Source organism: Semicossyphus pulcher, unplaced genomic scaffold, assembly GCF_022749685.1.
Source record: "Semicossyphus pulcher isolate SPU_LCO1_2020_fin unplaced genomic scaffold, fSemPul1.0.p SCAF_16, whole genome shotgun sequence".
In the NCBI taxonomy this organism is placed as follows: Eukaryota; Metazoa; Chordata; class Actinopteri; order Labriformes; family Labridae; genus Semicossyphus; species Semicossyphus pulcher.
In genome coordinates, this window is record NW_027211670.1 from 9500562 (window position 1) to 9630819 (window position 130258).

At 41.5% G+C, this 130258-nt stretch overlaps 7 protein-coding genes across 7 annotated transcripts; 4 read left to right on the forward strand and 3 right to left on the reverse strand.

Moving 5' to 3' along the window:
* Positions 1-3378: 3378 nt before the first annotated feature.
* Positions 3379-9735, forward strand: LOC138593666 (cardiac-enriched FHL2-interacting protein). Its single transcript, XM_069664750.1, has 3 exons — positions 3379-4755; positions 5818-6413; positions 8100-9735. The coding sequence occupies exons 1-3, from the start codon at positions 3379-3381 to the stop codon at positions 9733-9735; spliced, it is 3609 nt and encodes a 1202-aa protein (XP_069520851.1).
* A 16097-nt stretch (positions 9736-25832) lies between these two features.
* Positions 25833-78484, reverse strand: grid2ipb (glutamate receptor, ionotropic, delta 2 (Grid2) interacting protein, b). Its single transcript, XM_069664588.1, is given in 25 exon segments — positions 25833-29855; positions 30130-30294; positions 31757-31875; positions 32156-32285; positions 32367-32453; positions 32536-32691; positions 32778-32974; positions 34466-34555; positions 34986-35073; positions 35480-35632; positions 36696-37451; positions 39940-40324; positions 40983-41068; positions 41317-41402; positions 43547-43681; positions 43847-43998; positions 46183-46338; positions 46537-46689; positions 51684-51753; positions 54678-54763; positions 61063-61341; positions 76574-76728; positions 76915-77244; positions 77325-77578; positions 78400-78484. Coding segments are annotated over 25 exon segments (4425 nt in total). The 3' UTR covers positions 25833-29783.
* Positions 78485-84248: 5764 nt separating this feature from the next.
* Positions 84249-86705, forward strand: zdhhc4 (zinc finger DHHC-type palmitoyltransferase 4). Its single transcript, XM_069664855.1, has 7 exons — positions 84249-84378; positions 84663-84792; positions 84902-84975; positions 85140-85318; positions 85708-85833; positions 85963-86207; positions 86327-86705. The coding sequence occupies exons 2-7, from the start codon at positions 84670-84672 to the stop codon at positions 86624-86626; spliced, it is 1047 nt and encodes a 348-aa protein (XP_069520956.1). The 5' UTR covers positions 84249-84378; positions 84663-84669; the 3' UTR covers positions 86627-86705.
* Positions 86706-87472: 767 nt separating this feature from the next.
* Positions 87473-89566, forward strand: pgp (phosphoglycolate phosphatase). Its single transcript, XM_069664678.1, has 2 exons — positions 87473-88314; positions 88627-89566. Exons 1-2 carry the CDS (start codon positions 87720-87722, stop codon positions 88950-88952), a joined length of 921 nt encoding a protein of 306 aa, XP_069520779.1. The 5' UTR covers positions 87473-87719; the 3' UTR covers positions 88953-89566.
* A 1034-nt stretch (positions 89567-90600) lies between these two features.
* bricd5 (BRICHOS domain containing 5) lies at positions 90601-96048 on the forward strand. The gene is made up of 6 exons (XM_069664451.1): positions 90601-90729; positions 90928-91065; positions 91148-91297; positions 91416-91523; positions 94731-94884; positions 95600-96048. The coding sequence occupies exons 1-6, from the start codon at positions 90676-90678 to the stop codon at positions 95692-95694; spliced, it is 699 nt and encodes a 232-aa protein (XP_069520552.1). The 5' UTR covers positions 90601-90675; the 3' UTR covers positions 95695-96048.
* On the reverse strand, positions 95035-100017 carry mlst8 (MTOR associated protein, LST8 homolog (S. cerevisiae)). Its single transcript, XM_069664450.1, has 9 exons — positions 99980-100017; positions 99500-99676; positions 98998-99049; positions 98746-98908; positions 98586-98661; positions 98332-98484; positions 98117-98241; positions 97771-97934; positions 95035-96654 (listed from the first exon to the last, which is right to left on the reverse strand). Exons 2-9 carry the CDS (start codon positions 99626-99628, stop codon positions 96536-96538), a joined length of 981 nt encoding a protein of 326 aa, XP_069520551.1. The 5' UTR covers positions 99629-99676; positions 99980-100017; the 3' UTR covers positions 95035-96535.
* An 828-nt stretch (positions 100018-100845) lies between these two features.
* On the reverse strand, positions 100846-106840 carry meiob (meiosis specific with OB-fold). Its single transcript, XM_069665034.1, has 13 exons — positions 106784-106840; positions 106513-106570; positions 106192-106323; positions 105936-106008; positions 105581-105776; positions 103740-103840; positions 103465-103517; positions 103183-103278; positions 102914-103006; positions 101578-101722; positions 101233-101419; positions 101046-101132; positions 100846-100959 (listed from the first exon to the last, which is right to left on the reverse strand). The coding sequence occupies exons 1-13, from the start codon at positions 106838-106840 to the stop codon at positions 100846-100848; spliced, it is 1392 nt and encodes a 463-aa protein (XP_069521135.1).
* Positions 106841-130258: the final 23418 nt, after the last annotated feature.

A 130258-nucleotide genomic window follows, 5' to 3' on the forward strand; every position in this document is an offset into this window, starting at 1 on the left:
ACTTAGCACCCTGTTGTGACTGGAGTACCAGGTGGCTTTCATTGGCAGAGCGTAGTGGGTGGGACGGAGCGTAGACCTGGATGAGGGCGTTCAGGATGTTGCTGTTTTGTAAGCAGGCAACAGGGTTTTGAAGTTGATGTGAGTGACGACTGGGTGTACAGGGAGACTATGCGCAGTAAGACAGGTATGTTAACAGGCTTATGACAGGCCTACAACGTCACAGGTACTGGATTTTCTTTTTTCTTCATAGTGTATGATTTATGTATTTCTGTCTGGTTGTGAAGAATATTTCAGCAAATGAATTGCAAATGCTAGTTTTAAACTTCAAACATAACTCCATTATGGCATTGATTCCCATTTTGTCATATAGACACACAGAGAAGAACTGTGTAGCTGGCACAAGCACTGAGTCTAATCTGCTATAAGAAGGTTGGAGGCAAACAGAGAAAGGTGAGTCAAAGACTTGAGGAGGGGGTTTGGTGTGAGAGGAGACGAAGGGGGCCGGCCCATGTGAGACTTTATTCTGGGCGAGTCGTGAGTGCAGACAGTAAAAGGAAAAGGCTCACAGACAGTATCTCCGCTCACAACAAGATATTCCCACACTGCTCAGCTAGTAAGCCCCTTACCACCGAAATGTAGGGACTGTTCCCTTTTAAAGATGAACCAACCACATTATTTGCAAATGCAATAATTATACACAAGTTCACAGTATCTGTCCAGTCAAGATCAATATTTTCAACCATTTTTGCTTACAATAGCATTCGTTAATGTCTAGAACTAGTCAACTGTGCAACGTGCACGGTTAGCATTCGAGTTATCAGCTGCAGTGTGGAAGGTGCAGTCGACAGACAGGCAGGCTGTTACCTTATGAATTACAACATGACTAAAATAGACAGGCTTAAATATGGTACCTTCATGGAGCACAGCCCTGTGGATGCTGGTGCAGTGGAGTTATACAGCTGTTGTTTAGGTAAGGGATGGTTCTACAGAATTTGTAATTAACTGTATTTTGTCTGTAATCTTACATCAACTGTAACAACAGTATATAGACTATGCATGTTGTTCTCTCATGACATATAAACCAAGTTTAGCCGCCACACTGTATTTATTTTCTTATTTCTTATACACTCACTTTCTCCATTTAGGGAATGCTCAGGGTCATCCTTCACATGTGACCTCATCCAATGACTTCCTCTGACTCACAACAGACAACAAGAAAAAAACAACCCCTCCATTCCAGCTTCATCTCACAGCAACAACAGCTGCATCGGTCCTAAAACTGGACTGCCCAGTCACACAACTTCAATTCCACACAACACAGCCTTGTAAACAGAGCTTGAACAACAAGAATCAGCCCGGCCCCGCCACAGTCATGTCAGTCATCAGACACCAGCCATCACCAATCTCCACCTCAGGGACAACTCATTTAGAGTTGTATGATGCAACAGGCTATATCAGAAATCTTGTTTCCCTGGGTGACAGGGGTAAAATGAGTCATACGCTAAATGTTAACCATTGTTGTTGGCAGCCAGGTACGTACAACCTGCCCTGTGTTGTTTTCACAAAGCCTGACTGATGCCTGTTCTTCATTGACATGAAGGCCCTGCCATCTTCTCAAAGGTGCCTAACAGTAACAGGTCCAGGAGGAGGCCTATCAGCCCTCCCTGCTTAGATACAAAAATAACCAATGACAGTGTCCATTTCATCCTACTGGCCTGCCTTGCCCTGCCACTCGACACCCACTGGTTATTCCAATGTGAGCTAGCTAGCTGCGCCCTGTGTTGCTGCTCAGTTTGGCCACACAGACTTGTGCATCTATTTTAGTATCTTCTAAGCTCGCTATCAGGACCCCGGCCACAGCAGTGCATTTGAACATGGAGCTGAGGGCTTGACTCACTTTGGTGAGTTTTCTTTGTTTCTTCTCGTTCTTTCAGAGATATGGTTGGTTTACAATGGATGGCAAGCAGTAATTACAATTTATTCTCAGCAGGTGGTTCTGGACTAAATTCTTGGATTCTACATTGAGGATTTGTGTTTGATACCCTTGTCTACATTGGACAGTTGCACTCAGCATGAAAGACTCACCACCAAGGTAAGAGCGCCCTGTGATTCTCTGCATGTTTATCAAGACTTGAAAATACTGACAACCAGTGGACAGAATATAAGAGTTTAAGTTTAAGGGCCAAACATTATCATCAAAAATCCCCAAGAGCTAAAGGGCCTCGGCATGTCTCCATTTTATCGCTTTAAAATCACTACAAATACTGTCATATTATTACTACACTAATACAGTATTTATGAATGATTGAGGAAATAAAAAAAATCTGTTTCACATGGCTGTGCCTCTATACAGTAAAGTTAACCGGGCTGCCTCATTCCTTAGGTATAAATACACAAGCAGATGCTGGGAAAGCACCGTGGTTGCTAACTGATCTTTGGTTATGAGAGCTGGAAGACTGTTGGCGACCAAAGTCTCCTGGAAAGCCAAAACATTCTCTGAATCAGAATAAATATACAGTAAAGTCACTTAGTTCTTGAAAATGCACCTGGCCACGAACGAAAAACGATTTCTCTACTGTTGTTAATTCACCGAACATTCTTCAAATCATCCTCGATTTTGGGATCAAACAAACAGTGCAGTTACAAATCAGAGCCATCATTAACTCATTGTTTCATTGAACGCCTGTGTTTATATTTTCTTTGGACAGTCATGGATTTGCATGTAGTTGAAGATTGAGCTTTATGTTGGAGGCTAAACTCCCAGGACAGGACATATAAATGGGTTAAAGAGCTATTCTCAGACCTCACCCAGATAGCTAAAGTAAGCTACAGTAGAGCAGCTGCTGCTGAGGACCAATGTGATGATTTACTTGCATTTCCTGAGCTTTATTGTGACCTGCTGTCACGGATATTGCCCAAGAGGCTTGCAGAAGAACGTCTATATGTTGACCCAGATCGTGCATTTAGTGTGACACAATGGCTGGATAGGGATCTTTTCTCTTGGCCACCAACAGCATGCGTAGTGTTCACAGCTTAGAGAACCATACAGTGCTTAAAATAGCCAAGCGCATGGTATAAGTGTTTTTCTGCTGCCTGCATAGTGACAGCATGGCCAAAGCTGGTGCATGTCATGTACATAAAGGTCATCAGTGCTGCTAAAGAGTTCAGCACCTTTTATAGTATTCATAGAAATCAAAAGACCCATGTGTACCCAAGTAGTTTGACGCTAATTTCACTGTCACTGTTTCTTTAGGAGGTTCCTCAATTCCCTAACGTCAACCTGAGCTGGAAGATACCCAAAGAATCCACAAAGCTAAAGCAGCCGTAGGAGGAGGCAAGGCAGGTGATGCACAAGACAGAAAGGAAACTGCCGACATCATGAGCTGTGTGGAAAAGCGGCACATGAGCCACCGGGTGGGAAGCATGCTCCACCATCGCTTCCCCAATGGCTTCACCGACCTGTTCATGGATGACACCGATCGCGAGGTCAGCACTCTTACTGATCGCGCCTTCCGGAGTCTCTGCGTCGGAGATGACGCAGTTTACAATGACGAGTTCTTGTACGGATACTCACCTTTCAGCTGCCACAAGCCTTTGGTGGGGGAGCCTCTTAAAAAGACTCATCACAAGGAATCAAAAAAGCAGGGACAAAACAAAACGGACAAAAATTATACCCAGCCATGGAACCAGCAGCAACAGAAGAATCTCTCCCACATGTCATCTTTCCTCAAAGCATTTAGTGCCGCGGAGGAAAGCTGCGATGGGATGTTAATCAAAAATGGAGGTATGACAGATATTAAGGGGGAATCGTGGGATAAGTCCGCACTTCGCAGCATCCAAAGAGAGCTTTCAGAGTTCTCCTCGGATTATCCCGCCAATCTCACTGATGGACATTACGAGAACTGTCATCGGCATCACTCTGGTGACGGTCCGACAAACAAAGCAGGCAAAGATGTTGCCCTACCCTCAGGGAAATCATCAAAGACTAAAAATGGGAAATCCACTGTCAAACTACGAAAGCTTAATATCAAAAACTTTTTCCTCCACAGTGAGTTAAGCCCTTTTCAAACATGGAGAGATTTTAACAGGTTCCCCTTTGGCCAGCAGGACACAGTTCTCCCCACAGATAGTATCCCTAAATGGTACGACTTGCCTTTTTACAAGGAGCTGACAGAGGCACACAGACAAGACACTCAGCATGCAGAGGAGGTGCAGCCGTGCCAAAAAGCAGCAGTTGAGCACCTTCCTTCCACTGCTCCTAAACCCATTCCTCCCCCTCCTCCACCAAAGGTCCTGCCAAAGCCTTCAGCTGCTCCGGCTGAAAAGAGGTGCTCATCGGACCAAGGGGATGGGAGTGCTGCCCCCTGGAGGCGCAACAGGTCAAGGGCTACAAGTGTGATCCCAGTCAATCAGTCGGGGATACCGCCTCCGGACAATTGTTTAAAATTTATGGATGAAAGTCTGTTTTTGGTCAAAAAGGAAGCCAGATCTGTGGAGGTGAAAGCAGTTGAGGAAGTCAGCTCTTTGGCATCTACTCCTTTTAGCATCTGCCAGCTGATGACTCCGCTCATTCCCTCCAGACAACCAACAGAAACATCAGAAATCCTCCAAGCCGTCCTCTCGCCCTCGGCGCTTGACCTTCCGCTTCGACCACACTCCGAGGCCAAACTCACTCCAGAACCTCCGATCAAGCGCGACAGCTACAAATCACTCGCCTCCAGCATCCTCTTCAACCTGAAAGACAACAGGAAAAGGGTAAAAAGCCGTTACAGCCCACCTAAATTCAAGACGCTAGAATTGCCTGAGGGTGGCACGCAATCTCCACAATCAGATTATATGAAAAATTCACAAGCTGGCTCTGAGGGAAATGCGTCCGGCTTAAGCACTCCTGCTATTTTGAAAGAAGGACTGACAGTGTGCAGCCCTGTGCTGGAATCAAACAGCAGCCCAGCTGTTGGCCTTACTATGCAAGAGACTGATAGGCCTCTTTCAGATGATTATTTGTTATCAAATCTACTGCAAACCAAAAGGGAGGCCGCGGGTAACAGTAGTCTTGGTGAAGAGTATCCAATGTCTCCCTTAATACACTCAAAAAAGAACAGGAGTCCCATGGCTAAAAAGCAAAACTACCCGTCTCTGAATTTGTACAAGAAAGCCAGCCCTGCTGACAGCGATATGACTTACCTTCAAGTCCCTCCTATACACATAGACCAACCAAATAAGACTATTCAGCTTTCACCACTTGCGCTTAATAAAGAACTCTCCCCAAAACCAATGCCAACCAACGCGGGGCTGTCACCAAACTCTTTAAATGTCAACAAAGATCGTTCACCCTTAATTTCGCCCAATGCACGTCAGAAAGAGGGGTTGTCACCAAATGTATCAGTTCGTAAAATACCAACAAGCGTACCAGATAAAGCAAAGCGACCTGTGAAAGACATAACAGAAGTAGAATTTGGCTTGCAGCCTGTTATTTCCAAGGAAAAAGATGCTAGTGTCCAACCCATAAGCACAAGGGATGTGATCAAAGCAGCAAGGGAAGCGATTAATGCAGCCAAGAATAGGGCTCTGCTGGCAGCTCAATCAGATATCATTGATAAGACCATTTCAGATAAAGAAGAAGTGAAGGAGACAGAAATGGACAAGAGGGCCTATTCAAAAGACATTTTTAACAGTAAGAGTTTTGCACCAGAAAACAACAATACTTTATCTGGTGATACACCGGCTGGCAAAAAAGGCAATGTAAAGAAAGAGCCCCCTCCTGTTCCAAAGAGAAACTTTGCTAAACCTGATATTCAGCTTTCTCTTGACAAACAGCAAAGAAATTCTGTTGACCAGCTCACTAATGGTGATTCAGAGAATACAAAACTAGAAAACGAGTTGGTTCGGAAACAGGCCAAACTTAAACACGTCTTCTCTGCCAGGCAGAACAATTATATTAAATACCAGAGATATACCGACACAGATGATGAACAAGGAGAGGAGTTTGAGGAAGGTGATCTGAAAGTGAATACGAGAATGGAGGCTGATGAGGAGACAGTGTCGCCCCAAGAAAGGAGAGATAGCGAGCATATCATTAATGATTTGCAAGCTTTGAAAGAGCTGGAGAGAGCAAGACTTGGTGATCGTAGTCATGATAACACCAAGAACAAATTAGGTGTTATTAGCATCGAAGAGGAGGCGAGAGCGAAGAATGATTTGATCTCAAGGGAGCTGAGGAATATTAAAAAGGGTATGATGTCTATGAGAGGAAACACAACGGCTAAGAGAGATCTATTTGCAAAGAAAGAGAAGGAGCAGATCAAGCCGGAGGCTTTCACAAAGATAGACAACAATGTCATAGTAAATAAAGCACTTATCAATGACAACTATGACAAAGCCAAAATGGCACTTGAAGAGATCATCTCAGAGAGGCAAAAGAGAAATTATTTTACAGAGCAAGATTCAAATCCAATATTTGATGAGAACGCTGTTGATGAAAGTCATGAGACAAGGCTACAGCAACGTAAAAAAGCTGTGAAAGATTCTGTTAAAGAGGCCAGAGAAAAACAAATCAGTTGCACTCATTCACTAAAAGAAACCGATTTAAAAGAGAGGTTAGGTGATCTGAGAGACCACAATCACATGAAACACATCCTTTCACAAACTGAGCCCAGACATGGAGAGACTTACAAATCGGATAAGATAGCTCCACCTGGCATGAATAATATTGGCAATGAGCCAAACTCGCAGCTAAAAACTAAAGGTAGACATGCTCATAATAAACTAACCAGTGACCCCAGTTTTAAATCAGAAGAAGCAGAGTTGAGAAATGTAGAAAGACAGTTATCTAAAGACAGCGAGGAAAATTTGATCAACCAAAATGGCGACAAAGGGGAAGATACTCCTCCTGTTCCTCCGAGGAGTAAAAAGGGAGGGAACAGAAGAGATGGAAGCGTCACTCATGAGACAGATAGACAGGTAGATTTAGAGGATATCTTTAAAAATGAAGGACAATATGAAAATGGTGCGGTAAATGAGACCAGTACAGGCTCAGGTAAACAAAAAGCAGATAGTAGCCTGGTCATAAAAGAAGCTGTGCCTAGTCAAACTGAAGCATCTTCAGATAAAGGGAGGTGGGATGTTGTAAATAATGCTAATTCAAAAGTGATAACTGTAACTGATGCTGTTGTATGCGAGCCGGTTGTGCCTGTAAAGTACCCCCAGTCTGAGAATGTATTGCGTTTATCACCAGAGTTAAGAGGAAATGAAAATAAGGCAAACAACTTGCAAGCAGATATGAGCTCAACAAGGGAAGCCACATTTGAAAGCAGAAATAGCAGGACACAGGAAATACACAAGGTAAAGCGTAAAGCTCCTTTAAAACCAGACCATTTAAATACAGCAGCTGATAATACAACGAACCATTTAGTGGAAGCAGATCCTGACAAAATAAATAGAACTAGTGAGGAAATAAATTTGGATGCCGAGGTTGTCAGTGAAACCCCCCAGAAAATACTGTCACCCTTACTACTGGTTAATGGCATTAGCATCAATCAGAGCCCACCTGATCATGCCAGCTTGTCCTCAAAATCTTCCTACTTCTCTGTGGAGAGTGCACTACACAGAAATACTGAAACAGAGTCAAATGTCTACCACTCTCTAGAGAACTTGATTGGAGAGTTGGAGGAAGTTGATATTCCGATGAAGAGTGCTTCACAAAACACAAAACCGGATTCTGACAGGACTGAAGCGGAATACTACTCTTTAAGTGATCATGAAAGCGAGCCAGAGTTTGTAAAACAACCAATACAATCTCCTAAAAAGGAGACAGAAGTGCTGACCAAGTACAGCAAAGAGGGAGAAAATATCACTGCAGATCAATGCACTCAAGATGACGATAATCAGACGCTTATGTCACCCTCAAACCTTTTCTCACCAACTTTGGGGATCCCTGCCTTGTTTAAGGTCAAAGACAACACTTTTAGTAATAAGTTAAAGAAGACTGTACAACCCTGGCCACCAAGAGGAAGTCTGAGTGGTTCAATGAGGGGAGAGGAGGAGTTACATCAAGTAAAGGAAAATCCAAAACTCCCTCCACCTGATGAACCTGCCACCAGGGGAATCACACCAATTCCAGATGAAATCTTCAAACCCAAAGAGATTTCACCAAACACTTCCCCTGCCATGTTGCTGTCTCCTTCAATTCTGCAAACTGGAAACAAACAGAAACCACAATTTGGAGAGTTCCTTACTGTACCACAGGAGGAAGACAGGTTTTCGGGTGTGAGTCCATCTTCTGAAGGCGTGGAGAGCATAACGACCAGCGCAGCTGACACGGCCGATGAGATGGGAATGAATGACGGACTGCTGGTAGAGCGTGACGTGTCAAAGGTCCCCAGCGAACGATCTGGTTCCACCTGCAGTGGTAATGAAAGCCAAACAGGGTTGCCCAAACCACCAGCCGTCTTGCCTAAATCTGAAAAGGCAGTTCTCAAAGCCATTAAGCTTGCAACAAGAAGGATGAAGAAGGAGGAGGCCCAGAAGTCCTCCCACAAGTCCTCTCAAGGCAGTGGCAAACATAGAGCGGATAGACACAGGAGTGACAAATCTGAGCACAAAAGCAGCAGCAGCAGTAGAAGTAGCAAGAGCAGCGAGAGAAAACACAGGGAGAAGACAGAAGAAGGTCAAAATCACAGTGAAATTCACCAAGGCAAAAACAGCAATGACTCCAGTGAGCTATCACTCAATGAAAGAAGAGGCCACAGCAGTGAAATAAACCATCAACAACTCAACCGCCAACAGTCCCGGAGACAGAGCCATGATTCGGTTGAAAGCAATAACCAGAATAATGAACCACGACCCAGTGTTGCAACAGAAAGGCAAGGCCGCAGTAACAACAGACATGTCCGAGAAAAAACGCAGCAAAGACACTACAGTAGTGATCGGGTCATCAGTAACGTACCTGTGTACAAAGCTTATGTTGGTGACAGACCCACGCCGGACAGGCCATTCCAAAGATCACAAAGCAGTGATCGGTGCTTAGGAGATAAAGTGGAGCGGAGGCTAAGCACCGATATGTCAGTCAATGAGAGGCTTGATCCAAGGTCCCAACGCATTGAGAAATCCATCATGGACGAGCTTCAGCAGAGAGGCCGAGCCAGAGACAAGACCAGCAGAGACAACCCATTTAGGAGGAGTCACAGTATTGATGCATACAGCACTGAAGTTCCTCACCCTTCAACCCTGTCCCGACAGTCAAGCCACACCAGCCACACGAGTCACACTAGCCAGCTTTCTCGCCAGTCTAGCATTGAGCACGCCATTGTTACGCAGTCCTTCCCAATGACCCAACGGAAGCTCCTACAGGATCCAGATTCGGGGCAGTACTTCTTCGTAGACATGCCTGTGCAAGTCAAGACGAAAACTTTCTTTGATCCCGAAACAGGCAGTTATGTTCAACTGCCAGTCCAGCCACCTGAGGGTGCTGTTCCTCAGGCATCCCCTTTGGAGGTTCTGACCCCACCTCTGGTTGTTTACCATGGATTTGTCCCAGTGCCTTTGTCTCCCATGGCTCAGAAGGCGACCATCCAAGCCCCTCACATGGCACCAGAGGAGTTTGATCAGAGGCACTTAGAAAGGTCAAGGCAAATGCACTGTAAAGAGAGACATCCATATTTAGAGCCTGTCTATGGTCAACATGACCTCATGTTAGGGGAGTTTCTAGGCACTGAAGAACTGGACTGCCCAAGCTAATAGGACATGAGGTGTAAAATACAAGAAATCCCCTGTCTTGTACTGCTGATTTGTATCACCAGATTATGGTGTTCAATGGATGATTTTGTGATCCGGTGATTTCTGTTTTTTTATTTCCTCACTAACCGTCTAGTCAGAGACTTCCTACTTTTGCCATACGGCTTTTAAGTTGGTAACATTTCATTATTAAATGTCTCCCTGTTAGAGTCCTGAATGCTGGTATTGCAAGTACAGAAGAAGCCATTGATTTTCTTATCATAAATACCAATTGGCCTGTTATGTACAGAAAAGGTAAATACACCATGAGTCCAATAGACCAAGAAATGCAATGTATATCTACACTTATGATAATTTTGTTTTGAAAAAGAGTTGAAGTGTTTCAGGGGAGATTTTTTCTCCACGGTTCCTGTTGCTTTACTTGCCTAAATTTACTTGAGAGGAAAGCTGTGTGGATTCTGTGATGAGTTCTGGATGGGTTTTGTTAAGAGTTATGCGTCTGACTAAAGTTTTACTGACAAGAGATAATGAAATGATGAATGAATGATAGTTGTTGAATGATGTTATTTAATTGTGGTTTAAGAAACATGTAAGATAAAGTGCAATTCTTGAGAGTTCAGAGACATGGACGACCCATGTACATAATGTATTTAAGTGTAAACAGATAGGGTAAGCTTGAATGTAAATGTGGAATATTTATTGTAAATGCTGAGAGTTTGATATATACAACGACAGAGGTATTGGGGTCTCTGTTACTATTCAGGTAATGGGTTTTAGTTTTATTACCTGCAAACTTTGTTGCCTTGAGATTTCTTTTTTAAACCAGACAGTTTGCAGTCAATTATCAATGGAGACACCTGAAATAAATAGAATTCAGTCTTTGATTTTTATGTTATTGATTTCAGTCATGTCATGTTGCATGCTAAAGTTAAACTTGCAGTAACACCTGTGTGTGTTTGATACAACACAAATTTAATTTATACTGTGTAAGAGCTTTAAATGGCATTTTTTGCAATTCATGTTTTCTAAAATGCAGAAGACAGGCGGAATTTATGGTATAAGTTTGTTGCATTGGAATTTTTCTAAACTAGAATATTGCAGGGCTGTTTGTGTATGTGATCCATTCCAATAAAAAAACAACTGTTGGTACAGACTCTTATTGTACTAGTAATTATTGTTTCTTAATAGTCTTAAAAGGTAATTGTTCATTCAGCCAATCAGAGTACTTGTTCTTTGAGCCAATCAGAGTATTTGTTCATTCAGCCAATCAGAGCACTTGTTCATTCAGCCAATCAAGGTACTTGTTCTTTGAGCCAATCAGAGAACTTGTTCATTGAGCCAATCAGAGTACTTTTTCATTGAGCCAATCAGAGTACTTGTTCATTCAGCCAATCAGAGAACTTGTTCATTGAGCCAATCAGAGTACTTTTTCATTGAGCCAATCAGAGTACTTGTTCATTCAGCCAATCAGAGTACTTGTTTATTGAGCCAATCAGGGGACTTGTTCATTGAGCCAATCAGAGTACTTGTTCATTCAGCCAATCAGGGTAATTGTCCATCGAGCCAATCAGGGTACTTGTCCATTGAGCCAATCAGGGTACTTGTTCATTGAGCCAGTCAGAGTACTTGTCCATTGAGCCAATCAGAGTACTTGTTTGTTCAGCCAATCAGAGTACTTGTCCATTGAGCCAATCAGATTACTTCTCCATTGAGCCAATCAGAGTACATGTTCATTCAGCCAATCAGGGTACTTGTTCATTGAGCCAATCAGAGTACTTGTTCATTCAGCCAATCAGGGTAATTGTCCATTGAGCCAATCAGGGTACTTGTTTGGTCAGCCAATCAGATAACTTGTTTATTGAGCCAATCAGAATACTTGTTCATTCAGCCACTCAGAGTACTTGTTTATACAGCCAATCAGAGTAGTTGTCCACTGAGCCAATCAGAGCACTTGTTCATTCAGCCAATCAGGGTACTTGTTCATTGAGCCAATCAGGGTACTTGTTCATTGAGCCAATCAGAGTACTTGTTCATTCAGCCAATCAGAGTACTTGTTTATTGAGCCAATCAGAGGACTTGTTCTTTGAGCCAATCAGGGTACTTGTTTGTTCAGCCAATCAGATTACTTGTTTATTGAGCCAATCAGAGTACATGTTCATTCAGCCAATCAGATTACTTGTTTATTGAGCCAATCAGATTACTTGTTTATTGAGCCAATCAGAGTACATGTTCATTCAGCCAATCAGGGTACTTGTTCATTGAGCCAATCAGGGTACTTGTTCATTGAGCCAATCAGAGTACTTGTTTATTGAGCCAATCAGGTTACTTGTTTATTGAGCCAATCAGGGTACTTGTTTGTTCAGCCAATCAGATAACTTGTTTATTGAGCCAATCAGAGTACATGTTCAATCAGCCAATCAGATTACTTGTTTATTGAGCCAATCAGAGCACTTGTTAATTCAGCCAATCAGAGTACTTGTTTGTTCAGCCAATCAGATTACTTGTCCATTGAGCCAATCAGGGTACTTGTTTGTTCAGCCAATCAGATAACTTGTTTATTGAGCCAATCAGAGTACATGTTAATTCAGCCAATCAGGTTACTTGTTTATTGAGCCAATCAGAGTTGTTGTCCATTGAGCCAATCAGAGCACTTGTTCATTCAGCCAATCAGGGTACTTGTTCATTGAGCCAATCAGAGTACTTGTTCATTCAGCCAATCAGAGTACTTGTCCATTGAGCCAATCAGAGCACTTGTTCATTCAGCCAATCAGGGTACTTGTTCATTGAGCCAATCAGATTACTTCTCCATTGAGCCAATCAGAGTACATGTTCATTCAGCCAATCAGGGTACTTGTTCATTGAGCCAATTAGAGTACTTGTTTGTTCAGCCAATCAGGGTACTTGTTCATTGAGCCAATCAGAGTACATGTTCATTCAGCCAATCAGGGTACTTGTTCATTGAGCCAATCAGGGTACTTGTTTGTTCAGCCAATCAGAGTACTTGTCCATTTAGCCAATCAGAGTCCTTGTCCATTGAGCCAATCAGAGCACTTGTTCATTCAGCCAATCAGGGTACTTGTTCATTGAGCCAATCAGATTACTTCTCCATTGAGCCAATCAGAGTACATGTTCATTCAGCCAATCAGGGTACTTGTTCATTGAGCCAATCAGAGTACTTGTTTGTTCAGCCAATCAGGGTACTTGTTCATTGAGCCAATCAGAGTACTTGGTTGTTCAGCCAATCAGAGTACTTGTCCATTGAGCCAATCAGGGTACTTGTTTGTTCAGCCAATCAGATTACTTGTTTATTGAGCCAATCAGAGTACATGTTCATTGAGCCAATCAGGGTACTTGTTTGTTCAGCCAATCAGATAACTTGTTTATTGAGCCAATCAGAGTACATGTTAATTCAGCCAATCAGGGTACTTGTTCATTGAGCCAATCAGATTACTTCTCCATTGAGCCAATCAGAGTACATGTTCATTCAGCCAATCAGGGTACTTGTTCATTGAGCCAATCAGAGTACTTGTTTGTTCAGCCAATCAGGGTACTTGTTCATTTAGCCAATCAGAGTACTTGTTTGTTCAGCCAATCAGAGTACTTGTCCATTGAGCCAATCAGGGTACTTGTTTGTTCAGCCAATCAGATTACTTGTTTATTGAGCCAATCAGAGTACATGTTCATTCAGCCAATCAGGGTACTTGTTCATTGAGCCAATCAGAGTACTTGTTTGTTCAGCCAATCAGAGTCCTTGTCCATTTAGCCAATCAGGGTACTTGTTTGTTCAGCCAATCAGGGTACTTGTTCATTGAGCCAATCAGAGTACTTGTTTGTTCAGCCAATCAGAGTACTTGTCCATTGAGCCAATCAGGGTACTTGTTTGTTCAGCCAATCAGATTACTTGTTTATTGAGCCAATCAGAGTACATGTTCATTCAGCCAATCAGATTACTTGTTTATTGAGCCAATCAGAGTACATGTTCATTCAGCCAATCAGGGCACTTGTTCATTGAGCCAATCAGGGTACTTGTTCATTGAGCCAATCAGAGTACTTGTTTATTGAGCCAATCAGGTTACTTGTTTATTGAGCCAATCAGGGTACTTGTTTGTTCAGCCAATCAGAGTACTTGTCCATTTAGCCAATCAGAGTACTTGTCCATTGAGCCAATCAGGGTACTTGTTTGTTCAGCCAATCAGATAACTTGTTTATTGAGCCAATCAGAGTACATGTTAATTCAGCCAATCAGATTACTTGTTTATTGAGCCAATCAGAGTTGTTGTCCATTGAGCCAATCAGAGCACTTGTTCATTCAGCCAATCAGAGTCCTTGTCCATTGAGCCAATCAGAGCACTTGTTCATTCAGCCAATCAGGGTACTTGTTCATTGAGCCAATCAGATTACTTCTCCATTGAGCCAATCAGAGTACATGTTCATTCAGCCAATCAGGTTACTTGTTTATTGAGCCAATCAGAGTACTTGTTTGTTCAGCCAATCAGAGTACTTGTCCATTGAGCCAATCAGAGTACTTGTTCATTGAGCCAATCAGAGCACTTGTTCATTCAGCCAATCAGATTACTTGTCCATTGAGCCAATCAGGTTACTTGTTTATTGAGCCAATCAGGGTACTTCTTTAATGAGCCGATCAGATTACTTGTTTATTGAGCCAATCAGGGTACTTGTTTGTTCAGCCAATCAGATAACTTGTTTATTGAGCCAATCAGAGTACATGTTAATTCAGCCAATCAGATTACTTGTTTATTGAGCCAATCAGAGTACTTGTCCATTGAGCCAATCAGAGCACTTGTTCATTCAGCCAATCAGGGTACTTGTTCATTGAGCCAATCAGGGTATTTGATTGTTCAGCCAATCAGATAACTTGTTTATTGAGCCAATCAGAGTACATGTTAATTCAGCCAATCAGATTACTTGTTTATTGAGCCAATCAGAGTTGTTGTTCATTGAGCCAATCAGGTTACTTGTTCTTTGAGCCAATCAGGGTACTTCTTTAATGAGCCAATCAGATTACTTGTTTATTGAGCCAATCAGAGTTGTTGTCCATTGAGCCAATCAGGTTACTTGTTTATTGAGCCAATCAGGGTACTTCTTTAATGAGCCAATCAGAGTACTTGTCCATTGAGCCAATCAGGGTACTTGTTTGTTCGGCCAATCAGATTACTTGTTTATTGAGCCAATCAGAGTACATGTTCATTCAGCCAATCAGATTACTTGTTTATTGAGCCAATCAGAGTACATGTTCATTCAGCCAATCAGGGTACTTGTTCATTGAGCCAATCAGGGTACTTCTCCATTGAGCCAATCAGAGTACTTGTTTAATGAGCCAATCAGGTTACTTGTTTATTGAGCCAATCAGAGTACTTGTTTGTTCAGCCAATCAGAGTACTTGTCCATTGAGCCAATCAGAGTACTTGTTCATTGAGCCAATCAGAGCACTTGTTCATTCAGCCAATCAGAGTACTTGTTTGTTCAGCCAATCAGATTACTTGTCCATTGAGCCAATCAGGGTATTTGTTTGTTCAGCCAATCAGAGTACTTGTCCATTGAGCCAATCAGGGTACTTGTTTGTTCAGCCAATCAGGGTACTTGTTCATTGAGCCAATCAGAGTACTTGTTTGTTCAGCCAATCAGAGTACTTGTCCATTGAGCCAATCAGGGTACTTGTTTGTTCAGCCAATCAGAGTACTTGTCCATTGAGCCAATCAGAGTACTTGTTCATTGAGCCAATCAGAGTACATGTTCATTCAGCCAATCAGGGCACTTGTTCATTGAGCCAATCAGGGTACTTGTTCATTGAGCCAATCAGAGTACTTGTTTATTGAGCCAATCAGGTTACTTGTTTATTGAGCCAATCAGGGTACTTGTTTGTTCATCCAATCAGAGTACTTGTCCATTGAGCCAATCAGATTACTTCTCCATTGAGCCAATCAGAGTACTTGTCCATTGAGCCAATCAGGGTACTTGTTTGTTCAGCCAATCAGATTACTTGTTTATTGAGCCAATCAGAGTACATGTTCATTCAGCCAATCAGGGTACTTGTTCATTGAGCCAATCAGAGTACTTGTTTGTTCAGCCAATCAGAGTCCTTGTCCATTTAGCCAATCAGGGTACTTGTTTGTTCAGCCAATCAGGGTACTTGTTCATTGAGCCAATCAGAGTACTTGTTTGTTCAGCCAATCAGAGTACTTGTCCATTGAGCCAATCAGGGTACTTGTTTGTTCAGCCAATCAGATTACTTGTTTATTGAGCCAATCAGAGTACATGTTCATTCAGCCAATCAGATTACTTGTTTATTGAGCCAATCAGAGTACATGTTCATTCAGCCAATCAGGGCACTTGTTCATTGAGCCAATCAGGGTACTTGTTCATTGAGCCAATCAGAGTACTTGTTTATTGAGCCAATCAGGTTACTTGTTTATTGAGCCAATCAGGGTACTTGTTTGTTCAGCCAATCAGAGTACTTGTCCATTTAGCCAATCAGAGTACTTGTCCATTGAGCCAATCAGGGTACTTGTTTGTTCAGCCAATCAGATAACTTGTTTATTGAGCCAATCAGAGTACATGTTAATTCAGCCAATCAGATTACTTGTTTATTGAGCCAATCAGAGTTGTTGTCCATTGAGCCAATCAGAGCACTTGTTCATTCAGCCAATCAGAGTCCTTGTCCATTGAGCCAATCAGAGCACTTGTTCATTCAGCCAATCAGGGTACTTGTTCATTGAGCCAATCAGATTACTTCTCCATTGAGCCAATCAGAGTACATGTTCATTCAGCCAATCAGGTTACTTGTTTATTGAGCCAATCAGAGTACTTGTTTGTTCAGCCAATCAGAGTACTTGTCCATTGAGCCAATCAGAGTACTTGTTCATTGAGCCAATCAGAGCACTTGTTCATTCAGCCAATCAGATTACTTGTTTGTTCAGCCAATCAGATTACTTGTCCATTGAGCCAATCAGGTTACTTGTTTATTGAGCCAATCAGGGTACTTCTTTAATGAGCCGATCAGATTACTTGTCTATTGAGCCAATCAGGGTACTTGTTTGTTCAGCCAATCAGAGTACTTGTCCATTGAGCCAATCAGAGTACTTGTTCATTGAGCCAATCAGAGCACTTGTTCATTCAGCCAATCAGAGTACTTGTTTGTTCAGCCAATCAGATTACTTGTCCATTGAGCCAATCAGGGTATTTGTTTGTTCAGCCAATCAGAGTACTTGTCCATTGAGCCAATCAGGGTACTTGTTTGTTCAGCCAATCAGGGTACTTGTTCATTGAGCCAATCAGGGTACTTGTTCATTGAGCCAATCAGAGTACTTGTCCATTGAGCCAATCAGGGTACTTGTTTGTTCAGCCAATCAGATTACTTGTTTATTGAGCCAATCAGAGTACATGTTCATTCAGCCAATCAGGGCACTTGTTCATTGAGCCAATCAGGGTACTTGTTCATTGAGCCAATCAGAGTACTTGTTTATTGAGCCAATCAGGTTACTTGTTTATTGAGCCAATCAGGGTACTTGTTTGTTCATCCAATCAGAGTACTTGTCCATTGAGCCAATCAGATTACTTCTCCATTGAGCCAATCAGAGTACTTGTTTAATGAGCCAATCAGGTTACTTGTTTATTGAGCCAATCAGAGTACTTGTTTGTTCAGCCAATCAGAGTACTTGTCCATTGAGCCAATCAGAGTACTTGTTCATTGAGCCAATCAGAGCACTTGTTCATTGAGCCAATCAGAGTACTTGTTTGTTCAGCCAATCAGATTACTTGTCCATTGAGCCAATCAGGGTATTTGATTGTTCAGCCAATCAGATAACTTGTTTATTGAGCCAATCAGAGTACATGTTAATTCAGCCAATCAGATTACTTGTTTATTGAGCCAATCAGAGTTGTTGTCCATTGAGCCAATCAGGTTACTTGTTTATTGAGCCAATCAGGGTACTTCTTTATTGAGCCAATCAGATTACTTGTTTATTGAGCCAATCAGGGTACTTGTTTGTTCAGCCAATCAGATAACTTGTTTATTGAACCAATCAGAGTACATGTTAATTCAGCCAATCAGATTACTTGTTTATTGAGCCAATCAGAGTACTTGTCCATTGAGCCAATCAGAGCACTTGTTCATTCAGCCAATCAGGGTACTTGTTCATTCAGCCAATCAGAGTACTTGTTTAATGAGCCAATCAGGGTACTTGTTTATTGAGCCAATCAGAGTACTTGTTTGTTCAGCCAATCAGATTACTTGTCCATTGAGCCATTCAGGGTACTTGTTTGTTCAGCCAATCAGATAACTTGTTTATTGAGCCAATCAGAGTACATGTTAATTCAGCCAATCAGATTACTTGTTTATTGAGCCAATCAGAGTTGTTGTCCATTGAGCCAATCAGAGCACTTGTTCATTCAGCCAATCAGGGTACTTGTTCATTGAGCCAATCAGGGTACTTGTTCATTGAGCCAATCAGAGTACTTGTTCATTCAGCCAATCAGATTACTTCTCCATTGAGCCAATCAGAGTACTTGTTTAATGAGCCAATCAGGTTACTTGTTTATTGAGCCAATCAGGGTACTTCTTTAATGAGCCAATCAGATTACTTGTTTATTGAGCCAATCAGGGTACTTGTTTGTTCAGCCAATCAGATAACTTGTTTATTGAGCCAATCAGAGTACATGTTAATTCAGCCAATCAGATTACTTGTTTATTGAGCCAATCAGAGTACTTGTCCATTGAGCCAATCAGAGCACTTGTTCATTCAGCCAATCAGGGTACTTGTTCATTCAGCCAATCAGGTTACTTGTTCATTGAGCCAATCAGAGAACTTGTTTGTTCAGCCAATCAGAGTACTTGTCCATTGAGCCAATCAGAGCACTTGTTCATTCAGCCAATCAGGGTACTTGTTCATTGAGCCAATCAGAGTACTTGTTTATTGTGCCAATCAGGGTACTTGTTTATTGAGCCAATCAGGGTACTTGTTTGTTCAGCCAATCAGAGTACTTGTCCGTTGAGCCAATCAGATTACTTCTCCATTGAGCCAATCAGAGTACATGTTCATTCAGCCAATCAGGGTACTTGTTCATTGAGCCAATCAGAGTACTTGTTTGTTCAGCCAATCAGGGTACTTGTTCATTGAGCCAATCAGAGTACTTGTTTGTTCAGCCAATCAGAGTACTTGTTCATTGAGCCAATCAGAGTACTTGTTAATTCAGCCAATAAGGGTACTTGTTCATTGAGCCAATCAGGGGACTTGTTCTTTGAGCCAATCAGAGAACTTGTTTGTTCAGCCAATCACAGTACTTGTTCATTGAGCCAATCAGGGTACTTGTTCATCGAGCCAATCAGAGTATTTGTTTATTGAGCCAATCAGGGTACTTGTTCATTGAGCCAATCAGGGTACTTGTTTGTTCAGCCAATCAGAGTACTTGTCCATTGAACCAATCAGGGGACTTGTTTGTTCAGCCAATCAGATTACTTCTTACTTGTTGGGGGGGGGTGAAAAAACCATGAATTTTTCCATAAATATATGAATGGAAAATAGAAAAAGTAATAACGTCCAATAAAATGAGGTGTGTCTTATTTGTCAAGGTGAGTATTAATATCTGACCTTGATTTGAGAACAATAGGTCACATGACACGGAAGCTATTAATAAAAAATAAAATATAGATAGATATATATATATATTCGATAACAGTAATCGAATATTATATAATAGAATCTAATATTATATATTAGATCACTGTTGATATAATTACCTTTAAATTGTAATCAAATAACTTGTAATATAAGTACTCCTGCAAAAGTAATCAGATTACTTGTAACCACATTACCTCTATCCTTCAATTACACGCACTTAAGCCACTTAAAAAAAGTCAGACAAATTAAAAATTAAAAAGCATTCAACGTGTACACTGTAGTTTTGAACATTGTCACACTTTAGTTTGATGCCAGATAGTCCTTTCCTTTGGGACTATGTTTGTACCTGTGCAGTGGTTTCAGTTGCACATTAGCTTCTAGCAGCATCCTTGACTGTTTAACAGAAGTTTAACTCTAATTGTAACGTCCGCTATTTCATCATATATTTGGAAAAGCTAATATTTACATCTATCTTTTAAACAGAAGCTTAAAGTGCCTTTGTGGCGACAGATGCAGCTATGTTTGCTTGTCTTTGTTTAACTTTGTAGTCTTTGTTTAACTGTGTCTATATTTGTGTCTTTATGTGCATTTGTTCTTGGGATGGGTGGGCCAGCTGGAGTCATATTCCCTGTATGTGGAATATACTTGGCAGCAAAGTTGAATATGACTTAGAATTGGCTAATTGAGACAAAAACGTGTTTGATGCTGTTGGAAATAAATGACAATATTGTGGTTAACGTCAGCGTCCCACTGAAGTTCCTGTTGGTGGACTCTGGCTTGACATAATTGTGCTAAGTTTGCAACTCACATGTGATGCCATTACTCACCATTCCTATTAGCTGATTTACTGTCAACAAGACTATTTAGCACACAGGCAATGCTTGTGTACAAATCCTGAGCTGGGTGTATTTCTGTTGGAACAGTTTGTCACGTGTGCACAGGTAAAGATTTAAAAATGCAGACGTCCTTAATGTCTCCAGCATGTGAGGTGTTTCGGGTCAACATCTAATTGCTCTCCTCGCGTTGAATCATCGGTTATGTGGACTGACTCCCAGCTGCAGAAAAGGATCCCTGTGCTATTCCAAATCACATTTAGTGTTAACGTGACTTTTAGGGGACATTTGCTCTGGCAACAACACAATTTCCACTGAGTTGGGAAACAAAACATCTTCCTACAAATCACATGACAAAGTCCTGCTGATTTAAGTGATTTTCAATGTTGGAAAACTACAATTAATGTAATTGCAGGAAACTGGCAGAAGTGACGACAATTAAACTTTTTGTAATTAGTCGAGAAGAGCAACGGGCTGCCAGTACAGTTTAAATTCTCGTGATACAAAGAATAAACTGCAAAAATCACATTCAAATGGAGTAAACAATGGACAATTTAGATGTTAAATTATTTTGCTAGAAGCGAAATTGGGAGATAGTAATAAAGTAAAGACTGCACATGTCACACAAGCACACAAGGCAGCTATATTAGCAGAAAACAATTACTTGCAAACATTTTTAATTGGTTTATTAAAAATATGGTATAAATAAATATGACAGTTATGTTACATAGCAGATTAAATCTTTCAGATGAGACTGGAATACACTGGATAGACACTTCTCTTCAGTACAAAATTATTTTATAACATAAGTTTACAGTAGTTTTCTGTGACAGCATTTTCTCTTTTCTCACAACTTGTCAGAACAGGAAGTCAGAACAGTACCTTTGATTTACAGTAGCTACGCTATTACAGTGTCAAACAACCGAGGCCTGAAGTCAGGAATCTGACTACGCAAGTTAAACAGGCCTATCAGTGTTAAATACTTATAATAAACACCAGCACTCATTTCAGTCAAAGTAAGACGAAACCCTCCAGCTAGAGACTGACATCTTGTCCTGTATACAGATATCTATTGCCTCACAAAGGAACGTCATTCCCAGTCCCAGACTTAATGAGATCTTTTTAAGGGTTATACCCCTTTCCCATTGAAATTAGTATGTTGACGCGGGTTTATCAGACGCAGGAAGACCTGCTAATAAATGCTGATTGTCTGTTGTCCTATTGTGTGAACTATACTCCTGTCAGTCTCTTTAATGCTGTCCGACGTTACAAACGTGCCGGAGACAGGGTTAGTGAACAGACTAGTGTCTAGTGTCTTAAAATAGTCTTTCCCTGTCAACATTGCACGCGTTTTTCCTTCCAGGATTTTAATGTAAATGCAAGCAAGAGCAGTGCAACATGTTCCATATGCAAGAGAACTATCTTCCATCTGTCCAACCCAGAAAAGTAAGTTAGATGCTAAAGTTACTTGGACTGTAGATAACGTTACCGTTAGCTAACAGTTACGTTAGCTAACAGTTACGTTAGCCCCTAAAGTGAGGTTTTTTTTTATAGATAAGGTAACGTTACTGTTAGAATGCTACCTGGATCATTTTTGGGCGCAAGTGCACAAAAAAAATCTGTATACTTGGATGATGTGTGATGTTAATTTAACCAAAGGTTAATGTACACTGAAGTTACTGTCACACAGTAAATTTAGTCATGAAGTTAGTGGTTAAATAAACTTTTCATTTATAAAGACTTTGATCTGTGATTTTTTGTGTGTGTATGAAATGGTAAAGTCACTGTACACCATGGCCAAGAACCTCGTAGCAACCCTGAGATCACAAGCCTAAATTAATTCCTAACTAATTATAAGTTCTCCCTGTTTTATCAAAATCGGGTGGCATCCAACAGTGAATTGAAGGTGAACCCAAAGTTATTTAATAACAAAACTAATCGTTTGTCGGACCCGAAGATGAGCGCAGTCACTCTCCATCAGCTTTTACACCAATTTCTGTGATTATGATGCATAACTTTGAGTTGTGAATTATTGTGACATATTTTGATATTAATTAGTTATTAATTATATATCATTTTAATCGCTACATTATCTAAATATTAAAGGGGCTCCATTGTATGAAAAGTAGCAGTGACTCTTCATTGAATCAGATGATTACTAATTACTATTTCTTGCTGTCATAAAAACCCACCATGCTCCAGGCTGCACCTTGCCTCCACGTGTTGGAGTATTATTCAAAGACACCTGCTGTGCCTCCACCTAGTGGCGGTAGCGGGTAATAACGTGTAGCTATATTTGACAGTCGACATAGCTTCATAGGTAGTTGACCATTGCTCCAGGGCTCTTTGTAAAAAATGTCTGAATACCATACAGGCCTTTCCTTCTTCAGACTCTCACATATAAAGAAGTCTGTTTAGTTATTATGGCCTATGTGTCAGAGGTGACTTGGTTTGAGGGAGAAAGAAAGAGGGATAGAGAGAAAGAGGGAGAGAAAGACAGAGATATACACCATAGATCAGCTCCTCTACTGAGAGGAGCCTATCCCACCGACGAGGGACTGAGTCCCCCCTGGTATCACAAACCCAGTGTCCCATTCAGCTCCACAATGTTTCTCGGCTGGCAGGCCACATTTTCAACTAAATGTGTGGTCTTTCTTTTCTAGTGACATGTCATTTTTCACCAAGCAAACTGCCAATCAAATGATCCAAACTCCATCAGCAAGCCCTTCTAGCCTGGAAGCTGTTTTGTCCACAATGTTTCACCTCACGAAACCTCTCTCTGGAACCTCTCTGTTCGGTGCGGGCTGTGTGTGTGTTGCAGGAGAGGTGTGTCCATGTCGGAGGGTTCATCGGCGTCATGAGTTGCACCTGGGCCCGGTGCGCTCTGCCTGATAAAGACCTCCCAAATCTCTCTCTTGGCTTCTCTCTGGCTGTCTGATGGGGCCGGCGGCATGACAGCGTTCCTTTGTCGTCCGGAGGTCTGTTTTGTATATCTACATTTACACGCATCCACACACGCTCTACATTACTGATAACACGTTCTGTTGAGTTTCTTTTTATACTTTTTGTAAATAAAACTATTGTTGTACTTGCCGGATCGAGTTGTCTCCATGTTTTGTCACAGTCTTTGAGCCGGGCTGTGACACTGTTCTGATGCTGGATGGAATTAAACTAACAGCCTTAAAGTGTAAGAATGAGCATGTTCACCAGGCTGGTCAAAGGAAGAATACAATTGTACCTTAAATTGTGTCTTAAAGATATTGTCTGTTACTATGAAAACCCAGAGTATCTCATTTACTTCTCTATGCAAAGTTGTTCATTCACAAACAGACATGTTCCAACTCAGTACCTCAGCTTTTAACTTTTCTTTTGGAACTAAAATCTTTATTTCAATAGATACGCTTATTGGAAAACAAGAGTGTTAAGCTTGGGGAAATACTTTCTGCTGCTTTCTGTGTTCTCTATCCGCTTTGTCTTAATGGTGAGGCTGCATGTAACGTTACTGACAGAGGTGACTTGTTGATTATGTTACATCCATTATGTTAATGGCATACAATTTGAAGTGCTGTGTTCTGCCACACCATTTATACCAAGCTATCTGTTCCTTTAATCTCTGCTAGTGTAGGAAAGATATTGTAAATCAATGAGCAGCACTGTTTTAAGGCATTTTTATGTATTATTTTTTGCATCATTGTGATGAAGAAGCTTTATTAATAAGATATTTAGGTTGGTACTCTATAGCCAAATATCAATATTGCAAACCATACATATGCAGGATTAAGAATTATCAATATTGTCCACTCCTACTTCAAATGGAGTGAGACAATATTATTTATTTGTTCACATATGAATGAGTAAAATTTGTGTTAGTTAAAAATCACTGGCATGTCCTTATTTATAAGGCAATTCTTGCTGCCCTCTTACTTATGTAATTGTATTAATCTGAAACATGCTGGAAGCTACAGTCTGGTTTGGTTATTACAGAACAGCTTTAACATTCATTACAATGAACGAGCAAACTGACAAGAAGTAAGTGATTTTTTCTTTTATCGTAATGCAATAAGGAAACATTACTTGGATCAAGATAATCATATGAGACAGATATAAAACAACACATAACAAAACTCCATTATAGCTTTCCCCAAATGAGTGAAAAAAACACTGTTGTCACTTATAAAATGTCATCTTTGTATTTATTTTTGTGAAACAAAAATCATTGACATACTGCACTAGGCAGCAGAGGTGACTTGGTTAGGGAGAAAGAAAGAGTGACAGAGCGAAAGAGGGAGAGAAAGACAGAGATATACCTTACCATAGCTCAGCTCCTCTACTGAGAGGAGCCTATCCCACCGACGAGGGACTGAGTCCCCCCTGGTATCACAAACCCAGTATCCCAATCAGCTCGAGAACGTTGCTCGGCTGGCGGACCACCGGTGGGACGATTTCAACCATGCCCCCGGAGCGCCGTGGCTCTGCGGTCCGACCTGGAGGGGAGCTCTTCGCAGTGTGTCACGCCTCCCAAAGCGTATCGCTGATAAAGCTATCAACTTAAATTTACTTTTAAACATGTCCAAATATTCTTTGATTTTAGCCAAATGTACAGGTAGGCTTCTACAATTGAAATGAATTACTGAGAATGTCTTATCAAGTTCAACAATATCTTTAAGTTGTCCATCAGTATAATATCTACAAGAATCATTGATATGATTAAAAACATGATTCTCTGGATCCACATCACTTTCAAAATCATAGATTCTATGTTCTGTGAATTCAGATCTTGAAAAAACTTGAACTATTTGTCCAGAGGGGACTTGGTTAGGGAGAAAGAAAGAGGGATAGAGAGAAAGAGGGAGAGAGAGACAGAAGGGGATGTCCTCTGGCCTGCTCCTGAACCCATTCACGGAAGAACAGTGCAGTCCGCACACCAGATCTCATGGCGCCACGGCCCAGGACCTATCTGGTGGAGAGGCCAATCGTCCAAGCCAACTTCACTTACATACTAAATGTAACAGAGTTAGAAATAACCTTTATGTTCAATTTATGCAAAATTGATGTGACTGTATTATTGATGTTGCTCTGTCGCCATCCGGTGGATTATAAGAGCAACTGCATGGGTAGGGCTCCGTGCTGGCCACAGCACCTGCCTCGGCAAAGGAAACATGTCCTGAGCAGAAGGTGGCTTTTTCCAGGGACGAATTTCTCCTTCAATTTGCATGTCATAGAGTTCTGTTTGTGCATGTGTGTATTTGGGTCTGTGTGTAGCATGTTTCTAATAATAACAGAGTGAAAACATTTAATTTCCCTTCGGGGATTAATAAAGTTTGTCTTCTTCTTAAAAAAGTAATTTTAATTCATTATTCTCTGAATATCTGGAATTATCATACATATCTGTATGTACAAAATGTGTACATTTCAACAAAAATGTCATCTTTCATTTAACCAAAAGTTAATAGATTTGTTTTAATGACACTACTCAGACTCTGTAGTTTAATCTGTTAGACCCTAACATTAACTAATAAGGTATAAACAGTAAAGAAGGAATGTATTGGGTTACAAGATGTACTCTAACAGAAGTCTCTGTACAAACTTAAGATATTGTTAATTGTGAGGCACAAAAAAAGTCGGGCAGTTTTTACTTTCAAGCATGATATTTTTATAATTTAAAACAAATCCTTCATTTGAAAGCATTAAACAAAACATAAGAGGTCAAACAGTCACAAAACATGAGCAAGTTCCCATGAAAACATATAAAACAGTTAAAAAAGGGAACCTTTAAGCAACCAATAAATAACTGGACCAACAGAAATGCATTTATTTTTAACTTAAATATCCAGGGAGGGTGAATGCTACCAGCTGCACATTTTTATACATTAACTGCACCAACATGCAATCGATTCGGACAAGAAACACTGTCACTGCACTAGTAGCAGCTCGGGTTGCATTTTTACGAGATCATCAACGCCTCGCGAGCCTGACGAAAGCTGCGCATCAAGAATAAATAAAACGGTTATTTCCTGATGACACCTCTGAATAAGAAAATAAAAGTAGGACTTAGAGGACACACAAGCATACGATACAAAATAAAATGATGAGCAGTGCATAGCAAAAACGGTCAATTTACAATCTCAACAATAAATACAACACAGCTACAGATACACTGTACTGTAGGTGAGTCATCACATCACCATGACGACCAGAATAGCAGGAAATGACCATATACAGTAGGATGTTGTTTTCTACATGCACTTGAGGTTCATTCATTCAGCAGCCGCCCATGTGTTTAAACGGGGCTGCGTTCACAACACTCAAGAAATCCTCAACAAAGTGCAGAACCATTAGCCGACCTGTCACCGCTCCGCTTCACACACTGCTGCCTTTAATCTCTCTGCACCGACAAGAAGAGACTCTCATAATGAACATTTGCAATTCCACCCACAGCTTCTCTCAAACATAAATGTTGAGCCAATATTCTCCATGTGTTGATGTAGTCAGTGTTACCTCGCTGTGAAGGTGCAATATTGTTTTCTAAGTGATGTTTTGACAATAAATGTGTGTTTACTGACTGAGTTTTGATTTGTGAAGCCCTCAGAATAATCTCAATGCTATATAGCTGAGGGGGAAAGGACTCCAGCCTGTTGTATAAGCTTCTCAAACGAGTCTCATTGGACATATTCCAGTGACTGTTTACTGATCAGGATTAAATCCAATGGGGACGTGAAGGCTGAATCTACTCTGTATTAAAAGCACTTCTATAGGGCAGGGGTTCTCAAACTTTTTGGGGCCAGGGACCCGTTACAGGGGTGAACGTTTTCCAAGGATCCCCTCATAATCGTGACACAGATTAAACATATGCTTACCATTTGCACTCTTAGATGCCATTGGAATCATTTGTATTGTACATTTTTACTCTGTCCCGAGCATGACTTCACACATTTATACCGCTGCTGGAAGTACGAGCTCTTGTGCAATTGTGTGTGGCTTTTAGCTTTAGCAATCCGATGAGCCACCAAATCAGAAGCCTTCTGTGCTTTCTCTGAAGTTGTGGCGTGGTTCACCATCTGTGTTTTCTAGCGGGTGTATTCCTCGCTCTTTCGATGGAAAAAATCTTTTGTTTTGTGCTTATATTCTGGGTGCTTTGTAATCAGATGTCACTTTAGCTGGGCTGGCTTCATAGCTCCGTTCACTAGCACCTGAAGACACATGACGAATTTTGGTCTCCCGTCACTGTTCTCAATAAAACCAAACTATATACCGGTCGTCATATTTTCACAATTTAGCTAGTTTGGGATTAGCATCACTTGACGATGTGGACTGACTGAAATATTTCTCCATGCTCGCCAGCTAGCTAGCTGGCTATTAAGCCAAGCTAAGCAGTCGCAGTTTGTTGCAGCAGAACAGTTCGTTGCAACCAGAGCGAGTTGAGTGATTCATAACAGATTGACGTGATGTGTCACAATCAAATCAGTTTCTGTTGGCCCAAAGCTAACGTGGGTGGGAGTAATGGGCACAATATGCTTGTTTCATTGGCGCAAATGGTCCTCATCTGTAGACATGCAGTTTTTAATGATGCAGCACAATTTTATAATCTATTATAATTATTTTGCGGACCCCCAGGCTATGGTTTGCAGATCCCCAGGGGTCCCAGGACCCCACAATGAGAACCACTGCTATAGGGAGCTAATGCTTAAGCTAACCATGACTGCCAACTGTTTTTTTCTAGCAACAAGGTGGCTAATGCTGAAAGTCCAAAAAGGCCAAAAAGATTAAACTTTTATAATCCACTTCGTACAGAATTGTGAAATGTAATCACAACTAGGGATAGACCGATTATCTGCCGGGCCAATTATCGGCGCCGGTATTCAGCATTTTGACGCCAATTTTTTTTAAATTTATTTATTTATTTATTTATTTTAATCTGACGGCCGATAAGAGTTCATTTCTTTGAAAATTTAATTTAACTTTGTTTTATTTACTTAATAAAACTTCAGGAAGTTATTTATTTATTTATTTAAATTTTCAGTTAACTTTATAAGAGATGCTGCTGACCCTGGGAACTCCCTGCGCTTTTTGTTTGTTTGTTTAATAAACATATGCTTAAAGGCATTTAAACAAAGTTAAGTGTTGGAGTTTGTATTATTCAAAATTTTGACGCCAATATTTGAACTTTTATTGCAAATGAATATCGGCTCCAAATATCAGTTATCGGCCTCCTTGACTACTAATAATCGGTATCGGCCCTGAAAAAACCATATCGGTCTATCTCTAATCACAACTGAATAGAAATTTATTAGTACACGTATTTTGAATTATTTATTTTAACTTTTATATTTTTTGTTTAATTTTTCCTTTTTAAAATCCTGATTTTATAACAGCCGAAATTAATTTTTAGATCACAAAATATCCAATAGCCAAAAGGCAACTTGGAAAAATTACTTATTCTAACCTTTTTTAACCTAAAAAAAATTAATAAACAAATAAAAATAACTCAACTATTTCAAACTGCTGAACATTTTTGAGGAGGGAATTCAACCCACTTCAACAGAGATATAGTGGTTATATTCAAATCAGAAAATCCTCCGAAGAATTCAGTTGAAATGTTAAAATGTGCAGAAGGTCTTCTGTTGTTTAAAAAAGTTAACTTTAATGGCCTTGTTTGGCTTCCATAGAAATGACCTCATCAGTAAAGTACACACGTGACTTGCTCTATGCTGCAAAGAACAGAACTGATTTAAATGACTTTGACTTTTTCTCCCTGTTTAATTAATTATAGGAATAATTCTATTAATATCGATAATAGATGCCCTTTAAATTCACAGTAGGTTAGATGAAAATGGCCACACCTGTAAGTATAGATCAGCAATGTGGATACAAGATGTTTAAACTTCAATATCGACCACTTCTAAATGAAATCCTGCTGTTTGGGAGGCAGTGAGTTTAATACTGTCTGAACAGTTCAATCAAACGCTCGTCTGTCTGGCTCTAAAGCTAAACTACACTCTAACTACACTTGTGATCACTTTGATTCCTGTCGTCAGTCTACATCTACGCTTAATCTTTACAGTTTTCAAATATGATCTGATAGAAAATATAAACTTTATATTGTTATATATTAAACATAGCAGATAATCTGTAAATATTCAGACCAGTTCTTTAAAGTATTCACACCTCATTTTAATGTTGCTTCAAGACCCACTGGAGAGATCTAATATTCATGGATTCATTTTTAACGTATCTTTTACCTTTTAATGCGTATTAAGATAGAGATGTAAATAACGTAAAAACTGGTTTGAGTGGTCAGTGTGCGGTGACTTCCTGTTGACCTTTGGACACCTGAATGTCCCTGCTCTACCCAGCACCTGAAATAACAGCAAAGCTGCACACAGGGCACTCGTTACCTGTGATTTTCTACACATAGACAGAGTGTGTTTTCATTCTGTTCGCTAAAGATGACGTGGTCTCTGTTCCCGTTGCTCTGAGTGTCTCTGTGTGTGATCTTGGCACTTTGGTTGTGGAGAGCAGAGTGAAAATGGAGCCGACCGGTCTGTCGGTTTGGCCCGACATCCGCCCACGTTTCTCGCCTCTACCAGGCCAGAGGGGAGGACAGTCTGGGGCTTCTGGGGTTTTCTGGTGTCTGGGTCTCACTGAGAGCTCTCTGCAAGACAAGACCAATGATCTCATCTCAGTTGTGCTTATTATACAAAATAATGTTCAGACTGAGAGCACATTAAGTTATTCCACAGACAGTAGCACTTTGCAGCTTAATCACTTGGTAGCTGCAGGCTGCTGTCAGCAGAATATCTAATTGTTTTGGAGGTTTGAGTCGTCAAACACCTGCTGCATTTAGCCAAGTATGAGCTGCTCACCTTCAGGGATGCAGCAAATTGTGCATTGACACAGCAAATAGAAACAGTCCAGTGTTCACTTACCTCAAACTTGGAAATGAAGTCTGAAAAGATGCCGAAGAAGGCATCTGTTTTGGTGGACTTGCCGTCCTCTCCGAAGTAGGAGACCACCTTGGAGAACTCCTCCATGGTTCGGGTCTGCAGGGACTCCAGAGACTGGATAGAAGGGTGGCTGTTCTCTAGAAAGCTCTGTGGGAGCAAAATGTCGCACATGTAAGAGACAAATCACCAATTTTTTTGTGCATCCAAATCAGTTCACTTGCTGTAAGGATTTCTCCTCAGAGTGTCAAAAGTCATCTGTGGCTTTGGAGGAAACTATGTGTGAGAAAATGACACTTATTATGTCATCAGGGTTATGTTTTCTCAGCTTGCTCAGGAAGACTAAATCATATGTCCTGTGTAAAAAATGATGATTGAAAGATTATATCTTGCATGGTGGGTCTAATAAAAGGGGCTTTGAGAGCATTGTGGGAATTGTGGTATTCAGAGGGGCGTAATAAACTGACTTATGTAGCTGAGTTAAAACAGTTAAAGTTAAAATGTTAAAACAAATTTGGTAATAAATTGGCTAAAAGGTATCAAAAAAGTGTTTCCCGGAAACAAAGCTTTTTTTTTTGCAGAAAGTTCAATGAAAAGATTTATACCACTGTCCTGCCTGTCTTTTAAATACAAAGCTGTAGCTAAGAGACAGTTAGCTTAGCTTAGCTTAGATACACCACTGTCATATCTGTCTGTTAAATACAAAGCTGTTCCTAGGAGACAGTTAGCTTAGCTAAAATGTATATCACTGTCCTCTCTGTCTGTTAAATACAAAGCTGTGGCTAGGAGACAGTTAGCTTAGCTTAAATTTACACCACTGTCCTGTCTGTCTGTTCAATACAACGCTGTAGCTAAGAGACAGTTAGCTTAGCTTAGTTGGCTTAGATTCATATCACTGTCCTCTCTTTCTGTTAAATTACAAAGCTGTGGCTGGGAGACAGTTAGCTTAGCTTAGATATACACCACTGTCATATCTGTCTGTTCAATACAAAGCTGTAGCTAAGAGACAGTTAGCTTAGCTTAGTTGGCTTAGATTCATATCACTGTCCTCTCTTTCTGTTAAATTACAAAGCTGTGGCTAAGAGACAGTTAGCTTAGCTTAGCTTAGTTAGCTTAGATATACACCACTGTCATATCTGTCTGTTAAATACAAAGCTGTGGCTAGGAGACAGTTAGCTTAGCTTAGCTTAGTTAGCTAAGATATACACCACTAACACATCTGTCTATGAATTACAAAGCTGTAGCTAGAGATAGGAGCTTAGTGTAAAGACTGAACAAGTTCATTTGGTTTAGTGTCGGAGTAATTAAAGTAACAAAGTTAATGAGCTTTAGGGGTGCTTGTAAACAGATTTGGTCACCTTTGGACAGAGCCTGGGTGGCTGTATCCCCTCCATTTTAATCTTTATGCTAAGCTAAGCTAATCAGTTAGTATCGGTAGTGTACAGACACAAGATAGGTGTTTGTCTGCTCATTTAACTCCCAGCAAGAAAGTGAAAGTACTCCTTTAATGACGCGAAATGTCAGTAATCAGTAATATCTGTTAAAAAGTAAAAAAGTAGCTTTAAAAAAAACAAACGACAAGTTTGATGTATATATAAAGCAGTTAGCATACGCTCATGACGGAGGCAAAGTGGTCCTCAGAGGTGGGCGGGATCTTCAGACAGGCTGTCCTGATGTCCTGGATGGTGGTATGAAGGTCGCTCAGTTCTGCTGTGATTGCCTTCTGGTTCACTGAACATAGGAAATATGCATGCACATGTAAGGAGAGAACAGGAGCAGTGATTAAACACCTGTACGTGGTCTTAGTTGTAAAACACAAGTAAAGGTAAATCAGACTTTTAACAGCCAGCGATCTGAACAAACAGTTTTATAATGTCAAAGTAACAAATAATTGAAGTAAACAAAGATGCTTTAAGTTAAGCCCTACACCAAGGCCCACTGTGTACTGCATAGATGGAAAAACTGTATTCTGCTGGTAAATGATATTCAGGAAGGAAATCAGAATCCGTACCCTTTGCAGCCAGCGCCACTGTCGTCAGGTCTCTTGAAAAGTTGAGCAGCTCAGGGAAGTGTTGGCACAGAGACTTGGCCAGGATGTGGAGAAAGGTGGATTTCCCATCCACTGTTTTGGTTGTGCTTAGCTGCAGAATAGACAGGAAATATAAAATGACTAAAAAACCAATATGAGGATGACCAAAACCTGGCAGTTGTCAATGCTGTACCTCAGTCAGGAAGTTGATCTTAAAACTGGTCGTCCTGTTGCTCTTGGGCTGCCCGTTGTTCAGGTAATTCCCCATCGCAAGTACAAACTGTGTGCGAAAAAAGCTCTTAAAATCGCTATTAACATTCAGACCTTTTGCTTGACATTAGTTTCCTGCTGTGAATGTTTACCTCAAGGATTTTGGCCAGTTTCTTGCTGCTCCTCAGCTCCACTGAAGCTTTGTAGATGTAATCATACGCAACCTTCATCTCCTCCGTCCTCTCCTGCAGCGTAGTCTTAAAGTGGAGGCTCCGCAGACGGGTCTTATACTCGGGCACCATCAGCATCTAAATCACAAAAAATTCATTAATTCACATCATTCCATCTTAATGTTTAAAACGTAGCTTCCTTTAGAGTTTTTTTTTGCGCGTACCTGGAATATAAACTGGTCAGGCTCGCTCAGTTTCGCCGGGTCCTCGTCAAACTGCTCGTACTGTTTCACCTCCTCCTCGTCGGGAGCGTAGAGCAGCAGCTGCTTGATGTGAGCCGGCTCCAGCCTGTCCGTCGTCATGTTCATCAGGACCTGACGCAGCTCGTCGGTGGAGAGCTTCAGGTGGGCGATGAGGATGGCTGTCCAAACAGATACAGTACAGCAGCAACAAACTTTGAGTTTACAAAACTCGGAACACAAAGTCCTTTTTTATCAGAGCCCCACAATATTGTTTATTACTCAGGTATATTTATTGTTGCATTCTAAAACAGAATGGTCATTAGCATATTAGCATTAGCATAATTCTTTCAAACAGTAATTCATTGTCAACAAAACAGAACTGCACTGGTTATTTCCTGAAACATTATTCAAATAGTGTAGTCGATCTAAAAAGTCTATTTATTACAAGAAGGTAATGTTTTATTTTATTTGTACTATTTGTGTATGGCCTTATCATATTTAAAGGCAAAATGAGGGCAACTGTGGCTCAGTGGTGGAGTCGGCCATCTTTCAATCAGAAGGCATAGCCATCGGGTATGAGTGTGCATAGATACTGATTTGAGACTGGCATAGCAGCATTTGCCATTGGGCTGTGAATGTAAGGGTGTATCATAGACTGTATAATAAGATGGACGACATGGCAGCTCCCTAAAAGTGAAGCCAAATCATCTCTATCGCCCCCTGCTGACTGGCTGCAGTATAGCTCATAAAGCCCGCCTCCTCCATGTTAACAGATGGGACATGAGTCACTATAAATACTAAATATACGTCAAATACATTTTTCTCAAACATGGTTTCTGTCATTATAGTTAGTTCTTATCCTGCTGATTTACGTCCAAGTGTTCATTTTTCGGACAAGTTTAGTTTTAATTAGTTATTTGATGCTGTCAAAAAGATGATTGACAGCTCTGTTGACAAATACGGCTCCTGCAGTCGATCTGTTCCAAAGTAGCAGAGTAGAGGAGGAACGGGGAGAGGAAACGTAACTAAAATAATCACTGCAGTCAATGAAGTTTCCATATGGGTGAACGTCTGCTTCAGATCAACACAAGAAGCTGTTCTGCTGTTGAAGTTAATACAACGAAGTGTGGGAACTTTGCTGTTTATTTTGGTAAGTTAGGTGTGTGTTTTGGTTAACGGATGTGGCCAATCGCTATTGTGCAGCTCTGGCTCCAAATGAGGTCACCAGCACGAGATGGCAGTGCCCGTCACAGGGGCTATTTTGGCTTCAATTTCGTACGATGAGAGCAGATGGAGTTGCATAATCAATCTTTGTATACAGTCACTGGGGTGTATGTATGTCGTGTAAAAGTGGTCTGAGTGGTCTGAAGATTAGAAAAGCGCTGTATACGTGCGGTCCATTTAAGTGCAGTGCGGTAAAATGTTGAGTGCAGGAGCTAGGTGTGTTTGGAAGCAGATGCACTGACTCCACTTTTTTACACTTGTAGGTGGGAACAGAATCTTTTCTTACAGCTTTGCGAGTCAGTTTGTCCCTTTACATGAGGACAAGTTTAACTTACTTTGTAAAAAATAGGGCCATAGCAAATGTAAAATATTATACGGTGGGTTTTTTTGCTGTCTCACCGAGTTGAGCCTCAGGTGTGTGCGCGGTCTGTGTTTGTGCTACTCACAGGCGTTGTAGGCTTTCTTATGAGACAGAATCTCCACCACGTCTTTCTTTTTAAAGTTCTCCGGCAGGAAGGCTGGCTCTGGAGGAGACACTGATCATTTCAACAACAGTGTAAGGAAAGGTTCTCCAGGCACCGGGGATCAACACAATCACACTCACAAACACATTTACAGGCAAACATTCATAAGGAAGGTTTCTGGGTAAATAACACAGCTCTGCCAATTGAGGCCAAAAGGTCCGAGACATCTACAATAAACAATAGGGCGGTGTGTTTTTCCTCTGGCAGAGCTGCGTTATTACTGAGCTCTGTCATAAAGGGAGAGGAGTGGGAGGTTCGGTGCCTTATGGAGAATGGAAGTGATGAACAGGTGAGTGCAGCAGCTCCAAAAACAGGTTATGGAGAACATCATGACTGTGAAGGTACAAACAAAACACACATTTTTACACTTTAAATATAAACACAGTAATACATTAGATGGAATATCACATATGCACTTGATCACAAGCGCACAGATACTTACTGGATCTGCGCTGAGTCCCGAAGTGCAGATCAAGGTCCAAGTACTTCACCATGTCAGTGAGCTTGTCGTACTCTGAGTCCTCCCCGAGCTAAACAAAGACAAGTGTAAGGACTCGGTTCAGCTCTCTCCACACACACAGTCAAGGCTCTGCAACTCAGTTAATCATTTTTTACACACACAGATATCAGACATGTCTGAAGCGGGTACACAGAGTCCACATTATGGTACATCGGAACAGCTGAGATCCTCCATATTCTGTTTACAAAGACTTGTGCTCATGACTCATCAGAGACACAACACAGCCGATGAGTCGGACTTTCCAAATATGGAAAAAGAAACGCAGGAGGAGTGAGAAAAATCACAGCCAAGGCGCGAACATTCACAAGTTATCCTTTACTGTATCTACTGTCTGAAGATGCTTCATTTGAGTCGTGCTTTGTTTTTTAATTACTCATCATCAGATCGTTTATGTAAGTGAGGAGTTCGCCGCTCACCTGACCCCATATGGTGCCCTCTGAGTTCTCCACCTGCTCCCAGCGCAGCCGCTTCACGCTCATGTGGTTAGGGTCCGAAGCGCTGTGGCCCGACTTGGGCAGCGGAGGCGGGTCACACGGCGGGGGCAGGGGTGGAGGTGGGGGCGGCAGTGCCTTAGAGAGGAGAGAAAAACAACACTTTTGTCGCTAAGAGCTTACTGCAGAGGTTTTATTTGCACTTTCATTTCCATTTTTTTTCCGTTCTGGCTGAAAACTTGTCTGTAGAAGAAATAAAACAAGATATTGTTTTAGAAAATCACTCACACAGAAGGTCGGCAACATAACCAGGTTTTGAAAAGTTTAGCGGCAAGAATTGAAAGTGGAAGACGGCAGGTGAACTCAGGATGTAATCAGGAACAAAGTGCAGCCATTCAATGTGTCCGCAAGGGGGAGAAACGTAAACGAGGTAAGGGTTTAAGCCGGCACGAGTCAGGTAGATTTGGGTGGAAAGCTTGTTATTCCACAGGAGATAGTTTGCTCTTACCTGATGCCTGACATAGTGTCACGGTCGGCGAGTGAGAGGAGACTTTACGTGACAGAACTGACGGAGGACTCAGTGGAGGAAGCGTATGAAAGGAAAAAGCTTAGATATGCAGATTTGGCAGCAGTTAGCAGAAAGTTAAGGTTTGCCGTGTAGAAGTGGGATGTCGAGGGTTCAAAGCACGATCTCATTACTGGGTGAACTGGCAGTGCGTTGACGGAGTCTGCGAAAGGCAGTAAAGGAGATGTCAGACGAAGCAGTTAAAACAAGTCAGTGGATTTGGATGAGGAGAAATAATGCCGGTTGGGGGCCAAAACAAATGTAATAGTAATCCTTTCTTCCTTTTTGTTATATAGCGTTTACTACACGAGGATTTGATAGCGCAAAGAAGTTCTGTGTGTTGGTGTGATGGGCGGTGAGAGCTTGCATGGAGGGGGGTGGCTCTGGGACGCCAGAGTGAACTGCTGAGCCTCCCCGAGGTGTCGTGGGCCTAACTTAATGAAACACCTGTAAAGGGAGGTGCCAACTTGCTAACCCTGTTGATGTGCTGGCTTTTGCTGCACATCTAAGTTTGGGTTTTGGGGGCCATGAGGTAGGGTAGGTAGTATGAGAGCATGGAGCCTGGGTCGGTTATATTTCATGAACTTTTTTTCTTTAACATGCTGCTTTAACAACTCCTGTGGATGTAGATGTTACCTGTTGGGACTGGTGTTCTTGTCTTGTGGTTTCGTAGATCTTTGTGTGACTGGGGAGGGTGGAGTGAGAGGGCGGATTCTGGGAGAGCAGCGATGAGCCTTTGCTCTGACACTGGGACGAGCTGTGATCCTGCAGGGACGGCGGCAGCGGGCCCTGGTAGCTGTGCTGGTGGTGGAGCTGGTGGTGCCTCTGCAGGACGAGCTGGCTGGGTCTCAGCGGCTGAGGGGGAGAGGGCTCGGGGGACGGCTGGAGGATGGGCTGCGGCTGGCTGAGCTGACGCGGGAGGTAGCTGGCGCGGGACGGCTGCGTGGAGCGCAGGGTGGTGGAGCTCAGGATGGTGTGCACGGTGGAGTGGCGGTTGGATGTGGCTTGGAAGCGCTGGTGAGTGTTCTCCGCTTCCTCTCTCGTTGGGAGGACTTTGTGCAGAGGGGAGCGGCTGGAGAGGATTGTCCTCGGAGGAGGCGGAGGAGGAGGGATGATGGGGTGGTGCGGGTGAAAGGGCATCCGGCTGCGGGGGACGTGCTCAGGGGAGAAGCGGACGGGCGGCAGGGGGTCGGTGAACTGCACGGGAGGCGGGATCAGAGCTTGGAAAGGCGGGGGAGGTGGGGGGCTTTGGGTGGGAGGTGGAGGGATGGGTTCAGATCCGGAGGAGTAGGTGGGAGAGGAGGCCTCGTCGCTGCTGCTGTGATCCTCGCTGCTGCCGCTGCTGAGCTGCCGGGGCATGAAGCCGAGGTCCTGGTCCTCCTGGAAACTCATCTGCAGGGAGGAGAGGAGAAAATCAGACCTGATAATCACAACTTTCACTTAACCTCAAATACAGCTTTCTTTACATAAAAATAAACCTTGTGTCTGTTACTAGTTTTATACTCTTTAAAATCAGCATCTACAGCCTTTCTTCTTTAACTCATCCAAAGAAAATTCATTAAAAAGCAACTAATGATTACCTGCAGATCGACTTGATAAAACACATGCATTATCAGTGCTTTATTAACTCCTTTCATAGAAGTTGTGTGTAAAATACTGGAGCCAATAATAGTTTTATAATATGTGAAAACCAGAGAATAACAATATGGTGCTCTCCCCGCTCCTTTCCAATGACAAGCACAGCTAAGTTTGTTTAATGGTTTAACCGTCACACTCTTAGATCTTTACAAATACATATAAGCACATATAATTAGACTCTATTTTATAACTGAGTATCATGTTTTACTTACAAGCACACCTCTTCTTCTGAAACCATGACAACCACCTTGATATATCTGTTCATGTGACACAAGTGTTCATTGTAGCGTACATTAGAGCTGCTCTAATGTCAACATGCAATACTACAATGTTAATACTGCAGTCTAATGTGGATTTACCTGCTATTTTATAATAACAAGCAAATCCACGAGAGAACATTATATTGTTTACAGCAATTATACTAAGGTGTTACTATGTCTTTAAAAAATATGTGGAACCACATTTGATACCTTGTGTGAATTATAATTTGAACTTCCCGTGGTTCGTTTCACTGAACTCAATGCCTGCAGGAGTTAGCAGTATGCTACAGGTGTTTTCAATTTTATTATAGACCCTATAAAAGAAGTGCACATAGATACAAATCAATCCTATCTGATATACATATGGATATACGTGACATCACCAATTGGTGGAATATTGTTTTAAGTCTTGAGTTCTGCATTTTTGTCAACGTCATCGTGGTGTTTTTGAACTGGAAGCAACTATTATTGAAATAAAGGGTGAATACAAATTGCTTCGTCTCTATTGTGATTGACAGGTTGTCGTTGTAGCGATTTATTAAAGATCCCCTCCAGTGAGAATCAAAGTGTTTAACCTTGTAAACATCTCCATGTGGTGTTTTTCATGTGCTACAAGACATATCAGGGACAACATGAGCAGTCATCTCCATGGCTGGGCCTGTCTGCTTTTAAACTGCAGTGTACCAAGGACAGGCTGAACAACACGTTTTCACATTGGCAGGTTAGAGACATCAAAAACCAAAGGAGCAAATCCCGTTAATGGACGGGGTGACGCTATGCATATCATTATGTGTAACCTATGGCAACCACTTCGTCGATGTGCGAGCCAGCTGTAAATGTCATCGTAATTTTTTACATTACTACTACTATTACTACATTTCAAGCTAGCTAAGTTTCAACAAGTTGCCTCTAATCGATGGCAGAGACATGTTTTGTTTTCGGCTGTAATTTCACGAAAGGAGAAACGTAGCACATAGTGGGCGGGGACAGGAAATTTCAATGAGGGAGAAGGAGGAGATGTCTTGGGAGGAATTTTATAAGGTAATTTAACGTATTTTGCAGAAAAAACACATCAACTCTTTATCTCAAGCAGAGCATTTTATACGTCTTCAAACATGACTGGAGCTGCTCTTTAAGCTTGAGGTAGCAACACCCTTTAGCATAGCTTGCTTAATACTCTATTTTACTGTAAATTGGAACATCATTTAAAAAATGGACTTAATGCCATATTGAAGAAAACTTGAAGCTATCAATTGTGACCATGAACTTAATAGGAAAATGTTTACTGAGGTAGTTGAGATGTAGGGTCATTCTCTCATAGACGTAGTACAATCAGACTTCTTTTTGCAATCACTGGAGTCGCCTCCTGATGGCTATTTGAACGATTGCAGGCTTTAAAGGGATAGTTTGGGTTTTTTGAAGCTGGGTCGTATGAGGTTCTTATCAATAGCCTCGTCTGCAGCGGTGCTTAGCTTCACTTCCATGTAGGCCAACTTCTCCTAACAGGGGCCGTGCTGACTGTTATCTACTGTACGTAGTACACTTACTATTGAAGTACCTCATACAACCCCACTTCAAAAAACCAGAACTATCCCTTTAAGGCACTTCCACACTGTGAAGTGAGGATTGTATATGTGGGTGAACTCAGGCTGGATGTGTGACGCTCGAGTTTCCAATTGAATGATTATTCCATTGCTCGTATTGTATTTCTGAGTTCTGCGTACAGTGTGTCGCACCACAAGTCCAGTTCTTTAAGCAAACTAACTCTCACGGCCACTGGTTCAGTGAAAGGAATAACAGGAAGTGTCAGCCATGCTTCACACAAGGTATCATGGAGCTAGGAATAACAAATATAAAAGTGTAAACTCTACAATACTGAAATTTAAGCTTTACATTAAAAATGTGGAAAAGACCTTATTATAAAAACACATCATGTACTGTGTGTAGAGATATAGCAGATGATGGAGGCGGGTCTTCCTCACCTCCTCATAGTCGTTCTCTCCCGGTATGAAGTCGTCCACCAGAGTGACCCGGTGGCCGAGCTGCTCGCTCAGAGCGTCCAGGAACTTGTCCGTGTCCCGGCTGCGAGGCGGGCGGGAGAAGGTGAACAGCTTCTTCCGGCGGTTCAGCGTGTTGGGACCGCCGTCCGAGTGCTCGGGCGAGGCCGGGGGGCTCTCCAGGCTGACGTAAGGGTTGGAGTCCTGGCTGCTCTGGTGGTGGATCTCGTACACGGGAGTCGGGAGGGGCTCCTTCCAGGACAGGGTCAGGCCGGATTTACGGCTACCTGTTAGGGAGGAAATCAAAGATGGCTGCCGTCAGTGTTGCGCTACCATGTGGCGGTTTAATCAAGATTCATTCATTCGAGGACTTCTTATTCCCTCAAGACATTATGTGTGACATTCTTGGTCATGGTCTGCTTTCTTCTGAGAGGTAACCATGGCAACTAAAAGATAAATTGCAGGCTTATATGCGCATATAGAGAGTAGAATATGAATGAGGGCTTAAACACGTTCATTAATCAGTGGTTCCTGTGCCATGTTCACATCCGATATAAAAATATTAGTAATTTAAATGTCAAAAAGATGTAACATATGTTAAATCACCCGTATAAACAAGGCTGCAGATAAGAAGATAAATAATTAAGTAGAATGCTTTTAATTATTTAATAATATATGTAACATTATTAGGAGGTTTGTGGATTTAATGCCATGTTTGTCCCCTGTGTAGATCCACGTTTTAGCATTAGCTTGTGTTTACAGCAAACGTATCAGGACGTGAACATGGCATCAGTCATGCGCTATCAAAGCCCAAAAGTGATGCAGTTTTCACTCTTCCTTCTGCAAATGCATGAAGCCTTAACAGCACATGATCGTGAACCTCTGATAAAAGCATGTATGCAGGCATGTGAACGTTGTGTGCGTGCATGTAATGTTTGGGCGTGCGTGTCAGCCCCGGAGTACCTTTAAGAGGGGGGAGTGTGAGGGGGGAGAGAGGGCGCCCGTAGCCCTCAGTCTGTCCCGGGCACTCGGGCTCTGCCGGGGAGCCACCCTGCATTGGCGACACACTCTTCCCTGCGTACACGGTCTCCAGCTCCGTGTAAATACCTGTCATCTACGGGTGGAGGCATGATCAGCTGGTTAACACACAGTCACATTAGCTTTGAAGGTCTGCTGCTTTTTAGGAATTATTTGCAAGCTGCAGGTTAACTGCAGCCACAAATCAGATTTAATAACACCTGTTGGATAGTTGTAATTACGAGCAGACCTTCAAATCATGTGAGGACACAGAGCACAGATAACTAGCATTCATTATGCCAGTTGCTGAGAAGCAAGGTGGCGAAAAGCTGCAGTTATACCTACATGATTGAGGTCAGGGGACTCGGGGAAGGAGGTTCCGTCTCCTGACTGCCTCTCCTCTGGGTTCCCAGATTCATCCACATGAATCCCTAAAGCACAACAAGGCATGAAGAGTGACACACGGACGCATGTAAGCCTCCTTCTTCCATCCACCCCGAGCAGAGAGGGGAGAGGATGAAGAGGAGCAGGAAAGCGTGGAGGAACAGAAGGTGGAAAACAACTGGTAATGGAAAACCATGAACAAATACCTGACACCTCAAACAGAGATATGGAGTTAACGTATGAACTACTGATTTTGTCTTATGTGGCCTTCAGGTATCCACAGAGGACGTGCAACAGCCTACTGCACGCTCTTACATATATATACATTACAACCTCCTGGGAGCTGACCAGATTCCTCTTTTATGTCCCAAGGTTCTAACACGTACACGAAGCAATAATACTGAATAATTAATGATATAAATATTAAACAATTGTAGCTTCGGCAACAAAACAGAAAGCATACTCATGAGAAATGTATGGAATGTGTCCTTCGTCCACCTTGAATTTGTTGTGGTGTGTGCAATGTTCCTTCCATCCCATTTCTTCTTTTTCCCCTTTTCCCTTCTATCGATGAAGTGTCACTTCCTGGTTTTTAACCAATAGGCTTGCACATTCAAGGAGAAAGATCCTCCTACTCAACTGATTAGTGTAACAGAACTGTGCAAACCACTGCTGCCATGTGGAATAAAGCCGTTTAATTCTACACAATTTCTACAGTGTGCTTTGATTGTTTTTTGAATTGCATATTTTTGATTGCGTTGTGATTTTTCACCCATAAAACGATACCTTTACAGATGCATCCAAAAGCACACTCAGTTTAATGTTACACCTGTAATAACTGAGGTTTTTCGGTAGCTTGAGAGCAGCAGAAACGAGCTTTACAACAGTGTTACACTTTTTACTGGATATGGCTAACATGTTTGCTCATTTACACATCCAGAAGCTTCCCAGCAACAGCTACATTAATAAGAATAAGTCAAACATTCACTCCCTTTTAGCTCTGCTTTTGGTCTCTATCAACTATCAAAGGTCACCAGCTAGTTGTTTGAGGCTGAGTAGGTAGATTGAAGTGGGGGTTTTTTTAACAGCTTTTAGCAGTAAACTGCTACCTGCTGAAGCTAAACAAAACACTGTGAGAGTAGTGATCATAGACTGTATAAAAAGATGGACGACATGACAGCTCCCTGAAAGTGAGGCCCAAACATTTCGAGCGCCCCCTGCTGACTGGCTGCAGTATAGGTCATAAAGCCCGCCTCCTCCATGTTAACAGATGGGACATGAATCAAAATACACGGCAAATACATTTTTCTCAAACAGGGTTTCTGTCATTATAGTTATTTCTTAAAATGCTGATTTATGTCCAAGTGTTAATTTTTCTGACAAGTTTAGTTTTATTTAGTTATTTGATGCTGTAAAAAGGATGATTGACAGCTCTGTAGACAAATTCGGCTCCTGCAGCTGATCTGTTCCGGATAAGCAGAGTAGAGGACGAACCGGAAGAGGAGATGTAACTAAAACAATCACTACAGTCATTGAAGTTTCCATACCCGTGAACGTCTGCTTCAGACCAACACAAGAAGCTGATCTGCTGTGAAATATGTGAGCGTGCAGGATAGTTTTTTAAGTTAAGTGTGTGTTTTGGTTAGCGGAGGTTGCTACGGTGGCTCCACCTGCTGATCTCTACTGCGCAGACTCTGGCTCCATATGGCGTCATCATGGCAAGATGGCAGCGCCTATCACAGGGCTATTGTGGCATCAATTTTGTACAATTAGAGCAGATGGAGACGCTCTAATTGACTACGTCATTGGTAGTGGTAGTAAACCATTAAGGTAAACTTGCAGACCTAAAGCTAAATCTCCCCATAAAGCTCTGTGAAGCTGAGAGGTACTGCAATGTTGGGGGTATTTATCTGTCGGATTATAGCTATAAGCATCTTCTTTTTTTGTCTTTTCATACTTTGTAATAATCAAAAGTAGAGCCTCAGATTTGTAAGCATGTCTGCAGACGTCTAGTCTTGTTATGTAACGTTAGGCTGCACATCTTGATTGACTGGTTGAAGAGTGAGCTCACAGTCCAGCAAAGTTTAAGGAGTCAAAGGTCGTTCAAGACACACCGACACACCCATGGAGAGTTATAGTGATTTTAAAAATGGCGGTAAATCCCATTATGGTTGTTGTTATGTGAGCGTACCCATTCCCAGGTGAGTCCCGATGATGCAGTCGTCAGAGCTCCTCTCTCGGATGCTGCCACGGTACGACGTCCCCGTCACCCGCATGGAGCTGCTCCTCCGGTGGTGCTCTGGACCCACTTCGGGCTCCAACACTGCTGCAAACACACACATGTTCAGCATCACGTTTCTGTTACTCACTCTGTTACAGCCGCTCCAATGCGCCTATATTGATTCTAAAACACAACAAGCGCTTAATTATAAAGCCGTGTATTTACTTAATTTCTTCTCTATCCTTATACTGTATGTGTATGCAGGCTCACCAGTACTCTTGAAACCCAGGAATCGTGACAGCTTGCCTTGGCAGCGCTCCTGCTCGTCGTACGTCAGAAGCTGGTAGATGAACTGCCAGATCAGCTGTTTGGCCGGAGTGTCCAACACCGGAAACACGTCTACGATCAGAGTGTCCACATTCCTGCAAACACACATTTTGCGTTTCATGCACATTCACATCATCTTTTACATAACCAACCCCTGTTTACTGCTGCGAAATCGATTCAGCTTGAATGATTTTCTTTGCATCTGGAATGACACGTGAAGCCGGGATAGAGGATGGAAACAGATTAAGAGAAGGTGGGTGGATAGCAGGGATGTCAGCTGGAGCGGGATTTATGCCTTTGGGTGTTTTTACTGTATGCATGTGCTGCAGAATTCAATAGATGTTTGCTTAAAATCCTGCGGTGTCACATGTTTGCCTCATCTGCAGAGCTAAAGCTCCCTCCGTCACTTTCGCTTCTTCAACCATCCTTTTCACCAGCGTCCTGAGCTATAAAATATAGACACAGCATCACATAACGCTGTTTAGACTCGTCCCAAAATATGGTTTTCAGAGACAAGATCTAAAACGCGGGACTATTATGTAACAGAGGTGAAGGGACAGAGCAAGGAAGAAACTGTTGTTTATTAAAGCATGAAGCTCTAAAACCCACAAGATACATCACTGAGGCTCTGTGTCCTTGTATATTATTGATGAAGAACAACTCAACAGACGACATTAAATGATTATACGAGAATGAGAACTAGACATTGAAATCTCTCTGCAGGAATCGTCTCATACTCCACACCCAGGTGAAAACTGTGTGAGGGAAAACACAGAACGTAGACAATGTGGGCATTTCATGACCGATCACCGACATCGTTTGGTCTTCTTACATCTTTAAGCCTCTCGGGGTGGAGATTGAAGTCTCAACTCAGAGTTTATTCGCCAACCGTGGACGTCACACATGCAACACCGTCTGGATATCTATGAAGTGTGCTCCTGCAATTACCGTTCTTCGCCACAGGTGTCGCCAAAGAGAACTAAACTAATCTTCGAGATTACCACTTTAATTTCGAACAATTTAAATTACAACCTTTGTTCTCTGGACATTCTGCCAATTGCTGTTCCCAAAGTGTAAACTGACTTGAGAAACAAAGCTTTTAGGTTTTCTGCTCCTCCTGCATGACATCTACAGACACATCTTAAACTTCAAACTTTGTGACCATGAAAATGTGTAAATCTATGGTGATATCTATTGAGTCCAGGCTGTCTGCGTGTAAATGTTTTAACTGATCTCTTTAATTTTTTTATTTGGCATTTTATGCCTTTATTGCGAAAGAGGGGACAGTGGACAGTGTTGGAAACAGGGGAAGAGAGAGTGGGGATGACACGCGGCAAAGGGTTGAGGATGGGAGTCATGTGTTTGCTTATTTATTGTGAAAACTGAATGCTCTGATCTCAATGGACAAACCTGGTTAGATAAAGTTTTAATGAAAAAAATTTAATAAAAGAGACAACGACTTATTATTGATTCTTATGGTAGCAAGCAAGGAGACAATTACATAATGCTCGCTTTTTAAACGGGGGGGTAATATGCTAATTTCAAGCTTCATAATTCGCTCTGTGATACCTGTGGAGTCGCTTAGCATAATTTAGAGTTCATCACTCATCATGTTTCTCACACTGGTGCTCTGTGCAGGCCCTCATACAGCCTCTGCCTGAAACGACTCAGTCAGCTCTGTCCCTTTAAGAAACCCCGCCCCTACAAGCCCGCTTTCTTCTGATTGGTCAGCTCTCTGAAGCCTGCTGGGGCTGCACGTAGAAGAAACAGAATGCAGACTGAGCTGAGAAGCCTGGGGATTACTCCAACATACTTTTACCTACAGATTTGAAACGTCACCCACGATTACTTTGGACATCCAACATTGTAACATATGTCTTTGATACATATTGAACAGTATATACAGTGCAGAACACATGTATTATGTACTGTACTGAGTGACCTCACTCTGACGTTTGTTGTGTTATAAAAACAAGACAGTTATAAAACAAACTTCCTGCTTAGCTATGTATATTTACGTCTTCACTGCTTTCACAGTCCATCATTCAGTTTCTCCCTCTCTCTCTCATTGCCTGCATTAAGAGTATGCTTAGCAAACTGCTATATAAAGTATGGTAAAAACACAGTTTCCAGGCAACAGCTCATAGTAACGGCATTTAACGGCAAGTTAGACTTACCACAAAGATAGTTTGACAGATGCTAAAGATTTAATTTTAATTGCATCCTTCCATCCGCTCGCTTTCATTTAAAGCCGCCCTCTGGCCCTCCCTCCCACTCACCTGTGCTGGAAGAAGGTCTCCAGGGACTTGCACACTGTGTATCTCTCCTGGATGGTAAGCAGGTGATCCAGCTGCTGGCTGAAAGTGCGCCCGTGGACTCTGATGCTCGGGGGTAAGATCTCCGCCACCCACTGCAGAGAACTGAGGGCTGGAGACCTGGAAAGGAGGCACACTTATTAATCTAATCATACATTATAATTACTGAAGTGTTGCTGCTCCTTTGTTCAAGTATGTCTATTTAAAACATGCAGTATCACTTGACAGAGGGGTTTGATGTGTGTTTGTTTGTCCCTGCAGACCAGGAACTGCTGGAAATGTCAGATCAAAATGTCAGGTTTGTTGGTGTGTACCGACCTGGAGCGGGGTATCGAGGTGGGGGGCATGCTCGGAGACTCCTCTGGGTCCGTTTGTTCTGAGGAGTAGTCGGACGGACCTTCCTCCACCACCAGAGTGGGCATCGCGCCGCTGCCCTGCAGCATGGACACCACCTTCTCATGGGAACAATTTCTACAAAGAGAGAGACCGAGAGAGTGAGCAGGATAGAAGGAAATGGTAGATTCTTTTAACCTTAAAGCAGATGGCAACGAAATGAACTGCATGACTAACAAACTGACTGAGTCATGTAACATTGAAAAGAGAAAGTGGTTACTTTGTTTTATTTTCACCTTAAAAGGAATGTTTCTGGTCGCAAGTTGAAACCAGTTTATTGGTATTATTCACCTTGTTACACAGCATCCAAATATTTTGTGATTAAAATATAAAGAAGAAAAAGAATTTCTGTTAACAAAATTTCTTTAATAAAATATTGAAGAGGAGTATGGGGGGAAACAAGTCTTTCATCTGCTCCTCCATCCTGCTGTTAATCATCCTGCATTCTTTGGATTTTTTTATGACTCCTTTTGGGGGTCCACACAAAGCTTTGAAACAGCCACTAAACCATTGTTTGATGCTCAAATTATTTATGATAAAAGGCTCACAAAGTCTTTTTTTCTGTGTTCTTTTATGTATTAAAGATGTATCATCCCTAGACGAAGACATCTTGTATCTCGACAGGACCTCCCTAGTTAAATAAAGGATTAATGAAAAAAATGTAATGTAAGTAAACATGGTGATATACTCTGTACATGTATGAAGAGAAACTAATTTTTTAAGGGAAAAATTAAATGTGTTTTACAGGTAATAAGAAAATAATGCATTTTCAGAGAATCCTCTAAAATAATACAAATGACAGCTACATAATAACCAACCTCTATCAAATTAAATTCAAATAACTTTATTTATCCGTTTGGAACTTCATTTGTGTAAGAGCATCAGTGCGAATACAGTTCACATAGCCTGCCCAACAACAAACGACGAGGGAGCGGGTGGTTTAAATTTTCGGATTTTCGCGGGATGAAAATTGTAGAAATGAGTCCCTTTATGCATGTCAATGATCACACGCTCTTGAAATAACCTTGTTTCTTAAGCATAAACACCAGGTCCTCTTTGCCTACATGACCTACTGAACCCAAGCCCTGGCGTTGCCATGGATATGCATACAAGTACGGCAATCATTTAGCAAATTTCGATACACAAATTAATGTAAGTGTTATGTTTAAATGATATCATTTTAAACTTTGTTGCGAAACAGTCAGTTTGTTGTTTGCTTGCGTGTAATGGTGCAATATAAGTTTAAATGCAAAGAAGGAGAACAAAATTTTCATCATTACCGACAGGTATGCGCATTGTTCCTCTCTTTATTAATGGTAAAAAAAATAAAATAATGTTTATTCCCTGCGGGATGGGAGAAGACACAAAATCAAGGGAACTTTTTTGTGCAGGCGGGAATGGTCAGAATTTTTGCGGGTGCGGGCGGGAGTTGAAAACATACATTGCGGGAGCGGGATTAAGAAAACAGTCCCGCGCAGGGCTCTACCACACACACACACACACACACACACACACACACACATCACATACAACAGTCGTAACGCAATCAATAGTGGTAAATTACGTTTTTAAAACATAAGAACTAAAACTGAATATGCAATAAATAATGTACAAAAATGTTAAAATGCATTGTGTTCAAATAATCAATTCAGCTGTCCATGAGTCTGATGGACGTGGGCACAAAGCTTGACCTGCTTGATCTGTATCTCAGGCCTGAAGGTAGGCGGCTGTGTGGTGTGTGTGTGTGTGTGTGTGTGTGTGTGTGTGTGTCCGAATTCCATGAAGTTTAGTCCTTTTGATGTGAATGCTAATCAGTGGTTCCTGCTCAAGTCCGATTATTTTACTAATTTATCTATCTGTAAATTAAAATATATTATTATCTATCTATTATTAGCCATAGCCATAAAATATGTAATCAAAATACAAATAGTTACACTGTCAAACACTGAAACCTTCTAACTGAATCCATCCATCAACACGATGAGAGGCTCAATTCACACTTAATGGAATATCATGGTGTATCCCTCTTTTCATGAGCGTTTCAAAGCTGTGACACTGGATTCTTTATGATTTCCTAACATTAATTAACTTGCTGTAACATAAAGATGAAAATGAGGATAAGTTACAGCAATCCGACAAGTTAAACACGTCTTAAAATACACAGCACGTACTCAAACATGACTCTGAAAGCTCCTACAGCTCTTGTTCTCTATTTTCTTTCTCCTCTCTGGTGAACAACTGTGTTCTGCTGGTCACCTCCTACTGCTGCAGCACCGTGTTATCAGAGAAAGCAGCACAATTATACAGCGCCAATCAAATCGGTACAGCAGGAAGCCATGGGAACAGGTCTTTTTCTTTCACGTGGCTATCAGGCGGGCACAATGAGTAATACTGTTTCTTCACACAGCCGTGGATATACCGGCAGATGTATTTGGTTAATATACTGTATTTGCTGAGTGAGCTCGTATAGGTGCAATTCAGCTTTATCCATGATGAATTTCTTATCTGCACTCCCACACTCACCCGCTGAAGATCCAGAGACAGAAGGTCAAGAAGTTGTAAAGTCCACAAAAGAACTATGAGTACTCCTACGAGAGGCTCAGTTTACATAAAGGCTGAGCTAACGTGCATCGCCACAAGCACACCTACTGCTCCTACATAAACACACAATCAAAGCATAGATGAGAATATATAGAGTTTAAAGTATAGTGATATTTTTGCGAATAATGCGTATACACTTTCATGTAGAGAGTAAGTTAAGAAGAGTGATACTACAAGTGTCTGTCTGCTAATTATGAAGCTACTGCCCGCAGCTAGCTAGCTTAGCCAAGCACAAAAAGTGGAAACAGAGAACAGCTAACTGTGCTCAGTTGCTTCCACAACCTTTATTTCTTACACTACAGTTTTTGTACAACCTAACAAAACAAATAGCATGTTAGCTTTAGAGGTGTTTGTGGGCAGAATTTGTTATGGTTAGATAGCTTAAGTAGCTAGCAGGTTATCTGTGTGTGGAGCTTTGTATAAGAACAATGACTAGCTAAGCTAACTAGTCGCTGGCTGTAGCTTCATAACCAGCATATTTTTCATCTCACTTTATGTCTGTATCCTAAATATGTAGCTACATCTAGCAACCAGTTACCTTAGCTTAGGACAAAGACAAGAACAGGGGAAACAGCTACTTTTGCTAGTTGTCGAGCTAAAAAATATGTGGTTATGTGCCAAACTCTACCTTTGGTTACACTGCAACTTGTCATTTCCCACTTGTTTTTGTACAGATTAAACAAAAGAGGTGTAACGTGTTAATAAGTGAGCTTTTTGAATGTTGGGCAAATTTTGTCACTTTTTGACAGAGCCAAGTTGCTTAACCCTGTTTTCCATGTTTTTGCTAAACTATGCTAACTATGCTAATTACATGGACTCTAAATGGACTGTACTGAATTGGACTGAAGCTAATTTCTAGTCACTTAGAGGAGAAGTTAGTTTAAACCTAGGCCCTATTTTTACAAATGTGGGTGTTGAAATGACTCATAGGAGCAACAACTTTTGGAATCGGTCCACTAGATGTCCTCCGCCGTAGCGATATGGCCACAACTGGACAACTACGACGGAGGAAAATACCGAACTTCTCCTTTAAAGCAAAGGCCTAAGTGCCAATCCCCAATCAGGATTTACAGACATTCAAATACTGAAGGCTTTGCCTTTGGGAGCAATTGGGAGCCACTGAGCTGTTGTCTCTAGATCTATATTGTCTGTAAAGACATAGTTAGACTTTCCCGACCAGCTAACATCCAGCAAGAAAGCCTTTAAGTTGGGGAGACAGGGGTTAGTTGGCACACAGATATTTTCTGTCATTGTACTTATCTACTAAACATCATTAACTTTTTTTGGTGGGGGTATCATTTCAGTTTTATGGCATTGAGGTTAAAAGTGGTCTGTGGATAAAACTTTATAAGACTGTTCATGACAGTGAAACAGGAAATGTGTTACTTACTATCTGATAGTATGAATCAGCTACATTTTGAAATGAACTTTGAAAGTATTGAGTGACAGCAGTTGGCCAGTTGGTTTGCACATGTGCCTGGTATACACTACCAGTCAATAGTTTGGACACACTGTGTTGGACAAACTTTTGACTGTGTTGTGTAGGTATTTCCTAAAACGTTAGGGTGTTATGAAGGATTTAAAATCTACTTTGAAAGGTTAAAAAGAATATTTATATCATTATAATTATCTTTATTTGGAACAGTCAGATCAAAATATGTAACAAAAGTAGTTAGATATTCCTACTGATGCATTTCTTAAAAACTGTTTGTTTTAACATGTGAAATTATGTTCTTTATGTTTTATGATGTTAGTTTGAATAAAATAAAATTGTTGAACTAATTGCTTCATTTTTGTAAATATAGGAGTTTAACATTGTGCTACAGAAAACGTTTGCAGACCAACTCTGAACTGGAGCTGGTTTGCACAAATGTACAACTTGACTTTAATCATGAATCATCTCAATTTGGAAACATTTGTGCGTATTAAAAATAATTTATTTAAAGCTGAAATCATAAACTTCAATTTGCTGCTGATTAGAATATTTTAACTTTAATGATGCCAGAAAAATAGAACAGAGCAAACAGTGTGCCAACAAACCCCGCTCTCCCCTATATTTTCATAGATGTCACATTATTCATCCCACTCATTGCCATCCATTCTGGCTCTTTATCCTCTGGAATTTACATAATTTCCATAATCAGAGGCGTTGGATAGAAGGAGATTTGTAGTTTTACATACTTTTTTAGCTCTAAATTCACAGCTGAGACTTTCATTTTCTCCTGAGGATAGTCGACAGGAGGGGGGAAATGAATAAAGTGACCCCATAGGCTTCATGTGTTCTGTGATGGATTATCTGGCACTGTGTGAAAGATGCTTGTATAGTGGTGGCAGATGGCTTCTCCTGGAGAAAAACAAACCCTGATATGTATTAATATACTACCTGTGTTCAAGAACCTGGACAGCAGTGAAAGACAAAATACTACTACAACTACTGCTGCTAATAATAGTGTTATCCATTGAAGACTAACCTCATGTCCAGTCCATTGAGAAAGAGGATACGGTCACCTGGTTTCAGTCCACACTCCTCAGCAGGACTATCTGAGATGGAGAGGAAAATGAAACATCAATCAGAAAACGGATCCTGGCAGAACCTCAGGAGCTAACAAGGTGCACCGGGCAGACGGGAGGAAGAGGGAAAATATGGTGACTAATGTGGCGCTGTCAATCTGTGTATGACATCCAAAAGAGCCCATCAACAAATGAGGTGATCTCCGTGCTAAATTTTATTACGTAAGGAAAACAGTGCTGTCAAAACAAGCCTCGGTGGAATCTGTTCTGACTGCGCTGTGCCGTCCACAATCGCCTCCTCATCTGTCAACTCGATGCTGAATCTTCCTCACATTGAATGTCATATCGGTTTTTTTTTTTACTTAAAGTTTGGATGTGACAAACTAAAAGCACATTCACGAGCCACGAGACACATTCAAATCTGTGGTTCTGTGCCTGTCAGTAAAGGATCTGTATTCAGATCACGATCAGAGACATGCCATCCACCCCCACCATCTCCATATCAACCTCCATGAGGCCCACTGAGTCAGTCCGCTCTGGCCGCTCCAGCACATGATGGTGGGAGATGATGGTGGGCGGGAACAGTGCCGTCATCTTCACATACACACACACACAAACACTCACACATACACCTCCCTCCCAGCATATTCCCTCCACACTTACTTCGCAGCCTCTCTCGTCTGCTACTTTTATTGGAGTAAGCAATAACGGTTAATTAAAAAACCTTTTACTGCACAAATTTAAAGTAATTTGCACGTTCAACTAAAGCTCTTAGTAGCAATTACCCCGACAAATATTCAACAGAGTGTTTGACTTTAATGCCAAACACTAATTCAGTGGAGGAATAAACCCAACTACAAGTTTATTGATTAAAAATAAAACCTGCACTGCTGACCTGAGTGAGTCAATAAACAGGGCTTTGTTTGCGTTCTGTGCAACTAAGAAGAAAATCTATCTTGACACCAGATGCTGAAGTTGATCTGCAGTTACAGGAAGAATTGACATTTTGGGAAATACACTTATTTACTTTATTGAGTGAGAGGGAACTATTGTTAACAACAATCTGTTTTCTATGAGAACTACAGCCAGCAGCTGGCTAGCTTAGCTTAGCTCAAAGACTGAAAACAGGGGAAGCAGTTCTCATAAAATCCACCTACCTGCACCTCTGAAAGTCACTTTACATAATGTAACAGGTTTGTCGTATCTATATTAAAAATACATCATAAAATGAATGAACACTTATGGTTTTTATGCAGAAAAATAAATGATCTTTGCTTTTCCTAAAAAAGCAATACATTATTAATATTTACACCTATCTCAAATCAATCTTAAATATCTATTTAATACGTTATTCTTGGGGGGCCCAAAGACTGTACAGATTGAAGGACGACAAGACAGCTTCCTAAAACTGAAGCCAAAACGTGGCAAGAAGGGCAAACGGGGTCTAATGACAGATTTTAACCAATTGCATTTTGAGAATCTCAGGATCAAACATTTACAGTATAGAGCTTGACCTGTAATAAAAGATGGACGACATGAAGACTCCATAAAAGTGAAGCCAAACCATCTCTATTGCCCCCTGCTGACTGGCTGCAGTATAGATCATAAAACCCGTCTCCTCCATGTTAACAGTCCCATCTGTTAACATGGAGGATGGAATTTATGAGTCAAACTATAAAATCAAAATACACGTCAAATTAATGTTTCTCAAACATGGTTTCTCTTATTATAGTTAGTTAATATCATGCTGATTTACATCCAAGTGTTCCTATTTCTGATAAGTTTAGTTTTAATTAGTTATTTAATGCTATAAAAAGGATGATTGACAGCTCTGTTGACAAATACGGCTCCTGCAGCCGATCTGTTCTGCATTAGCAGAGTGGAGGACGAACGGCGAGAGAAGACGTAAGTTTCCATATCTGTGAACGTCTGCTTCAGACCAACACAAGAAGCTGCTCTGCTGTTTAACATGCCGACATGCGGGATCTTTGGCGTTATTTCAGTAAGTTAAACGTCTGTTTCGGTAGATCAATACCGCAGCTCCACCAGCCGATCTCTACTGCACAGACTCTGGTTCCAAATGTGCAGGATGGCAGCACAGGAGATATTTTGCCTTCACTTTTGTACAATGAGAGGAGGTGGAGACACATTTGTTGGCACCAATGGTTGTCAGATACTTACTTAACAGATGACAGAGACAGTTTGTCTTCATCTGATTGTCAAATTTGTTTCTCTGTCTGTGGATTTGACTTGTTGTTAAATTTCCAGCATTTGTAGTCATTCATAAGACAAAAGATAGTGACTTAACAGGCTTTTTTTTTTACTGAAAATCTTGAGATTATAATAATTTAGCTGTAAAATTACAGATAAATGAGTTATGACATTGTTTGTTGTTTTGTTGGCAGGTATCGGGCTAGCTGTTTCCTCCTCTTCCCACTCTTTATGCTAAGCTATGCTAACGGCTGACTTTGGCCTCATATTTACAGTATGGATTCAGGAGTGCCATGGCTAACTAGTTAAGTATAAAACTATGTGATATTTATATAACATCTGCTTAATTATTCATTATCTAATCTGTTTAAATAATAAGAAAACTCCAGCTCCAGATAAAAGTCTCTGTTAGCTCCCTGACTATAACTGCGTTGTTCTTACTGACTGCTATAAGTGTAGGTTTCTGCACAGCACAGCCTGTCCTGAGTGTTTTCCTCTTAACATTTCATTGGTGAGTCACGCAGATCTACTTCCTGGTACACTCATAATCACACACACAAACACCTCCTGATCACCTTCAACCTGCAGCGGCTGGCACCACAACAGACTCGCCCACGTAGAACGCATCCACCCCTTTCAGCCAACACAGAACAATGTTTGTATGAAACCACCACACGCGGGGAGGAGGAGGAGGAGGCGCTGATCAGGCCGTACAGTCCTGCGTTTTAAATCAGAAGCAGTACCTGGGATGACGGAGTCGATGCAGACGGGAGCGTGACCTCGCAGCGTGAAACCGAAGTTCTTCTTCCCTCTGTAGACGCGAATGATCCTGAAAGACAGGATGTGACATGAATAAATAAAGCTGCAGATTTTCACAGGAAGTTGTTACATCATTACATAACGCAAGTGAGTGCTAAACTTTCCAACATTAGCTGATACACCATATCATAAAGGTTATCTATTGCTGGTTTAGCTCAGTTGGTAGAGTAGGCTCCTCGCAGAGACAGTCCTCGATGCATTGATCTCAGGGTCGACTCCCGATCTGTGACTCCTGATCTAGTTTGTAGGCACTAGAAGTGTCTAGTGCCTACAAACTAGATCAGGACTCATCCCCTGTCATCCCCTGTCCCCTCTCTCTCTCTCTCTCTCTCTCTCTCTCTCTCAATAAAGGCACAAAAGGCCAAAAAATCCAGTCCAAATGCTGGAGTAATATCGCACAGGAATTGGATAAAATTTACTCAGAGAAAGTTTCCAAAGAACAGCCATTTCCATACTTCCTCAACATTGTCCCCGAGCTCAAATTATGTGACAAACTCCTTGCTAGGAAAGCGACAGGCCTCCCACAGTCACTCAGTGGCACCAGGAAGCATATAAAGTTTTACCTTTTGATTGTCTAACTGCACGAGTGAAGGGGGATTATGGTAGAGAGAACATTGTCAGCCCATGTATTTACCACCATCACTTAGGAACATTGTAAGAAAAGGGAGATATGCTTTGGTTTTGAATAATTCCTCCAGAACGTAGGTATTCAACTGGCACATGGGATATAAATGTATTGTATTGGAAGCCCCCGTCCTTCCTCCATTTATTTGGGTAAATTTGAGTTCTTTTTTTCCGCCCCTCCTCTCTAAGGGGGATTGGGGAGTTATGGTAGGTTAGGGGCAGACAAGAGATACAGGGGCAAGATTTAGAGGACTTAGCTAAGGAGGGTGAGGGGACGGTTATGGACTATTTGTGGTCTCTCATTTTTATTATTGTTGCTTTTGTTTTCTCTGAGAATGTAAAGGGCACTGTGTTGTTAAATTTCCTTTCTAATGTTAAAAAAAAATTCAAGATCTGTGTTAACGTGACACCAGAATCTTGGAATTTATGGGATTTCAACCACCTTAAATCTTGGATTTTGTCAAACTGGCTGTTGGTTGAAGAATGTTGAATTAGCCATGAATCAAAACTATGTGTAAAACATTCAAATGCTTTTCTCAGCTTGGGAACTTTTGAGTTGTTTCCCTTTTTTTCTATGGATTGTGAATCATTCTACATCCCCTCTGTACCACTTATAAAAACAAAAAATTACCAGCTCCAGTCATGTTTTTCCAACTGGCCCCTCTGTCGCGCCTGTAGCTCACCTTCGACTCTGGCCGTCAAACTCAGAAAGCTGAATGCTTGTTTAGATTTTTCTATTTTGCTACGTTAGCTTCTGTACGCGACACAATGGCAAGTGTTAATATAGCGGTAATTCAGCCTCATATATTCGAACAAGAAAGCGATTAGGAAGAAGAGGAGCATATTGGACAGGGTCGCATACAAGTGGACGTATCAGAATGGTAATGTACGTTATGTATCGCTCTCTAACTTGTTACATCGTTACCGTTAGAAACGCAACGGCGCGACTACGTTATCAGTCAGCTAGCAATGTGTTGACGTGAATGTCAGTAGCCAGTAGTGTGTTGGCAAAAATTACGATGATGGTTACAGCTGGCTTGCGTATCGCCCAAGTGGTTGCCATAGGTTGCACATAATGATATGCATAGCGTCACCCCGTCCATTAACGGGATTGGCTCCTTTGGTTTGTGACGTCTCAAACCTGCCAATCTGAAAACGTGTTGTTCAGTCTGTCCTTGGTACACTGCAGTTAAAAAGCAGACAGGCCCAGCCGTGGAGATGACTGCTGATGTTGTCCCTGACATGTCTTGTAGCACATGAAGAACACCACATGGAGATGTTTACAAGGCTAAACACTTGATTTTCACTGGAGCGGGTCGTTAAAGCATTTTCAACTGGTTTCATCACCCACAGACGGTAGAGCAGAGGGTAGGAAAATATTTCAAACTAGAAGAAAAATGGTTCTGTACATACAAAAAGGGCACATATTTAACACACACAAAAACATGTTTTCCCAGAATCCACGAAGTGCTTTAAATAAAGTTTGTCTTTAGGCTCCTCCAAGATGGAAACGGTCCCCAGAGACCCAGAGATGAGAAACAAGCCAAGGATGCACAGAGGGATTAGTCAAGGGAGATTACATAGAAGAGTAAGGTAAGGAAGATAGGTCATTTTATCATGTATCATTGATTTTTATCTGATTTTTATTACCTTTTTAGTCATTCTTATCAAGTAATAATTTATAGGAAACAAATAATGGTGGCAAAGTCTCGCATTTAACAAGCAGGAAGCATTTGATTGTTTTAAAGATGAGTCGGTTAATGGCTCTCAATTGCTTTCATTTCACTAAGTGTTTTCAGTCACTGATTTGTGACATCGTTTAACTAGATGGTTGTTTAACACTCTGTGAATGGACGGAGAGCCCAGCTGTCTCTGTGTGACTCTGCTGCGTCCAAGGCTCCATGGTTGTTGTGATTCGTCACTTCCTGTACGTGGGCGTCGGAACAAGTGAAGAATTGACGCTTGCAATCCTACTTTATGACTTACACTGATGACATGGCTGTTTTTTTACGTAACAATCCAAACTAGTTCAGCCTCCATCCACATCACTCCACAGAGCTGTGTTTGTCTTATTCTCCGGCTCTTCTGTCCTGAATGAAAATAAATTAGGACAAACTCCACACAGAGAAAAGCTTTGACATTTTCCTGATGGTGTTGCTCTGCTCTCATTCACCCCGGTGGATCCTCCCCTTACATCAAAGATGAGACACTTGTGCTGTCTATCCAGGGTGCGTTGCCATGGAAATGACTCAAGGCAGCACTGCCTTGATATGTAAACAGTAGGGAGGACTAAAAAAAGATGGAAACACACAGATCTATTCTTTTAGAGACGCGCGTACTGGCTCTTATGTAAGGCGAGCTAAATGCAGATGGGCACATCGGGTGCTGCATGTATGTGAACGTGTCGGTGTGTGTGTGTGAGGAGGGTGTCATACACAGCAGCATCAGCCTTGAGCACACTTGACAGACTGAGTGTTGACAACAATGAGGCTGCTCAAGGCCTCCTCTGGGAACCGCACGTTGCACTTTTCCATGACTTCACGTGAGTCACTCGCTGCTAAATGACGCCGCTGTGACACTAATTGACGGCTCATTGTGATGAAGATCCAATATTGGACTCAATAGACAATAGACAATCTGTAGTGATTGATTTTGACTATCATTTATCAATAGCCCACTTTGTATAAGACTCATTTGAAAAGTGTTTTTTGGAAATGTTTTTCATCTATACATTTTGGGCTGGGGGGCTGCAGGTACATCTTTATAATATATTCCATTACTGGAAATGCCGGAGCGGCTAAATAACTTCTTTTTGTACAAGTTACATTGTTCAAAATACCAGTAAAATTGCAGTCGCCCACACATGTTCGCATTCAGTTGAGTTGGACTATGTAGACTGTTTTGCTGCAAGAAAAATGATGGAAGTGGGACTAAAAACATCTTTTACCGTAAAACTCGGCGTATAAGACGCACTTTTAATACATTTTTTTAATCTAAAAAGTGGGCTGCGTCCTATAGACCAGTGCGACCAGTATACCAGTATAAATTGCAGAGAGAGGTATGTTATTGTGTTACGGTATTTTACCCAGATGTCACACCTCTGCATTAAACTGTTTCCAGGTCGAAGCCGCTACAATATGCTGCAGTGCTGTTTTGTGTCCTGTGAGGAAAACTAACTTGATTGTTGCCATCGCTTCGTCACGGACATGCACCGTCATGATCGCCAGTGCGGCCGCCACCCTCACAATCAATCAATCAATGTTCCCATAGGCTGCCAGCTACTGCTAGCTGCAGCACCGGGAGCTAGCAGGATTGCAAACTGGACATGGTGAAAACAGATGGTAGGCTGTAAGTTGTGTGTGTTTTGAATGTGTTTCAAATTAAAATAAACTGTAATAGTTGAAGTGTTAGTGTAGTAGTGTTGAAATAACTAACTACATGTTTTTATTAATAAATATGTATAGATATTTTTTCCCCCCAAAGCAGACTGCGTCTTATATTAGGGATTTTACAGTAGACAAAACAGATAATAACGTTTTTTACTTTGGGGACAAAATTTGCTGTCAAAAAAGAAAAAAAGGTAATGAATCACAGTATCGGGGCAGCTGTGGCTCAGTGGTAGAGTCGCTCATCTTTCAATTGGAAGGTTGGTGGTTTGATCCCCAGCTCCCTCAGTCTACATGTTGAAGAGTCCTTGGGCAAGACACTGAACCCCAAATTGCTCCCGGTGGCATAGCCATCAGTGTGTGAATGTGATGAAGTTCTTACTACTAATAAATGTCAATACTACTGTGATTTTACCTGCCACTATTACTTCCTGCCTACTTTAGTAATATTGTTTTTCTTCATTCTCTTCATCAACGTTACTAACCATTTATCTTCCCAGGAGTTCTTGTGCTCCCTTGTCTTGTAGGTTCCTGGGGATCGTTGCTGCAGACCACCTGCTGCTGTGGACCTGCTCGACTGCAACAACTACTAACATCAGCCTTTCCCATAGTATCATTATTGTTGCTGCTAATGCTAATAGTAGACCTGCTGACTTCAACTGTTACAATTACGATTACCTCAGCCTTTATCATTACTCTGCTTCTCTCGCTAATATATTTTTTGCTAATTTTCACACTAGTCTACCACTATTATTGCCATTGTAACCGTAAGTGTCTGTTGTTGTTCATGTAACAAGAACATATGTTGTTGTTGCTCTCTTTGCCTGTCTCTATCCTGCATCTCCTTCTATCCCATTTTCGGCCCATCCAGTCGAGGCAGATGGCTGTTCAACATGAGTCTGGTTCTGCTCGAGGTTTCTGCCTGTTAAAAGGAAGTTTTTCTGCCAATGTGCCGAATGTTGCTAAGTGCTACTCGTGGTGGTTCATGTTGGGCCTCTCTTTAAATACCATAACAAAGAGTCGGTCTAGACCTGCTCTTCTTGTAAAGTGTCTCGAGATATCTTTGGTTATGATTTGGCGCTGTACAAATACAATTTGATTTGATTTTAGAAACTATATTTTATATTTTCATTTATATTCAAGTTGGTTTTTTTGTATTGCTCTCATTTGTACTGTATTTTTGGAGCTATCTGGCACTATAATTACCTTCGGGACTAATAAAGTTCTATCTTATCTTATCTCATGACTGATTGACAGTTAGTCAATTGGGTGGTGGGAGCGGCAGGTATCTACTTTTTATAATATATTGTATTGTAAGAGTTCCTGGTGGGAAGTTGTATTGTTCAAAATACCTGTAACAGCGCAGTGGTTCACATGTGTGAGTTGGACTGTAGACTGTGATACAAGTTCAGTTTGTCAGGAGCATGCAAGATCTTCTATCTATCTATCTATCTATCTATCTATCTATCTATCTATCTATCTTTCTGGTTCCATTGGAGACATAACAGTGTTACACAACACTCTTGACAATCAGGAGAGACACCAGCCTGCAGCTCAACTTATCAAAGTGATTGAGCCACTTCTTCCACATGGATTACACTCTCCCATACGCTCGCCTCCAATTTTTGTGTGACCTGCCATTAAGATACACTCGACTCATTCAGCCCCTCCTGTGTGGATGAGGACAGATCTCCGGGTTTATATTGTGTGGGTGTAAGGGAGTGCGCTGCCTCCCCTGTTATCCCGCTCTGAGCCCGCTGTGGCGTTATTAATTGGACAGTCGTGTTATCAGGGTGTTAGTGGGCGGAGGATGAGCAGCAGGGGTTGAACGGTCAGAGGCTCGATGATAGTGTAGGATTAACATGTTGGATAGGTGAGGACGTGCAGAAGGGCAGAGGGTAGATTCAGTTTAAAGAGGTGTTATGTGGCTTAATGAAACATGTGCCTGAGCGCTCTTTAACTTATGTAATAGGGCATAAAACATGTTATCATATGCAGAGATGTGAGTTTTTTAAGTGCTGCTTCGTGATTGGACTCGGAGGAAAACATGAGCCTGAGGATGGAAGAATTTGGAAATTAAAAAAAGAGACTATTTGCTCTGATTTACGCACATTCTCTAATCGTAAATGCCAAAAAAAGTAGATTTTAGCTGCTGCATTATGTGTTGACATTAACCTGCTGGTTGCCTGGATTCCCATAGAAAACAGCGCTTTAAAAGAGCTTAAGACACCCATGAAGCATCATATCATAAACAAAAACAACAGTCTGGTAGACATGTGTCTCCCACATGTGCGCTCACCTCTGATTGGGTCCAATAGGAGGATGTGCAGGCATCCCAGAGACAGACTTCCTCGGGCCCCTCTCTCTCTCCCCGTCCCCTCTCCCTCCCGGTTCTCCATCTCTGGGCACTGAGCTGGCCCGTTTGGACCTGTGGTGGCGATCCGAGTGATCCTCGCTCCGACTGCGCCGGATCCTGCCCTGCGGCTCGCTGATGCTCTTGCTGCGGCAGAGACGGTTGATCACGTTCTGCTGGACGGACTCGTCGAAGCGCTGCCGGTGCTTCTTGGGAATGAAGATTCTGGCGAACATGGTGGCATGTGAGGGAAATAAAAAAGGGGGGGCGATATTAGTTTTTGTCCATCAGAGTTGTGTCAGAGAAAAAGAGTCACAGATCCAACTCGGTTTATTCTGCAAACATTTGGTCCGAAAGCAAAAAGCTGTGAAAGAACAAGTCGAACATCCAGCAGAGGCAGAGATTAAAAAGTGAGGATCAACTCCATCGCTGCGGAAATAATCTCCACACAAGTCCACACTAATGCAAATCAACAGGCTTCCTTCTGCAAGAGGTTCAAAGAAAAGGACAGGTGAGGAGTCAGACCACCTAAAGGTGAATGCTTTCCCCAGAGAGAAGAAAAGAAGAGGCTTTAAAAGAGACGCCAGAGAGAAAAGAGCAAAACAGTGAGGCAATCTCAGCGTCACTCTCAGCTCGCTGGAGTCTCACTGCTGCAGCATGAGAGCCAGAATACAGCAGGAGAAAAAAGGTGTGGGAGTGAGCGAGCATGGGAATCCTCCTCCTGCTATCTCTCTCTCTCTCTCTCTCTGTCTCTCTCTCTGTACATTACCTCACTCCCTCACTCACTCCCCTACACTTCCGTCCACGCCTCACCACCGTCACCCTGTCAGTGTGAGCACACAGCAGGAAGCTGTCATCATCTAATAACCCTCAGGCCCTGTCAATATTACCATTACAGAAAAGGAAGTCAACCCACAGCCTTTTGAGTTTCTAGTTTCATGAGGTAAACGACAGGACAGTAGATGGACAGGTTTTCATTAGTTAAATATTCTCATTTGAATTGAGAGGACAGTTACTTCCAAAAGCTTTAGGTCATTAAAAAAACTGTACCTTCACTACCTACCAAGAACAACGTGGAGAAAAAAACATCACAAACACAATAGGAGCACCATTGTCTAATATTTTCTTAAAGGGGCAGTCCACAGATTTAGTATTACACTTCCATAGAGATGGGGGATTAGTCAGAGACAGTTTTAACACTTGGGGTCTAAACTTGTACAGATACTTTTGGTAATTTGTATAGGTCAACCTCTATAATGCGGGATCCTACAATTCCCATAATGCAATTGGATAAAATCTGTCATCAGACCCTGCCAGTCCTTCTTGCCCAGAGTTAGGTAAAAAGACCGATAGCACAATCATGTCTGTGTGGTGAATATAAAGCTAAAGCCAGGAGACAATTAGCTTAGCTTAGCATTAGGGCTGGAAACAAGGGAAAACAGCTAGCCTGGACTGTAAAACAGTAACAAATCTAAGCTCATTAATGACCATGTTAAATCTTGTTTGTTTAAACAAGTAAAGGTTGGAGTGTTGTGCTTAAAATGAATGGGGTTTAGCTAGCTTCTTTCACCCTGTTTCCAGCCATTTGGCTAGGCTAAGCTAACTGTCACCTGGCCGTTCATATAAAAGGTCCACACACAGGAGTGTTATCAATCTTCTGTCTAAAGCTCATCAAGAAATGTAAAATACATATTTCACAATGAGAGAGCTAAGCCAGCAATTTGATACATTTACATAAAAGGCATGGTACTAATTTTTATAATTTTGGATAATTTCTTAATGTCCATTAAGATTTTACACAAAACCACCTCACTGGGTATTTTATAAATTGTGTCCATATTAGTGCAAATATGTTACCTGAGGTTAAAGTGATAATCTATAAAGGTCTGTTAAGTCACTATCTATCTATCGCCGAGTGAGGTAACACAATGGTGATTGAGCCTATGCCCCACTGTTGAAAGCCTTTGCATTTGCAGTATTACAGACTGGGTGTCTGGCTCGACTTTTGCGGAAAGAATCACAAGCTGTGCCCAGTTAGTGACACGTTTTCCATCACCCAGCAGTGGTTGGTCTGCCAGAGAGGGTAGGCGGAGCTAAGCGGCTGCTTTTCCGGTCTCTGCAAGTATTGCGAGTAAACAGTAATCTACTATGGCTGAACAAACAAAGAAAAGATCGATGACTACAGATACAACTTCAACAATAAGTGAAAATCCAAAGAAAAAGAAACAAATTCGACGCTCAGATGAAGGCAAACAGTCTGAAAAGGAAAGCGACCGTCAGCAAGGAAAATCAAGAGTTACAACCGGAGCCAACCGTGGACACATGCATCACATGTGCTCCCGCATTTACCATTTATCGCCATAGGTGCCGCCAAAGAGAACAAAACTGAGATCTTCGAGATTAGAGCTTTAAGTAGCAATACCAAGAATTTTTCCAGTTCCTTGAAGGTTAACCAAAGTAACCAATTTGTTATTTAAATTTGGTTCTAATGTAAAATTCACTCTTAACAAAGGAACCAAAAGATAACTTAAGTCCCAAATCACGAAATTATGATTTAACGTACAAAATATCCGATGAAGGACTATGTAAACAAGACTTCCAATCTTTTTTACAGACATTGTGGCCAGTACCAGATAAGTACCGATGTTCAATACCAGGCTACTAATCAGACTAAAACATACATTTTGTGGCTCAATAAAGCAGCTAAATGTCAAAGAGGGGGAAACGTGTGAACTGTACATTCTGTTCTGTATCACATGCTGGCTGTGTACCAGGCAACAGTGCAGACTGAGAACACAACAAATGAGTCGTCCCCCACACAAACACACAAACACACATGAGGACAACAGAACCAACTTTTCATTCAAGTGATCAGAACTGCTGCCAGGAGACAAAGCAAACACCCACACGTCCATGCTCAAACAGTTTTTATAACTGAGAGGATATTCGTGCTCTGCCCCTCAAACAGCACTCTTTATTTGTTCTCTGGCAGGTCTCACCTTAAAGAATAAGCTCACCTGCTTTTATAGTGGGCACGACTAGTGACGTATCTGAATTTCTGGGTCACATGTTTTGTAATCAGTAGCATTTTAAGACAATATTGCAACATAGACAAAGAATGTGTGCTTTGTTTACTATCACAGGCCAATAACAGACAGTGTATAAGCACTATCAGTTGCTATATTCCTTTGATCTGAACCCAAACATGTCTCTAGTTGAGAGTCTTTAAGAAAAATATGTACAAACAACATGAAGAGCAGATATCAACAGCTATCAGCTAGCTTGGCGGTGACCAAAGCTAGCTACAACTAGCAAAGAGTTGCTACTAATCTGCTTTGTAACCTTCAGACTGAGCCAGGCTAGTTTTTCTGAGCCTTTATGCTAAGCTAACCTAAACATGTCTCTGGTTGGGAGTCTTTAAGGAAAATATGTAGCTCCCACAAACAACATGAAGAGCAGGAACCAACAGCTATTAGCTAGTTTGGCTCTGACCAAGCTAGCTACTACGAGTAAAGAGTTGCTAGTCTGTTTTGTGACCTTCGAACTGAGCCAGGCTAGTTTTTCTGAGTCTTTATGCTAAGCTAAGCTAGCTAAAATTGTGGCTTCACCTTATTTCGGCAACCATACCAATACCGCACAACATTTTGGAGGACTTGGAGACAACTACGTAGCCTACTTCTCTATAACTCTTGTTGCCTCTTTCCAGGCACTACCGATGAACATTAGCATTTCCTGGTTAATAGCTTGCATTGTCCCGGCTAAATAAACATAAAAAGTAAAAATAAATACGTTCTCTTGAAAAGAAGAAACAAGAATATAATACAGCATGTCTTTTCAATCCACAACCGAGTCCTGCGGAAGATGTCAGAAGTCCTGGAGACACGCTGGCGGGAAGCGACCATAGATCACCAGCTAACACCATATTGGCTGATATCTGTGAAGGTACCAAGTCATCCAGGTCATGGTAATTCTAAGCTTAATCCAAAAGGCAACTGGACTTTGTGGAAGTTCTTGAAGATGTTTAACCTCTCATCCGAGGCTTATATTTCTAGCTCGGTCCACCAGTCTGTTTAGAACTGAAGAAGCCTTTCGGATGAAAGGTGACATGCCTTCAAGAACTTCAACCAAGTCCAGTTGCCTTTTGGATTAAGCTTAGAAACAGCGGCTGATCCACTTTGTTGGACAGGGAAGGAGGACATCAGAACATCTCAGCTGGATCAACAGCTGAAGTTCCCAACTGAAGTCACAACAACCTCTCTACGTCCAGACATTGTCCTGTGGTCCACCACAGCCCTGACAGTGATCATGGCAGATCTCACTGTCCCATGGGAGGAAGGGATGGAGGCAGCCTTTGAGTGGAAGAAGGACAAATACACGGAGCTGACAGCTGAATGCAGAGAAGCAGGGTGGTCAGCTGTAATCTACCCTGTGGAAGTCGGCAGCAGAGGCTTCGATGAAACATCCACCCAGGGAGTGTTTGGTCCTAAACTCAAGAAGCTCCCTCACAGATCTGGCTGAAGAGGCAGAGCAGAGTAGCTTCAGGTTCTGCAGGGGGTGGTGGGGAGACGTCCCTAACGTTGCTCCACCACTACAAGATGTTCCGGGGTTAATGGAGCGAAACATCAATGAAGGGTGGCCCCCGGCTGATGACCCTGCAGCTGTCCCAATGTCAGGTGCGACAGGCAGCAATGCCCAGCAGGTAGCCTTGTACCTGTGCTTCCATCTTTTCAAACGAGACCTCAGTGAAATGAGAAGAATTTAGTCTGCTCTTGTTAATGTGAATAAAAAAGAACCAAAATCCCTGCTGATGCATGAAGCCAGACAGTAGCTCATAATGTTTCATTTCATAAATCGTGCATGTGTTAAATCCAACAAGCACAAACAACCAATTTAATTTCCACCTACAGCGATCTGTGCTGATTCGCTGATCAGATGAATCAGCCACAGGCAGACTGACTCTGTGAAAAACCGCACCAGAGGAGTAATTAGCAACAAAGTCGCTGATGGAGACGAGATAGCGGCTACCACTGTACCAGTGTACACGTCCACCAGAAGCTAATTAAGCAGCGTAAAAACAACTTTGACAGCTAAATAAAGCAATTAGGGCACTTTGATTTCAAAGAGATAGAAGGAGAGAGGGGGAGGAAAAACAACTTCACAGCAAATGTCCGACCTGTTCGTCTCATTATACAGAGATGTTTAAGCTCTATAATAAAAAGGATCCAGGTAAGTACAGAACATCTCCAGCCCTGTGATGTTCCTGCCGTGTGGCGCATAATGAAGTCTCATTTTCATGTGGAACTTAAAGGTCTCAGCTTCTGTAAATAACACTGGATAGCTGTATGAAGAGTCCAATTATTAAAAACTACACAGCAGATGTTCACTCTTTAGTACAGATAGGCCTAAAGAGAGAAAATGTTATCACAAGACAGAGCAATTCACTGCCGTCGAGCCGAAGCATGCCCATTCCTGTGTACTAAAGGTCATCAGACACAGAAGATGCAGTACAATGCAAATTGCTTTCTGACTGATGTGATAAAAAAGTTTTATATTTCATATCTCAAACAGAGATTTACATTTCTAACTGTGGCAGTCAGAAACCCCGCTGTGGTGCCTTGCATGCTGCTAACCTCTCTCCAGGAGCTGTCCATTCAGCACCACAACAACACAAGACAAAGACCAGCATGCAGGAGCCAATTATTTTTAACACTTCTCGAACCTGCTGCTTGAATAACGAATATCTCCTGACTTCTGATGGCTCACTGCAGGTCCAGTGAAGTGCATCATGATTGAAGGAGGCAATTAAGTAGTTAGGAACGGGGAACTCTGGCGATTTTATCGATTAACCTCAAATTAATTGTCACGAGGAGCACTACTCATACTGTGAAAAAGTCTTCTGAGGATCTGGAGGGAGCTATCCAAAGTGTAGCAGACAACCTGTATGATGTCATAGTGATGTCATCAGGGTTATGTAGGTTTCAGCTTGCAAACTTGGGGTGTGGGAAGAGGAGTCAAATTTACTTTCACTTGAGTATGTTTTAAATGAAGTAAAGCAATTTGCTGCATTTGTACATCCATCCGTTATTGAGTAAATATTTATCGAGCCAGAAGGAAAAACTGACTTGGACCAGACACCAATCAAATGCATCGCATCAAAAACAGGCCAATCAGATCAATCTGTCGCGATACAACATTTGTTTAACCAGAAAGAGCTGTTACATCGCTCTCTTCCAAGCCGCCAGACTCCATAAACAAAAACCAGTAATTTAACCTCACAGGACATGGGACTTGCTGGTCTAACGCTGCCTCGTTACACGTTACACGTTAGTTCAGAACCAAACTGACCCTTTAAACACCACACAACAACACAAACAAACTAACCGATCGAGGTGGCGGTAGACCATCAGCAACTCCCGTGTTCTGTGAGATAAAAATAACTGTTTGTGTCAATGGAGTCTGGTGGCTATGAAGAGAGCTAGATAACTGCTGTTTCTGGAAAGGATCTTACTCTTTGACAAAAGGTCCATCTGTCGTTACTTTGACACCAAAACATGTAAACATAAGGCCCAGGTCCGTTTCATTTTAATTATAACTGGGAGCTGAGGGCTGCAGATTACACAATACGCTTTCACAACCTGCTTTATGAAGCCACTTGAACTACATAAACCTTTACATTGTTCCAAATGTGCTATCATTTCCTCTCTTCTTCTTCAGTTCATTTGCATAGGGTGCATGTGTGAGGTAACCTTGGCAACATGTGTTTATTATAAAAATCAGCAGGGAACTTTTACTTTGAGTACTTTTTAAGGGAGCTACTTTTTAATTTCACTTGAGTCATTTTTTACACAAGTACTTGAGTACAATCTCAGTCTAGTAACTTCAATATTTAAATCCTCTTTATACCTCTGCAGATGAGACCTCTAACTTTATGGAAGTGGTTTATCAAGTGTATGGAAGTTGTAACTAATAGTAATGTCACAGTGTAATGAAAGAGTATCCGTCTTCATAAATGCAGCAATAAAGCAAAGATCTGGGTGGGTCTGTAAGTTTATTTTTTCATCTTTTACAGCATAAATCTAGTCAGAGGAGAGCTTTAAAGAATGACAAAAAAACACTGATTTTGTATGAATCAAATATAATAACACATAATGTGGCTGTTTAACATTTCCTCATATTAAGCCTCCCTCTTGTGGGAGAAATGCACAATTGCAGTTTAAAGTGTCTTTCTCTTCAGTGACTAATTGCAGCAGCAGAGAGGTTTGTCTGTCATCAGATTAGAGGATCTGAAAGTGCCCTAAAAAAATGCCGCTGTTCAGGATGCCTATCCCAGCTGTCACATGGCGAGAGGCGGGGCATACCCTGGACTGATCGCCAGTCAGCCACAGAGACAGACAACCTTTCACGCTCACATTCACACCTACGGGCAATTTTAGAGTCACCGATGAACCTAACGAGCATGTCTTTGGACTGTGGGAGGAAGGCGGAGTACCCGGATGGGAACCCACAAAGAAAGGCCCATGAAGTCCGAACCAGGATTCGAACCAGGAACCTCCTAGGCCACAGTGCTGACCACTGCAGCCCTTTAATAGTAGCTGCCACTCTGAAGACATGGTGGGTATCTCATGTTTTGAAACAAATCTGCTCACTTAAAGATACAGGCCACATGCTCTCAGCCTGCTGTCACTGTCTCTGCAGATTGTGATCAGTTTGATGTGTTCATGTTCCTGACTGCAGCTTGAGACAGTGCTCCCTGAGCGCAGACTTAAAATGAGCTGACTCCTGGGATATAAATAAATGTTCTATAGTGATGTAGGTGTAGCATCCCACACGCTCCCTCTCTGCAGGATCTCCACGCTTTCCTGCTATTTGTCTTCTATACAAGTCACAGTGAAATATGTCTCCTTATATATATATTATGAGTGTGTGTGTTTGTCTACCTGCTGCTGTCAGCACTATTCTTGGGTTAATCCAGATGTTTCTCCACCCCAGAATGCACAGCCAGCCATCTGTTGAAACAGCCACCTCATCACAAAAAGTTTTGCGTGTCAACTCTTTGAAACTAAATGAGTGCTCTGATTTGACCTCATTTATAAGGAACAGAGATCTATAATTATCTGACGGAGGGTTGCGGCGGAGGAGGAAGCAAGCAGGGAGGAAGGGACGGATTTCTCAAAAGGGAGAAATGACAAGCAGAAAACTACAATGAGGAGACCTCATTTCATCTCCAGTGTCCAGATGTGGCTTCATTGCGGTCGGTGAGCTCAAAAATAATGGGGAATGTGTCGCAGAGGATCTTTCCTGCTTAGTTATTTGTCCTGCATCTGTTCGACGCTGCCAGAGAAGTGAAACACAGCGGTGGGTCACACATTTAAACGATTAAACCGATGGAATTAAAGATTCATATGATTTTAAATCATATATCAGCATCACAGGAGGGCTGGTTTGTGTCCAGGAATTTGTCAAAAGTAGACGACTTAAAACTGTGTTGGTGATAAAAGATCAACCTTATCTGATCCACTAAGTAAGCTGGATTAAATAGGTTAAGTATACGTGGGATCAAAGTATGACCATGGTTAAAAAATTAAGAATGAAACAGGAAATAAATCAAGCTGAAGTAAAATAAAGCGGTAAATCTCTGATGATCGGTTACATAACAGAGTCCTAGATTGAAGCGTGACTGCAGAATGTTCATCGAAAATTCATTCGCCTATTATAAGATAATAAATGGTGAGTGGACTGCACCTCTCTAGTCTTTTGACCACTCAGCATTCATCCTCCCACACACAAATTCATGTACTAATTTAGTGCCATGCGAGGCTACTGATTACTAATACTAAAAATACTTATCATTCACACAGGCGTCGCCTCCCAGAGCAATTTGGGGTTCAGACTCTTGCCCAAGGATATTTCAGTATGTAGACCGGTAGAGATGGGGATCGAACCGCTGACCTTCTAAATATAGGGCGACCCACTATACCCCTACTTATGGTCTGAAACAAAAGCTTCTCCTGCCTTTGAAATGTACTGCATTTCTTGTTTATTTAAATGTCTGACTTAACGTTTGCCTGGCTTCATACCTGCAAAGCTACTAATACAGTATGCCTCTTCACATTTCATACACTAGATGCAATAGATGACTGTATTAAAGAGGGGTATCATGCTGTCACGACATATCTATAATGTTACAATGTTGGATGTCAAAACTAATCGTGGGTGAAGTTTCAAATCTGTAGGTAAAAGTATGTTAGAGTAATCTCCAGGCTTCTCAGCTTAGTCTGCAGGCTGCTGTGAACGCCAGGTTTCACACTGTTTTTTCTACATGCTGCACTTTGTGACATCACAAAGTCAGCAGGCTTCGGAGAGCTGGCCAATCAGAAGAAAGTGGGCTTGTGGGGGCAGGGTTTCTTAAGGGGACAGAGCTGACTGGGTCGTTTTAGTATGAGGGCCTGCACAGAGCACCAATAAACTGTAAATTATGCTAAGCTACTCCACAGGTATCACAGAGTGAAATAAGAGGCTTGAAATTAGCATAACACCCCCCCTTTAAAGTTCTGTGCCAGTGTAAGGAAAGTTGAGTTGTGTGCTTTTACAAAGATTTCAACAATAGTAGCCTCGCAAAGCTAGCCTGATTAGCATATGTATAGTTTTTTGCCTGGTCTGAAAACATTCAACGAACCATTTCATGGTTTTTTTTCATAAATAAACTAATTAAAAACTACCCCAACAACACAACTTTCTGTTTTCCATTTGACATTAAATGAAGTGTCTGAAACCTTCTTCCCTTTAAGATAACAAAGACTTACATCCTGCAGGTATGCTAGCAGCTCTGTGAGGCTAAAGTTAGTAGTGCTATAATCGAAATGCTAGTATCAGCATCACATGAACTGTATATAAGAATTAGACTAGAAGTGACCACATTTGAGAGCATGGATATGCATTGTTATATCTGTATCCTGGTTGACATGTCTACATGGTAGTGCTTTGTCGACCACAGTAAGCTAAGCCCTACAGCAAACCCTGCTTCAATATCTAATTTACTCCAACCAGGAACATCATGGTGTATTGAAGAAGTCTTGAATCTAGTCGTTGGGACCATAAACTCAATAGAGGAATGTTAACTGAGGTAATAAGTCAACTAATAAGTAGGCCATTTTCTTATTGACTTACATACAATCTGAATGTGTTTGCAACCAGTGGAGTCGCCCCCTGCCGGCCACTAGAAAGAATGCAGTTGAAAAGACTTTCAGCATTAGCTTCACTATCAAAACCAAGAGGCTACATCCACCTCTTATATACAGCCAATGTGCAGATAGTGAGAATGCTAATATGCTGTTGGTTTGAATGTAGAATATTTACCACATTCACCGTCTTAGTCTAAAGTGTTAGCATGCTAACATTGCTAATTCGCACAACACAAAACTAAGCCTACAGCTGAGGCTTCATGGTCGAGAAATGTGGTCAAAAACCAAAGTGTTGGATAAATCGAGATCTGATGTTGGAGCTGGATAAACAGTCACATGATCATTAGAAGTTCCATCCATCCATTTTCTAAACCGCTTATCCTGTTAAGGGTCGCTGGGGAGGCTGGAGCCTATCCCAGCTGTCGCTGAGCGAGAGGCGGGGTTACACCCTGGACTGATCTGATCGCCAGTCAATCACAGGGCTGACACATAGAGACAGGCAACCTTTCACGCTCACACTCACAGGAAATTTAGAGTCACCAATGGACCTAACGAGCATGTCTTTGGACTGTGGGAGGAAGCTGGAGTACCTGGAGGGAACCCACTCATGCACGGGGAGAACATGCAAACTCAAACAAAGGCCCACTTTGTCCGAACCGGGGTTCAAACTAAGAACCTTCTAGGTGTGCGGCAACAGCGCTCCTGTCAGAGAATGCAACACAACTGCTCTCGTAATATCACACAGTGACTTCTGCAACTACCTCTGCAGAAGATCCAGAACGCAGCAGCGCGACTGGTTTCAACCAACCCAAAACAGCACACGTCACTCTGCTGTTCATATCCCTCAACTGGCTCCCAGTTTCTGCTTGCATCAAATTCAAATTCACTAACTAGACTCTTCTCCTCAGTAGTCCCCCGGTGGTGGAACGAGCTACCAAACTCCATTTGGTCCACAGAGTCCCTTTCCACCTTAAAGAAGAAGCTAAAGACCCAGCTCTTTCATGAACACCTCCGCAATATCATGATGATGATATCTGCTTCTTTACACCCTGTGCACTGCCTGTCAGCACCTGTGTCCGATCGCATTTGACACTGTTTGTTGGCACTTACTGACTTCCTGTCTTGATCCTTGTGTCGTATTAACTCTCAGATGTGCGTTGCTTTGGACAAAAGCATCTTCTAAATGAAATTGTAACCACTGCACCGCCGTGCAGCCCTCATTAGAAGTCACTAAAGTAAATCCTGAGGGGGACATGAACGCGCTGGCTAACCATTAAAGATGAATAAATATTTTATATTGACTGAAAGAGAAAACTTCAAACGCCAAAAAGTCCGAGGTGTATTGTTGATCACTTACTCTCCCTTATGACCCACTAATGTGTCTCATCTTGTAGCAGCTCAGCACGCCGCAGCCACCGACTCCTTCAGTTAACATTAAACACCATCATTATCAGCACTACTGAAAGAAGGCTTTGTGCACAGCATGCACCAAGGAGCTGATGGATGCAGATCTGTGGATTTAGACCTAGCATTACAAACCTCTGCTCGCTTATTTACTTACATATCACTGTATAATAAATGGTACAATAGTTTTGCTTACTGGTTAGAGGTGCACATGTTAGTTTAATTCCTTCAGAGCTTTGAAGGTAGAGGCACAAATCTCAGTGCAGTTACAGGCTGAAAACACCACCTGCTATCTGCAAAGACAACACGCACACTCAGCATAAAACAGGCGGACAAGGTTTAAAATTAATATTTATGTAATCCAAAAACATTCAATATTCAGCCCCACAGCGCAACCACACACACACACACACACACACACACACACACAAACACAGGCGCACACCCTCAAACATGTGGCGGGAGATTACATCCGAAAAAGCAGAGCATCACTCATCCTAATGACTCCTGTCCCTGAAGAGACGACAGCACAACAGCGTCTTTGTGTGTCACAACCAGCTGTGTCCGTCAAAGTGCGGCCGCATCACATCAAACTGCACAAACACACTGTTGACGCTTCATTTGACTTAATAAATTATAGATTTAAAGCAGGAAATGCCTTGAAGAAAGCTCGGGAAACAACAAGGGAAGAGCGGATTTAGAAGCAAAAAACATCAGATATTAATCATCAAGCAGCAATCATCTTGTACCCAACAGCATTAAATATTCACTCACCTCCCACTTCGCATACATAATTACACTAATGCCACTTTGTGGGAACAGTGCAGACCTAAAGGAGCCCATTAAACGGCTAAATTCCTTCAAAATAAAAGCTGGCGTTGAAAGGAATCGAAAGGTTTACTCACCCCAGACAGTTCATCGTTTCAGCTGTCACCCATCGCTCGGAAAGCAAACTAAACCTGAGCTCTAAGTTGCACCGTGACACACCTCCTGCTTCGCTGCTGCTTCTCTGAGGGGAATTAAAGATATGCTGGGACCTTGGTGCATGCAGGAGGCTGTCTTTACCAAATGTCAGGGGGAAACGGTCACCACATAGAGAGAGAGACAGAGAGAGAGAGAGAGTGGGAAACAGCTCGAGCTCTGAGCAGAATAATGAGAAGAAAATCCATCAGAGCCAAACACAAACCCCCTTCAGAGAGAGAGAGGGAGAGAGAGAGAGAGTTGTGAGAGGGGTGGGGGGATGGAAAAACAATAGAGAAGTGGCATTAAGGTTGGTGTTGGTGCTCGTGCAAATAGGTGTCTCTTATTATACAAATACCAGCGAGGTGTTCGCAGGTGTTTGAATTATTCATGGCTCAAAAACTGACCTCATACAGCTGGAAACCCTTCTTAGAGTGTATTAATAACACTAACAAAGTGTCATAGTATCGCAGGAAGCCGGCGTAGTGAGGGAACAAAGGGTTTGATTGGCCGGACTTGAGGAAGAAGTGCAATCTGTGGACAAACTGTCGGGGGATTTAGAGAGCGGCAGGAGAGCTGGTTATTCTGGCGCAAAGACAAGCGCAGAGCTCCACCTGAGCGGCGAAGTCGTCTGGCGTTGTTCCAGTCCTGTAGCTCCACTTTTTTGTGTTTTTGGAAGGGGCTCGTGGATGCAGAGCGGCATGGCCACCGGTATCATGTGATGTTTTCATGAAGCATGAAGCAAGCACTCAGCTAAAGCCGTGTGTGGCTCATCATCACAAACACCTCCATGCTGGGAATCCAGTCCACTCTGCCAATCCTCGTTTACAGCTAAAATCTCCAAACCCCTCCATGTTAGTTTAGCCTCCCAGTTTCATTAACACAGATGACACTTTAAGCGACTTGGAGGGTCAGCCTGGATTTACCCCGGGTGGCAGATGCGGCCCACCTAAACCTGCAGTGCAGCCCCCTCTCTAATCCACCATGCGAGTGAATGAGCAACAGTTAAAGCCTGTTTGCTCAGTCATTATGAGCGTAATCCTGACAGATTATTTTACTTTTCACCGGGGATGTGCGTGGGATACAATGCCGAGAGCTATAATACTACAACACTGGGAGCTTTGCAGAAGCACAAAGTGAAATACTGACTTTCATATGTCCTTGGTTCACTCACTTTATCGGGAAGGCAACACGTTATTGTTGAGATTTCAGTTTGGACAGTTTGACAGCGCAGAAAGACAGAAAACATGGAGACAGAGGAGGGATGACAGGCAATATTTAAACAAAGCATGCTCCATTGTTTGTGTCTCATACTGCCAAGAATGTTTTTCAAGGTCCGACTGAAAAACTAATGGCCTAATTCACTAAAGGATTGCGCGCCTTTTGAGCCAGCTAAATCTGTGCAAATGACACAAAAAGACTCGACATTCTCGAGCGTTGAATGCACCCCAAAGTGCGCTGCAGAGCAAACAGCGTCTTAGCTCTGGTGCTGTTTGCGCGTATTGAAATGAGTCATTATGCAGACAGTCGGGGCAAATTTAGCCTCTTTCTATGCAAATGACCCTTGTGGCAAAAAGCACCTAATTCACAAACAGTAGCGCTAACAGCACCGAGCAGTTACAGTGAAAATACTACCGTCTGCAGAGAGCTGTGCCATATCATATCATTCAGATTATACCGGTATAATTGTTTTACGTGATAAGAAAGTGTCATATCAAGATATCAAAGATGTACATTTGTAAGAAAATTGTTACGGCTAGCAAGTTGCGTCCTGCTATTCCTGTTTATTTTAGAAGCACCCGCCTCCGCTTTAAACCAACACGAGCATGAGAGATGCCCGTCTGTCCGTGTAAGCCCCGCCCCTGCATGCTCGGAGTGTGTGAGTGTGGGGAGGCGGGGGCGCTTCAGTGTTTGATAGACATTAGCAAAATAAGTGAAGACAAGAAGAACAGCTGTATTTTACTGCACAGAAACATGCTGCTTCAGAAAACAATGGAAAACAACGGTGGTGACAAAGTGACGCCTGCACAGTTAGCATTAAAGAGTTTTCCCAAGACGCCACGCAGACATTTATGAGCTTAATGAATGAACAAATCAATGAATTGCCTTTAATAGCTTTATATAGACCGCCCCAGCTGGCTACTTTTTCCCCACTGGCTGACGACTCCTTATGTTAGTGAAAGTGCTGCATGACTTGACAAATAAAAAGTATTTAATTCACACGGGATTATCCAAAAATAGGTTTTAACATATGGTTACTTCTTAACGATGAATTATTTGTTAAATTACCAGAAAAAAATCTACATCGTGATATATATCGTTATCGAGATATGATATGGAGCACATCGCCCAGACATCGCCCGTCTGCAGAGCTGCTGGTAACTGCAGCGCAGTGTTATAAGAGTTGTCACACTGATCAACTGATCATGACAACAATTACAAGTTGTGTGATAAAAAAATGTAAAAACAACCTGTTAATAATATATTGTCATTATTATTATAATAGTTATTATATGGACGAGCTGCTATTGCGCACTGGTTTAAAAAATGAAGCTACTTCACAGACAGTGAAGGACAATTAAAAGAGCTGCCACCTCCTCTCCCTGTTCGTCATCTGTGGATGGAGCTGAGCTCCACCCGCGCAGCAGAGAGTGGAGGTGCAGACGGCTCCTCTTCAAAATCAGACGCAAAACAAGAGCGAACTGCACGGATCTGCGAAACTTTCTGGGCAATCTGCTTTGTGAATCGGACCTTGAGAGTGTGTAAGTGCATCATTTTTCAGTCCAAAGTCCAGACCAGAAAAACAGGAATGACTTGCTCTGACTTCACAGCCGTCTTTGCAGCAGCACTTTACTCTATTCTGTGTTTGCTAGTCTGTTGTAGCAGGTGAAAGGTAGGAGTCTGACTCTTACCTGATGCTGGAGATGAGCTGTCGATGCTCATCGGTGGCGAGGATGTCGGGCAGCACCGAGGCCAACCACTCGACTCTCTTCTCTGCAGCGTACTGCTTCAGCACGGCGAAGAGTTTCTCTTTCACTTCAGGTTCATCGCCTAGAATCTGGTCCACCTGAGTGGACGATACATTTAGAGGCTGGGAGCAGTCTGAGGACACATCATGCCATCATATCTTGTGTCATGGCTAGTTTATACTCCCACTAATCCCAACATTTTCAACCTTTTTCCACACCTATAAAAGGAAACTCCTCAAATAATACTAAAACATCAGCAAACACTGCTCTAACTACGTATTTACCTTCCTGTTGAACTCCAGAGCTTTGTGTTTACGGTCCAGCCTCGCCACGTCTCCTCCCATCTGACTGTCCTCGATGCTGATGCTGTGCTTCTGCCTCTGGCCGAGGCACAGCACCCCCAGACGGAGCGTCCTCCCCTGGGAGGCCTTGATCAGCGCGGCGGCCGTCTCGTGCTGCCTGACGGGGATGCCGTTGACCTCCATGACGTAATCCCCCGCTCTCAAACCCGCGCGGCCGGCTGGGGAGCAAGGCGAGCAGTCTTCCACCAGCAGGGGGCAGTCTCCCACGATGGTGAACCCGAATCGACCGTCCGGACCTGGTATGATGTCCATCTGAAATGCAGGAAAAAAATGAATTATAAAAACGTAACCCGCATTTGCCACGTGCTTTAAAGGATTCAAAGCTGCGAGACCTGCTGTATGCGGGACACGACTCCGATACTGGGAGGGATGTTCTTCTGAGTCTGGGCGATGGCCATGACAGCTTGGGGACCGAGCGTCGACACATTGTGGCCCTCGATTTCGAGGACCTGGTCCCCAGCCTGTAAGCCCGCCAAGTGGGCGCTGCTGCCCTCCTCCACAGAGAGGATGTAGCTGGGTCCATTCCCACCCAGCTGGAAGCCGAACTCCTCGGGCCAGCCCTGGTTGGACGACGGCATGCTGAGGACTAAGAGGAGAAATGATGTTGAGGATGGGAAGTTTTCAGGTGATAAGACAGCATGCGCAAAAATAAGGATTATGTCCTTAAACGACCTTTCCAATTCACCCATAGAAAAGTGTTGCATCATAAAAGCCTGATCCTGAGACATGTAGTCTTCACTTACCCACTGTAGCTAATGCGTTTAAGTTTCCTGACATCTCAAAACCCGCTTTGGATCAAATAATCCTCTGCATGTTTTAAAGGAGCTCCAATTCAAGGCTTCCGTACCCGTCTCTCTCCTCCTGCTTCTTATCTGCTATCTCCCTCGTCTCGAGTTATACCATCGAGTGCGGCTCCGTAACCCTCCACCCTGAACTGTGTCACGCTGTCAGGTCCCTGACCTGGTTCACAAGCTCCAAAGCAGCCAATCAAATTAAGTCACTGCAGAGATTGTGACCTTAATTAGGTTGAGAGACAAAAGGTCATCCAACTTCTTTTTTACTCGTCGCACATGCACAGTCAATCCTGTTGAATGGTTATGTAATGAAGCAGCAGGGCACGCAACTGAGTGCACTTCTAAGCAGGTACAAATTGGCATCAAGTGAGGTAAAGTTGCACATAAAGAGGCACTTGTAGCTGAAGGCCAAACTTATGACTAAAAAGGATGAATTAATCCACGTTTGACAGCTTTCAAAAACAGCTCTAACGCAGAATTACATAAATTGACATGTTGGCTTTGCTAAATATAATCATCTGAAAACCCTCGAGCGCAGCTGGAAGCTAATGATGTGCCTCCCTTAAAGCCACAGCAGGATGCACACAGTGGACCGAGCTGATAACAGACTTACAGAAATCTTTGGATGGATACCGAGAGCCCCGTTTGCTCTGCCGAAAAGAGTATCTGCCTTTTTTGTTTTGCAGAAACTTCTTCATCTTGAATGTCAAGCAGCAGGCGGCCTGCTAGCAGCCTGATATCCAACCTGTCTTCTCAAATGTGATGTTTAAAAAAAAAAAAAATCCCCCCCTGATAACCCCCGGAACAAAAAGTCAAAAAGAGAGGGTGATGAAGTGGAAACACTGCCCCATTCTTCCTCCTTGAAACCGCGGCAGTGTCCTCATGAGCAAAGGGTGAGTGTGCATGAGAAGCGAGCGCGGTCTCTCTGCGAGTGTGTCAAGGAGTTAGTCCTGCGTCTCATCCCTGATTCATCCTGGGGCCAGCCTGCTCGCACAGTGTTAATCAGAAAACTGGGACGCATGCACCCGCGCACCTCGGTTCCTTAATAATTCTCTCTCCAAAAAGGGTATTGTGAGGCCTCATTTTTCTATAAATACACCAATGTGTCTTTTTTCCTCCTCCTCCTCCTCTCTTGGCTAGGTGGCTCTCCGAGGGACTGCTCCTGGCCCAGAATCACTCTGCGTCGATGCAAGGAAGCCTGATGAGTACTAATTGGAGCGTCTGCTTGCCTGGAAATCTGCTTCCATGTGTGTGAATGCGCCGAAATGTTGAGTCCATTGAGAAGGAGCAGGGGCAATTTAAGACTTTAGCCTGTAGGATTAGTAGGATTATGAGCTGAATCTTCAGCGCACCTCCACCCCTCTGTAAATTATACTGAAGGAGCACATGCTCCCCGACCTGAATGAATACATTTACTGATTATAGAGCAATCATACAGGAATAGAGAGCACCATAGGACATGTATTATCTCTGGATCTGTCAGAATGTGTGACAAAACACTGCAATGTCAAGATGCTGTCTGCATTGGAGGCTGAGTTTAGGTCACAAACTGCAGCTGGAGTCAAAACGTTCAAGTTTTAGGCACTGATTTTATCTCTGTATTGTCTGTAACTCTGTGTGTTGCTGCTTTCTAAGAAGGTCAAAATCCCAGTTATGGTAAATTGGTTTAAAGGACGAATATGTAACATTGACAGCTAGCGTCTAAAAAGGGTACTGCAGTCCAAACTCAAAATATTGGAGTGTTGTCTCGCCCCGCCCCCTCCTCCCCAGATTCGAATCTTCCTGCTTCAGCGTTCCAACCGAAAGCACAGGGGAGACTTATTGGTCTGCTCCAGGGCCGAAGCTGCCGCTGGCTTCGGTGCTAACTTCCGTCACTTTACACACACAGCAGCGAGCAGGGAGCAAGACACGGGAGCACGGCTTCATTCCTGAGGAGTACGTGGCTTTATTTATACACAGCCTTATTGTACAGTTGTCAACTCTCCGCTGATCCGCTCTGATCACTCTCGTAACTCATGCGCGCACACTCACTTCCTGCATCTCTCACTCACTCGCTCCACCACCCACACTCACGGACTCAGCTTTTCCCAAACAGAGCTACGCTTCTACTACAACAAGAAGCTCACGCAGGTTGCCAGGTTGAGGACATTGAACCTACTTGAGCGCAAGACGTGCGCTTTGACAATGAGAAGCAACGAGTCCTGTGCGCCAATTGGTTTCATGTCTGGCAACCCGGGTGACGAAATGGGCAGTGGGCGGGATCTCGCAGGGACGTTCCGCACTGGACCGGAAATTTCAGGACGTGAACATACTGGCTGCAGCATTGTTGTCGGAGAAGCCTTATTTCAACTTAGCATGTTTCCTTAATCTCTGATGACATATCATGACCATTTTATGATACATTCCAGTAAATTTATTTCATATTGTTCCTTTAAACTAAGCTTTGATTTCAGCCCATTTATCTTGTATCTCTTAGTCGATCCATGAGCTGGCAGCAGTGCATTAAATCTTTGTCATTTTAATATTGTAAATTACCAATATTATGCTACCAATATTATGCTCAACCGATAATAAGTAGTGAAAGGGTCCAAGCTGAGTGAAAGATGTATTTTTTTCTTTTCCTGTTCCTTCTTTTGGGGTGGTGATGAAACATTGTCACAACTCAAGCAGAAACACTTTAACATCACTTTCATTTGAACTGGGGTGCTGGTTTAGCTCAGCTGGTAGAACAGGCGCCCCGTACACAGAGGCTGGGGAGGAGGGGCCGGGGTGAGACAACACTCTCCAATATCTTGAGTTTGGACTGCAGTACCCTTTTTAGACGCTAGCTGTCAATGTAACATATTGGTCCTTTAAACCAATTTACCATAACTGGGATTTTGACCTTCTTAGAAAGCAGTAACACACAGAGTAGGACATTCAATACAGAGATAAAATCAGTGCCTAAAACTTGAACGTTTTGACTCCAGCTGCAGTTTGTGACCTAAACTCAGCCTCCAATGCAGACAACATCTTGACATTGCAGTGTTTTGTCACACATTCTGACAGATCCAGGCTGGTCTGACGATCATTTGATGCATGTCATCCCCCACTCTCCACTCCCCCACATGTCTCTCTGCAGCTGTCCCATAAATAAAAAACAAAAAAAAATATTTTAAAAACTTTAATTTGATTCTAATAAAAGCAAATCTTTTGCATCTTAGTCTGTTTTAGTGATTCATATATATTTGTTTAGTGTTTATTATCTCATTTTAGTGTTTCATTACTTTACTCTAGTTTTACTTTTCTTTGTGTGTTTTATCATCTTAGTAAGCATTTTATTATTTGATTGTAGTTTATTTTTATGGATAACCTTTTAATGTTTTATGGTCTTATTTATGTTCACCATTTTATTCTGCTATTTTGAGTCTTAACATTTTAATCGTACCTGCAGTGTTTCCTCGTTATGAATTCATGACAGCGTTTCCTCGGTTTCGTTTCTGTTTTTATTGAACTCTGTTTGCATGTTTTTACTTGTTTTACTTAGCCTTGTGCATGAATCGGGGGGGTGGGGATGCTGTGATGATGATAGTTTTATTTTTGTTTTTATTTATTTTCTGTCCATGTAAAGCACTTTGTGCTGCATATTAAATGTATAAAAAGTGCTATACAAATAAAGTCTGATTGATTGATTGATTGAGCAATGTAAACAAAGACTGTAATTTGAAAGGGTTAACTCGTAAGTTCATCTGCCTCTGCAGTTCCCTTCGGCTTTACGGAACAATTCATTGCACATTCATTTAATTCAGTCATTTAGCACCTCTATTTAGCATCTGTAGCTCAATATTTTGGTCCAGGTATCCTGTATTATCCAGGTAGCTGAGTCAAAAAAAAAAGCAACCGTACTTTTCCATTTAGCTGCTAAAGAGCCTCATTTATGTCTTGGTAGTTGGTGGAGACCATAACAGAGTTAAAAGGAGAGTCAATGTTGGGCTTACATTTGCAATTTCTTGCTTACACATTAGCCACACACAGGTTGTTACAACTTGTAAAGAACTTGAGGCTCTGCCCCAAAATTTCTGAAACAAACAAAAAAACAGCGTCATTTAGGTTTTCACACGTTTAATAGCTTGCAGTCACAGACGCCACTGGTTGCTCTGAAACAGTCGTGATCCTGTAAGAATTCTGTAGAACTTGAGTCCACCGTTGGAATATCGATTCTGACAATAACGTCCACGCAACAACCAGACATTTTGATGCTGCTAACAGTCGAAATTTAGTGTTAAAAGCTTGCTAACTCGTCTGGAAGAATGGAGCAAAACGGCACTTCCATTGCCAAGATGCACGCGGACATCGACCATAAACGGGTCTATAGAAATATTTAAGGTCCCAACTCGTCTATTGCAAACCCATGCAGGTGTTTTACAATTCCTTCTGTGTTGAGAGTTGTGTGTGCAGTCGTATGGAGAGACATCTTTGTAGTTTTTGGCACAGGTTTGTCAATTACAGCAGTGACAATGCTGCAGTAAGTACATTTAAATGAGAATTCATTACCTTCATTCTGCCGGTTAGTGGGGTGTAAGCTGTCATTAGTGGCAAAGAATCCAGTAAGGAAAAGACAGCCCGGCACCAACTGAATAATTAAACACAAGTGGCTGTATCGCCAAACAGACACTGTTCACTTCAATCAAACTCTCCTCTTACACTCCAGCCAAGACAGCCACTCATGTGTGACAAGACGAGAGACAGAAAACTGACATTTCACAGGCCGTTGAGTTCGAGGACAGTGTCTCGAGCTCTTCACTTACTTTGTTAAACTATAATAAATCCTTCTGTAGAAAAATCATTTAAATAGTTTTATCTGCGTTACACTTTAGATATTTAGTTTAATATAGTTTTATAATAGTTCTATACCAAAAAAAAGGGACCTGAGCAAAACCGCCTCCTGCTTTTGTCATGAAGTGGTTGAAAAGTATCTAGAAGTACTTCTCAACCACAGATTGTAATCGCAAATAAACTCAGTGCATTATGAATGATACATAACTTAAAAAAGACACATCTAAAGCGATCAACACACCAGCACAGAGCTTGAAAAGACACACACAAACACACATCCCGTACCTTTTTAACCAGCATCCGTAGATGTGCATGCAGGGCTCCTGAGTAATGCTTCGCTCTCCAGTCCTGTGAGCTGTAATATGAGTGTTGGGCCATGTCGGCAACTAGATCCAACAGGTGTCTTGTGATGCCTCTGTGTTTTGCGGATGGCAGTGAGAGAGAGAAAACAATACTTAGTGAGTTATTTATGTAGGCACTGAGGCCAAAATGCTGAAAATAGTGCAGTCCACTTTAGTTGTCTGTTTAAGAGAACTTTATCGGTATCTGCAGATTATGGCTTGAAAATGACATTTTGGCATCGGCAGCTTTAATTGTGCGTAAAAGCTCGATGATTTCCTAAAAAAGCTTGACGTAATGCTACGCCATTAATTCAGTGCGAGTGTGAGGGCAGCACCACGCCTCTTCTGTCAAGCTTGAGGAAGGGGAGAAGATGTCTGCGGTATTTTCAAAGTTTCCGAAACGGACAGAAAGGTAGCTATTTGCAATGGTTGCTCAGCATCCGTCATGCGAGGAGGGGCCAAATCTAATCATCCAAGCCTGTCTCAGTTGTATGAATATTACAGATACATAACCTCAGTTTAAGTAGTTTTCCTATATTTCCCGGTGAATGTGTACATTTTAAAAAGAACCGTATTATGTTATTTCTGCATTTCCCAGTGGGACACTACAGTAAGAGTAGGCATGATATCAATTTCACTACAGGGGAGATTTGATGTTCTCTGCATTTAGGTGGAAAAAAACATGCGCCTAATATATCGGTATCAAAATCGACAATTGGCAAAAAGGTTTGGAAAATATCAACATATAGGATATTGGCAAAAAAACCAATGTAACAACAATAACTTTATTGATCCCCAAAGGGAAATTCACTTGTCTGGCATCTCATCTACCATTTACTGTAATTCATTTACATTTACTGTCTACATTTACATTTACAATATCGTGCATCCCTAGTTTTTATGTCTGACTTGGAAAACGTTAAGTGCTCTCTGGATGATAAAAAAGTGAGCTTGTGGACCCACGTGTAAACTTAAGAGCATCACATCTTCTCTTTATTCAAGACACACACATTTCTGATACACATAGGAGACTGGAAGTTTATGAATTTGGTCTTATGGTCATAGATACAATTCATAATGGCGACTTATTTTAAGCTATAGAAAAGAAATGGAGGATTATGTAAGTCTGGACCTTAATAACAATATTATTATGGAAAAGTGTGACTATCTGAACAAAGATTATACTTAAATCGATCAGCTGAATACTGAGAGATCCTTGAGCCCGCCGTCCTGCAGCAGTGTCAGCCTGAGCAGGTTAACCAATCAGCTGTTAGCTTGGAATGTAGCTACGTCGATGCTACGGAAGTACCATTGTTTACAGAGCATGTTCGTGTACCCGAAGCGAAGCTCCTAGCCTTACTGCTATCAAAACCAACTATGTTAACGTGAGATTAAACACTAAAATACAGGCAGCTATGCGTGACCTCGACTAGGAGGTAAGGAGTAAATAGCTTATAACGCGGGAGAATTATGCTATGTTTGCTAACGTTGGCTACTGCCGTAGGATAGCATGCTAACGTAACTTGTTCATTTGAGTGGTTTTAGAAGACACACCCTGCATTACTTTGGTCCACAATATTCACCATGTTTAAACAAAGTAATAATACTAGTCCCAATAACTTAAAAATACTAAAACTATAGCTTATTGTTAAGTTTGCTACCTGTTCGTCGTGAGTTTGTACCATAAACACCTGTTGGTCTGTGTCTCTGAAACTGCCAGGTAAGACATGGATTTCCTCACGCTGTTTGCTATCTACGTCGTAGTGGTGCTGACATGTATAGTGCTAGTCTGCAAATACTCCGGCCGGCAGCAAACCCCCTTTAGTATCCTCTTCAACTCTATAGTTAAGGTAAGAAAAGAAGCATGTTGATTGTAATTTCATAAAACGACACTGTGCGGCGCTGTTACACAAGACAATATTTCCACTGTTAATGAGCTGTATACAATTTTCCTCACAGGTTGTTGCACCAATTACGCCAAAATGGCTCCAAAAATGGTCACAGTGGAGCTTGCACAGGCTGTTTCATCAAAGGTTTGTAAATAATGTGTTCCTAGAAATAAAGACAATGTCACAATATGACTGAAGTCTGTATCTGTATGTTTTCTAACATTGTGTTCGTGCCTTTGATTTTAGTGTCAATCATTTACATTTCTGTGTACTTGCCTTTAATATTTGTCATTGGCTTCTGATTGCAGGAACAACATGTTCATCTATCTGCATATCCTGCTGGAGGGTGCTGTGTATGCAGAGTTCACCTATGAGGTGTTTGGCTTCTGTAGGGAGATGGACACCACTCTGACCAACCTGTCTGTGCCTTACGTCCTGCTTGCCTTCAAGACCGTCTTCTTCTACCTCTGCATCAAAAGAGATCCAGGTTAATTTTATATTAGCTGCTATATTACATGCTTTTTATTGGCTGCAATGTTGTAATGTATTATATGAGACAGGCTGAGGAGTTGAAGCCTTGTTTGTCGAGGTGTGCGATGTGTAAGACATGTACAACTTGGTTACACTTTACTTTTGTGAAACGGTACAATAAAACAGGCCAATGTATCCTCATGTGAGTCTAACTCATTGTCAATGCAATTGTCAGTTTTGTTCTTGGTGCAAAACTTAACTTAAATCATCTGTCTTGTCATTTTACAGTTTAATTTGGTTTGTGTTCTTGATTTGTTCTGCACTTTACAGGCTTACTACTATTACATTCAAATGTGCTTTTACGCTCAAGTAATGTTTTCCCCCTCTTCCCATAATTCCCGGCAGGCACCGTGACAAAAAAGAAAGTTGCTGGCCAGCTTAACATCTATCCATATGACAGGAGGCTGTTTCATCCTGGAGTCTCGTGTCCAACCTGCCAGCTCATCAAACCGGCTCGCTCGAAACACTGCAGTGAGTATTTGTAATACATATGTAAATTTGTTATATGCTACCTTTACAAAACAAGCTAAGACATATCTTCTTCTAGTTTTCTCCACATAGGAGTGTCTAATTTTTGGTATTGTACCGCCTGTGTTTCAGGGCTCTGCAACAGGTGTGTCCAACGCTTCGACCACCACTGTGTCTGGGTGAACAACTGCATCGGTGCTCGGAACACACGCTACTTCCTGCTTTACCTCTTCAGCGTGTGTGCCATGGCGGGGGACATCGCCGTGCTTACAGGAGACATGCTGCTTCATGCCGTACTGCGGTCAGGGCTTTTGGCGGCCAGTTATATAGATGAGTACGGCCAGCAGCAACAAGCAGGGTTTATGTTTGTTGTACAGGTGAGATCCAATGCTGCTGACAGACTTCATATTGAATGGATCAGCTTCAGCCATGTTTATTTTTCATTATTTTGTCATGTTGTACTGTAATAATATCTTGTTTTGTTATCTTCCAACAGCATCTGTTCCTAACCTTCCCCAGAATCGTCTTCATGCTTGGATTTCTGGTCTTTGTCTTCTTCCTCCTGGCGGGTTATGCCCTGTTTCATTCCTACCTGGCTCTTGTCAATCAAACTGCCAATGAGTGGTACAAAAGTCGAGGATATGTTTGTCAGCACTGCCGCCCAACTACAACAGCGGACCATCTCTGTAACCCCGCACCAGACCACTCCAAAAGATACTACTACAGCAGAGGGATCCTTCGAAACCTGGGAGAGATTTTCTTCCCTCTACAACCTGTTAAGAAAAAAGACAATTGAGAAAAAAATACTGCCTTCTGTGTTGTTATGCTGCATTTACTGACTGAAGAAATAAAGTTTACGCTAGCTTTTTCTTTAATGAGTCTGGTATTATCTTTCACAAGGTGTCAAAGATTAGAAGGAATACTGTCAGCAAACACAAAAGTAAGCTATGTTGGATTAGATCATCGCCTCTTAATTAAATATTGTAGCTTTAAGCTTAGAACACCTTATTTTGTGCTTCTTTTTAATCATTTGCCTGCTATCAACTTAAGCATGAAGGCTTCCAAAAAGACATGTCTTTAACACTTAAATGTAAGTGGCATTAGGTTTCAACATTGTTTAATCATTTCAAATCAGGCAAAGATGTATTCAAAGGTAGGTAGGGATGTAAATAAATAAATAAATCAATCAATAAGGAAGGTCAGTAAGGCCAGCACAGGGTTTTACAGTGATATATGTTGATAATGTTGTGATTAACCTGATTTACAGAACGTGTTGGCAGAGGGGTTTTTTTTAACTACTTTATTTGTATCACAATATATACAATGACAATACTCAAATTTTTAACAGTATATAATAGACAACAAAAGATCAAACCTCCTATGAAAAAAACATGAATTATCATTTAGTAAACTGGAAATAACAAACAAACAACAAAATAAAAGAACCTGTTAGGTCGTAAAATGTGTCGCAGTGTTAGAAAAGAAAGCCTGTCCAAAATAGAAAATCTTGCTGGTAGATGTTAGTGACGGAAGCTTGACCGGAAGTGGGGCTGCACTTGTTCGTGTGTGGTTTCCGGTGGGGTTGCTGTCACTTTAAGCCGGTGCGGAAGTAACAGTGGAATTGATGTAACGCTCAGTGAAAGGTCAGGGTTTATCCTCGGTGAATTTCAACACTACACTTATTTGACGAAACCGGTCTTCTGAACAAGTCGTTACTTACCTCAAAGGTAAAACTTGACGTCTTACATTTATTGCTGCAAAACTTCATGACAGCCGACGTGAACGCCCGATAGCAAAGTGGAGCAACGGTAACTGTCACGTACTGTTCGTATAGATATTCATTTCAAACGTGTCAAGGCGTTAAGGCTCTGTTTAACATCTTTTCCGTGATGTCTGGGTCAAAATGCACACGTCTGAGCGGATCGCTGGTGAAGCAGCTGCTGGACTCAGTAGACAGCGTCCTGTTTGACTGCGATGGGGTCATCTGGCGGGGGGACCAGGCCATCGCTGGCGCCCCTCAGGTCATTAACCTGCTCAAGGAAAACGGGAAGAAGGTGTTCTTCGTCACCAACAACAGCACCAAGACGAGGAAGATGTACGCCGATAAAATGACCACGCTGGGGTTTGATGTCAGGGAAGAAGAGGTGTTCGGGACTGCGTACTGCTCCGCTATGTACCTGAAGACAGTCTGCAAGCTGGAGGGCAAAGTGTACCTGGTTGGGAGCAACGCGATGAGGCAGGAGCTGGAGGCGGTGGGGATCCAGCAGACTGGGGTGGGACCAGATGCCATCTTCGGGAAGCAGCTCGACTGGGCCAACGTGCCACTGGATGCAGAGGTGAAGGCGGTTTTGGTGGGCTTTGATGAACATTTCAGCTACATGAAGCTGAACAGGGCCTTACAGTATCTGAGCCAGCCGGGCTGTCTGTTTGTGGGAACCAACAGGGACACCAGGCTGCCTCTGGAGGCGGGGAAGGCTGTCCCAGGTAGGGATACTCACCGGATGCATTAGCAGAGGCTTAAACAGATTAACACTGTTGCAGATGCTGGCAAGAGTTAGAGAAGGTTATACACATTTTAGGCTTTTAAACTCACTCAACCTATTAGGTTGGTTCAGTGTAACCTTATTTTGGTTAAATACACGTGAAAGACTCAAATATGCCCAGTTTTTGCTAAGTTGTGTGCTTATTACTAAATCATCAAATCAAAAATTCTAATCATAACAAAGGAAATTAAGTATAAATGTTGTGATCCGTGTGGTAATAAAGTAAAGGTTCACCTCACTCCTCCTCCCACAGGTACAGGCTGCCTGCTGAAGGCCGTCGAGACAGCAGCCCAGCGCGAGGCCCAGACAGTGGGCAAACCCAACAACTTCATGTTCGACTGCGTGGCCTCCCAGTTCGCCGTGGACCCCAACCGCTGCCTCATGGTCGGCGACCGCCTCGACACGGACATCATGCTGGGAACCAACTGCGGCCTGAAGACCCTCCTCACCCTCACGGGGGTGAACACGGTGGCAGATGCTGAGGCCAATCAGAAGAGCGGCTGCACACTGAAGCAGAGTATGGTGCCGGATTATTACGTGGAGAGCATCGCAGACCTTCTTCCGGCTCTGCAGGGATAAAACTGTCACACGCCAGACTCTATTTGCTACAAAAGGGAATATTTTTGTTTTAGATCAATATGATTATAGTCGTCTTTATAACACGCAGGCAGCTTCCTGCTGTGTGACAGAGGAGATAATGACTCTATTATTAAACTAACTACACCATTATTAATGATTTATTACCAACATACAAACAATGAACAAGCCATTATTGTGTCAGTGTTACTAAAGAGTTTATGTTGCTGTCTTTTGGGATGTGGTAATGTACCTTTAAGGCCCTTACCCTGTCTGTGATGCAAGCTTCCCTTAATCAGCTACACAAACTCAAGGAAATGAGCACACAAAATGTGCAAACAGTTTGGTAACGTGCGGGCGTTGAGGTTTACAGTCTATAAATAACAGGCAGAGAATGGAGCTAAAAGGGACTTAACTGGTCTGACTTGAATTTCTTTCTTTATGTATTTTACACACTTGGCAGAAAGTGTTTGCAGTTAAATTCATGGCGTGGTGCAATGAGACCATACATGTTTTAAAGGTGCTTCAGTCTTACCTATACCGTTTTTTCCTGACTAGTCGTTGACACTGAAAGCAAAACATCACTCCATAATAAAACATAAACCGTGTTCACTAAATCTGCTCTCTGTGACTTTAAGTTCAAAGACTGCAACTATTCCTCTCAGTCATGGGCGAAACCACCCACTCTTTGGGAAAATATGTCTTCATATCTGCCCCCTGTCAACTGATCTGGGTCCCGTTATTTCCTTTTTATTTTCAATTTATTTCCAATTGTTAAGGAAAACAGAAGCGTGTGACACCCCTCCCAAGTGTACACTTGGCTGCAGCCAAATTAAGCCAGCACACACTCACGCTCCCGTCTGTGCAGGGTTGCCAGGTTCGCAGATTTCCCTCGGAATAGGGCGACTGATGTGTAGACATATAAAGCATGCAAAATTACATGAATACCATCTATAAATAAAAATTGGAAGCTATCCTAATGGCCACTACTGAAAAGGGCATACTTGTAATTTCTAGGTGTGTTCACAGATAGTTAACAGTAAGCAACTGACCAAAAGGAAACCAAGTAGAGGGGGCAGCGATTGTCAGAGAAATCACAGACTATTCCTTTAAATGTGAATTTAAATGGTAAATGTATGATGATCTAAATGTGCGTCTTTTTGAATATTAACATTATAGAAATGTGGGACCTGCACAAAAAGATTCTGGGGGGATAACTCCCAATGTCTACACCATGGTTACGCCCTCTCTCTGAGTCCTGTTCTTAGAGTCACCTTGGGCTGTCAGCAGCTGGACGCTGCAACAGCCAGAGTCCCTTATCACCTCTCACCTGATGAGAGAGGTTTCCAAGCTGCGCCTGTCTCACCCCTTTGTCCATTGTCTGTGCTGGGGAGGGCGGCTAATTCCCCTCGTGTAATTGCACGTTTGAGAGGCATGATATGTCATATTAAGCAAGAGAGACATAAAAGGAGGAAATTGTAGGAAGACAAAATTTGGCAAGATTTGAAGATTTGTGTGAAGTGGGTTGTGGGAGGGAAACGGTGAGACCAAAGCAGCAGGAGGAGGAGTAGGGCGGTTCAGGGGGGGTTGGGGGGGGCGTCTGCAGGGACAAAGAGAAGCTGGTCAGGTGTACTGAGTCTCAGTCAGCGCTGGTCATGACCACAGCTCCATGCCGATAGCTGCGAGAAGGGAGCAGACCGAGTGAGGAGCCGTCACGGGACACAGGATGGTGAAGTGTTGGAAGCATGCAGACGATCGTTTGGAGGAAGCACAGTGCACGGTAAGCAGAACAGCAACTACTGACAGAGCAAAGACATGTTTGTTCGCTGGTTCCAGGAAGGAAACTTGTTGCTTACGTGCAAATTAGTCAACCCACAATGCAGCTGCACAATAGGATGGGATTACTACATTTCATCCCATACTGAGATTTCAGGTACTGCTTTGATAGTAAGTCACTGGTTCTGGTGTGTGTCTTCAGGATGGGGGCTCTGCTGCGTCCCCCCAGTCCCACTTTCCACACAAGGCATTCTGGGTCAGTCTCTCAGCCTCTCTGCTCCTGGTCATCATTGCCCTCAGTGTGATAGGGCACCTCAGGCTGGCGCAGCCTCACTCTCAGGTAAATCCCCGTCACCGCACCCATGAAGGTTGTTTTTGTACTTGTGACCTTTTGATACATAATCAACAGTCTGCTTTCGTAGTCTTCACAGATTGTCCGAATCACGGTTCCAGATCAAACTGGAGCTCTGATCAACCAGTCGGCCGTTGTGGACCAGAAGAATGACCTGGTGACATTTTCTGTGACCTCACCAGCAAATCAGACGTCCACTGTCCTCTTTGATATCAAACATGTGAGTCTTGTTGACATACGAGATTTTAAATGTGTCTGACTTTTCTGACGAAGAACGCAAAAAAGGTTGGCAGATCACAGGGGGGAAAGATGTCTGATTGTCTGCTGCTGTGTTGCAGGGTTTGATATGTTACAAACCTGTGGACCAGGAGAGCTGCTTCCTGCAAAAGATGGAGAAGTCTGACTATGACAACGTGCACTCCCTCCTCCAGGAGTCAACACACAAGGTAAAAGGCAGCAACAGTCATGTTATAAAGTAGTGTCAACCTGTGGATAGATTACTGACTACAAAGAGATCAAAGGAAAGTTATGCAAAATGACACTTAAAATAACTCAAAATAACCACAACAAAAGGCAAATTGATCAAAAGGAACACAAAACATCTAGAAAACAACTTATATATAGATATGCAAAACTATCACGAAAGGCACAGAAAACTAAAAAAAGAAACTAAAAACAGAAGAGAAACAACCACAAAGAGATACAAAATCACTTAAAATATTCACAAAATAACCACAAAGAGAAACAACTGGCTTCAGAGAGACACATAAAAAACTACAAATATATGCAAAACCACCACATAAAGATGTCAAAATATAAAGATGCTCAGACGGAAAACAAAGACTTACAAACGACTTCAAAGAGTTCTGTGAAGGTTCTCAGTCATCCAGGTCACGGTAATTCTAAGCTCAATCCAAAAGGCAACTGGACTTGGTTGAAGTTCTTGAAGACGTTTCACCTCTCATCCGAAACGCTTCTTCACAAATAGACAACTACAGGGACACAAATGACTACAAAGAGAAACAAAATGACTTCCAGAAGACGCAAAACAACAGAGATGTGGACTTGAGACTTGGTGACATGGACTTGAGTCAACTCGAGTCACTGTTTTGATGACTTGTGACTTGACAAAAAATAAATGACTTAAGACTCGACCTGGACTTGAGGCATGCTGACTCGGATGACCTGAGTGTGTTCATAAGTTTGAATGTTAGCTGTTAAATACAAAATGATAAAATTGTCAAGTTTCTGTCTAACTATCAAGTATGTACGCAGCACAAACTGGGAATCATGATTGGCTGTCAGTCAAACTCCTCGCTCCGGCAACACGCAACATCGAAGCCCCCAGCTACCTGATGTTTTTCTGCCTCATCAGTCGTACTCGTTAGTACTCGATACTGTCTCAGACCAGACCATCATCGTGGCTGCGTCTGTGCCAAGATAATACAGATACAATTCTTATAGGTTATATAAATTGGCCAATACTATCATTATTAGATGAGCTACTAATACCTTTTTATAATTATCTTTTTTATTATTATTATCTTTTCTCTTTATAAAGACTGTGCTGTATCTACAGTGGAAAAAAGTGACTTGACTCGGGACTTAACTTGCCTTAACTAAGGACTCGATTTGACTTGACTTAACTTGACTTGCCCAAGAAAAAATGACTCAAGACTTGCTTGAGACTTGAGCAAAGATGACTTGGTCACAACACTGCACAACAACCACAAGAGACACAAGTAACTTCAAAGATACTCAAAATGACAACAGAGAGACTAAGTAACTTGATTACCAAAACACACAAAAAAAACTACACTTACTTGCAAAAATACCACAAATAGGCACAGAAGCTCTCAAAGACACACAAAATGACTTCAAATAGACTCAAAACAACCGAAGAGACACAAAAAACAAGTTAAAAGAAACACAAAATGACCACAAAGAGACGTCTTCAGAGAGACACAAAACAACAAAAAAACTACACTGCGAAACTACCACTTAAAGATGTAAAACAACCACAAAGACGCTCAGACAGACAACAGACTCACAAACAACTTCAAAGAGAAGCAAAACCAACACTGGGAGACAACAAATGACTTTAAAGAGACACAAAAGACCACCAAGAAATATAAAACAAACAAACAAAAATGCCACAAATAGACGCCTACAAAGAGACACAAAAAGACTTCCAGGAGACACAAAAGAACTAAAAAGATGCGCAAAACAACCACAAGCGACACAAAATACTTCAAAGATACTCAAAATGACCACAAAGAGACAGAATTACTTCAAACGACACAAAACGATTACCAAAACACATAAAAACAACAAAGAAACGAGAAACGAACCCGGCAAAACGATACAAATGACTTCAAAGATACGCAAAACAACCACAGTGAGAAAAATAACTTCAAAGAGACACAAAGTGACCACAACATCAAGCAGAACACAGAAAAAAAACAAAGCAGCTACTTTTAATGTCATTTTGATGTAGGAGGGTTGAGTGGGCGGCTTTCGCATGTCGGCGCCCGGGGACCGAGTGTCTCATAATCATTCCATGAGTCTCTCTTATCACATTCAGGATATCTGAGACGAACAGGCTCAACATTAAAGGACCAATTTAAGTAACAGAGAGTAGCGGTTGCCCTTTTAGCTCTCCCAGGCATTTATAAGTCCAAACCTCACTAATGTGTGAACTGGCATTTCTGACTGTGACTCGTACCTTTACCGCACTCAGCCAGGACCTGCTGGGTTTCATAGGTTTTGCTTGACTTCCCTGCCGCTCCTCACAAAGAGAGGGGTTAAGCGTACAGGTCCTTAAAGAGCAGTATAGTCTTCCTCTCCAGCCTCCACGGCTGAATTCCTCAGCACATCTGATCCCTGCAGGCCCCCTCGGCGTGCCCGGGATCCTCTTACAGGAGGCTACGGCAGCGAGCCCGAGCACTGGAGCGGGCACAATGGGCACTCTGTGTCAGGGCTTTTAAGACTCCTCTGTTGGATTAAAATACAGCCTGATGCTTTGGTTAGTCTGGGAAGGGCCTGCTTTGTGGTCAATACCTGGATCATTGATTTTCAAGCCCATTATTAGAAATGAATTGAGCCCTTCAATATGATTTCTGTGCGACTATCTTGATGCTAAAGGAGATTGGAGAACTTGAGCAGGTGAATGGCCGTGACTCATCCGTTTCTTTTCACATCTTTTTGCACAATTGCCCATTTCCACGCATCAAAAGTTGAATTGAAGGTGTCGCATATCTCATACAGCTCCTCAGTATTCAATCTGAGTCAATGATAGGAGGGAGAGGCCCCTCAGAGAAGCCGTGGTTAGTCCCTCTATTCCGCCGCACAATGGCCTTCTTGCTTCGAAAACTGTTTGTTACGTGACCCACTCGAGCGTAACAGCACTTTAAGTGGTTCACTATCAGAGCCAATCAGAGGCTTAAGTGGTGCAATTACTTTGTAGCTAAAGAGAGAGCGAATGTGCAAACGTGTTGACCTCATCTGCCAACTTATCAGGCTAATAGCAGCTTGAGTTCAGCCCTCGTTTTCTTCTTCGTATCTCCCTTTGCCTTCACTCCAATTTACTCTCTTTGCTGTGTCACTTTTTAGTTGTATATTACACTCATTCATTGTTGCGCTTCTGTCCTCAGCAGAGTCACTTCCAGCTGTCTGTGAACGAGACGCAGAGGCAGACGGAGTTCCTGGGAGTGCTGGGAGCCAGTCAGGTGGACGTGTCCACGCTGGAGGAGCCTCTCCAGGCGCTCTGTCAGGACAGCTCCGTCCACTGGACCAGGAGGGAGGAAGGTGAGGCGGCCGGACGTTTGATTCAGAGAGGATTGCTTTGACGTAAAATCAAATCACATCCCCACCCTGTCTAAACAGTATGCCTTTCTCTCTGCTGCAGAGGTTGGTGTTCAAAGATAACAACACTGTTACACAGGGAGACATGTTCCTTTATTACCATGACGATTTAGTCTAGTTTGACTCGATCACACACAGTCTTGCTGCTACATTAAAACCTAACAGTCGTGTTGTAGCATCATTTAAAGCATCATTTACTCCTGTTTGACTGATGTTTGCTGAAAGCTACAATGTCCAGCTGTTTTATTAGTCCTAGTACTTAAAACATTGATATAAATATATACAATAACATGTGTTTTTATTACCTTATTCTTCTTATGGCACTCTAAGCAGTTCAGAGATGCAGCAGCCACTTAAATCCAAAGTCCTTATCTGTTTTACATTGTTCTATAGGTCTGTAATCATTGTTTCATCTCAGTTTGTGTCAAATTCTATGAAAATATGCAAATGTAGGTTTTGAATATGAGCCAGCTGGCGACTCCTTATCCAACCAACGTGTCAGGCTGAAACCGGAGCCTAATCCATGACGTGCAGTGACCTTTCTACGATTGGATTTGAGCTAGCAAAGAAAATTTCCTCTCACAGAAGCAGCATTAACAAACTAATATTCCTTTACTCTGCGTGTTGTGATTGATTTTGTTTTCTGTGTTGTTTTCAGGTCCGGGCAAACAGAGGCTGGTCTACTTCTGCATCGACATCTGCTTCCCCAGCAACATCTGCGTCTCCGTGTGCTTCTACTACCTGCCAGAGTGACTGTGCTGTACTCCCACCTCTCCTCCCGGCAAAGATCAGGGAAACAAAGTTGTCTTTTTTAGCTCCCTCTTCAAGAAAAAAAGAAAAAAAAAAAACAGAACAAAAAGCAGCTTTGACTCCTTCACAGCCGCCAGTAAACCAGCGAAACAGCCAACCCTACCCAGTCCGTTTCCCATCCTTCCTTCCGAGAGAGAAGAGATGGAGACAGGCTGTCACGGTTATCGCCAGAGCCCCATCGTCACTCCCTTCATGTGTAATACCCTCTCTGGTGGCACGCTTCAGAGATTACAGAAGAAAGATCCCTTTTTTTTTGCGTTTCCTGTAACCTACTGCTGCAGTGTAATTATGTGTAACCGTTACTGAGTGTTTGGAGCCGTCCAATAAAAGACTGTTGTGTATTTTTTGGGCCAATTATTCTGCATTTTACTGAAAAATAACTCAAAGACTGTTTGGATTTTACCTTTTTATGTACATCATTCTCTATAATCAACGTGTTATCGTTTAAGAACGGCACGATTAGCGACTAAACAGAAGAGATTAAAATGAATTAAACATTTCACACATAAGAGAAGTTCGTTCCACGTGGTCCTTTGATGCAATAAATACGGTCCGGCTGTTTAAATGTGGTGCATAATGGTGTATGTGGCCCTTTAAGTTGGAGTTTACAAGCACCTGACAATGAAGAGCCTCCGCTTTCATCCGCTTTCAAACATGTTCCATTAATGCCGACCACACCAGAAGGAAGTGAGGCCCGCCATCCAAAGAGTCTGTTGCTTAACTGTCCTTGTTTTACCTCTGCACAGCTTGTCCGCAATCTTCCTGTCTCTTTTCTTCCTCCTCTTCAGCCCAGCACACTGTCGTTGAAGGCCAGACACACCACGGCCTTCTGGTGGCCGCTGTATTCCCTCTTGATCTCCCCGGTCTCCACGCACCACAGGCGGGCCAGGTTGTCTGAGGAGGCTGATGGATGGAAACAAGAGGCAGAGCTTAAAAGGACGTTTATACTGAATATTTTGTACTGTAGACATTTATATATACACTTAATAAAAGCAATATGTGTTCATATGTATATTGATACAGGCACTTCACTCTAACAGACTGTTCTATCTAGTGCTCATGGGCCTCTTTATCTATAGCTGGCAACTTTAAGGTCAGCGAATGCAATAAAATACCAAAGCTGAGTTTACAAATGCTATAATCAATAAATATATTAATTATGACTTAATCTCAGAACCCATCGGCTATAGTCTGACGATGATATAGCCTCTGGGAAAACCGGTGAGCATGCCAGTGTTTAGCGATAAGGACTTCCAGCCAAGACTTCCTTTTCCGTGCACTGCAATGTTTACAGTCCAACTTGAGAAGCGACCGTGTGCTCAGATCAAAAGTGAAGCGAAATTCGCTCCTCCAGGTATGTCAGCGAAACAAACGCTGTCATTTCTTGGTTCATTAAATCCCCCGGAGGAGCGCTCGTTCATCTGTTTATTAACGGCTCTTAAGTTTGCTGAAATGTCAGCATCATGATGCAGATTAGTAAAAAGTCAAAATGTTTTTAAAATGCTAATTTGTTGAACGGAGGTCAGATCGATTTCTGATGCATTCGAGGAAGTCAGGAAATCTAAACACTGAACGGCTTTGGTGACACAGCGTCAAGGGAATTTATCTCAAGTTGAATTTTTCATCTAGATTGTTAGCTGTTAGCATGCAGATGTCTGTTTATACAGATTAATAAGAAGATAAATCATCGTCAGATGATGCTGATGGGAGCCGGGATATTTTATTACGGCGGGTTACGTTCTGCCTGCTTTTGATGACCTGTTTTTCCTGCATACGCTGCAGCCTGCTGATACATGATTGGTCAATACTACTTGCACTACAAGCGTAGTACAAAGGGAAACCAGAACACTTTCTGTACTAAAACTCTACAGATTTATGTAGAATCTGTAAATAGAGATTAATTATGACGTAATATTTCAGATTTTTCACATTTCAAGTAAAAAATAAATACATCTGGCACTCAAACATTAATATAGCAGGACCCATTGATAAACCATCTGCCAGGGCTCGTGTACTGACCAGTGACAATATATTGGGAGTCTCCAGAGAACGCGCAGTCCCACATCCAGCCTCTGGACGTCTCTCCGGGATTGTTGCTCTTGATGCTCAGCTCCGTCATCAGAGAGAAATTGGACGTCCTCCAGATCTTACAGGTCTGGTCTGCGGAGCAGGTGGCCAACAGGCTGGAGACGACGACAAACACAGTATCACTAGCAACATCAGAGCAGCAAGTTTACTGTCTATTTACAGTTACAATTGTTACCTCATTTGCTTAAAGCCTTTATAGCTTCAGTTACATTATTTGTCATTGAGGAGTTAGCAATAAGACAAAGATGTATAGCGTGTAGAGAAGAAGGGCACTCACGTGGAATCCGGGCTAAACTTGCAGCGGAGCGAGTAGCGTTTGTGTGCAGGGATCTTTGTCTTGGGGATAAGCTGAGTCACCTCGTCTCCGATGCCTCCAGCGAGGTTCCACACATAACAGTTTCCCTGTTAAGAACAACAGCATGATCAAAAGAGGAGGTTATAGATATAACTTAACAATTCAAAGTACAGTTTTCAGACTCTTTGCACACTGACCGAGCTGTTGACCGCTGCCATGTAACTGGCGTCTGGGTCGATGTGAACTGAGTTGACTGAGACCTCTGGCTCAGGAATCAGCTGCTCGTTGTGATCAGTCTTCAGATCCCAAATGTGAATCACTCCACTCTGGTCTCCAACTATCAGCTCTGCCTGAAAAACAAACAACACTGTCATACTAACTGACATTCAAACTGTCAAAAAAACATTAGTTTCCAGGCAATTTATGAGCCTGTGTACTCCGATTGTCTTACCTGGTTGGGATTTAGGCATACACAGTTGATTGGAGCATTAACCTGGAATATCCTTTGACACTGTAGATTTCTTGACCTTGTTGAACAGTAAGGATCAGAGTTAGTTTGTTTAAAACAGAGAAAATGTATTTAAACAGATAGTGAGCTTCCTCTGCAGTACCTGAGGTCCCAGATGCGCGCCATGCAGTCCTCGCCTCCTGTGTACATCCAGCGGCCATCTTCATGGAAGCCCACGGATGTGATGTTTTTGCTGACGCCGTCGTAGTTGATCACCGGGTTGGGGTTGTTGGAGTTCAGGTCGTACATGCGGATGTGCTGATAACCTTAAACACAGAGTGTAAAGTAATGTTTAAAACAGGAATATAATCATATAAGAAATGAGGCGAAGGTTTGAGGAACTATCTGAACCAACCTGCAGCTGCAATCATGCTCCTGTCAGGTGTGACCTCAAGTGAATTTACTTGCTGGAAGCAAACGTTAAGGAAGTAGATTTTTAAGTCTGCAATATAATTCAGTTTTAGTGAGTCAACTTGAACAAGTCATTTCTTGTATAAAATTACAGAGGGTCAAACTGAAGAGATGATACAGATGCATCAGACAAATCCTGGAGCTGCTCCTAAGACAGTAAACAACAGCTCCTTTGACAGCATACGTGTTGATTTTACTACAACATTGTGTCACTTTCAATTAGGATGTCCTATATTCACTCAAAACTATTTTGAAATAATATTTTCAACACAAAGAATTAGATCATATGGTCACTTTTCATGCATTTTATGTATCCAAAAGTTTGTGTGAAAAGTTAAAAAAATTTTCCAACTAGGACATATATATGTTTGTGTTTGTGGGACTGTCATAGCGTTAACTCTGCTCCACATTAACTTCGTCAGAGCACATTGTCATGCAGAGGATACAGAGTCCTGATGCTGGACCGTCCTGGTGCAGATCCCGCTGTGGGCCTGCCAGAAGCGGACAGTGTGGTCGTATCCAGCCGTGGCCAGAATGACCGGGTCGCTGCCCACCGTCCCCTGGTTCACATTCATGCTTGACTGCTTCTGACTGTCACTGCACGGACTGAGGCATGTATGACCCTGCACGGAAATATAAGAGGCAGTCAGCTGATGCAGTGTACGCTGTGTTTAACAGTTATTACGTTTTATCTTCAAACAGAAAAACTGTATAATACATTTATATTCTGTGGAAATAAGAGCTTAAAAGTGCAGGCTAACGTTAGCAAAGCAGCTAAGTTTAGGGGCTTTGCAATTCAGACATTTAGCGATATTTTCTACTTCAGACGACAAAACATTCAGGCTGTAACTATGTATGTCTTTGTATGACAATATTTATAACAATTAAGACTACTACACATGATAAATGTGACATGTTTTTATTACCTTGTTGCTGGTGTTGACGACAAATCAGTACGTCTCCGTATTGTGTCCCCTGGAAACATACAACGATGTTTCAAAGTTCCGCTTTGATCAATAGTGCTTTGCCGCCACCTAGTGGCGTATTTTATAATAGCAGGACAGATGGACTACAGTGTGTAATGATCGCCCAGAGGGATTTACATCGTTATTCTTTGCCTCAAAACTCAAAACGTGCAAATTAAACGTATGATCGATACAGATATGCATACTTTTTTAAATAGTTTTTTTAATTGTGATTTTCACCCGTAGTTAAATTAAATACCAAAACATCCAAAGAGAAAATGATTACTATTGTTCAGCTGACAAATACAATTTTTAAAAAAAATGTAAAACACCTTAAAATTTTAATTTGATTCCATTAATAGTAACATTGCAACAAATATGCATGTACTCTTAATACGTTTTTTAAAATAATAAAAAAATAGTGTCATGGTGGAAATAATTAAACGAAACGTAAATGTGTTATTTATCAGCAATGTGTCATAAAACCTGACTAAATATACTTTCATGGAACAATAAAGGTTTATTTATATATCTGACACAATATATTGACAAAAAAACTTACTTGAAAAACTTTAAACTCACAAGTTCAGTTTATTTTGTTTTAGTTTATTGAGTTTGACAAGCAGTCACTCCAACAGTACATTCATTTATATAAATAAATACAGTATTTTAAATAAATAAGTTAATCAAATAAATAATTCAGAGAAAACAGAGCTTATTATATCAATAAATATTATAATAATTATCTCAACACAAACAGAACCACACAGCAGGCAAAGCAACCAACTGTAACACGTGTGCTTTCCTGCTCAGTCAGTGTGTTGTGATCACAGACGCCGCAGCAGGGCAGACATGTGCAGTTTCACCTCTCCTGGGTCAGCCAGAGAGCAGTTCAGCACCACCCCCCTGAGCCCACTCTTCATTTTAGCGGAAGGAAGTATCTGAAACATATATAATGCAACATTTAAACCACATGATATGTTAATATAGCTAAACCAGACAGGAAGGAATCAAACTGTTACAGTACCTTCACGTGTGTTTTGCATCTCTCCAAAAGGAATTTCCACTTCATTGCAGTCCGCTCGTCATCAGTCAGACTGGTGAACTCCTCGGTCTGCAACAGATTAAATTTAATACTGTTTATTTTATCAGAGGCAGATGTTAAAATTTGAAATGCACAAAATATAAAATATGAATGAATCATCCTGACTGACTGTGCACCCGAGTGCCTTCTCTGCTACAGGGCCTCTGAGGGCGCAGGCGTGCAGGGTGCCTGTGTGGTCCGTGAAGTCCACCAGCAGGTCAAACCCGGTGGTGGCTGAAAAGGTCTGATCCCTCCCTGGACACAGCTGGTTTGTGCAGCTCTGTGCGTCCTCAGTCACCTGAAACTTACACCTGGAGCTGAGACAGGAGGAAGAAGAGGCTGATGAATTTTTTAGTCGATTTATTTCATGATGGAAAGCAGAAATACAAAAATGGAACATCAGATTTGTTAGTAAAGAAATAAATACATCAACTATCTAATATTACAACAACCCTATGGTGTCGTGTGAACTCACCAGCGTGTCCTGATGACTTTGGAAACCGAGGAGTCGAGGTCGAGCTTGGAGATGAAGCTGTAGGTGATGCCAAAGAAAGCCTCAGGAGCCTCCTGGGCCTTCTGCTTCAGCTGGCTCACGGTGTACACATCAGTGATGGTCTCCACTGCAGAGACAACAGCAGCACAACATGTTGGTCTTTGATGGAAATCAGGGAATGCCATCGGCTGCACTTTTGAACTGGTGAAATTGTAATTAAAAGTGACAGGATGGTATTATTCTATCTATCTCACTGCCAACAATCCCATGATAACCAAATGAAACTGTGTTAGTCAATCTTTTAATACTTAAGAGACTTTCACAAGTCCATTGATCCTATGTCCCGAGCCCAATGGAGTCATTAGTTTTCTTAAAAGCATCACTTTATCAGTGGTAATTAGTGTGGTTGTTGGGGAGTGTCCTCAGCTGCTAGCTGTTATTTTGTGGCACGGTGATGATATTGGTGGGATCGGCTCCCTGTGGTAACATGAAGGCCAGTTTGGAGTTAACATGTGCTCGAGTATCCTGGTTATGACTGGATTTGTCAAGTTATGTTTTGCTCATGTGAGCATCCTCCCATAGAAAACTTGTCCAGGTTTTTGAAAAGTTTTCTCAAATTTGTTTGTTAATACAAAATATAGTGATTAAGTTGGTGAGAAGTCAAGACACAACTGGATGCTGCATTGGTCATGTAAATAAGGATTTCTCAAAACAGGAACAGTAATGAACATTCACTTATTAGATTTTATTCACTAGTTTTTGGACGGCGATGGATGTCGTATCTTTTGCAAAAACCGCCTGTTTTTCCGTTTCATGAGATTTGCTGACATTAAGAAAATGATAAAACATCTGTCATGAGTTTTCATGTTTACTTTGTATTTCATTTATTCTGTGTCTCTCTCATGATTTAGTTCTAGTTTAGTTGTGTTTTTGATTTGTATTTTATATCGTCGTATTTTGGATCCTGTACCGTTCAGAGGGAGGGGTGCAGTGCATGCTGGGTGTTGTAGGAATGTAGAATGGGCGAAACCATGAGCTGTTTGTACAACTTTCTTCACAGCTATGGCGCCAATTTCAAATATTATTACTTCTATCGATTACAGAGAACAACAGCTTTGACTGACAGCGGCTTTTTCCAGGGGCGAACTGCTCCTTTAATACATCTTAAAGTCTGCACCTGGGTCCTTTACCTTTTTGTTTAATACCTCAAACCTGACAACATCAAAGTTTCTTTAAAAGAACAAAGTCATAACATTTTACATCAAGATACAGGCAGACTTCTACTTCAGAATGAGGGGAATCCTTCCCTGTAACCTACCAGGCATATCTTCTGGCTTCTCCTCTTGATCCAGAGCACCAGACTCTGACGCTTCTTTAGCGTAGCTGAACAGCAGGCTGGCCTCTCTGGTGTCTGAGAGAAGATTATGACTGACTTAAACAGACAAAATGCTACTTGAAGAGCAGGACTAAGATATTTGTTTTTGTTCTTAAACACCACGGCTGTTACGCTGGCTTTGTTTTTCCAGTGTATAGACATAGTTATGTATCACATGCTATGTTTCTATGAATGGAGCTGTGATGTCTTACCAGGATTGACAGTGATGATGGTTTTCGAGTTAACTGTTGCTGCCATGCAGTTGCGGAAGCTGTCAAAGCTAATCTTTGCGTCGGCTATGAAGAGCACTTTGAATGGAGGATAAAAGTTACAACAACAGTAAGTTATCTCAAACATAAACACAGTCACATCTCAGATATCCACCTCCATGTTTCTCCTCAGTACAGTATGCTAATGCGACACGACAGGCTGGAATAACAGTAAAATAAAGATTCATTTTGCGGGCTGAGAATGAGCCGCAGCTGTTAACCTACCCGTCTCCTTCGGTATCAGCGTCTGCACGAGCTGAATGGCTTCTCTGTCCCAGCTGTGAGGGGGAACAGGGGTCAGGGAGTGAGAGCGCGGTGAGAATCAAACACACGTGGAGTTCAGCAGGTTAATTTGAAGCTTCATGTCACCAGAGAAAATTTGCGGTCACCCTAAAGATACACGGCGGTGATCCAAGGGCCAAACGAGCTGGAGTACGTCACAGAAGAGCAAAGTAATAAATCTTTATTCATTTTCCAAATTGCTAACGAGTGTGACGCACCAGACGAGAGGGAAGGAAGAGACGGAGTCGTCAAAGAGCTTCACTTCCAGCCTCTGCCCTCTGCGTCCGTCTGAAGTGGTGAACTGCTTCAGCTCTCCCATCTGAGAACATAAACACAATCATATGAGGTTCCTATCACAACTTGTTCCCCTCCTGTAAGAAAAGCAGAGTAATTAATGCAGCCTCTGGCCTCCGTCTGAACTCTCAGGCAGTACGTTCAAGGCAAACAGTATATAATCACACAGACCAAACAGACACGTTGGAGTCTATTAGGCAACTCATGAGATATGATTTGAGCAAATATGTAGAATTTGTTGATTTTAAAAGTTGTGCAAACTGGAGAAATATTTGCTCAGCATTCACATTCATTGTTAGAAACTTGCAGGCTTATCAGGCCTCAGTGGCAGGTCCCATGACTCTATACATCAGACAACTTTTAAAATAACCCTTTGTCTTCTTCTTAATGTTGTTTTAAAGCTTAGGAAACTTTAAAAGCCAACGTTCAACCCTGGTCAAGCTTACTGTGAAGAATCAGACCACCAGCGGATGTAATCGGTGTGTGAAGAAGTCAGAAAATACAGTTTGGTTCCTTAACGAGCTCATCTATTTCCCTCATGAAAAACAACTCTGAAAGTTGGTGATATATCAAAAAGTTCTTAAATATTTTTTAACCACTAGTGCTTCTGAACTCAGTAAGACTCAGTTGATTATATAAACATCCATTGAAAATAAATGAGTATTTAAAGTAGAGATAGACCGATATGTTTTTTTCAGGGCCGATACCGATACCGATTATTAGTAGTCAAGAAGATATTTGGAGCCGATATTCATTTGCAGTAAAAGTGACAATATTGCCGTCAAAATTTTGAATAATACAAACTCCAACACTTAACTTTGTTTAAATGCCTTTAAGCATATGCATCAGAGCCAAAATAACCCCGTTTTAAATTGATCTCTTATCGGCCGTCGGAGTAAAAAAAAAAAAAAAAATTTTTTAAAAAGGCCGATGCCGATATGCGTCAAAATGCTGAATATCGACCCGGCCGATAATCAGTCTATCCCTAATTTAAAGACTCATTAGGACACTGCTTTTAAAAGAAACATCCTCTTGAAAAACAAGGCAACTATAATGCATATTTATGCCAAACACACTCAAAGATGTGCCGTACCTTTCAATATCCTCCACACAGTGACCATATGTTTCTGCTAGAGCTAAGTGATGTAGCAATATTTTTAGATGATTAGAAACAAGTAGGGATAGCGCTATATCTCATTCTAACAATGAAATACTCCGGCACATATCCACCTGTAAAATGATGAACTGACTCTTTAAACTTGGGTCTCTATACAGATTAAACAAAGAGTATAAAAAGTGCTAATACGGGAGCTTTAGAGGTGCTGGTAGATGGATTGTGTTAGCTTTTAGCTCTTTCTGTTTTTCCAATCGTCTGGGTAAGTTAAGCTCAGCTCATATAGCTCACCTCGTATTACAATGACTAAAAGACATGAAAGGGATGTCGATCTTCTCATCCACCCCTAGTGAAGAACATAAATGGGTTTATTTCCCAAAATAAAGGACTATTTGTTTAAGACTTCCTTGACTAGTTTGCACAACACAATATCGTCGTTGTCGTCAGACTTTAACATTTTCCCCGTAGAAAGGCACACTGGGAAATGTAGTGAATACCTAAAATAAGTTTAAAAAAAAAACAAAGATAAGGCAGGTTGACAGAAAACTGAGTCAACTAAAAAAGTTATTGGAAATACTCTTAACTCTAAAATTGATACTTGAACTAATAAATGTGTGTGTGTATTCAAAGGCTGAGGACTGTGGTGTTTACCGACTTCACTGCAGCCAGTATATTAATCACTGTGCCGTCCAGCCTCTGCCCGTTGGCCTCGATGTCTCCCAGAGAGTAGAAATCTCCTGAGTCCTTCACTGGCAGGTGGATCAGAGGCAGCAGCCTGTCGATGGTTTCCATGTCGGCACACAGACGCACCTGAGAGTGAGCCTCGGACACCAGCAGCCTGTAGAGGCTGAGACAGCAGGTACAGAATACTGTCATCAAACAATACACACTGCTACATCACATTTTACATAGTGTTACATGTGTAAACCTCAAATCTCTGCAGCTAACTTTAAGCACTGTAGGGTGGGGGTGGTACTTTAACACCTGTATTGAAAGGGTTAACTACCTTGGTGTTGTAGGACAGAATTTTTCTTCTTTCTCTGGGTCTTTGTTGGAAACCAGAGGATTGTCAATGACCACTGGAAAAAAACACAAGACATAATTTGTGCAATGGTGCATAGTTTAGCTTTTTGTGTTTGATTTTAAAGGATTGCAAAAATGTCTTTAACTACTTTCTTATTTGGCGCTGTATCCAAATCCACAAATGTTCCTGTTTTTTTAAAGCTTATGGAAACTTTGAGAGTGCCTCTTCGAGTCCTCACCACAGTCTCCGATGCTGAAGCTGTTGGAGAGCCCGATGACGTATGCATCGTGTCCCCAGGCTGTCACGTTAACGAAGAAGTCAGGAGAGTCCTTCACGGTGAAGCTAAAGGTGTATCTGTCTTCACCAATATCTGAAACTCAGACATACAGGTAGAGTCAGTGCTGCAGTTTTATGAAAGAAAGGTGGAGAGAAAGCTCAAATACAGGATAATTACTATTTTTGTCTCCAGAAGAGGGGGCTGGTGTACAAGACACTAAGGCATGAGGGATAGAGGAGTTTGTCCAGACAAAAAAGGTGCATTAAAGTAAAAGACACTAACTTTTCCTGTCAGGAAAGCTTTTGACGTCACTTTTCCCAATAATGATGCCGGCCAATTTCTGAAAAACATAACAAGGGCAATGACATTATGCAGACTTGTGTATTTTTATAGTTCATCACAGCTTATTACACAAACACGAGAATACATCCAGTTCCACCAGTGTAGTTTAGGTAGAGAAAACAAATCCTGGGCCCTGTTAGAAAATTATTTTAAAGGGAGTAAAATGATTTAGAAATATTGCTGTAATTATCCATAAATCATGTATACTTACCGGATGGGAGAAGTTGGGATGCAGCTCAGATATGGCAATGTAGGTCTGAGCAGCCATTTTTATTCATAAACTTTTCCCTGTCCAGTGCAGTATTTATTACATATGCAGACTCTGTAAAAATAAAGTAAATCAAACAATGAGAGTTATGATTTAAGGTAGCAATTCCTTCCCAATAAAAAGCATTTCCCCCTTACTAACATGACCTAATACATGAGACCTTAAATAGCTTAAAAAGAACATAGAATTATAACTTATTGCGGCTAAATAGTAAGCTAGCTAATATTGAAATGAGTTAGCTAAATTCTTAACTGTTATCACTCCTCGAGCTGACAACAGTATTTATCTGTTTTTTTATGCCCAATTTAATAAGAACAGCCTAACTTCATCTTTAATTGTTGTTTAAACAACTCATAGTTTTACCTGGTTCTCTTCCTCTCTGTTTATTCAAGTTTTTCGCGGCTAAACTGTCGCACGCGACCACAGTCCACGCACAGACAGCGTCTGATGACGACTTATGCTGCCTTCAAACGAACTTGGAAATATCAGAATTTCAAGTGCTGCCATTCGATAAGAAAAAATGAGTGTGTAAATAAAATTGACTAGGAGCATACAGGCTTTGTCTGAAGGATATGTTGTGGCAATATGTTTTATAATGTGCTGTATATGTTATATTATATCATGCAGCCTAATTTTCAGTAGTTTATAGTTAAAAGTATATAAAAACAATTTATTTGACTTAAATAACAATCTTCATTTAGTCAATAGTTATGGATATAAAATAACAGTTTTCTTATTTGAAAAATCAGATCAGTAAATATAATAAATATTTGGTGCTTGTGTTCTTTTGTTAGGAGCTAGTTATTGTTACCTCTATATACTGTACCTCTAAAAACTAAAACTCTATAACAAATCTGCATCACAAATTACAGTGAAATAAAACACGCCGTAGAAAACTATTACTTCTCTGTAGTCTTTAGTCTCTTATTTATTGCTGGTTAAGCTCTGTGCTCATGTTCACTCATTGAGGGAGAAATTTATGAGAAGCACACATAGTCAAACATGCTGACTCACCACAAAATGTTCCAGTTCATCTGTCCGAAATAAAAAATCTTTATGGATGTGGTTTTATTTGGCTATATTTTTGTCAGAGACCATGTATAAAAAGTCCACTGTATTATTTTGCTATAACTTTTTTCCTCCATAAAATATTCAAAATATAAGCTGATGTAGACATTTTAATGTTACCCTGCTAAAATTACACATGCACTTATTTGACTGATATACAGATCAACAACCATGCAAGAAATGTGACTGAACAATTCACATGCGGTCTCTGGAAGCTGTCAATCACACACATATATATTTGTGAACCATGTGAGTCATTTCTTCAATATCTCTGCGCCTCAGACTTTGACATCACCTCGATAATCCATCCCAGTTGTCACTCACGGCATAGGATTTGTTCTAAGGCGACTTTGCTGCGATGAATCTGACAGATTCCTGGTTTGTTTTGATCGCACAAAGCTGTCTGTGACATGTGATACAGCCTTACAGAACCTGGGCGGGCATCAGAAGGTGTAACAGTAAACCCTCATTCAGCTCCACACGGTGACTAATCCTCACAGTCGATCCAATGTCTCATCCTGAGGAGTAATGTTGATTTTCAGGCTGTAATATGTCTGCTGATGCGCTCAATATGTTCCTAATGGATGATAAAAACTGCACTGGCAGCCACAACACAACAACACAAAGTCAACATGGTGAGATTATTCCTCGGCAGACATCACAGTGTGCAATGTTGCTCGATGTATTGATGGACTTTGTATAATGTTGTATAATGTGAAACTGGACTGATTAAATGCATTTACCTACACAGAGGCATCGATTTGCTATTTGCACCGGTGCCTGCTTATTCAAATGAAACAAAATCTCAAATTCTAATTTCATTAGCTGTTTCTGACTATAGTTTGTGAGTCCATTAATCACAGCAGAAATGTAAAGCATCATCAGATAAATCAAGAGAAACTTACTTTTGCTTCAGTGATTTATCCATAATGAATCCACAGCCTCTATTCATAAGTCATCAATCATACTTTGATCCAATTTTTAGTTGAAGTGATTTCAATAACATGTTTAAAATCCTTTAAGATAAGCAGTCATAAGGTCTTACTTGTCGCTTTATTCACAGTATTTCTGCAGCGTGGTGTGTTCAGGGCTGCAGGACTGTGGTGTGATTGTGTGGCCTCTCTGCTGCGGGTCAGCTCCCATGAGGCCCTGCAGCCGTCTGACCACTGCTGGGATTTTAATCCATCATCTCGTTGTGTGTATATATGTATGTGTGAGTGTGACATGATTTGTGTTACCATTTGTAGATCACTGCATTCAGTAGAGTTGTGAGTGCCCTACTTTTTGTGGCTGTAAACTACAAAAAGGCCTTCAGTGTACAATAATACACCTTCAGGCATGCTGGCAGCCATATTGGAGGTCCTTAGCACTTTGTCAAACTGATTTAAATATACAACTTATCCATCTTAACGAAGCTAAGCAGACACTTTATTTAGGTACTGTTTTTCATTGGGAATTCTGATTCATCAATCAACATGGTGTTGTGAATACATTTGTTGGTTCTTAAGCAAATCACACATAAATTACACAAATGGGGCAGCTTGTAATAACAACAAAAGACTTCTCTTGGTAAGACATTGTCAGAAATTCAATCACCACATTTAAAACATGTTTCATGAAGAATGTGAATGTAGACTGTACGCAGTCAGTGTTTTAAAGAAGCTAAGATTCCTTCTTCTATGTTATTGTGTTATATGCCACAAATGTAAAAAAACATGTATAAGGTTAAGGGATAAGAAAATATACACAATCTGCTGTAACTTTTAATACCTTTAAAAACACATATTTTTAATTAGTATATTATACGCAATGTTGTCCCTTTTTTTGCAGATATAGGCAAATGTGAATTACATTGCTCAGGCTGCACAAAAAGTAGTGCTATAATGGTTAATGTATGACGGACAGTGAGAAATATAAATGCAGATCCCACTGTGCTGATTGCTTTAAAAAAGTAGACTAATGGGGCAGGTTAAGATCAGTGGTTGAGTCGCACATCCTGTTGCAGGGAGGCTGTAGTCCTCTGTGCGACGGCCCCGGGTTCGGCTCCTGCCCTCGGCCCTTTGCCGCGTGTCATCCCCACTCTCTCTTCAACTGTTTCCGACACTGCCCACTGTCCTCTCTCTTTTTAAAAAAAAAAAAAAAAGTGGACTTGCATATGATGATTTGTTGTTGCCATTTTCCTAAAAATAGATTTTTTAAAAACTCAACATATTTGCCTGTGGACAGTATTGCAATATATTGCAATACATAGCATTTCATCGCAATATATTGCAATCCTTGCAATATATTGCAATACATTGCATCTCATTGCAATCCGTTGCAATATATCGCAATACATCACAATATATTGCAATACATCGCATTTCATTGCAATACATCGCCATATATCGCAATACATAGCATTACATTGCAATACATCACAATATATACTGAATACATCGCAATATATTGCAATACATCACAATATATACTGAATACATCACAATATATTGCAATAATCACAATATATTGCATCTTATTGCAATCCATCGCCATATATCGCAATACATAGCATTACATTGCAATACATCGCAATCCATCACAATATATACTGAATACATCGCAATATATTGCAATACATCTAATTTCATCACATTTCATCACAATACATTGCATTACATTGTGTTGAGGACTCTACACTGCCTTTTTTGACCAGGCCGCTGTTGTGCAACATGACAATATTTAAAGACAGAAAATATAAAATAGAGAAGAAAAAATAGAAAGTGTAAATGTACTTTACTATATTAAAGTAGGAGTCAGACTAGCAAGCAAAAAGCACAACAAACACACACAGAGAAACCCAAATGACTAAAACTAGCTCAGTATTGACATTCAGACCAAAGGCACTGAAGCCAAATCTGAACCCAAAACTATCAATTTAAAGTGTTCACTCATAGACGCCTTTAGAAAGTGAACCCCAACCCTCAACAACAAGATGTTTCTCTTTTCATTGCCTTGTTATACTATCATAGTTTTGGAGAGCAACATAATCAACTTAAGTACAGTTCAGGGGTTAATATTATACTTCAATGGACATTAACAGACACAATTTTAAATGTGCTACAATATCTGAATAAAAACATGATGCATTGATTTGCAGTATTACTACCCAGTAGTATGTAAAACAGGTCAAGCAGCTTAAACTTTTTATTCTTATTATATGTTAATGCATCAAATCAAATGAAGGTTTAAATTGAATGACACAACACCAACAGGAGCCTTCTGTATCTGCCACCAGTGCTTTAACTTGAGACACTTAAAGTATATTTTCCTAATCATAAGCTTGTGTACTTGAGGTTTTGTATTTTTATTTTATGCAAGCAACTGTCCTCTGGACCTCCATGATGGCACCAAACAGGAGGTTTGCGGTCCGGCTGCACGCTCTCTGTAAAACATGAGAGGAAGGGCAGACACCGGTGACTGCTCAGAGGCATGGCAACACAGAGACAACACAAAGCAAAGTGTTTTTAGAGCTGCAGCGATTGAACGGATGTGACAGCTACATATTTCTGTCTTTGTCTTACAGAGCTGCTTATGGCTGTATTTAGGTTGGTGATCCAGAGGGTTTCGCACACATATGTATGAGTGCACGCACACACATTCAGTAGACAAAGGAGCTTTTGTTAAGAATAAAATACCTCCTGACAGAGATCTTCTGTTTAATGGAACCAATCATCATTATTTTATTGAATCCGATCATTAAAACATATCGTTCGGTATGAGCGCTGCTTGGTGAGCAATATCTTGGCACGGCCCGAACTCCTACTTCCAAGTATAGCTTTAGCAGTTGTTGGCAGCGTCCTGAGCAGTCTTTATTGGCTTCCAGAAGTGGAAGACGTCCAAACTAGGAGTATGTGCACGCTGTAATTCTCCTGCCACCTGTGTGACTGCCTGTACTGAGCCATTGGATCCAGCTGGGCTCTGGTAGAACAATGCAGTCTGTCTCTTCATCCACATGTCCAGGCCGAGGGTAGGGGGGGGGTGTATGCCTGTGGAGGAAACCTTAAATGATGTTAATAACATGCTGTTGAAAAGCAGCACGGAGAAAGAGATCAGTGGCATGCATGATGTCAGCGCCCATCATTGTGCCACCACGTTGAGGTAATGGTAGGAACACTGTGGCGATGGTCGTGTTATTGCTGTGAGCCTTCGTGCAACGTATGAGGCAGGAAATGTTACATTACATCAAATAAAAATTAATGACGGGAAAACTTAAGGTGACTTTTCGGTTGCAGAACATGACAGAAATGAGACAAAAACTCCTTTCAGTTGGAGCGTGTTTCCATGCTGTTACCACATATAAAAATGAATGCCGCTCTGATGAAGCTGGTGGTTTTGGTGCCTTTGTGTCACCGTCTACACAAAACAGGTACGGCCACCTACACACCCCGCTCAGGCATGTTTTCTATCATCCTCTTGTCTGGCTCGCACAGTTATGGCCTTAATCCAAATCTGCGGTGTCCTCATGCAAAGCTAAGAGATAGTGGGGGATGGGCGGAGAAATGTGGACTTGATAAAACAACGTCTGGTGCCATCATGCAAGATGGATCAGGAAGTGGCCTTGCATGGACAATGGCAGAAAAATCATTTAATAAACTTAAATATTCCAAATCCATATTACAGATAACCTCTGAGCTAGTTTGGGGTATGTAGTGTGTTCAAAATGACAGGCAGAATGTGTACTAAACACTATAGATTGACAGTGTTGGTAGATACTATTCTCCCACAATGCAAATGCAAAATGAGTAGCAGTTCATTGCTAGCAAAATGTATTTTGTAGATGTTGGTGTAATCACTCTTGAAGGAATATAAAGTGCTTTGTGATGTTTTACCATCAGTACCATTGCAAAGTCACACTTCCTGTTGTGGAAGTGTTAAGTAACTAGATTTTTTTATATGCTAGCAACTACAACAGTATACTCTAGTACATACTGTATAGAATCAGTGGTTAGTATGTGTTGGGAACACTTGGGAACACAGGGTAAGAGTAAACAGCCGTGCTGCTAGCATCACTGTGAGGCTACTCTAAGGTACAAGCTAGCTGCTAACATCAGCACGCTAACACGCCCACAGTGAAAAGGCTAACATGCTTAAATTTAACAGGAACTGTTAACTTTGACTGATATTACAAGCAAGCTAACTAACATTAACTTATTAGCATTAACGTCTGATGCAGACGTTCACAGATATGTAAATTTCAGTGACTGTAGTTATTGTTTTAGTTACGTCTCCTCTCGCCGATCCTCCTCTACTCTGCTAAATGGCTGCAGGAGCCGTATTTGTCAACCGAGCTGTCAATCATTATTTTTACAGCATAAAATAACTAATTAAAAACAAACTTGTCGGAAAAATGAACACCTGGACGTAAATCAGCACGATAAGAACTAACTATAATGGCAGAAAACAACATCAAATTTATTTGACGTGTATTTTGATTTTATAGTTTGACTCATGTCCCATCTGTTAACATGGAGGAGGCGGGCTTTATGACCTATACTGCAGCCAGTCAGCAGGAGGCACTCAAAATGTTTTGGCTTCACATTTAGGGAGCTGTCATGTCGTCCATCTTTTTATACAGTCTGGTCGCCCCCCACTCTCTCATCCTCATGTTTCCTGTCTCTCTTAGCTGCCAAAAAAGAAAAAAAATTGTTGTAAAGGTTTCTTCTTCTTCTTTTTTTTAATGATTTATTTTGCCTTTATTTATAGGAGAAGAGGGAGAGGAAACACTGGTCGACGAGAGTGGGGGATGACATGCAGTAAAGGGCGGGAGTTGAGCCTGCGGCCGCTGCATCGCAGTCTGTAGCCTCAGTGTATGGAGCGTCTTTTCTACCCTCTGAGCTAAACCAGCACCCCTGTTGTAAAGTTATTTGACCTGAAAGATAGGAATCAACCAAAACCAGATTTACCAAAAGTTGTTTAAACTCATCCTGGTAGGAACGTGAAAGTCGGTAACAAGCTTTATGCCAATCCTCCAAATAGTTTTTGGGACGTTTTACTCGGAACTACGAATATTTCAACGTTATGATTATACTAAAGCAGTAGTCAGAGGATTACTATGCACATGCATATTTTCAGTATATCATTAGTGTCCGTGTATCTGAATTTGGAGCATGCAAAGATGTTTGGTACGAGATATTTTAGGGACAACAGTGGGGTATTGTTTCTCTCATCCTGAGTCAGATTCTCTGTGTGTAAGTGAGTGTAACCAAGTTGTGGTTTGTAGCACGTGTGCACAGTTTTTCATCCATGATCTGTGTTTAAATGTGTGTGTGCATGTGTAGCTTTATGTATGGAGTCTCAGAGCATCATTCAATCGGAGTTTTTATCCAATCCTGATTTAAAGCCACTGTCAATTTAATGTAACACAGAGACATTTCCATCCATTCATCATTTTAACTGTGGCTGTATTTCAGCTACATCAAAGTCCACCCTGCTGTCCCCGTCCATCACAGACGTCCTCACTGCTTTGGTACTTCCCCTCTGTCACAAATATCTTGCTCCACATTTGACTTTTGGAGTCTTTTTTTCTAAATAAAAAAAAAAATCTTTGAAGTGATTTTTCATCCTCAAATGAGCGGAGAAACACATTTCTTCAATCATTAGCGTGTGATATATGAAACAGAAGCTTTCATTTCTTTTCCGCATGTGTTCCACCGAACAATGAAATCATTATACTCCGGAGCATCGGCCCTAAAAGCAGGACACAGTTTCACGCTATGATGGCATTTATGAGCTGATTGTTGAATGATTTCAGGGTTGCTCTGTTGAGGTGCTGATTTTACGGCATGTGAGACTGATGTTCTGTGTGAAGCATCATCTGTATGAATGCAACGTACAAACTGATTTTCTATTATCTATAATGGAATACTGTATCTGGAGAGTTTTGTTAGGGAGTAAAATATGCAACATTTAGTAGCAGTGACATTAAGTCTATTTCAATACTTTGGATTATAAAACTCATTATGGTGTACTAAAGATAAACCAAAATATAAACCATGTGATCTGTGTTTGTTGTGTATTTATTATATGGTTCTTAATGTTTTTTCCTTCTCTGTTTTCCCTTTTAATAATCATAATTGACTTCCTTTTCCGCGTGCTGCATTGTTACAGAAAGAGAAACCGTTTTCTTGTCATTGACTTGTTATTAACGGGTCTTACCTTTGCCGAAATTTCAACATCATGATGCAGATTTGTAAGAAGTAAAAATTAAAGCTTTGTCAGGTGTGTCGTCAAGAGGGGAAGAAAACTAAAATGCTCGTTTGTTGAACGGAGGTCGGATCAGTCTGATGCATTCAAGGAAGTCGGGAAATCTGTAGGCTGAACTGCTTTCGTGACACAGCGTCAAGGGAATTCATCTCAAGTTAAATTTTAGATCTATAACGGATTGTTAGCTGAACTTAGATGCAGATGTCTGTTTATAGAGATTAATAAGAAGCTAAATCATCATCAAGTCACGCTGATGGGAGCCGGGATGTCGGTATCACGTTCCACCTGCTTTTGCTATTTTTCCCGCATATGCTGCAGCCTGCTGATACGTGATTGGTCAATATTACTTGCACTACAAGCGCAGTTCAAAACGGAAACCCGGAACACTTGCCCTCCCGGAAATCCACATTTCTGCTGACAGATTTTTCTACGTAGACTATTTTGTATGTAGAATAGAGATTACTCTAATGCTAGTGCTTAAGCTAATGCATCATATCAGCAGGGACGTCGCCAGGAACGCTGCGCCCCATGAACAGATATCACAATATCCCCATTACCGCTGCACAAGCTAGCCCTGCACAGTTGCTATAACTGCACCTGTGAAACCCATCCGAGGTGAATCTAAGCGCAGGGCAGACTAAAGCATTCTGTACATTTAGTCGGGGTGAGAGGGGCTCCACATTTAATCTAGATAAAGAAGTCACTGTCTGTATTTATTCAGTCATTTTTTATGTATTTATGACAGTAATAACTTCGAGAGACAGGACATTGTATATCTTTTCTCTTCCGCCATTAGGGCCCAGGGGGCGCCCATGGCTGTACGACAAAAGTAGTTGAGTCTAAGGTAGAATACTTGCCTCTAAGATGGAGTGGAGTAGAAGAATAACGTTGCATAAATGAGACTCCCCCCAGTATAATATTGCGTAATATTTTATGTGTGTTGTGTTGTGTTCCTCAGCTATTGCTCTAGCTGCAGCAGGTGATTATACTCCTGCCTTGATTGTTGGCACAGGTGAGCTTAAAGAGCAGCAGAGAGGAGGCAGCCAGGTGCCACGGGCTGTTCGGCTGCATGTGTGTGTGTTGGATGTCAACTTGCTAGTGTCTACTCCTTCTGTGGAAGGAGCGTGTTTTCCTTGGCGCTTTAGTGTTCTCCTTATAGTTGCAGTTTTTGGTTAATAGTATTTGGACTTAGTTAAAGCCCCTCCAGTGAGAATCAAGTGTTTAACCTTGTAAACATCTCCATGTGGTGTTTTTCATGTGCTACAAGACATATCAGGGACAACATGAGCAGTCATCTCCATGGCTGGTCCTGTCTGCTTTTAAACTGCAGTGTACCAAGGACAGGCTGAACAACACGTTTTCAGATTGAGACGTCACAAACCTAAGGAGCCAATCCCGTTAATGGACGGGGTGACGCTATGCATATTATTATGTGCAACCTATGGCAACCACTTGGGCGATGCGCGAGCCAGCTGTAACCGTCATCGTAATTTTATCAAACTCACTACTGACTGCTAACGTTAACGCAACTGCTAATTACTACATTTCAAGCTAGCTAAGTTTCAACAAGTTGCCATGAAACGATGGCAGAGACGTGTTTTGTTTTTGCGACGCAGGGGGCGTTTAAAAATTTGCATAGTGGGCAGGGACTATGTAGAGTCAGGAATTTTTAATGAAGGAGAAGGAGGAGAGCTTGCCACACTGGAGGAGCTGCAGCAGCACCCCGCCCTCAGATAACCCAGCCCTCCACCTACCCAAGGCCACCTTTGAAGAAGAAGAAGAAGAAGAAGTAAAATATTTATAAGTAAAACCTGCCAAAGGTGAGTTTCCCCCACCAGCCATCATGCCCTCATCGTCAGGCAGCATCTAACATTAACTCATAGAGCAGAAAAAAATTACGCTGTGTGATCTGCTGGACCCAGCAGCGTACGGTGTCGGATCAGCTGTTTGTGTCAGCGGTTTGTAGAAGAGACAAACTAAAGAAAATCCTTAAATGTGCTGGTGAATCCGTTGATATCCAGGATGTGATGCTAGCTCACTGGGACAAAAGTGGACCATCATTACTACGAGGTAATATTTATAAATATAATGTCATATGAGATTGTATTTATATATATTTAAAACGCTATTATGATCCAAGCCAAAGACTCCTGGCTGACTGTCTTTAATCCAATTTGCTGATATTAGCTTAAGCCAATTTTAATATATTTGTGACAGTAATAACTTAGACAGAAAAGAAATTGTATACAAAAAAACTTTTTACTTTAGGCCCATCGAGGGCCCTCCACCCATTAGGGCCCTGAGTAGTCAGTCCCACATTTCCCCCCACTATGACACCCATGCATATTAGACATAAAGCTCATTATTCTATCAGAAACATCATAGCTTGTTCACACAGCATTTTCATTCTTCAATGACCCATCAAAACTTTAGACATGGGATTGTGTGCTAAAACATTGCTGAGAACTTTTAAAGACAAAGTTTGACGTATTGGGAAGAAAAGGGCTTGACTCTTTTGCTGACGGTTAGATAAGAACTTAAGCTAGTTAGCTAACTTAGCACATAGGCCCCTGTAGAAGCACAACTTCAATTTTTCCTGTTTACACTACGTCACTTGCAGCGGTACTGGTAGGCTAATCTAATCTAAATCTAAATAATATTTAGCTGAAAGATATGAAAGAATGATTCATTTTATCTGCTAACTTTTGGGAGCAAAGTGACTACATGCGCTGTTTTATCTTATTTGACATAGTTGTATGGCTGGTTTTAATACAGGCAGCAGCTGGTTAGCATAACATTAGCCTCGCACACTAAGCTACTATAAACAATAGCTTGTCTGTTTTACACTTTAGTTTTTGTACGGATAAACTAAGGAGATATAATGTGTTAATAATTGAGCTTTTAATGAAGCAGTGAGGGTTTTTTGTTGCTTTGGACAGTGCTAGGCTAGCTTTCCCCCCTGCTTCTAGTCTTTAGACTAAGCTAACCGTTGAGGCTGAGCTAACTGTTTTCCAATGTAACTTCAGTGTTAACGTATTTGGTATGAATCTTCTCATCCAACTCTTGGTAAGAAAGCAAATTTGGCATATTTCGTGACATTTTGAGCTACTCCTTAAATCAAGATTCAAAATAGACCAAAAAAAAGTTTTAGTGTTGCACTTGTACATTTAAAAGAAGGCATTCTTTAGAAACTAGTTTTGTTAGCGGCACAGCAGCTCTGTTGTACTTCTGAAAAAAATACAAATATGTTCAAAACAATTGTAACAACTGTAAGAGCCCTGCTGATCTAAAAGCATTTCCTGTTGGATGTCACTTGGGCCTTCTTCAAACCAAACACCACCATTAGAGGGAAAAGGCTCCGTCTCATCTGTGTCTCCCAGTCCTCTCTCATTGGGATGGTACTAACCTCCATATGGAAGACATCATGCTGTTAGAGAGCACTAATAACAGTGTGGCTATGGGCTTAATAAAAAGGAATGGAACAAATTATGGCCCCATCCCAGCCAGGACCATCATGTACTGCAGCACATTAGCGTGGCCTCAGCAGCCAGTCCAGACCAGCAGAGGCTGGGAGAGAAAGGGGGAGCATGTGACTGTGAAGGGCCCGGCAGTAACCAGCCAGGCTCTGAGGGTTCGACGCTGCGGCGGAGAGGGAGAACACACAGAGAGATATAAGAGAGAGCAAGCCTGTGGGCAGCACAGACACAGGCTCTGCCCGGGGTAATGGCACGTCAACAGCAGTTCAGCGAAGGATGTTAGGCTGAGACTTGATTAAAATGGAAGTAAGAGTATGTAATGCTCGGCTAAATAAGCCAATAAATGGGAACGCAGAGAGTCAGTGGATTAAATAAAGAAGAACCAACTGGGAACAGGAGGAAAACAGGAAGATGTAGAGCTGCAGGAATGTAAAACTGGAGACAAGAGAAATTACACAGAGGGCGGGTGATTAACTTGCGGGATAAGTGATTGATCAAATTAGAGACTTAATATAGTCATCGAAAAGATGAAAAGAACAGGCTCTACTGGTTGCCTTTACATAAGATCTTTTGAAGTCCTTGAGGGCTGTGGATCTCAGTTAGGGAGTTTGGACCCCCTAAAGAGGTAATAAGATGCCAACAAAGTGAGGATGGTACTGTAACTCAAATGTTCCTCTTTTTTAGACTTATCTGACCTATTTCTTTGTAAAATACTGGACTGGTTTATTTTACTTTACTCCACGCAGCTGCCTTTGTGGTGAGGGGTCACATACATATTGCTTTGTTTTAAGGTAACACAAGATTACAGGTTAGGCCCCCACTGCTTTAGGATGCTACAAGTGTTCCTACACGGGATAAGATCCATTAAAATCACAGCTGTGTTAAATACTTGATTGTGATTGGTTAATGACGGCATTCCGAGGTCAATAGGGTTTGGGTTATTTCTCAATAGCAGACCGTTGCTATGAAGAACAGACCGTTGCTAGGGATTTGGCTCTAATCACACAATCCAGAGGACCGTGTCTTACTTCACCGTTAGTGGAAATGTTTTGTGAGTAACAGTTAGGTTAGCTCATATGAAGAAGGCTACATAGTATATGGTAAATGGACTGTACTTACTTTTCTAGTCTTTGCGACCACTCAAAGCTGCTTTTACACTACATGTCACATTCATGCATTCACACACTCATTCATACACTGATGGCAGAGGCTGCTACCTAAAGTGCCACTGTGAGCTTCAGTGTTTTGCCCAAGGACACTTGACAACATGTAGACTGAGGGAGCTGGGGATCGAACCTCCAGCCTCCCAATTGAAAGACAACCGACTCTACCACTGAGCCAAAGCCGCCCCGGTAACGGTTACATTTAACCGTTGCTATGCACGCAGCTCTCACTGCGAGTGTTTTTATTAGAGTGAACTAATTTTAAGCGGAAAACAGAACATTTTTAAATTAATAAAATAATTTCCAAATCAGTGTCAAATAATTGATTTAGTAAGTACATAGCCGTGTAATAAACGGGATAATGATGGTGAGACAAGACCTGGTCCTGCTCATCGTGTCGGGGTCCCATTCTGCCAAAACAACCTGCTCACATTATCCCTTACTTATATTTTAGGTGAGCTTCTTTCCTTCAGAAAAAATCAATAGCAGCACTCCAAATTGAAACTTGTGAAATTTGTGAGGAACAACTATATTCACACGTTTTAAACTGATATTTCTGGAAACGAACTCACAAACTGTCATGTAGGAGAAAAATTCATGAGGAAAACTTGTGAGGCTCGCTCCAACTTATTTTCAAACTAAAATACCCGGTAACCCTTTATGACACCTAAATTTAAACTCTGCAGAGGCTAGTATTGAAGCTCACAAGCAAGCTAGACAAAATAAAAGAAACAGCTTGTAATAATACATATAATTACAAATAATTATTGAACTCTACTTCATGTGACAAAGTTGTCTCGACACTCAGAGGGGGCCTCACCCTGACTTTTAACCTCTCATGGGTGTCTCAACTCCAACACTTAGACCACCTCGGAGTGTCACCGCAACAATCACCATCTTAATTGCCTCTCGTCTATTTATGTAAAAGTTAAAAGTCAATCAAGCTTAATTAAGAGAACGACCGAGCGGGTAAAGACAGGAGGGGAGACGCTGGGGGTGAAAGTGGGTGCTGCTGGTGGCTCTGTGGGTGGGCGGGCCTGTCCCTAAACCTCGCCTCAGCATGCAGCGACACGTCATTGCAGGAGATGACAGGTTAGCTCAGACCTACAGCAATGCAGGGAATCCTAATGGCTCCATCAGGACAAGTGCACCGTCTGTGATGTTGCATTACTTCCTCTGAATCTGACCCCCGTGTCGCTGTTTTAGCCTCTGAGTCTGAGAAGGCAGCCGGCTTATATTCGGCCGAGGCTGTCTGGGATATTTCAGAGCTTAAATCTGACAATTGTGTCTCCTCACCCTTTCACTATGACTCGATACGGACCTCCACGCCAGCTCACCGTCTCTGTCTGTCTTTAAAAGCGATCTGTTTCACTGAACCTCTGCAGACGTCTGTTATATTTGGATTAGCTGCCTGATTTGCTCTCCCGCTCTCTTTTTGGGACATTTATTCTGACCTCTAAGTCGTTTTCCCCTCCACTGTCAGTGACGTTATAGTCCGGACCACCAGAGTTGGACTTCTGGTATTTCACTCTGGCCTCGGGATTACATACCTTTATGTAGGAATAATTACATGTAGAAGGGTTTCCACTGAAAGGCCTCGATGCAGCTCAGTGTCGTCGCTAAACGTTTTTAACTTATATTTGTGTCGGTTTTTTAGTGAATCGGCTTCTGCTTACTTTTGTAGATAATTGTTGTAATATTGTCTCTTTTGCATTAATCCATACACTTTATATCTTCACTAATATTTGAGTTGTTATTTTGTGTTGCATTTTTTGGAGCTGCCACTATAATTCCCTTCGGGGTTAATAGAGTTCTATGTCTTATCTTATCTGAATACCTAGAGAAAAAAAAGTCTAGAAGAAAACCACAAATGCTGCTGCTCTTAATAAGAAAACGTTTCACATAACACCACACTGGCTACCTGTATCTTTTAGAATTGGTTTTAAAGTTATTTTACTTGTTAATGAAGTTTTAAATGACCTTGGTATAGAGGTATGGAACTTACCGCTTAGATAGTAGATATCAAAATGGCAGCCTGTATAAGTATTATTAAAAGGAAATAAGAGACAAATCTTTTTAATCTGGCTTTCAATTTTAATTTGGAGTAATGTTATTGCTTAATCTTTAAGATAAGGTAAACATTTATTGATCCCACAATTGGGAAATTTTCTGTGTTTACAGCAGCAAAGAAATGACAGAAAACACACACACACACACACACACACACACACACAGTGCACAATATAATTAGAGTAAAAAAGTAATACGATGGAGTACACAGAACACAGGTAGAAAAATACAGTGCACAGAAAAAAATAAACATGTTATTGCACACAGAATTTACAGATTTTTATATGGGTAACATAAGTGAATGCAGGAGTGAATGTTAACTATTAGTTAGCTTGTGTGCTTTTACGTTTCACTGGGAGCAGGCTTGAGTTTTGCACTTGTCATTTTTTAAGTCACGCAAAATGTTTATCTATTGTTGTCCATTCTTATTCTTTTTTTCTGTCTGTTCCTATTTAAGATAAGAGAAACTTTACTGATTCCCCAGTGGGGGAAATTCTCTTGTTACAGTAGCTCAAAGTAAAGGACAAGGGTAATATAGTCACAATACTGACAGTAATAAATTAAAATAATAGTGATGATAATAATAATAAATCTATGCACTAAGTACACCTTTCACTTGTGCAGAGATGGATCAGTTTTTGAAAGGAAAAACTGCACCAGGTTGTTAAAACATACACTTGTAGCATGTTGATGTGATAAAGTAAAATACTGCAAGTAAATGTTGCTCATAAAAAAAGTAGTTGCACAGGCAAAATTGCACAGTATTGATTAGGTGATAAATATGTATAGTATTTATACTATATAAATATACTACAGTAGATATGCACAACATAATTCTATTAATACTAATAATATAAGTTGTATAGGGATGAATGATGTAAGACCTGAGAAAGATTGTGAAAAGTAGCTGCCATGTGAGGTTACAGAGAAGTATTGTGATCAAATAATGATGTTGATGTTAATATTTCTATGTGACGCACTTTCGGCCGCATGTTTGTATAAAAGGTGCCGTATCAATAAAGTTGAGTCGAAAATAAACACAAAAGATTTGCAGCAGAAGTCACAGACTGTTGTAATAAAAGTGTAATTTCAATAAAAGTGACCTGACAGATAATTTGTCTTCGCTCTGCTTGTTTATTTCTCAATAACAACTAATATATGTGTAAATGAGGACTCATGCACAAATAAGTGCCACTGCAGTCCTGATATTAACAACATCACTGTGTAATTGATTTCCTTTAGGCCTCACAGCTACAAGAGTGTGTCAGACTCATCAGCCCCAGTGGCTGTAACCAATGCATTGGCATGTCAAGTTGTCCGGAGATACATTTGTGTAGTAAAAAGATATATTAACTCAGACACACATGCATGCACGAGGGGCTGCAGACATAAAATCACATACATCTGCTCACTGTCCTTGTAATTGCAGCTCCATCAATATCATATTACCTGTTCCTTTAGCCGCCTATTGATCAGGCCTGCAGCGGCTGTTCATGCGCTGGTTACGATGTGCTCTATTACCTGTGTGTTAGTGTCAGCCGCTCGGATCGGGGGTGGGGGGAGGGATTGGCTGTGCATCATGGGAAGGATGGGGGGGGTTGTACAGGCTACACATTGATCTCTGGGAATGTGAAGTGTCTTTGGTACAGATTGACGGCGTATGGCCTTATGGAACAGGTGATGGTGGCCTGCATTGGATGTGTGGATTAGGTATGGATCTCTAAAGGCAGATACTGAAAGAAGTGGGTTTGTTGAAAAATTGTTATTGGTTTTCATTGAACAAGAGTCTACAGCTGTGTGAGGTTGTGCTTATAGGCACAGTAGAGTTTTAACCTAAATGCTAACATTAGCTTGCTGCTATGCTCAAAGTGGTGTGGTTGACATGTTATAACAATACACAGTAGATAAGACTCAGAGGTAGCGTCTTGGATTCAATAGTAAAGTGTGGCAGTTCCCTAACCTGCATTTTTTTCTAATGGGCACTAGGGGGCAACTGCACTGGTTGCAAAAAAAAAGTCTGAATGAAAGTAAATGAAAAAATTACCCTTCTTCTCAGTTGAATTACAGAGGAAAAAATATTCTACCAAGTTAATGGTCTCATTCCAATTTCAAATCCTCTTCATTACAGTATGATGTTTTTTTTTTGTAATTTATGGTCCCATTAAGAGTAAAACATACAATTAAGCAAGGTATGATTTGGGGCATGGCTACTTATGATTGATAAGTCGCTACAAATGCAACAAACAAGTCGCCTAAATATGCTCACTTCCGGCTCCAAAGACCAAGATGGCGACGACCTAAATGTTAAACTTGAGGTTTCAAAAAGGTAGTGCACAAACCAATGGGCGACGCCCCCATGGCTATGTCTACTTCTTTTACAGCTATGGTAACAACATAAAGATACAATGTTTCCAATGTTCACGATCTTAGTTTAGAATGTTAGCATGCTAGCATTTTGCGAATTTGCACTCAATAGTTGTGTTTCAGTTCAGGAGTCATTTGTAGCCTGTGTAGACTGCTGAGGCTAAACTGAAATGACACGCTCTGGTCTACGGAGGATTTCCTGTTTCATCACCAGCTGTTCCCGCCCTGACCCTTGTGACACCAAACACACCTCCTGTCTCCTAGCTAGCTGGCTAACTAGCTATCATAACTAATCTCACGTAACAATTTGTTTCAAGGCCCCTTTCATTATTTTAACACTTGTATCGCTAACTATTTGATTGAGTTGATATCAAAAACTTTCACTTTCAAAGTGTATTCCTTTGATGTTTAAGAGGCCGCACAATGAATCTCGGGATACACTAAGCCGTGAAGAATGCACCTGATGGATCCTTCGTGGCCCAGGCAAAGGAGGACGCATCTGAAGGAGCCTTCGAAATGGCCTTTAAATCATCCTTTGAAGGATGCAGCCCCTGAATTGGGACACAACTACTATTAGGTCCAGCTGAGGCTAATGGGAAAGCCACAAACCTGATTTGGACCAACCGTAACCTGATTTTGGCGCCAGACGAAGAAGGTAAGGGATCACAAATGTCATTAGGACTCACTTTCTGGGTACCACGAACATCTTAATGACGTTTTATAGCAATCCATCAGATAATAGTGCCAATATTTAAACCTGCACTGACCTAACAACTGGCTGAGATTGCAATTTTTTATTATTTCAGGGTTTAAGTGTACACTTAGTTTTCCAACAGATGCAATGAATTAGATAGTGAGGGAGCTACTTTATTAACAGTCTGGAACAACCTCTGAGCAGTAAGTTAGACTGAACTTCCCTCTGAAACCAAACTTCATAGATTAAATTCTTTGGATAACTCCGTCACAGCCTGACAGAAAAAGGAATTCATAACTTTTTCCAAATTGGACTATAATATTTCGTTCATCATATCATATCAGTGAGGAATATGAGGCCTGTTTTTCAGTCTCTCCTTATATAACCTTTTGGTGTTTGAAGAATTGAATCTCATCTGAACACATCTTTTAGTTAGAAAATTGCATCTGTATCACTTCTTATATTAACAATTCTAGAAGTTGCGTACTGATGACTGAATGCCTAAGTTGACCCCGAGGCCCATCTGTCACATCACGTCATTTGACTAATTAAAAAATAATGATATCAGTCGTAATGTTTGTCTTTCCAACCCATTCTCCTCTGCTGAATGCTACTTAAAGTCAATTTGATTAATGGCAGTTTAATGGATATATAATTTCCCTCTTTGTTAATTCCTGGTTGGTCTAATCCCTCAAACCAAACGATGTCTGAACATGTGCCTCAGAGTGACAGAAATGGCAAACTACACTGTCTTGCTTGGAAAACATTGAGATATTTTGGAGCTGATGAAGAGTAATAATGCCTTTATTGTCTTCACGTCACATCCTTGAATTGAAGATTTAAATTGTGAATGATAACTACATCTGTTTGTAGTTATAGCTGGTGATTTTCTATCACAGTGTGTGTATTTACTACGATGGAGGGAAAGGAGAAGAAAGATGGAAAATGTGTGTGGCCAACGATTTCTATTTTTCTTGGGACCTCTCGTCTCATTTCTCTCAGCGGCGTTGAAGGCCTGACCTGGACACTGGACTCCTTCCCTCTTTCTACATCCTTTACTAATCACACTTATTCTGTCTTTTTGCTCTCCATCTTTTTCTCAATCACCCTTTACTCGTCTGAATCTGCATCAATCTCTCTCTTTCTCTCTATCCCTGTATCTCTTCAGCCGCCCTGCAGCCAAACTGTCTGTAAATCTCAGGCCGGTGTGTGTCTTGTGTTCGTGTTTTCTCCTGTGTGTGACATGCTTCTTATTGAACACTGGTCGTAAATCTCTGACCTCCTTGCAGCCTCTGAGTAAAGCGCTCTGATATTAAATAATGAGACTCGGGGAGGTGATCTGGTCCCCTGTCAGGCCCCCCGAGGGATGAGATGTAATATTGTTCCCATCTCTGGCTCCAAAGTGGGAATTAACTGAAGTCTGGCTCGCAGCAGTACACAGGAAGAGGACACGGTCTCCACTGTGCCCGGGTATTAGCTTGATAATATTTTCTCATGATGACAGATAATATTTGCTTCGATGTAGCTTCTGAAATTCAGTCCACAGTGAGTCAGCATGAGCACAATTTGAAGGAAAATAGAATGAAACAAATATTTTAATAACACTGATAGAAAATATGAAACTTACTTCTAGTGTGGTTATGAAAAACAGAAGACATACACTTTAAAATGGCGATTATGTTCAGAAGTAGGAAGTGAACGTCCCATATCATTAGCTAGCTAACGCCAGCTTGCTAGCTTACTTTCAAAAATGTTTTAGCTGCTGTAACAAATGTTTATACAGTAATTTTACAGCATATATATCGCAGCAAACAGGATATAAATTTAGTAGTAGTTTAAGTAGTTTTATTTCTAAAATAAGCTTAAGCTAGGTACCTAGCTAAAAACGCTAGCGCTCTTTGTGTTGAATGTAGCTGTTGGTGTTTTCAGTTAAGCTAGCCACTCTCTCCTCTCAATTTCTCCATTAATATTATAAACACAGAGACACAAAACCAACCTCAGAGGTAAAAATGGAAAGATAAACAAAATAATAAAATATTAATTTATTTAAAAAATGTATTGGCTGTACAATAAAACAATAAAAGCAATGACAATTATAAGAAATAAAGAAGTTAACAATCATATTAATAAAATATATATACATTTAAAAAAGAAAAATAAGATTTGAGGGGTTTTTTTGCAAACTTTTTGTAGACTAAAGGAAAGTAGACTGTAAAGCTTTAGTCTTTATTTGTTTTTACACTCTATTTTAGCAATCATTACTTTACAATATTATTTGTAAATGTGTTCTGGTGACCTTTTACATTATTTTGTGAGATGGGAACTCCAAAGCACAGCCTCTAAAGGAGCATTTAAACCCATTTAAACCATCATGGGTCTAATAGGGTCCTTTCACCAGTTCATTGCTGGGTTGCTGATTAAATTGGCAAAATGATTATAAGGATTAAATACTGTTGTAAAAAATAAAATAGTAACAGTTTTCATCATTTCACTGTTGCCAGGGTTCAGACTCTAAACCTCACCTTTCATTAATTGCCAATATTAAATAAATATTAATAGATATTAAATAAATCTTTAAATATACAATATCAGCAAAAATACTAACATGATGGTTGAATTATCCCTCTGCTTCCTAACATGCAGTGGAGTTAGAAATCCGGGATCACTGGTCTAACAAGCTTTAAGTAAGTAATCAACAGTATAAGAAACAACAACAGCAGTAGTGATTATATCGATGAGCAGGCCTGAGAGAAAAAGCTCTTTTTCCCATACAAGCAGGAGTTTTCACTTTTTCTCTCTGCATCGTCCGCCGGGCTGCTGAAAGACGATCAGGTCCCTGAGGACATCCTCCTTCTCCTCAGCGGCGGCGCGAGGAAACTCCATCTGACCTCAGAGAACCTTCAGAGGGAGACTCAGGAGTACGCGAGGAGACCCGACTCCCCAGACATCTGTTACGAGGAATGGCATCTAATTTACCTCTGGGTGCGTAGGGAAAAACAAAGGACAGGAGGGAGGGAGGAAGGAGGAAGAGAAGTATAGGGTTGTGGATGGGAAATAGAGGTCTGTATGTGTGTCTGCATGTGAATACTGAATCAACCTAGACAGGAAGTGATGGATTTTATATTAGCTGTTTGGCATCACAGCACACACACTTTCAATCACAGCCCCAAAACACAAGATGTTACAGTTACTTATTAAAAAGTCTCCCGTGTTTGCAGTGAGGTAAACTGGAGTGAGCAGCCTGTTGTATAGTCAGAGTGCAGCTGCAGGGAGCAGAGTACACAGAAACAGCTGTTTAATGGCAGCTCCCTCACATGGAGTTACACACCCACACAGCAGGCTAATGAACGCTGAGTTAACTACAGGGGAGAGGAAAAGTGAGCAGAGCAAGGTGGGGGTTGTTTAGGGTTATTTTTTCTGGTAGATTTAGCTCTTCTGTGGAAACAGTCTATTTTAAATAAAGCCAATATTTCACAATGTATTTTAGTGATTTAATTTATTTTAAACTATTACTTTAAATAAATTTAAATCTTAGCTTAATCCAGTCGCCCTTTTTGTTTCTTTTTTAGGTTTTGACTTATCTGTCTTTTTCTCTTTCTCAAATGTTTTTTGTAATTTGCATGTATGTTAATATTTACTTTGAAGTTGTAAACTCAAAGATCTCAGTTTTGCTCTCTTTGGCGGTACCTATGGCGATAAACGGTAATTGGATATACAAACAGTGTGTGACGTCCACGGTTGGCTCCGGTTGTAACTCATGATTTTCCTCACTGACAGTTGCTTTCCTTTTAAGACTTTGCCTTCATCTGAGCGTTGAATGTATTTCTTTTTCACTGGATTTTCACCTATTTTTGAAGTTATATCTGTATCCATCTTTTCTTTGTTTGTTCAGCCACAGTAGATTACTGTTTACTCGCAACACTTGCAGAGATCGGAAAAGCAGCCGCTTAGCTCCGCCTACCCTCTCTGGCAGACCAACCACTGCTGGCTGATGGAAAACGTGTCACTAACTAACTGGAGAAGCTTGTAATTTTTTCCGCCAGTCTGTAACAGCCAGTCTGTAATACTGCAAATGCAAAGGCTTTCCTCAGTGGGCCATAGGCTCAATCACCAGTGTGTTACCTCATTCGGCGATAGATAGAGACTTAACAGACATTTATTTAAATGAAACTCTTCAAGATTATCACTTTAAATGTTTTTTTGCATGTATATTAATATATACTTTATTTACTTTAAATAATTTCTATCTTTGGTCAAATCCCTATACTGAGAATATTTTTTAATCATATTCATCTAAGTATGTAAAACAGAAGGTTCAGAAAAGGCAATAATCAGGGAATCATTAATAATTTATATCCATAGTTCATTATCAAAAATAACTTCATATCCCCAGGGGGTCAACAACCCTCTCTCTAAGATTTTGCCTGTTTCAGGAGTTTGGCGTGCACTTTAAGGGTCAAAGGTCATCCATAGATACCCACTGTGGGGTCGGCCCCATTAGGTGTTAATGACTGTCCCTGAGGGCAACTTGTCGGCTCTGCTTTCTGTTTCATTCTGAACTCAGCTTCTTTTTTATTGTCAAAGACAACCTGTTTCCTTACATCGTTCAGAAAGCACATTAAATCCTGATCTTTTTATCCGTTCATCTGCCTGTTCCTCCTCTTTCTTTATCTTTTTTTAGTGGGACGTTTAATGGCTGAACATCTTGGATCCGACACAAACCGCATTGAACCGTCTCTGCTGAGCATATGGTGGAATCAATGAGAGGGCCCATTCATTAAGCAAACTGTCATCAGGAGGCCGCTCAGATGGAAAATAGCATAAAGGAGCATGTAACGCAGGAACTTGGATTATTTCCCAGTGATTTGTAATTAATACACGGTAAATGTCTGTGTTCCTGCCTTGATCTGCTAATTAGAGAGGAAAGTCGGGTGCAAATCCTCCACGCTTCGCTGGAGGAATGTGGCTCCTGCTGCCAAACCCGAGTGTTCTCTGCTAATTTGAAGCCCGCTTGTCAAAGCAGAGAAGGCCTCATATTAAAACTATCACAGGCTTGATGATTTGGCGTCCGTTCAGATAATTATGGTAAACACATCAGGAGTGGTAGGAGTTTAAAGGACACCTTTTTTGATGTTCAAGGCTTTTTAAGTTAACTTTAAAGCTGACCATGTTGTTGTTAGCAGGATACGGGTGAGTTTCAACAGGCCTCTCACACTGAAAATCTGCCCTCTGTATACTGACGGTGAAGTCCCTCCAGGGGTGTGACTTCTGAATGGATGGCCAGACTTCATACCTCTAGCGTGAAATTAAGTTAATGCCTAATAAACAACTTTATTAA

What these genes read in the sequence shown, in the direction of transcription:
- LOC138593666 (XM_069664750.1), top strand. Translation starts at nt 3,379, where the DNA reads ATGAGCTGTGTGGAAAAGCGGCACATGAGCCACCGGGTGGGAAGCATG. An exon ending in TGAAAGACAACAGGAAAAGG is followed by an intron (nt 4,756 to 5,817) that starts GTAAAAAGCCGT and finishes CTTGACAAACAG; the next exon opens with CAAAGAAATTCTGTTGACCA. An exon ending in GAAGAGATCATCTCAGAGAG is followed by an intron (nt 6,414 to 8,099) that starts GCAAAAGAGAAA and finishes ACCTGCCACCAG; the next exon opens with GGGAATCACACCAATTCCAG.
- zdhhc4 (XM_069664855.1), top strand. Translation starts at nt 84,670, where the DNA reads ATGGATTTCCTCACGCTGTTTGCTATCTACGTCGTAGTGGTGCTGACA. An exon ending in TCTTCAACTCTATAGTTAAG is followed by an intron (nt 84,793 to 84,901) that starts GTAAGAAAAGAA and finishes TTTTCCTCACAG; the next exon opens with GTTGTTGCACCAATTACGCC. An exon ending in CACAGGCTGTTTCATCAAAG is followed by an intron (nt 84,976 to 85,139) that starts GTTTGTAAATAA and finishes TTCTGATTGCAG; the next exon opens with GAACAACATGTTCATCTATC.
- pgp (XM_069664678.1), top strand. Translation starts at nt 87,720, where the DNA reads ATGTCTGGGTCAAAATGCACACGTCTGAGCGGATCGCTGGTGAAGCAG. An exon ending in GGCGGGGAAGGCTGTCCCAG is followed by an intron (nt 88,315 to 88,626) that starts GTAGGGATACTC and finishes CTCCTCCCACAG; the next exon opens with GTACAGGCTGCCTGCTGAAG.
- bricd5 (XM_069664451.1), top strand. Translation starts at nt 90,676, where the DNA reads ATGGTGAAGTGTTGGAAGCATGCAGACGATCGTTTGGAGGAAGCACAG. An exon ending in TGGAGGAAGCACAGTGCACG is followed by an intron (nt 90,730 to 90,927) that starts GTAAGCAGAACA and finishes GTGTGTCTTCAG; the next exon opens with GATGGGGGCTCTGCTGCGTC. An exon ending in TCCTCTTTGATATCAAACAT is followed by an intron (nt 91,298 to 91,415) that starts GTGAGTCTTGTT and finishes GCTGTGTTGCAG; the next exon opens with GGTTTGATATGTTACAAACC.
- mlst8 (XM_069664450.1), bottom strand. Translation starts at nt 99,628, where the DNA reads ATGAATGTGAACCAGGGGACGGTGGGCAGCGACCCGGTCATTCTGGCC. An exon ending in TGGCAGCGGTCAACAGCTCG is followed by an intron (nt 98,242 to 98,331) that starts GTCAGTGTGCAA and finishes TGTTCTTAACAG; the next exon opens with GGAAACTGTTATGTGTGGAA. An exon ending in CTCCCAATATATTGTCACTG is followed by an intron (nt 96,655 to 97,770) that starts GTCAGTACACGA and finishes TCCATCCATCAG; the next exon opens with CCTCCTCAGACAACCTGGCC.
- meiob (XM_069665034.1), bottom strand. Translation starts at nt 106,840, where the DNA reads ATGGCTGCTCAGACCTACATTGCCATATCTGAGCTGCATCCCAACTTC. An exon ending in TTCTGTCCTACAACACCAAG is followed by an intron (nt 105,777 to 105,935) that starts GTAGTTAACCCT and finishes CTGCTGTCTCAG; the next exon opens with CCTCTACAGGCTGCTGGTGT. An exon ending in CATCATCACTGTCAATCCTG is followed by an intron (nt 103,007 to 103,182) that starts GTAAGACATCAC and finishes ATCTTCTCTCAG; the next exon opens with ACACCAGAGAGGCCAGCCTG.